Consider the following 144179-nt stretch of genomic DNA (forward strand, 5'->3'; position numbering starts at 1 on the left):
AAAACACACAAAAAGATACTCAAATTAAATAGCCATTGGTAAATTCAAATTAAAACCACAAGGATATACCACTACACATCTATTAGAATGGTTAAAAGCGCTGACCATGCCAAGTATTGGGAAAGACGTGGAGGAACCGGTAAGAGTATCAAATGGCACAACTAATGTGAAAAACAGTTTGGCAATTTCTTAAGAAGTTAAATATTTATCTCCCATGTGATTCAGCTATTCCACTCCCAGGTATGTACCAAAAACAGAAAAAGAAACATATGTCCATACAAAGACTTGTACATGACTGTCATAGCAGCTTTATTTGTAATAGCCAAAATTTGGACACAACCTAAATGACCGTCAATAGGTGAATGCATAAAAAAGGTGGCATCTCCATAAAATGGATTATTATTCAGCAATACAAAATACAGGAACTATTGATACAATGTGGATGACTCTCAAAATAATTGCGTTGCATGAAAAGAGCCAGACAAAAAATGAGTACATGCTATCTGACTCCATTTATATGAAATTCTAGAAAATACAAAGTAATTAGTGTTAGATCCCTTAGAAAACAGATCAGTATTTATACTGGAATGTAGGAGTCAGCTAAAAGGAGCAGGAGAGAAGGCTTACAAAGAGGCATGAGGAAATTTGGAAAGGTGATGACTATGTTTATCATCTTGATTGTGGTAATAGTTTCACAAATATATACGTATAGCAAAACTTATCAAATTGTACACTTGAAGTTTGTGCAGTTCATTGTGTGTCAATTATATCTCAATAAAGCTATTAAAATTATTAGTGTATTAGCTGTTTTTTATACAAATTGCCTATATGAACATTTTCAATGAAGAGTGTGTTTAGATTTTTGTAACTCTTCCTTTTTCTGTTTTATTTTTATTCTATTTATAGTTATTAAAGTGCAATTTTATGTCTACTGAGTCTAATAATGAAAAATTGGTGCTTGTATTTTGAATGTCTTTTTTTTTATTTTATTGTTAGTAATTAATTTTTCATTATACTTCACAAAAGTTATCAGTTTGAAATGGATTGAAAATTAAAACAAACCACCAAAATATTCTGGCATTTCTTGACCTATAGATTGAGGAATACTGCTCTAGCATAATTCCTCTCTATTAATTGGATTGGGTCACATGGTTGTGCCTTAGCTGCAGGAGAGTCTGGGACAGAAAGAGGAGCAACCAATTCCCATCACATCTGAGGTAACAACATGAAAAAGGGTGCGGCCCAGAATGGTGGAGTAAGGACCTCTGAATATCTACTGCTCCACTAAAAAAAAAAAAAGCCTGGCAAAAACTGTCAAAATCAACCTTTTCAGAATTCTGGGAATTAATCAAAAGCTTGCAATAATCCAAGGATTGTTTGTTAAAGAATGGCTGAATATCGTTAAGCACGGTCAGCTTTGCAGCATTTTAACTTGCCTCATTCCCATTTCTCTCCTCAGCTCTGTAGTAGTCTTGAAAACCAGTAGCTTAGCAATCATCAGACGAGGCATGCTGGGTTTGAAGTCCCTCAAAAAGTTTCATCCTGAGAGCATTGTCACTCTTCGACTTGTCTGGCAGCTTCCTGGGAAATCCTCATTTTCAGGGCTTGACCTGGCTCAGAACTCATTCAGTGGGAAAAGCCCTTTCCCCAGGGCATTGGTCAAAAACAACCGATGGCAATTGTTTCACATCCCAGCTGCCTGAGGTAGCATTGGGGCAAAGAGGATACTGGCCAAAAACTCAAAGGAAAGATCTGGAGAATGAGATGTTTGCAGTGGGTTTTGAAAAACTCTGACATATTTCAGGGAATCTAGAAAGCCACGCATATGTGCAGGGCTATATACATGCCTAGGAAAGAGCTGAGAAGATTCTAATTTCTTACCTCTGGCTGACCTTGAGGGCTTGGGTGAGCAGGAAGTGAAGGCTAAGGCAGAATTCTGAACTGCCATTGCATTGAAGATGTGCCCCAACACACAGAGAGAGCCCCTCAGCAAAGGGTAGAATACTTATTGTTTAAGGCATTTACAAAAATCATTGACTTATTATTAATTGACCACTAAGCTGAGCAGAGACTTCAGTGTCCACATGTGACAGAAAATACAGACTTTACAAAATTAGTCCAAGAAAGTCATTAAACAGACATTATCATCATCATCAACAACAAAAACAAACCTTAGGGAGGGAGGAACCTGACTTGCAGAATAATTACATTATATTATTTAAAAAGTCCGATTCTCAACAAAAAATTATGAGACACTGAAATAAAAAGGAAAGTATGGCTCATACAAAGGAACAAAAGTAATCAATAGAAATTGTCTGTGAGGAAGCCAGATTTGACGACTTATTGCAAAGACTTTTAAATAGCTGCTACAAATTCATCCAAAGAACTAAAGAAAATCATGTCTAAGTAATTAAAGGAACATTTGAGAATAATGTCTTACCAAGTAGAGAATATCAATAAAGAGATAGAAATTATTTTTAAAAATTGGTAATTCTGGAATTGTTATAACAACAAAAATTAGTAATTCTGGAGTTGTTATAACAACTGAAGTGAAAATTTCACTAATAAGGACTCAAAAGCAGATTTTAATTTGTAGATTAAAGAATCAACAAACTTGAAAATAAGTTAATTGGGATTATCCAGTGTGAGGAACAGAAAGGAAAAAGAATGAAGAAAAATGAACAGAACCTCGGATACCTGTGGGACACCATCAAGCATGCCATCATATGCTCAGTGTGAGACCCAGAGGGAGAGGAAAGAGACAGAGAAAGAGAGAGAGAGAGAGAGAAATATTAGAAGAAATAATGACCAAAAACTTTGCAAATTTGATGAAAACATCAAATGCTCAATAGACTCCAAGTAGAATAAACTAAAAGAGGTCAGCACTCAGAAACTTCATAGTCAAACTGCCAAAAGACACAGAATCTTGACAGCAGCAAAAAAAAAAATGAGCCATCACGTACAAGTGATCTTCAGTAAGGTTAACAGAGGACTTTTGTCAGAAACCATAGAGGCCAAGAAGCAGTGGAATGGCATACTCAAAGTGCTGAAGGAAAAAGACTGTCGGCCAGGAATTCTATATCTGGTAAACTATACTTCAAAAATAAAAAAAATAAGACATTCCAAGATAAAACAAAAATTGAGAGAATGTTTTGATAGCCAACCTTTCCTACAAGAAATAGTAAAGGAAATCCATTTTTATGTCAACCATACCTCAATAAAGTGGTTTTAATACTAATAAAAGTAATAATCAAAATCCTTCAGGCTGAAATGAAAGGACACCAGACAGTAACTCAACTCCATATGAAGAAGTAAAAAGCACAAGTAGAGGTACGTAGGTACATATAATATCTCCTATCTGATTTAAAAGACAACTGCATAAAGCAATAATTACAAAACTATGTTGATGGGCTGATAATATATAAAGATATAATTTATATGATAATAAGAACACAAAGGAGGGGGTAGGAATAGAGCTATTTTGTACCAAAGCTTTATATACTATCAAAATTAAATTGGTGTTAATACAAAGTAGATTGTTCTAAACTTAAGATGTTAATGGTAATCTCCAGGAAAACCTCTGAGAAAATAACTAAAAAAAAAAAAAAAAAAAAAAACTAAAAGAAACAAGAGAATTAAAATGGTACATTAGAAAATATTGTTTCATGCAAAATGAAACATTAATAGTGAAATAGAGGGGGAAAAGGATATGACATATGTAAAACAAATAGTCAAATGACAGATATAAATCCTACTTTACCAATAATTATATTAACTAAAACTAGATTAAATACTCCAATTAAAAGGCAGCTATTGGCAGAATCAATTTTTTTAAGAAAACATCATCTAACTATATGCTGTATATAAGTGATGAACTTTGAATTCAAAGTTAGTTTGCATGGAAAAGGATATCTCATGCAAACAGTAACCAAAAGAGAGCTGAAGTGACTGTACTAATATTAGATAATATAGACAAAAATTGTTACTAGCAACAAAGAAGGACATTTTCTAGATTATAAAAGAGTCAATCCATCAGGAAGACAAAAATTATAAACATATACGTGCCTAACAACAAAGCCCCAAAATACATGAAACAAAAACTTACAGAATTGAAGGAAGAAATAGACAATTCACAATAATAGTTTGAGAGTTCAATATCCCTCTTTCAATAATGAATAGAACAACTAGGCAGAAGATCAACATGGAAATAGAAGACTTAAGGAACACTATGAACCAACTACACCTAAAAAACATCTATAGAACACTCCACCCAACCACAGCAGAATATACATTGTTCTCAAGTACACATAGAACATTCTCCAGGATAAACCATGTATTAAGTCATAAAATAAGCCTAAATAAATTTATAAGTAATGAAATCATACAAAGTATGTTCTCTAATCACAATAATATTAAATTAAAAATCAGTAACAGAAGGAAATTTGGGAAACTCACAAATATGTAGAAATTAAGCAACAAACTCCTAAATAACCAATGAGTCAAAGAAGAAATCACAAAGGAAATTAGAAAATACTTTGAAATGAAGGAAAACGAAAACAAAACAAACTTATGCGATGCAGCTAAAACAGTGCTTGTAGCCAAATTTATATCTGTTAACACCTATATTAGAAATGGGTGTGTTCACCATCATGGAAGCAATTTGAGAGTTACATCTATTCAATTGTACTTGCATATCTCAAAACCATTTTAGAACTTTTCTGCAATAATTTCTAGGGTATCCATTATTGTTTTTTAAAACATCTTCAATGACAATAGTTCTTTATATTTAGAGTTTTTAGGTAATTTTTGAAAGCAGAAGTCATTTGGGGTTACATTAGTGAATAAGGTGAATGATGAGGCTAAATGATCCCATTATTGGCCTAAAAACTAGGTAGCAGTTAAAAAAGTGAACTGATTTCCATGGAGGCATTTGCAAAACAGGACAGTGGGAAGTTCCTGAAGAACTCCAAACATGCTTGAAGCAAAGAACACATGATTGGAATAATGCACAGCTATAGAGGATAACTACTTTAAGTACAACAGTCATTCAAATGTGTATGTTTTAGGCATATTTCTAAAGTAAATTGATACCTCATTAATTACCTTAGATATCCCATTGTTTCCAGGTGGTTATCATTATATCTGTCTCTATTGCAATGAAGGGACATTGGAAATGGTAGTAGGCAAGAATTGACCTAGGAGTTTGGTCCTTTAGATCAAGTTTATATTGATTAACTGAGTTTCCATTTGGTCTTAATTTGATTTTTCCATTGTTTTGACAATAGACAGTCTGTTCATAAGTCTAGGGATGTGTGTATTTATGCATACGTGTGCATACAAAACATGATAGACTGTGTTTAAAGACAGAAAGTATGTGTGTCATGTATACCCATCTAAGCCTAATTTTTTTGTTCCCCTATCTGCTTCGGTAGTGTTACCACATGATAACTACCAATAACTCATAAAAATGGTTATTGAGCTACTATGCAATATAAACTACTATATAAAGGCTAAACACTAAACACTGTTTACTGCTTACTGTGAGAAAATGGAAACCTCATTTGCCAATATAAACAAGAGCTCCTCATATTGTATACTTTAAAGAGTATTATTTTGAAAATTAGAAGCCCCACTAGATTGAACTACAGGAACAATCATTATCTGATTTGTTCCTCTTTACCTTATTAGTAAAGTCCTAACATTGTGAAGTACTTTAACCAAACATTGGATGTTTTAAGAAACATCTGGATGTTAATCAAATTTGGAAGATATTGAAATCTAGAGCAAAAGGACTGCTGAGTGATACAGAGGGAAAGTGAGAACTATGGCAGGAAAACAGTGACCAAACTATGGAATCTGTTGTAATCTGGGAAGTTCACAGAGATAGGCTTGGCAGAGTAGCAAAACCATGCTTCACCTTGGAAACCTGTAAGTTGCTGCACATGAGAAAAGCTATCATTCAATTATGGAATGATAAGATTTGGGACAAACAGGAAGATTTTCAGGGAAACAATTTTTTAAAAAGTATTTTAAAAGCATTTATAAAAGCAGACCATACATTGCCTTTTGAAACCTTAGAAAAACTTCATAATGTTTTGAAATATAAAGTTCAATTTTATTAAACATATGGGTAAGTTTGAAATTATTCAGAATATTAATTTTAAAATAATTAAAATTCAGAAAAATCTCAGATGTGCATCCAAGTTCTGGGCAATGTTAATATGGTGTAAAAATTGCTAAAGAAATTTACAGTGAACAGGTGTGTGAAGTAATTGAGGGGAAAAAAGTTCAGACATTAATTAGCAAGAATTATGAATATCCTTGTTGGATTGTTTTCTCTCAAGTTGACATTTTTAAGCATATGTATAGGGGAAATATTTTTTAAATTATGAATACACATGGAAAATAAAGTTTTACTTATTCATAATATCCTGTACATTTGCCATTAATCACTTGATAAGATATGAAAGGAAAACAAAATGGTCTAAACCAAAAGAAAAATGAGTCTAAATAATTTTGGAAGTTTGTTCAATAAGTCTTACTAACAGTGTTGAAATGTTCTCATTCCAAATCCAGCAAAATAAGAATTCACGCACTCAAAGAATTTTTGTTGTTAGTGCCATCAACTAGATTCTGACTCCTAGTGACCCTGTGTGCAGCAGAGCAGAACACTGCCCAGTCTCCTCCCACCTTCCAATGCTATATCAGACAATGCTCCACTGCTATTCATGGGATTTTCGTGGCCAACTTGTTTGGAAGTGGTGGCCAGATGCTTCTTCCTAGTCTGTCTCAGTCTGGAAGCTCCCCTGAAACCTGTCCACCATGGGGGAGCCTACTGGTATTTGAAACACTGGTGGCATAGCTTTCAGCATCACAGCAACATGCAGCAACTACAGTATGAGAACTGACATGGTAGTGTGGTTCCCTGACTGGGAAATTAATCCAGGCCATGGTGGTGAGAGTACCGAATCTTAACCACTAGAACACCAGGGCTGGCTACTCGAGGAGTACCTCTGTTGAAAGTTGGGGGGAAAAGAATAATTATGCCAAAAATAAGACCTCAAGTCCTGTATTAAAGGAACATTCAATATGAAGGTAAGCCAAATCAAAAAGCAAAAGGTTAGAAAATAATGAGGCAACTGCTATAAGAGAAAGAGAGAGAGAGGATGTGATAGAGGTATAAGGACTTTGTCCTGGATTGGAAAGAATGGTGGAATTTGGGTGTTTATGAGGCAGTCAAGATTATCAAAAAACATTTCAGACAGAGAGAAGAGGATGTATAAAGCTTCAGAATTATAAACAAGCCTATTGTACAGGCGCTGTCAGGAGTTGTACAGTACTACCACAACAAAAACCTCAAAGGTGGGATAGACTTTGAAAAGAAGCTAGAAAGACTTTGGAGAGAGTGTTAATGAAAGCTTGAAGAGCCTTGAAGAGTGTTTCATGAAGTCCTAACGACCTTTGAGGAGGTTGTGAGTGAGGGCTTGAAAGAAGGTGAAAAAAATGTTATTTGAAACTGGAGGAAAGTGATCTTTGTTATAAAGTGGTGGAAAGTTTAGCAACAATGTCACCTGCAATAATGGGGAAAGTAGAAAACTTACCTGATGAACTTTATGATCTAGCAAATGATATTTCCAGAGACTGTTGAAAGTACTTCTTGGTTTCTTCTTTCTGCTTATAATAAAATGTAAGAAGAGAGAAATAAACTAAAGGAAGGACTTTATTTTATTTTATTTTATTTTTTTAAAGGAAGGACTTTTAAACAAACAGGAATTTAAAAATTCCAGCCTCCAATCCAAGAGCATGGAATATCTTTCCATTTCTTTTTGTCTTCTTCAATTTCTTTCAGCAGTGATTTATAGTTTTCAGTGTACAGATCTTTCACCTCTTTGGTAAGTTTATTCCTAGGTATTTTATTCTTTTTGTCACAATCGTAAATGGGATTGTATTCTTAATTTCTCTTTTTGCTGCATCATTGTTAGTGTATAGAAATGCAACTGATTTTTGTATGTTGATTTTGTATCTTGCAACTTTACCATATTCATTCATTATTTCTAAAAGTTTTTTGGTGGATTCTTTAGAGTTTTCTATATATGAAATCATGTCATCTGCAAATAGTGACAGTTTCACTTCTTCCTTTCCAATTTGGATCCCTTTTATTTCTTTTTCGTGCCTGATTGCTCTGGCTAGGACTTCCAATACTATGTTAATAGGAGTGGTGAAAGTGGGCATCTTTGTCTGGTTCCTGTTCTTAGAGGGATAGCTTTCAGTTTTTCACCATTGAGGATGATATTAGCTGTGGGTTTGTGATATATGGTGATTATTATGTTGAGGTGCTTTTCTTCTATACCCATTTTATTCAGAGTTTTTATCACAAATGGATGCTGTATCTTGTGAAATGCTTTCTCTGCATCTATTGAGATGATCATGTGATTTTTATTCTTCATTTTGTTAATGTGGTGTATCATGTTGATAGATTTGCAGATTTTAAACCATCCCTGCATCCTTGGAGTAAATCCCACCTGATCATGGTGTATGATCTTTTTGATGTATTGTTGTACGCAATTTGCTAGTATTTTTTTGAGGATTTTTACATCGATGTTCATCAGTGATATTGGCCTGTAATTTTCTTTTTTTGTGTTGTCCTTGTCTGGTTTTGGTATCAGGGTAATGTGGGCTATGTAGAATGAGTTAGGAAGCTTCCCCTGCTCTTCAATTTTTGGAAAAGTTTGAGAAGGGTAGATATTAAGTCTTCTTTGAATGTTTGATAGAATTCACCAGGGAAGCCATCTGGTCTTGGAGTTTTATTTTTGGTGAGGTTTTTGATTACTGTTTCAATTTCCTTACTGGTGATTGGTCTATTCAAATTCTCTATTTCTTCTTGATTCAGTTTTGGAAGGTTGTATGATTCTAAGAATTTATCCATTTCTTCTAGATTATCCAATTTGTTGGCATATCTTTTCATAGTATTCTCTCATAATCTTTTGTATTTCTGAGGTGTCTGTGGTAATTTTTCCTCTTTCATTTCTGATTTTACTTATTTGAGCCTTCTCTCTTTTTTTGTTGGTGAGTCTAGCTAAAAGTTTGTCAATCTTGTTTATCTTTTCAAAGAACCAGCTCTTGGTTTCATTAATTCTTTCTATTGTTCTTTTAGTCTCTATTTCATTTATTTCTGCTCTGGTTTTTATTATTTCCCACCTTCTACTGATTTCAAAATATACTGCAAAGGTATAGTAACCAAAACAGCATGGTACTCGCACAAAAACAGACACACAGATCAATGGAATATAATCGAGAGCCCAGAAATAAACCCACACATCTATGGACAGCTAATCTTCGACAAAGGAGCCAAGAAATGGAGAAAGGAAAGTCTCTTCAACAAATGCTGTTGGGAGAACTGGACAGCCACATGCAAAAAAATAAAAGTAGACCATTATCTTACACCATAGGCAAAAATTAACTCAAAATGGATTAAAGACTTGAATGTAAGACCTGAAACCATGAAACTTCTAGAAGAAAACATAGGAAGTATGCCCTTTGACATCGATCTTAGCAACATATTTTCAAGTACCATGTCTGACCGGGCAACAGAAGCAATAGAAAAAATAAACAAATGGGACTACATCAAACTAAAAAGCTTCTGCACAGCAAAAGAAACTATCAACAAAATGAAATGACAGCCTAACAATTGGGAGAAGATATTTGCAAACCATATATCTGATAACGGGTTAATCTCCAAAATATATAAAGAACTCATATATCTCAACAATAAAAAAACTAACAACCCAATTAAAAAACAAGCAAAAGACCTGAACAGACATTTCTCCAAAGAAGGTATATGGATGGCCAATAGGCACATGAAAATATGTTCAACATCATTAACTATCAGGGAAATACCAATCAAAACTACAATGAGATATCACCTCACACCTGTCAGAATGGCTACAATTGACAACACAGGAAACAAGTGTTGGAGAGGATGTGGAGAGAAGGGAACTCTCATACACTGCTGGTGGGAGTGTAAACTGGTGCAGCCACTATGGAAAACAGTATGGAGATTCCTTAAAAAATTAAGGGTAGAACTACCGTATGATACAGCTGTTCCACTGCTGGGTATTTATCCAAAGAACATGAAAACACCAATGCGTAAAGATACATGCACCCCTGTGTTCATTGCAGCATTATCCACAATAACCAAGACTTGGAAGCAACCTAAGTGCCCATCAAGGGACAAATGGATAAAGAAGATGTGGTATACATACACAGTGGAATACTACTCAGCCATAAGAAATGATGAAATCCAGCCATTTGTGGCAACATGGATGGACATTGAGGTTATTATGCTAAGCGAAATAAGTCAGAGGGAGAAGGTCTCACTCATAAGTAGAAGATAAAAAAAACAACAAACACATAGAGACAGAGATTGGATTGGTGGTTACCAGAGGGGAAGGGGGGAGGGAGGAGGGCAAAAGGGGTGATTAGGCACATGTGTGTGGTGATGGATTGTAATTAGTCTTTGGGTGATGAACATGATGTAGTCTACATAGAAATTGAAATATAATGATGTACACCTGAAATTTATACAATATTATAAACCAATGTTACTGCAATAAAATAAACAAACAAATAAATAAATAAAAATAAACTACCTTTAGATTAAAAAATAAATAAATAAACAAATAAATAAATAAAAATAAAAATTCCAGCCTCTGGGGACAACTGATACTACAGTTAAGAAATGGCTTCCAGGTAAAGATCAAATCCAGGGAACTCTGAAGGAAACATGATCTAATCATGAAGCCAAGAATTTAAAATTCTTTATTAAGACCTCACAAATATCCAAGAGAGACAGTACATCAGAGAATAATTCAGTCAAGCAATAGGGCTTCTAAATGTTTCAGGGTGTTGTCCCTCAACACGCTCAGCAGAAGTTCAAGGTAGGGAAGAGTCTATCTCAAAGAGATTCGTGAGTGTGGTCTTTTTCTAATGGAGTCAACCTCAATAAAATTACAGGTGACCTATTAAGTTTTTAAAAGATTCATACTGCCAGGTGTACCACAAGCTTGGACTGAAATGGAGCAGAGAGAGCACAAAGAGCAAAGAGGGCTTCGTATTCTCAATCTTCTACTGGAAGGAAATAGGCTGAGAAACCTGCACAGCTGTACAAACAGACTAGCTTTCATGGGCAAGGAAGAATGACTCAGAGGGTAAAACCAAGAACACAGAGGGTGGAGCCAAGAGTCAGGGTGAATCATTCCTGGGAAGATGTAAGTTACTGCTGTCGAGTCAATTCTGACTCCTAGCAACCCTGTGTACAGCAGAGCAGAACCCTGCCCAGTCTTTCTGCACCATCCTCTCACTTTCCAATGCTGTATCAGACAACGCTCCACCGCTATTTGTAGGGTTTTTATGGGCAAGTTTTTCGGAAATGGGTGGCTAGGTCCTTCTTCCTAGCCTGTCTTAGTCTGGAAGCCCCACTGAAACTTGTCCATCATGGGTGACCCTGCTGGTGTTCAAAATACTGGTGGCATAGCTTTCAGCATCACAGCAAGCCCCGCAGTATGACAACCGATCAGTATAACAGGTGGTGTGGTTCCCTGACCAGGAAGTGAACCTGGGCCGTAGTGGTGAGAGCACTGAATCTTAACCACTAGAACACTGGAAGGAGTAAGACTGAGTCCTGAATAAGGAACTCCCAACATTTGCCTTGCTGAATTTTATTATTGCTATGGACCAGTGATTCTTGTATATTGTCCCTTTTCCTTCATTTTGAATAGGAACATTTTTAGTGGCTGTCCTGTGCCTGTCCACCATTGTATATTAGGTGTGCAGTGGTGGGAAAGAGATAACTTTTCTTTTAGTTTACATGTCTTTGAACCAAGAGAAAGCATACTCAAGGAATTATACTCAAGGAACCTCACTAAAGAAGACTCATCCACAACTATACTTGATTTAGAAAATGAGATTCTTGACTTTGAGCTGATATTGTAATAGGACGAGACTTTGAGGGGGCATTTGGAATGGGTGAGTGTGTTTTGCATGTTGGAGGGACGTGTGTGTTTGGGGAGCCATAGGATGGACAATAGTCGTTAGCCTCCCAAATAGTCCCCAGTGATTCTCACCTCTTGTTGTTCTTGCCTTATGTAGTTCCATCTCACGTTGAATAGGGCATTGTGGAAATTAGGGAGGGAGACTGCTGCTGAGAGTAGGGCATAAAAGATAGATTGAGATTTCTATCTTACTCTGTCTTTGATTACTCACTCTGAGAAGCCAGCTGTCACATGAGCAGCCCTATGGAGAGGTTCACATGGCAAGGAACTGAAGTCTCCTGTCAAAAGTCAGCATCAATTTGCTAGCTAAGCAAGTTAGCCATCTGGGAAATGGATCCTCCAGCCCCTGTCAGGGTCTTTTCTAGTACTAGTTATCTGGGATAAAGAGAAGTAACACCACAAATGGTGTTTATTAGTGACTAATAAATTATTTTATTAGTTTATTAGTGTTTATTAGAACTCTTTATTAGTGCCTGAATGGTCAAAAGTCATTCAAATTCAAAATTTTAGCAACTGTGGTGTCCCACAAGATCCACAACCATAGGCCTAATTTGGTTAGAGATGTCATACTATGAACCTAGGAAATAATTCCTGTATCTTTAGAGTAGAGGGGGTGGGGAGAATATGGCAAATGAGATTGAAAAGTGAGGTCAACCACACTAACACATGAGGATCTTAAATGTGACACTAAGGAGTTTAATCTTTTTTTTTGACGATAAAGCTTCTAAACTTTAAAGTGATATGATTTATGTTTTGAAAATAAAATTATCCTCAATATGGAGGATTAGAGGAGAAAGAGACTGGAGTCAAGGAGACCCAATCATGAAACTGGGGAGATGAGTGAACTATGAAGTGTGTAACAGCCAGTGCTCCACAACACAAAGCCGGGGTGAGGAGTGGAGAGGTAGGAAGCAGATGGTGATGTAAGAAGGTTACTAGTTAAGATGGTCACTAGTTGAACTCTCCACAGAAAATTTCATGATCTTACTTTCAAAAGGAATGTGAACTCAGAAGGGCCATCTTTCTGGAGGGGATGAGCGTGGCCCTAGAGTCCCTAGAGCGTCAAGATTCTCCTTTCCTGCTTTACATCTGCTTCAGGGGCATGCTTCACTAGGCTGTTGAAAGGGATAGAAAGCACTCATATTTGATAGTCGTGTGATGATCCGCAAGCATTGGCTGACCTCGAAAGGCAGAGATGTCACTGAAGATCACAGGAGGGGATTCAGGGATTCAGACAGGACTGACGGGCTCTATGAGATGCATGTTTTGGAGCAGAACAAGTCTCCATGGGGGATAAGGGAAAGGAGGAGGACCTGCGGCCCATTCTTGTGTGTTCCTTGACCAGCTAAATGAGATGTCAGAGACAGAAGCTGGAAGAACCTTTTTCAGGGAGAATTGTGTGAGATGTTGTGGTCAATTTGTATGATTTAGTCTGCGATTTACTATAAAATACTTGGGAATAGAAGTCGGTTAACATTTGAAGGATGTTAATCTAATCCAGACTGTACACTCCAAGGCTTGGCAGGTAGCATTTTAAATTAGCATTAAAAAGCTGGTTTTTACAAACTCTTCTTCTATCCTTATATCTATCCAACACCAGAAAACTTTTAAATTAGCATAATGGATACTAGAAAATGATTTTTTTAAATGAATAAAATATGTAGTGTTTAAAGAATGAATTGGCTAGAAATGTACAGATTTTTCTACACTTAAATGAAGAATATTAATATAATATTAGAATAATAATAATAATGTAATAATTCTTATATAGTAACATAAGAATCTGGCACGCTCAGGAGCCTAGCCTCTTGAGAGCTGCCCCTATTGGGTCCATGTTCAGCCATTTAGAGAGGATGCTGTCATCTGATCCAACTAAACAGTCGCCTGGATCTTTTGATCACAATATTGTCACATCTGCCTTGAATGAACCTTTCATGCAAGGCACTGTTTGGATGGCCTAAAAGGCCAGACAGCTGGGGCTTCAGTGGCCTCCCACAACAGTTTGTATAACTGACTGAACCTGCTACTCATCATTTGTAGGTATGGCAGAATTCAGCCTGAACCTTGCTTTCATTGTACCAAATACTACCTAGTAGTCAGATTATAGGGAGGAGATTATTGCCTTCACTTATCTCTACCTATTGGAAGCTTATAATACCTCCCTAGAAGATTCTAGTAGTTGTGAGGACCCAGTTTGCTTAGGTCTGTCCGAGTACGAAGCATGAGGCTGCCAGGGCAGTAAGCATTCTCTGCACTTCTGCATGACTGTGCACATAGCATTAGTGTGATGGGGACTTCAGGAAATACCACATCACTGGTACCTGGATGGCTGGCCTCTTGAGGGAGGCCGGGAGGCAGTGCCTGTGGCAGGGGCAGCTGTTGGAGGGGAGGACTAGGCAGCGGCAGGGAGATGCCCTCGGGTGGTGTCCTCCTAGAAGAGGCCACTCTTCCTGACACACTGGTTCCTAAACTTGTGTAAGAATACTTTGGAAGTCTCTGGAAATAATTGGGTAAGCTTTGAGGGGGCTCAGAGGCCCTGAGCTCTGCAGTTGAGGCCATGAGCCAGCTAAGTACAGATTAATATCTTTCATGAGACCCTATTTGTACCATAGCGATGTCTGGGGAACAGAGGTTACAAGCTCTTGGGGACACTCTATGTTAGGAGCGGTAGAAATAAGTTACTGAAGGAGGAGCATCGGGAACCACTTGTCTTCCAAATGGATCCACTTCTGAGATGAGCTGGTGTCCCCTTTCGGTGCAGGCAGTGGTCAGGGGAAGTGGGTTTTGGCACCCTCCCTCTGTAGGGATGGTGAGGGAGAATGCCCCCACTCCACTTTACCCCAGGCGAGCGGGAGGAGGGCTAGGAGGGAGATGACTGATTCTTGTCTGAGTCCCAGGCCCTGAAGCTCTTGCACTGGGAATCTACTCCTGGGAGAGGGTGGATCTGTGCAGTGGGACCTATCTTGTGCCGATATCAGAGGGTAAAGGAAAACTGTTTCTCTACTCATAACATTTCTGACACCAAACATGTGGGTTCTCTTCCTCCAATTCAACAATTCTCACCCTAACTACTCGGAGTTAGCACAGACCCCACAGGTTAAGGGCTCAATCCCACAAGACGGCCCCCACTTAAGACACCAATCACAAGTGGTGGGTCCCCAGGTTACCCACCCTTCTGTCTGACTTGACTACAAATTGGGACTTGCCACGACCCCTCCTAATTTGCTATAATGGCTCACAAAACCCAGGGAAAAACTTTACTTGCTATTACGAGTTTATTATAAAGGATATAATAAAGGATACAAATGAACAGCCAGATGCAGAGGTACATAGGGCGAGGTCGGGAAGGGTCCTGAGCAGAGGTGCTTCTGTCTCTGTGGAGCTTAGAGTGAGCCACCCTCCCAGCACATGAGTGAATTCTTGTTCACCAACCCAAAAACTCTCCAAACCCCTTCATTTAAGGTTTTTATAGAGGTTCTATTACATAGGCGTGACTGATAAAATCATTGGCCGTTGGTGATTAACTCAACCCCCAGGTCCTTTCCCCTCCCCAGAGGTAGAGGGGTGGGGCTGAGAGTTCCAATCTGCTAATCATGGGGTTGGTTCCTCTGGCAACCAGCCCCCATCCTCCCAGAGCAGCCTCAGTGGCATAAACTCAGGTATGGTTGAAAGGGATGATTATGAATAACAACGGATGCTCCTCTCACCTCTATCACTCAGGAAATTCTAAGGGTTTTTGTGCCAGAAACCGAAGACAAAGACCAAATATGTAGTTCTTACTGTATCACAGAGGATCAATAACGTTTTCTCACTTTGGGGAAGAAGTCTGAATGCCTCGCCTGGAGGTTCAAGTGGGAAAAGACTGAGAGTTGAAAGAGAGCGACAGGATTTCTTTGTGTGAGAACACTAAGGCTCCACTTTTGCTTGCAACTGAGACAATAGAAAATTCAGTGGGACAGTCTCAAGCCAGGCTGGAGTGAGGGATTTCGTTGCCGCTGGGAGAGCTGATCACTGCTGGACTGAAATGGGAGTGTTGGCTTGGACCTGGCTGTCATCCTCAGACACACACAGGCCTCGGGGCTGAGCAGTCACAGCAGCATTTCGAGCCAAGACACTGACCCCAGAGAGAAACGTGGCAGCCGACGACTGGGTGGCCAGCATAGACTGAAATTCTTCAGTGGTAGATTTTCTGAAGCAGACACTTTTCAGGTTTGAAAGGACAAAAATAATACAATTTAGTGACAAATTTGATGTCCTTTACTCAACGGAAAACAATCCATGGGTTGGAGGAGTTCAGTGTTGGAGGAGCACTGTTCCCAAGGGATTTGGAGCAAGAGGAGGTTCTATAGGGCTTAGAAGAGGCAATGTGGAAACAGGGCACAAGTGGCCAAGAGCTCGGAGATTTCCTTATAAGTCCAGCAGATCCTATCTTCTAGGGTAAGGTGACCTTGATAAAGCTGAATTGGAGGATTATGATTGTTGTGTGTGTTAGGATTTCTTGACAGGTGTTTCCCATAAGTGCAGGCTGACTTAGGTTTAGATTTGTGACAAAGGCTGGGCCACTGGGGTGGCCTTCATTTTGTGGGTCCCAATATACAAATTAACTTTATCGTAGGGTCTGAGGAATATTCACTAAGGTACATTAAAGGGGTTGGATTGCTGTGAATTGCCTTAATAATTTATTATACACTATTCTGGAACTAGGCACTCTACATATATCTCAGTCAATATTTTTGTATTTATATGGCAAAGACATCTAAACCTTGTGTTGGTACATTGTAACCACCATGTTTTCAAATGGGGGAGCTGTTTTTCCCCCATGGGGCTGACCAGTATTCCTATGGATGGTTCTGGAGCACCTATAAGTGTGACATCACTCTTTTAAGGTATCTTGGTTTCTTAATATCACAGGATTTAACATGTCAGACCTTGTCATAAAGGAGAGAGTTTGTATTGCATTTGCCAAGTCCATTTATTGAATAATTTAACTCATTAGCCAAAGGATAAGTAAGGTCCATGTTTATTCCTCAATATAATACACATATGACTGTTATGCATCTTTATAAGGCAAAGAAATACAGCTGAATAAAACTATGTTCAGAAATAAAAAAATACATGATATATGCAATCAGCACATTATGAATATATTTTTATTTCTTATCTACACTGATAAACCTCATCCAAAGGACTCAGTGACATCTACCAGCTGGGACAACTACAAAATACATCTAAGTCAGACTATGCACACTCAGGTCTCAGCTGTTTTCTGCTCTTTTGAATAAGGAGTAGTTGAGCTATAAGCCTTCATGGAAGGTGAAACTGCCCATGTAAAGACCCCTTGTGGAAAACACACCTAACTAAAGTGGAGCTAGGAGAAATACATAGAACTCTAACATGAGAAACTCTAGTAGACTTCACGCTATGCAAGGAAGTCATCCTAATCCAGGAATTCAACCCAATAAGTCCAGCATCGAGTTTCCTTTAGGACAGAAAGCGATTTGCCTCTTGGAAATACAATTTTCATCTCCAAAAGGTTTTAGGGGAGCATCATGATGGATAAAAAGATGGACTTTGATTCTAACTTAAGAAAGACGGAAAGAAGCGAAAAATTAAAAAGATAGGGCAAAAGCAGGGTAGGGAGCACCGTGGCTGTTGAGAAACAAACTTCAGCGGCGGCGTGCCTGTACCCATGACAGAATTGCCAGGGACGGAGAGCGGAACCGAGTCCACTGACCGCACTGCTGAGGGGCCCTCCTCGCCCTCTCGTTACACTTTCACAAGTAAATTTTCCAAACGAGCTTCCCTCAACTGGCCTGTAGTCCAAACTGAACAAGCACATGTATGAGACGGGCACCCCTGCCTAATGGCTGGGACAGGGGTGGTGGAAGCAGAAAGGACAAAAAGGAATGAAATAAAGAGCAAGACTCTCGTTTCCCTAATACAAAATCCACATTTTGATTCTAAAACAAGAAAAAATTTTGCTATACTATTAGCCATAAAAATGGTGAAAATGGGCCGGCCCCGTGGCTTAGCGGTTAAGTACACGCGCTCCGCTACTGGCGGCCCGGGGTTCGGATCCGGGCGCGCACCGACTCACCGCTTCTCTGGCCATGCTGAGGTCGCGTCCCACATACAGCAACTAGAAGGATGTGCAACTATGACATACAACTATCTACTGGGGCTTTGGGGAAAAAAAAAGGAGGAGGATTGGCAATAGATGTTAGCTCAGAGCCGGTCTTCCTCAGCAAAAAGAGGAAGATTAGCATGGATGTTAGCTCAGGGCTGATCTTCCCCACAGAAAAATAAAAAAATAAATAAAAAATAAAAAATGGTGAAAATGTAAGTATTCTCACACTTTCAAGACATATTCACATCAAAGTATGCCATGGCAAGGGCGGCATGCCTATTTACACTTTTGAGGAAAGAAAGCAAAATAATATCAAGTCAGAAAAAAAACAACTAAAAACAAAACCTATGGTACTCAACAGACATGAGAGTTACTCGATTTCAATCCAGAAATCTTTTCCCCAAGTTATGCAGGTGAGAATCCATTCCAGAGGGTTTCATGCCACAAACTGGGGCACGAGCCCTTTTCTTCCTGATTTTTAAATAGCAACAAATTCTGGATAAGTGTTGATATCTTATAAATTACAAATGTGGGCATGCTTTCTCCTTAATAGTTCGTGAGGTTTATTTCTCTCCAGTAGGTAGATAGTGCCACATTGGTGCTTAATTTCCTCCACTTAACTAAAAAAATGGCAACTGCCTAATGTGAGTGAGCAAAGCCATCATGTCCATTAAGAGGGTGGAGGAGAAATACAGGCTCTCAAATCCTAATGACTTCTTGGAAAAATTGATCACAATAGCCCTAGTCTAGCCAGACTTGGCTTCTCTGGATCCATGCTCACATCTGGTTTGATTCCTCCACTTTGCAAAGCCCCCTTTTCCCGTCAGAGCAGCAAGCTACCAAGTTATGGGCTGCTGCTGGAGCAGCCACACGTTGGTGTGGAGGGAGGAGACAGAATGAGTGAGAGACTGAAATTCTCCCATTTCACCATAACTCTAGACTGTAACAATCAACTCTGCAATGCAAACTATCCTCAGTTCTCATATAAAAGGCCCCCCACTGGCATGGGGATGCCTCCCCATCCAAATGTGGAAATTTAACTACAAATTCAAAGGGATCCCTTTTCAAAGTAGAGTCTGCTTTCTAAACCTCTAAAAAAAAACACCTACTAACTGCCGGGTCATCAGTGGATTAATTTGGCAAAGAAATCATTCCTTCATTCGGCCAGAGCTATCTCTTCTACGTGTGTTGAGGCCTGGAGAAAGTTTATCTGCCAACATGAGTCAGAGCTGGATGCAAAGTGCACATGCAAAAGACCTCCTGCTCAATCTGATAGAGAATCTACACCACAGGACAGAAAACGCCCTTCCACAAGGGGTTTCAAATCAGACCCTTGTGTCCTATTTAGCATTTGAGTGAATGCCAGCTCTCTGTGGTCTGAGTAGTATTAATGCACGCACTGGCTTGTATTTTTCTAGACTGGATGAATACCATCAGCTAAAGATAGCACAGTAATATAACACTTCAGTCACAGCGCTTTGTTTTTTTATTTTAAGGAAACTAAATTAAACATTTTAAGCATAGTCACATAACAAGAACAGGAGAAACCAACCTTGGATAAATGCATAGGCCAAAGGAAAAAAGAAATGCATCATAGTGTAAGAGCAAAGGCTAGAAAGGAGTCAGTTTTATAGCTGGGATGACCACTAAATCGGCATGTGGCCTTCACTAAATTACACATTTTCTTCTGTCTCTACTCCTTTACCTTACACATGAGAATAAGGATGGTGCACGTATAGTTATTCGTGGCCATGCCTTAAGGATTCACTAGGTGGATATGAGAAATAATAGAGAAAAGCCAATGCAAATTAAATCTGCCCTCACTCATACAGCCGCCATGTTATTCTTATTGCATTTCATTGCTATGATGACAACCGGAGCTGAGGATGATTCACAGCTATAGAATAAAGACTTATCAGAGCTGATCTCAACACAATAGTTATTTGGAAATGGAAAGTGTGAGGAAAGCTTGGAAGCTGAATGGAGAGCTTGGTGCCGGATGTGTAATAGGAGTTAAGCGTGGCTTTGCCTTTTCTCTTCTTAAAGAAATGATGCCCATGTTTCACTCTTTGGAGGCCCTGTGGCCTTCTGTGCCATATACAGTAAGGCTCATTTCCCTTATTAAATATCTGTAACGAGATGGCACACGACCTCAGGAACAAGAAGGAACTTCCAACTGGAAATCATTCTCGTGTCCAAAAAGTGAGCAGAGGTGTTCCCCTCACCTTTGGCTTCTGAATGCTCTTTCTTCACAACCATGAGGCAGCCACACGAGACTCGAGTAGGTGAGATCACTGGTCTTCATAAAATTTTGAGTTTACTCAGAAACTTGAGTGCTATTTCCCAAGTCACTTCAACACTGGAAACAAAGCGCTGTCCTTCCCCAGGATGCACAAGACCCATCTCTTCTCGACAGCTGCAGCGTGAAGAAAGCTCTCGTGACGGCTAACATTATTCCAAAGGTTGTGATTTTAAAGACTCACTATAAACAGATACCTCTTGCATCGCCTCTCAAAACCAATGTGTTTCATGCAGATGAATGTTCAGTCAGAAGAGAGGAGGGACTGCAGTGTGAAAATGCATGTCACTCATTCGAAAGTAGAATCAGCTCCTTGGAAGAAACTGATGTGCTTGGAGGAAAGTTCAGAATAAATGGAAGATATAATGGCTGACGCCTCTTGCCTCAGAATTCAAAGAAAGCTTATGTTCCAGAAAGCAAATTATTTATCAATTGGATTCACCTGATTTAACACCAAATCAAAATAATAAAGTCTGAGAAATGAAGTGTTCAAGGGTACACCAGACTTAGAATATTTTCTGGTGATATACTCACTCTGAAAGGCACAGTTTAATGACTGAAAGCAGTTTTCTCCCTCTAAATGCATCCTCCAGGTTTTAAAATCTCAAATAAATCTCCAGTATGATTGCTCTAGTAATATGAGAAATAGCAGAGATGATGTGCCCCTTGCCCCAATGACTAAAATCAAAAAGTAAAAATATAAAATGAATACTCAAGACGGCAGGAAACGTCTTCCCAAGTGCGATACCATGGGAGTGGGGTGTGAGGGGAGGGGTGCAGGACTGCAGAACTGGGTGTCCCCGAATGTGGCAGAGGTGCTCAGAGTTCAAGTGTGGCGGCTCCCTCGCTATGGCCACCAGTCATCACAGGGGTCAAGGCATCAGAACTGCTGATTTTTCCAAAAATCTTCTCAAAGCAGCAGCAACCACAGCAGTTTTCCTGCAAAGCAAACAAAATATGACTCTTGTTAATTCAGCAGGGCTTTTAAAATTGTAATTAGTTGGTTGTGCCCCTTGGGAAAACCACACATGATTTTTTTGTAATGTATGTGTGTATGTGAGAGAAAAAAAAGAAACCTCTTGAAGGATTCCACTGCTTACCAGAATTGGGTTTTTTTTTCCAGTTTATGCAAGATATTTTGGTACTATTTGCAGTATCGAAAGACAAGGCCTCTTTGTTTCTTCTGAAGCACAGCCAGCTCCCCAAGCTGCTGCCACCCTGTCCACTCTGTCAGCTTGATCCCAGCATCAAAGCGAGACCAAGAACCGTGTGTGGGAATATTTCCATTGGCTTTACGACCACATCTGACCCTAGGCCCGCACACCATTTGCTGCCCTACATCATTCCTATGGCTCTGAGGAGGTGTCCTCGATTTGTGTCTCACAGGTTGGCAAAAGATGCATTGGAAACAAGAAACGAAATGCCATCAGGTTGACTTTGAGTGTTTCCTCAGCCCATCAAAAAACCTCTAACAAATTGCAGGAGATTTATATGCCTCAATTTACATTGTGGATTATGCCTCATTCATAGGGCCTGGAAGTCGCTCTTTTTCCACAGGAATAATCTTCAACCACCAGATTTTAAAAATCAATATTATCTCAAAGTTGGTTTTACTCATTATATGTCTTGCCAAAAACCCCATCTTATCCTGGCAGGAAATATTGTGAAGAATGATCTTTTTTAAAAAAAAACAAAACATTCTTCTCAAATAAGGCTGCTCTCAGAGTTAGTATCTTAAGCTTACATTTTAATTCAGAAAAAAAAAGTAAGAAGGTAAACTAGGAAGCCTCCACCTTGCGTGGACCGGAAACGACTCTTCCCGCCTGTAGGGGGACCGCAGTGAATGTTTATGGGCAAACGCGGCTGGAGGGGCCCAGGAAAGGAAGGCGCCAGGCCAGGAGACCATCGGGGGGCCGACGTGCCCCCGTCCAGAGAGAGGGCTCGCAAGCGATCCTAACAAGACAGTGCCCAACTGGGCCACTCTGACCAGCTCGGATGCTGTCATCTTTGTCCTCTGCGTAACTGCCAATGCCTGGGCTGCCACTCTCTTCCATCGTGTTGGGTTCAAAGCGCCGACTTGGCGCGGAAGGCCTCGTCCACCGCCCACCACCGTTTCCTCCTCATACTTCCCGCCCGCCAGACCCTGGCGACAGGCCTGCCTTGCGGTGCAACCTCCTGTTACCCAATGAATTCATTCTCACCAGGCCTCAAAAGTGAGTGCAGTGCTTATGGTGGGAAGGTGGTTTGTGGCAAACCCTCAGGGTTTGTGGTAGCCTGGGACCAAACTGCTGCTGGGGGAAGGATGCGGGCAGAGGAGGGAGAGAAGGAACAACAAGCCGGCTGCCTGTAGGCTCTGTGCTCCCAGCTCACTGCGGAGGCCGGGCTGCACCTCAGTGAGCCCGCACCCCAGGCCCGGGAGCACGGAGAGGCCCTTCTTTCTCCACATTGTCACACAACACAAAACTACCTTCTACTCTTCCCGAAACTTTAATGTCCTTGCTATTTTTGACAAATGGGAATGGTTTCTGTAAGTAGAAAGCATAAGCCTTCCTGTTGACTTTTCATAGATTTCTACATAAGTGATAGACTCTTAAGTAAGTGACCCTTACACCAAAGGCCAGTGCTTTCCTAACACTGGTTTGTGACTTTTGTTAAGATTTACTGATTTATTTCCACCCGATCTCATTCCACAAAAGATTCAAGGCAGCTTACAAGAATATAAACAGTCAAACAGACAAAGACCTCAGGACCAGAATAAACACAAATCAGAATAAAAAGTTAAGACCAGTGGGCAGCAAGAATGCAGACTCAGGAGTCACGAGTCCTATACAGCTGTTAAAACTGAGCTGCGAAAATGACCATGGACTTACTGCCCCAAATTAGGGAGCTGACTTGCTGGAGGGTGAATGGCCCCCCAACAAGGACGTAAATGCTAGGATTTCTAAAAGTCCTCTGTAATAAGTGCACTTTCTTAGGCTTCTCCTTTAGAGCATAAATTGGGCTAGCCCATCAATATAATAGAAGAGATTCATGTGTAAAACTCTCTCATAAGAATTCTGACAAAATTCTAAGCAGAGTAGAAGAATTTGTATGAAGTGGTGGTTTCTTGGGATCCAAGAGTGAACCAAGACCAGGAGGCAGCTCAGGGCAGAAAAACAATGTGGGCTATAGATTCAGAGACCCCTGAGAGGATGACGCTCTACCATTTACTAGCAGTATGGCTTTGGGCAGGTTATTTCGCCTCTGAGTCTCTAAGACTCAGCTTTCCCATCTATACAAAAAAGCTATTACTTCCTCTGATCTCACATCACTGTTGTAGGGACTACAAGAGACCGTTTCTCTTCAGGTACTAGCACCTACTGAGAGAATTATTGAGTACCTAGTGTGTGTCAGGTCCTGCTCTCAGGGCTTTGCTTGGATTATCTCATTGCAGCCACTCAAAAGCTTAGGAAGTAAGACTAGCCCCAACCCATAAATCAGGAAACTGAGGTTTCTTCGCTAGAAAATGGCAGAGCCAGAGTACAAGCACAGCGGTCTGATTTTGCGGCCCTTCTCTCAACCAAAACACTGCCCTGCATTCCACATGCAACAAACATCCCATTTCTTTCTTGCTCCTCTCTCTTAAGGCTTGCACAAACACCTCTTCAGGAAAAGACTTGAGACCAACCTTTCAGATGGGTGCCTTCCACAGACTATTTGGCCACAGGGTCCTGGGTGTCAGAGCAGCAATTCTTCTTCTTCTAGGAAAACCAGAAGACATTTTGGGAAGGATTAGAACTTTTTTCATCAGTTCTTGACTTATGAAAACATTTGAGTCAATAACTTGCTGCTGAGTAGAAAATGTTCTTCAAGTATTTTCTTGAAGCCTAATTGCTGACAACCGTCTGACAGATACACTGACCGACCTTTGGAGTCCAGCTCAAACACGGATCCCACTCTCCCCTAATGCTGCTGTCATCACTACCCTTCCTCTAAGAGGCAGGGACAAAGAGCTTAGCACCTAATGACACTTAATTTTTACACGTGTGTGTTTTGTCAAAACCTCTTTTGACAAACATTCACTTAGACAAAGCCCAAGAGTCACTGGGCTGCAGTGACTACAAAGGAGAGTCAAACACAGAAACTGCTCCTTCCAAAAGTTTCCAAATGTAGTAGACAAGCATTATCTAAGTGCCACAAGAGAGGTTCAGGAAGACACAGAAAGCACCTCCAGCTTGGGGATTGAAAGACACCGTCTTAAAGGAGGTGGCATTTAGAATAGGCTTTAGACAATTGCTAGGATCCGGGCTGATCTGGAAGGAGGAGGGGAGACAGGGCCGAACACCCAAGATTCGAACGTACTGAGGCAGGCCTGGACTGCTGGGTGGGTTTGCTTGGTGTGCACAGTGGGGACACTTGAAGATTTTTTGATCAGAGAGTAATATGATCAGAGTTGTAATTAATGGAATAATGCTTCAGTGAATTAGAGAAGAGAGTGGATGGAGGTTGAACATCAGCTCGTAGGTTATTTTGTTAGTTCAGTAAATTGGAAGGAGGGTGTGAGCTGGGGTAGTACCCTTGGGATGGGAAGGAAAGGGAGAGAGCTTAGCAGCTCTGGGAGGAAAGAAACTGCCATATTGGTTCAGTTTTCCTTCCTATGGCCCCAAAGCATTTATTAAGTCTGCAGTAGGTGCTTGCTGAGTTCTAATAGATTTGTAGTTTGGAAATGCTTTGCTCCACCCCAGTTGAGAGCTGTTTCTGATGGAAGATGGGTTATGTATGGATGGCTGGGGACATAGAAAGGTTGAAAACCACAGCATGTCATCTTGAACATATTGCAGAAGGCAGAGCATTTCTAAGAAAAAAAGAAAATCCTTCTTAAACTTAGTGACTAATTATAGGCTCAGTGGTTACAAAGCAGTAAGTGCTTTTAAGCATGAAACAATTAAAAGAGATAAAAGTTTATAAATGACTTTTTGTGTGTGTGTGTGAGGAAGATCAGCCCTGTGCTGACATCTGCCAATCCTCCTCTTTTTTTGCTGAGGAAGACTGGCCCTGGGCTGACATCCGTGCCCATCTTCCTCCACTTTATATGGGACGCCGCCACAGCATGCCTTGCCAAGTGATGCGTCAGTGTGCACCCGGGATCCGAACCGGCGAACCCCGTGCTGCCGCAGCGGATCGCGTGCACTTAACTATTTGGGCCACCCGGCCGGCCCCAAAATGACTTTTAAAAGATGGCATTTAGATGTAAGAGTAAATAGTTTTGGATAAGAGTTAAATTTTCAACATAAAGTTAAATTTTATAAACTGATATGTTTATAAAACATATCAGAACCAAGATTATTCCAAAAAATGAACTTTCTGGAAAAAACTAGTCTCAATGTTTCACTGAAAAGTAAAATATATTAAGCTTGAATATTTGCTTTCAGTAACACCAAAATTGTGTGGTACATGACTGGTTCTGGAAACATCATCAGGCCCCCTTTGCCCAGGAGCCCATTATCCAGCAGGAGAGCAGAGTGAAGCTCTGCCCAGACTCCGGAGCGGACCACCTGCACTGGGATGCTGGCTCCGTCACCTGTCTGTGGTGGGATCCTGGCAAGTACTGAACCCCTGTCCTCCGTTTCCTCCTCTATATAATGAGGATAATAACAGGGCCTGTTTCAGAGGATTGGTATGAGGATCAAATGAGTTAATTTTTGTAAAGCAGTTAGAACAGTGCCTGGCACAGTGTCATATAATTATGACTTTCATGATAACTAACTAAGTTTGTACAATGGAATTTATTTTTTAAAAAAGAAAATTCTCACTGTTTTTGAAATATCTATTCACCTTAGGTACCAGGAGTTGGATAGAATAACAAAAAGGTGATTTTTGTTGCTGTTGTTACATGATTTTAAAAATATTTTTAAACACTTTTTAAACTGTATAATGTCATTAATTATCTGCTGTGGTTTCTATATTGTCCTACCACGTCAAAGTGTATTTGGACACCAATAAGCTTGGATAAAAATACATTGGTGGAAAATTGGCCCAGAATAGGTTGGTAACTCTAATAAGCAGTTTATGCAGTCTGGGTGAGGTACCGACTAGGTAAAAGTCTATTTTTACTTGACATCAGTACCAATTATCAAGGAAAGGTATATTCAGACACAAATAAAACTCAGTACTGATGCTGAATTTAGAAGTAAAGTTAATTTCAATAAAAACTGGATGTGGAAAAAATGAGTACCTGAAGCATAGTCACTCCAGGTTTGTTGGTCGGTGAAAAAGCTCCATTCCAAAACCCCGGGGAGTGGGGAGACGAGGGGCAAAAATGGAGGAAAGGCCAGCCTGTCACGCGCCTGCTTCATCAGGGCATGACAGCAGCTGTCCTAACTGATGCTCATGTCAGACCTGTCCCCACTGGGCCCAAAGGAACAGATTGCTTATTGCCTCTATATGTATCTTGCCCAATTGAACATCCTAAATGTTTAGTAAAGTTACTTAAATGTTACACACCTGCTTCTGTGTTATTCACATAATCCATGGTGATTTGGATGGAGATAGTCCAGAGCAGGCTATTGTAGTAATTCAGGTGAGGGGTGTCCCAGGACAGGATAACCATGGGGATGGAGAGGATTAGACAGATTCCAGAAGTAATTAGGGAAAATAATGTACAGAACTTGGAGATAAATTAAATATGAGGTGAGAGGATTGAGGGAGAGGGAGGAAACAAAGAAGATGCCCTGGGGTCTAGTTTAGGCCCTTCACCTGAGGGGATGGTTGAGGATGAGGTGGGGGGGGGAGATGAGTGCAGTTTAGGACTGAGAAGATCCAAGTGGAAATGTCCAGTACACGGAGGGATATATGGATCTGAAGCTTAGGAAAGAAATTTGTGCCAAAGGGACAGACAAGGGAATAGAAATACAAATGGTAATTAAGGCAATGAGAGTAGATAGGGATTTTATTGGAAAAAGTTACTGCAGAGTGTAGGCTCAATTATTCTCAACAAATACTTCACTTATCTTTATTTAGTCTTTGGTAAGAGTCTTCTTCACACATACTTATATTAGTATCTGGACCAAGTTGAGTATTATAGTTTATTGGTACCCAGAGTGGACTAAACCAGGTAAGCACAGAAATTAGAATTTGGAGTTCTGTTCTAAGAAGGCATATTTATCTTGATGTATATTAGCACATATTCCCAAAACTTCATATGTTTTTATATCCTAAGCTATACGTGTGTGTAAGTGTGTGTGCATAGTACAGTGATATAATTCATTTTATGATCGATAAAATGATTTAATAATAAACATAATAGTTATGCTGAAAATAATACTCTACTAAACAACATAATTAGCATTTATTTTAAAAAACACAAACTGCTCAATAAAAGTATTTTAAGCAGTTTAACACTAGCACAAGATTTGAAGGCTGTAAGAAAATGAATTAGAAAGAAAATCACTTAAGGCTGAAATGCCTCTAGCATCTGATCATCAAAAGTCTGAGGCCAACTAGAAAAGAGGAAAAACAACCAGCCTTGTTACCTGTGCACTGAGCCTGGAGTGGAGCTTGTGGTCAGACAACCAGGGGTGCTTGAGAGCTTCGCTCGCACTTATTCTCCAACTAAAGGGAAATTCAGAAGGTTATTAGTGAGGACACACCAAATGGGGCCTGAAGCTGCTATTCAACCTTGGCTCTGGCCATGGCCTTTGGGAGACCAGATGGTTGAATGTCAAATTCACAGGCAATTCTGTCTTCTCTGGAATTGTTATCAAGTGTAGTTTACCATCAAGTCCAGCCAGGGCAACAACATCGGTAAGACAAGCAAGATAAATAATTCAAAATTCTTGTTAATTACTGAACATCTACTTTCAAATGTAAGAAACCATTCCTGATATAATGTCTGAGCTTCATAAATTGGACAGTTATCAGTCAATTGAAGAATAAACATATATTTATTATTGTAAGAATAAAATGCTAAAATGATTCTTGATGATTGCAAAAGCAATTTATGTATTAAAACTTTTCAATAATATTTATTATTAATTTTAAAATTAAAAAGTTTCGAAGAGTTAAATAAATAGAGAAATAGGTGGAGAGTTAATATAAGTATTGAGAGAATGTATATTGGATAACTTGACGAAGAAGCTATATTCTTTTGAGCCAACAAAGGTTTATACAATTAAAAGTAATAATATGAGAAAGAATTATGAAGGTTATATTGTATTATAATTCTAAGCTTTGTAAACTTGCTTTGTGTGCTAATGTTTATCACATTAAACCAAATAGTCTTTCAAAATAAAAAATTATAAGTGAATGCAACAGTCTGCAGTCTGCTTCTGAAATAATATCAAGAAAGTCGTTTCAAGTGGTCATGAAACTTCAGTTTGTAGGGTTGCGTCAATAAAATTGCTTCATCAGATACCAGACATTTAAGTATAATAAGAGCAGGTAAGTCTTTAATCAATGAAGGAAAGTTTAATGACTTGGTGACATCACCATTAGTAGGACCCTAAATGGGCAGATAGGATTCCACCTCAGTTGAAAGTGTTATTCTGTTTAATATCATACATTTTCAGTATTGGACCTCCAGAGCCATTTCATTATCTGTTGGTGCTGAAAAACTATTATTCCTGTATTCTCATGTCAAACTTTTAAAATCTGACTATTAAAAAGTTAACAATAACATCATACTAATAATTAAATTTTTAATACAATTTCAAGTTTATTTTTGTCCCCCAGAAATTTATTCTATGATAGTGGTATTTGGCATTGGCCTTAGTCTCATCCAAGTACTGACTTGAATACTTAGCCAGTTGTCCCTACACTCAAATGTGTAATTGTTGCTCCTGAGGTATTAATGAAGCCCTCAGACTAAGTTGTGGGCCAGGTGTGGGCACAGGACTACTAGCATGTGACTGTTTCACTGCTCTCAGCCTCAGTTTCCTCATCTGTAAAAATAATGGTGCTAATACCCACACACCACAGGATTATCCAGAGGATTAAATCAGACAGCACATAAAAGTATATCTGTAAAGTAGGTTCTCAGGAAATGTGGATTTCTCCTCCACCACAGATTTGATAGAGCTGACATTTTCCATCTGTTCACTGCCTAGTATACGGTTATGTGCAAATAATAGTAATAGTAACATCAGCTGTTGTGCCTTTCCGTTGAAGATAATGCCAATATCTGTTCATTGCCCTCCTCTCAGACCAATGCCACAGGCTGGCCACATCCTCCTCACCCTTGAGGACTCAATTCTAGCCTTTATCAGTATGGTCTATCTTTGCATTTACCACATTGTACTACCTCTCTCTTCTATCAGACCATGAGTTACCAAAAGGCAGGGACTAGACTCTATACATCTTTTCTCAACACCCCAGACACACTCCTGGCGGAGCCTAGACAATCAACCAGTGCTTGAGAGCCAGGCACTGTGCCGGGCCCATTACCCACATGGTTTCCCTATCGGCCTCCCCATCGTACCCTCCTATCTGTTGATTTGCAGCCATGTTTATTAATAACTTAAAAGCCACAAAGATAATAAAATAAAGCAAGTATTGTTGGCCCTGAAAATCTTGAATACTATCTACCATTATATGTTTTAGGTATAAAACCATCTGCAACAGTGTGTTTGACAGGTTAATCACAATGACCCCCCCCCATAACTCTAAAATGCAAGCCCCTATATTTCAGTATTACTCTTCTTCACCCACTGAATTTTGAATTCTGTTGAATTCACTGAATGTGGTTTTAGCGTTACAGAAAATGGAAGGCCGCATAATATATAACAGTTAAGTGTGCGGCCTTGGGGGAAGGTTGACTTGTGTTTGGATATCAGTTCTGCCACTTACTAGCCATATGATCGTGGGCAAACTACTCAAGAGTCTCACCCGTAAAGTAGGAATGATCATCCCACCTCATGGAATTGGGGCGGAGGACGGGAGAGAGAATGTCCATAAAGCACTTGACACCATCTGGCCCGTAGCAGGTTCTCAAATGAAATGAGAAGGTGTCAGCTACATAGAGCCATATACGTGCTTTGTAGATGTGAAAGGGATCACGGAAATAACTTATCCCAAACCTTCATTTTGAGATGAGCCCACTGGGGCCCAGCAGGAGCACCTAATTGCTAGAGCCTCATTGTAAGAGACAGGAAGAGGGAAGTTTTTGCAGCCTCTTTCAAGCCTCATGACCAAAGCAGTCCCAGATCTCAGTAAATTGGGTCAAGAGCTTCAGACTCATTCTATTTAGATCTTTGCAGGAGCATCACAGATGTCATTAAGGGAATTCGGGGATTATCTGACATGAATTCTAATAACCCTGGCGATATCCTCTTTCCCCATTATCCCTACTTCTTCCAGAGCACAGAATGAACTTGAGTTACCTCTTCTCCTTAATCAGAAGCTTGGAGATGAACTCCCTGGCCTCCTCTGAGATGTTCTGAAACTCTTCATCCTCTAAGTCCCACCTGCAGACCAGGATGTTGTTCAGGGTCTCAGCATCATTATCACCCAGGAAGGGGGACAAACCACTAAGTCTGTAAGACAAAGAATCCAGAGTGAGTATTTTTTAAACAGCCTCAAACCCTGTACAGATAGGTTGCGTTTTTGTTTCTGTCATTTAAAACTGAAAGAAGGCAAATAACAATCACTAAGCGTAATGTTATAATGTATTTTTGCAATCAAGAAAATGCTTACTTCTCCGACCTCAACTCCTAATTAAACAATTGCAACAATGAAGGTAGCAACTACACTCGAATATGAATCTCAAAGAATAGTACAACTTCCTTTTTAAGGCATTTTACCGCTAGCAAAGTGCTGTCACATACTCAGATGGCAAACACCAGGAGGGTCACCTCTGGAGTAAGGTTAGTGTTAGTAACTTAGGAGATCAGGACATTAGTTTTTTGTTTGTTTTTAATTATGTTTAAGGCATTAGGTGGTTTGCTAGGAGTTAAAGTGATGAGTGAAGAAAACATACATTTACTTTTCAGATAATGTGCAGGGAAAGAACTTACTCCTTTTACCCACAGGATTCAACAGAGCCTAGAAAGTAACTGAGTATGGTACCGTGTTATTTATTTTTGAAAGCTCTAAATTACAGCTTTTATTCAAAATAGCAAACCCCCATAGAACATGCACGGCGATTGAGAATAAGTGTCAGAGAGACCAGAGCTCTGCTTACAGCATGTAGGCAATGACCCCCACACTCCACATGTCAGTGGGAAAGGAAACAAAATCATAGTTCACAACTTCAGGGGCAAGAAATTCTGGGGTCCCAAAGTTCACCTTCAGCTTCTCTCTGGGTTTGTATCTGAAGTTTAGGAGAGAAAGTGGAGGGATGGAGAGCGTCAATCAAAAATCCAAAGTCATGGAAACCGAAAAGATGCAGTCTATAAGACAAACTAACTTCAGCCATACAGCAAATTTAAAATAAATAGACTTTAAAGGAAATCACATATTTAAGAGCCACTGTCAAAAACTGGTAAAGAAATTCCAGGAATTTTAGGAATCATAATTCATACTATAAAACCTTGATAATCTGAAACAGTTGTTGAATAATTAGAACACCTAAATTATGGAATATGACAAAAGGAAAACTGATACAGTCCTTGACATGTAGATCCCTTGAATAAACCAGTATTAATGAATAAACAAAATGAAATAATTTACAAATCCATTTTATATTCATCGTTGATGTGCTGAAGTCCATGCAAACTCTTTGTTCTCTTAAGAAGCTCATATACGCCAGAACCCTTTGCAATCTTGTTTACACTACTAATTTTTTTTAAGTAAATCTTCTCTTTACAGGTGGAACAAATATAAAAGACTAAGAAAAACTCTTATAAATTCTAAATTAATGTCTTCAAATTTAATAACTTCACTGTATTAGAGTTTAATTTTGCGTATTTTTTCTTGCGTGCACTGTAGAAACTTCTAAACATTCAGAACCCAAAGTCAGCAAGGTAAGGCTGAACGTAATTGGTGTTAATTCTAAATGAAGGTATGAAACCAAGGGGTATATCAAATTTATCTTTGCAAAGAAAGAGCACACATCATGCTCCAACCTCATTCATACACCTATGTCCAAATAGACATACCTTCTGGCCAATCCAAAATCAATAATTTTTATTTGTTTAGCATCCCGATTCACACACAGGATATTCTCAGGCTGCCAAGAGAAAGAGACACATTAGCAATGAAAACAACCATCATTCACTCAAATTGTCCTTGAACCACAACTAAAAATACAACGATGCTCAGGAAAAACATATCAGGCCTCTCACTTTGGGGCTGGCTTGTCTGTGTGGGTATTTTCTCCTTTAATTATGTGGTGGATGAGGTTGTGGGTACCCTGCCAACCATGCATTACCCTGCCTGTCCCTCTCTCTGCTCCTGCAGTTTACCATAATGTGTGAGTTCAGGCAGAGGCCTCCTTGAGGGAAGAAAGAAAAGGAGGCTGCTTCAGTACTTTCCAAATGGACTGGTGGAGGCTGTCTCAGACTTGACATCTGCCCCCTAAAATTATTAACTATGAATTTCCCCTTCTTGAAGGAATATTTTTCCCAAGGATTTATGAGTTCCAAGAGAAATGGCCTGATTCATTTAAACAGCCACACTGAATATGCAGTATAATGTGAACATTCCTGACCTCCAGATTTTCCCTTGGTCTATGGGAAAGTCATGTGTAAAAGGAAGGCTTTCCGCCCTGTTCATTCTCATTCTCAGCAATTCCAAAGTTTTGCTGAGTTTGGTCTCAATGCCTAAAACCCTTGACTAAGTGTTCCCTTGGAATGTGACTTCGGTGAGACTTTGCCCTGCCCATCTGAGAGTCTTGGGGTGAAGAGGCAGAGATGCAGATAGTGGCACTGCAACTTGGAGTCTTACGCGTGAACTGACATTTGTTAAGACAGAAAAACTGAAGCCTAGGAAAAATAAGGGATTTGATTTGATTTGAAGTCAACGTCATCCATAAAAGAGAAAGTTTTTAAAGAATTTCCTGGAGATCTCAAGTTCTAGTGCTAACTCTTCCCCAAGAGCTGGGGGGCATTAGCCAAGTCTCCGAAGCAGCAGGAACCCATGTCCTGTTCTTTAAGGGGATCCTGGCTGCCCCTCCCCTGCCTGCCTGGGTGGAGAGGAGGTTCAAATGAGATCAGAAACTCAGAAGCACTTTAAGAAATGATGTAGTGTCTCCTTATCAATATTCAGTAGTCCACTTGGTTGGGCATAATGTCTTTGGAAGCCCTTTTCTAAAATATCTCTAAAACAGACGTCTGTGAGTAAAGCTATTTATAGAGAAGTGGGCTCTATACAAGAACATTTGGTTTCATGCTTAAATATTAACTGATCAATCATGTATAAAGCTGTCTAATTGTCAAAGAATATTATGACATAAAAAATTTGTTTGCAGAATGTAAAGAAACAGCTTTGAGTGCACTTCAAAAAGTTAATCTTTTTTCTAATTATGAAATGAAAGCATGTTCATTAAGATTTGCAAAACAGAAAAATACAAAGGAGACCATTTTTAGTCACCTATAGTCTCCCATACATAGTGACAAGCACTCTTAATATTTTTGGCCCTTTTCTTTCCAAGGAGCTTTCTGAAAGAGATAACTGGTCCTTAATGACCCATCCAGCTGTTGCCTTTATTATTATCTTTACATACAAACCATAACTAAAATTGCCCATTGCAAATTCTCAATCAACACTATGAAGCCACATATGGAGTTGTTTGACTTATGATAGGTCAGGTCCTAGTTCCAGTTGCCAACTAAATCCCTTTAGGGATATCTGTAGAATATCTACACTCAATGAAAGTGCTCCATGAAAATATGCATTATCAAACTTAGCTCATAGCCAAGAGCTTTGCTAATAATTTTTAACCTCCGACGCTGTCATTTTATATGCCACTTCCTCCTGTGAATGGGAGAGGCAATTCACATAAATCAAGACAGTGAGAGACCTCACATAATAGGAAGAGAAGCTCATGGAAACCTATTTAAGGAAGTTAAATTTATTTAGCTCTACAATCCCTGATGACTTGCAAGAGATGGTATGTTACATAGAATATATATTTTATCTCACTGTCATGCTGCGCAAAGAAGGAAATGAAAAACTGAGTGAGCCACACAAGAAGATGTGCTTTATGATACTTAGCCCCAATATTAGAGCTGGTCAGAGTTATTGGGCCTGGCTCTCTAATTGGTTGAAACTAGGACTATGTACAGTCCAATTCTAGGGACTTCATAGTGGGAGAGAGATCAGAAGAGAAGGGTCATTAAATAAGAGCAGAAAAGAAGGTGGCTTTGCTCCCACAGCTCACAGAGGCTTTCCACCATTTCCACCGTGGTGCCCAGGCCCACTGCCAGCACCCTTCTCCACTCCTTAACATTTTAGCGTCACCTTTCTGGCAGCCTTGTATCCCATTCTGCCATGGGTTTCTCCTCAGTGCTCTAGCATGCTCACAGAAAACAAATCCCTAAAGCACAGAGCTTCCTGAAAGATTTTAGGAGAGTGCTGGGGACTCTTGGAGAGCTTGAAAGTTTGGCTACTACTAAGGAATTCAGAGTTAGCTAAAATCCTCCCACCTACTTATCCTCTCAAAGAGAGGGATACAACAAGGATACCATGGTGGTGGTCGTGGTGGTTTACATTCTGAACTTTCTAAACTATCTTCCATGTGGATTCTTTGAACACAGGCAAGTTATAAGAATCTGAATAGTAGTCCCTAAAGATGGAGACATGCAAATATCAGTGGGTGACAGAAGTTGGGAATGGGAGAGGAAGGCTAAGAATCCACGTTTTAGTAATGCCTGAATATGTACCTAGTGGCGGGATAAATGTCCTGAGCTGGTGTATAGTGTCTGACGGGGTCCACTGTTCCACATGAGGGGAGGGGCTGGCAAGGGTGGACATTTCATACGATATAAACACACCCTACCTTCAGGTCTAAGTGGAGGATGTACATCTTATGCATGTGTCTTATCCCCTCGCATATCTGCCTGATGAACAGGATGGCGTCCAGCTCGGTCAGGTTGTAACTGTCATCAATGACTCGGTCAAACAGCTCCCCGCCGTCCACACTGCAGAGCAAGAGGAGGGAGCCCTCAGTGAACACGTGGTTTTCTTGTAGCTCCTCTAACTCTTCCAGCAGATATGTGCACACAGTTATTTCTCTGCCTATCTCAGTTAGATGGCTCTTATGTTGAAGGCCCTCAGTTTAGCCACCATCAATGTCACAAATGGACAGTGTCATGCAGTGGCTGCAGCTCTGGAGCAAGTCCACGTCTTCCACTTTCTAGCATGCATGGACCACAAAGAGGACTCTAAGAAGGCAGGGAGAGGAGGCAAGGTCTCCTCAGACCAATTTCAGTGATAAAGTATTTCTATGTGGCTGATGCTAAACATTTTATCATCCAAAATTCCATATTGCACAATGATAAATGAAACCCAAAATGAGGGGGGAAAATGAACTGGATCACAGCGCTGATTCAGTGTTAGTTAGAACTACTCACTTTCTATCTAAACACTTATTAAATTTTTATACAGTTGATTTTAAATGGAAGCTTCTTAGCCCTAATTCTTAGGTTTCACCTGAACTTTGTATCAGCAATTAGGTTGAAAGCAAAAGGCAGTTCAAAAATCACTTTCCTCCACGTTAACCAGAATAATATTTACGCCTGACTTTTGACAGTACGGCTTAGATATAGAGCTAGATCTATGTTGCCATTCTACTTCTTATCAATCAAAGCACATATGGAGATATCTATTCCTAAGTAATTTCCCTTCTGAAACTGACACGACTGTCTGATCCACACACGTCAGGATCAGCGGTGCACCAAGTGTGCATTCAGGCAGTCCTGAGGCGGGACAGAGCTGCAGCTGTGGTCCTGGTGCTGCGGGGCGCTCTGCACGTGTGAGCAGAGCTTTGCAGGGGAGGGGGGTGGCAGGAGGGAACACATACTACTCCATGACCAGGACAACGTCATTCTTAGACTCAAAGGCGTCGTAGAGCTGAATGAGATTCACATGATCCAGCTGGTTCATGACATTGATCTCGTTCTTCACTTCGTCCTGAGAAGGAGGAAAGGCATTTAGTGTTGAAAAGATGACGGCAAGGAGAAATCTACAGCTCACGGTCTTTACCTTATCTTTCACGCCTCTGGTCTTGATGATCTTGGCCGCCAGCTTCAGACCTGTGGCCTTCTCTTCACACTTGTGAACCTGGCCAAAGCGCCCGCTGCCAAAGAAGAGGAGCTGGTGCAGCAGAGGGCTCTGCCCACGCCCGCAGCTTCACCACTGCCCAGAGGACAGTGCAGTCGTCCCTGGCCTTTCTCTTTTTGAGGGTGAAGGAGCAAATCTGTTAGTGTAGTCACTATAGCCAGTAAACTTCTAGAACAGTGTCAAGGTGTGGTCTGTGGGTCACTGGCCTTAGAATCACCTGGGGATTCATTAGGAATACATGTTTCCCAGCCTTACCCCAGACATAGTGAGGCAGAAATCCAAGGTGAGGCCCCAGAATCTGCATTTTCACCATGTTCCTTGGGTGAGTCATACGTCATTCATACTCTAAAATTTGAGAACTTCTATTATAGAAAAAATATAATCTTTCTGAACACATACAAATGTAATAAGCTAGACTTTGAAAGAATATGAACAATTGTGGGTTAGGCACATCAAATTATTTTTGGAAACTGAGTATAAATCAATAAGAAGTAATGACCATATTGCATATAGACACATAAAATCTAAAATACGTATTACATCATCACCTATGAGATCTTTTGGCAGTTTAGCTGCATAAAAATTTATGTATACTTTGTAAGACAGCTTCTTGCATATGTAATCACATATGGAAATGCACACTCATGAACAGTTTTTAAATTTGGCTTGCTTGCTTTGATTCCTGATTTAAACACAGGCCCCTCCCTGTGCAGTGTGGCTATCACAGCAGGAGGGAAAGGGAAACTTCTCAAACAACACCAGGAACCTAAGGACCCCTGCATTCCTGGAGGACTGCAGAGGTGAGACAAGCGACAGATGCAGGGTGGTGACCGCCACCACACGCCACTCAGCTCAGCGACACACCCTGTGCAGAAGCAGATGGTCCTGGAGAATGACATTCCTGTGACCGTAGCCAAGTGGTGACTTCAATCCCCACCACCATTCAGGATGTAGTCTGTTTACTGGAGCCCGTGAGCACAGCCCCAGGTACCTCATAATGCAGCTGCTGATTAAAAGAAGGCTTTTTTCTCTTAATTAGCAATGGCCCCAGAACCGCCTGGCCCAGTAGTGGTGCCACATCGCTGTTTGACTTCAGGGCTACCTCGGCTGTCTCTCTGGCATGATTTATTCTGGAAAGGTCTTGAGTGTTTAAGCCACCTCACAGGACTCCTGCTGGTCCACCATACTGATAACCTCATGCTAACTGAACATGAAGAGGAGGGATTATATATACCCTAGAGGCCACAGGGTGGGAGATGAACTCTGGAAAAATTCAGGGCCTGCCACTGCAGGCAGGTTTTTTGGGATCCAGTGCTCCTTGAGATGTTGCAATATTTCTGCCAAAGCTAAAAGATAATTTGCTGCATCTTGGATCTCTGACTACTAAAAAGGAGGTACACTTGATGATCCCTTTGCATTTTAAGGCAACAGTGCGCATTTGATTGTGCTCTTCTAACTCATTTACTGAGTGAGTTATGGCTGCCAGTTTTGAGTGGAGCCCAGAACAGAAGATGACCAGCAGCTGGTCCAGGGAGCAATAGATAGGAGATCCAATGCTGCCCAAAGGGGCAGAAAGGAAGTTTTAAGGAGCCAATGACAAACTTTCCCAGGAAACAGGGGATTTGTTTCAAATCCTCTTCTGAAAATAACTATTCTCCTTTAGAGAAACAGCTGCTGGCTTGCCACTGAAGACCCAGATAAGCTGCCATGTGCAGTAATACTACAGACTCCCACGGCACCTGTTTATGTTTTGGAATTTCCATTTCTCCCTCAGCCCATCCCCACAGTCTCAAGGAGAGTTCTCTACGGTCAGCCAGTTGAGGGGGAAAAAGTTCAGATGGTTCCACGTGGCAAAGGGCAAAAGAAATCTGGAATGCGAAGGGGAAGAAGGGACTTTACAAATATCAACTGCACCCCCAGTGACCAACTGCAGAAACACACGCTATAGTAGTATGCATATTTGTCATGTGTTGGTAAGTCAATTTTGTATATATTTGTATAAATTTTCTGCTTTCCTCTTTCTATTTTACATAGATATGCTGATAGTAAGTAAACTTTATAATTTAGGCTTTAAATTACAAGATATCATAGGGGGATTGTGACTGAAGGAGAAGAGGAAGGAACATCCCCGGGCGAAGAACTCGGCCCCTGGTGGTCTTTACTCCTCCTTCCTCAGGGAGACAGTGGGCATTTACATGCGCTTCGAAGAAGTTCTTCAGTGATGAAAGTAATCAATGGAAACGGATAAAAATAGTCAATGCAGTAACAATATAAATGGAAAACAAACAACAACAATGATAAAAACGATTTAACACATCCAGCAAGAAACATGCAGTGTTTGCTCATGTCTACATTTTGTTTCTCGGTGTTTAAGCTTTGGACAGCTTCTAAAACTCCTGGTGACTCACACTGGGTTTCTCTCACTTTCAGACACTACAACATGGGAAGTAAAGCAGATAATAAACGTGAAGTTTAGTCACTGTCACCACATCAACCTTTCTGACATCAGTGACAATTTTCAGAAATGGTTAAAATCTCTTAAAATGTATATGATGTTTCTGGTTTTCAGGTTGTGACTGGTAAACATGTATGAAGTCCTCAGAATCCCTCTCTTTAAAAGCTCTCTTCTTTTGTTGAAAGATTGTTAAAAGTGAGCATTACTTACCCTCCTAAAATTTCGGTTCTGCTCACGGTATAAAAACTGTCGACTGCTGCTTGTTTGGCTGTCACAATACGGTGAGGAAATGGGGCAGGAGGAGCCGGGCTGTCATCTAGAAGGTGAGAGGGAAAGAAGGGCCATCTGTTAAGCAGTCAAACCTCTTTCTGGTCCCAAGCATTGGACCTCAGTGTGAAAATTTGTTCATTTGTTATTAAAATACAGTAGACCATCTGTTTTATTCTTAACGATCCAGGGAATATAAATTTTCATTTCATACTGTGATCTGTGATTCATGAGGGTGACACCTGACATCTTTGAGAAAGAATGTCAGCACCACTAAATGACAGGTCATACCATCTTCAGGACAACTTTTAGAAATGCTAAACTAGTTGAAAATCTCCAATCCCAATGCAGTCCAAAGAGTTAATACTTCCAAGGCTGAGACCATTTAAATTCAAACATGAGAAATTGTTTGACCTATTTTCTAAAAAGCACCACTGATATAGTTCATTACTTTAATTAAAGCAGAGAGAAAACAGAAAAATGAAAAGTTTGTTCATGTCGTTGAAATGTTTCATATTATTATATATTACTTTCCAAAATATTTTAGGCTTTATTTAAGACACATTTAAGGCACAAAGATGAATTTTTCCTGGCTGGCTGGAAATAAAACACCCAGTAAAACTGGCTAAGTATATATACTACAGCTCTCAAATTTCTCCCACTTTCCACCTTTCAGCCTAAGTGTTTAAACTCTGGTCCACCTCAGGATCGGTTCTAAAATACATAATTACTCAATAATATTCTTCCACTATTCTTTTTAATTTTCCGTGATTACTGCTGTTAAAATTTGCTTGCCATGAACCTATTCATTTCCCCATTTATTCCTTATTTAAGCATCTACTTCATGCAGCTTCTTACGTGCATACAAAGGATACAAAGGGAGGTGAGTAGATTTAACTTTGCTTTAAAAAATTTGCATTTATTCAACATATATTTCTTGAGCACTTATCTTGAGCACTCTGCCAAGTGTTAATGTTTTTAAAAATTCAGATAGTATAAATCTCCAGGAATCTGATTTGATATGGACAGTCACCTCTCACACCACAAATATGCTGAAAAATAAAGAAGTCATGAAAGAATTCTCTTGGTGGCATTCGTCTCTTCAGACAAAAAAAAAATAATGAAAGAGAGAGAGTGATTGGGTTACATACAAAACGGTGTCAATATGGCATTATGTCTCCTTCAGGCTGTTAGGCTCAGTGAAACTTAGTTGGAAATGCTTGCTGGAAAAAGTTAAGAAGGTTTAAAAGGCTAAAACAAAAGCCATTTCCTACCCAATGGGGTCATGAGGTCGTGCTGTCTGGAGGTCTGAATTCCAACAGGCTCCAGGGATTTGCCCTGTGGGCCCCCCTTGGCTTGTCTGCTGTCTTGCGTCCTTCTAACTGTGTGTCTTTCACCTGGCCCCGCCACATCTAGTTTGCTCTTTTTGTTGTCCTCTTTGGTGACGCGATCCTCTGTCACTCTCCGCTTGCTGCTGCCAGTGTGCTCTGTTTGTTCAGACTTCTGGACAGTGGGTCCTATCGCGGAGTTTCCTGGGATTTGTGATGTAGAAATGGCTTTTGCAGTGCTGATACACCTGGAAAATAAAATCCAGCTGCAGCTCTCAAAGTTTCAGGGAGAAAACTTTCAGATGGTCAAATTTCTTAGAACTAAAGCTTCCTCAAAATGGTGTTTTGGTAAAGGGACACAAGCTTCGTGACAGAGAGCTGGCGATGTCAGTGTTTTGGGATAAAATGGAGCAGTACGCTTCCTCATCAAATCTAAGCAGCACGATAATGGGTGTAGATAACGAGGAGCCCAGAGAATCTCCCTAAAGACCTCATTGCAACTCCAAGACATTCGCTGACTCTTTACAAAAGCAGTCATTTCATGAATACCTAATTTGATCTTCAATTTTTCACTTCCTTTCCTCATAGAAGAGAGAAATGACAAATTAAAGCATAATAAAAGAAGCAATAACCTCCCTGAGTACTAACAGCGGTGAGAGTAAACCTTTATCCGTGAAAGACGTGACCTCACTGCAGTTTTCCAGCAGCTCCAGACTTTACTAAGCACATCTTTGCAGCGATGGACTTTCTTAGGAAACATTAATGTTTATGTTTAATCCTTGGAAAATTCGACTTCTCCACGATTAAATTTCAAATACATTATCAAAAAATTAAATAAGAATTATATCTTAAATCCCTAAAAAAGACCTCAGATGTTTGGATACTCTTTGTTCCAAAAAGATTCTGCGGCTCATCGTAACGTAGAGTAATTAATTTTAGTTGGCCACATAATTACCTGAATTTATATGTGAAACTTTACAGTTGGGGAAGAGTCATTCAATAATCTACCTCTTACTCAATCTTCACAATATTCTGGGGAAAAAAGCCAATTTGTCATGTATAATAAGATAGGTAAACTTTTTAATAATTACGTTTTTAACTTACAGATAAATCTGATCATTATTCAATTCTTGTTCTTAGGAAGGATGTGATTTGTATAATGCTAAAAAGAAGAACTTTTTACTTGATCTTTAAAAAATACTGATTGATGTGAGTCCTAATAATCCTTTTTTTTGTCTATCAATTGCTAAAAGACAGAAAATAATAAAATGCCTGAAAATGACACAGGCAAGAAGAAAAAATAATGGCGAGAAAACGTGGCCAAGAAATCCACACAAACTGGCAAACTGATTTCTAAACCATTGCTTTAAAAACTCACTTCAGTTATCCTTTTGATGTGGCCTTCAACTGCAATGGCACATAAATCAACAAAAACCATCAGTTGTAGATGTATAATGCTTTAAACCCTACCTTTCGTAGAATTGATCCCCATTAGTTTTATCCACATATTGCTTTTTATTCAAACACATGCCCAGCGCTGTTTCATTTGCAATTGCTAATCCTCCTTTTTTCTTAGCTTCTCTTTCACTAGTATCTTCCTTAGAATGAAGCCCGTTTTTCTCTCCTTTGAGCATTGGACGTTCATTTTTATCCACAGTAGCTTGCTTATCATCTCCAGTACTATTATTTTCTTGTCTGTTGAGTCTCTCTGGGCATGAAACGTCTCTTGCATCTGTATCTTCTCTTGGCTCTGTGGAACTTCTTAGAGAAAAACCTTCTACCTCGTCTTGTGGTCTTTCTGTGTGAAATGTGGCAAAACTCCTCCAAACTAGAGAGGCACCAGTCTTCTCATCAGTTTTCTTGTTGAGTTTATTAACCTTTTCTTTCTCAGAGGAGGGCTGGTTCTTCTGGGAAGATCTCTCTAAAAGCCACCATAGGACACAAAATATTTTAATAGAAGACACACGTGATCAGTATAATTTTGGGTTCACATAATGGCATCTCTATTCGGGTTTCTCTTTATCAGCAGATATGAGCTTTTGAAAAGCAAAGTGGAAGTGAACATGACCAATTGACTGACAACTGGGTTCCCAACGATTTTCTAGTTTGTAAGTAGTGGGACCCAAAGCCAGTCAAACAAAGATATTCTCCCAGCTCTTCTCCTAAAGAGGAGGGGCTTTAAGAACAGGTAACCTCCTCTGAACAAGAGCAACAACAACAGGACTTTGCAGCAGAGCTGTCTTTATCCACAAGAAGCTAGTCTCTTGAGGATGTTACCTGTGAGGGCTGATTGCCTTTTGCCTTTGACAGGGGTCGTTTCCTTCTGGCCGGAGTGTGACCGCACCTTCTCCTTAGCCTGTGGATGCACAAGTGATAATTGAGGTTACGTAATACGTCAGGGTTTCCCCACCTCAGCACTGCTGGCACCTGGGGGTAGATGATTCTCTGTTGTGGCTGATGTTGTGAGCATTATAGGATGTGGAGCAGCATCTCTGGTCTCTACCCCTCAGATGTCGATAGTACTCTCCCTCCCAGTTGTAGCATCCAAAAACGTCTCCAGAAATTGCTAAATGTCCTCTGGGGGCAAAATTGCCCCAGATTGAGAACCACTATATTGCATGATTCAAACACAGAAAAAACACAAAAATGAATGGTAATTTAGAGAGTGGAGCAATCTGAAATAATGAAACCCCATACAAACTGCAGTATTTGAAAACAAATCAACTCATTATTTTAAAAGAAATTCTGTAAAACTCTGGCACTGTTTGTAGAAGAAAGCTCATCTTCATGAACAGATTAAAGGATATTGATAACGTGTATGTCACCCTTGACTGCTATTTATACTGTCTTGATATGGTTCACATATAAATCAAATAAAAATGAGAAGATATATGTGAATGGGTTTTGTAAACCAGAAAGTAGGAGACTAAAGTAAGCTTTTATAAATAGGGCTTTTACATTGCTTAGAACAGATGGGCCTTTTCCTAAGCAGATAAAAATTCTCACAGTCCTGGCTTCCCTGAATTAGCCTAGCAAACCCTTTTTAAATACCACATAAAAGGTAAACATTAGCCCAACCCACCCAAATTATCACAAATTCTAAAGTTATGCATTATATATTAATGAAGTTATATGGATGTCCAAAGAATGTGTCTTTTTGTCTTTGAAAAGAGCAAAATTTGCCTTAGGGTGACTTGCAAGCACGAAATGGCATGTAAGGGCAGCTCATGGATATCAAGAGAAATTGCAAATGTACTTTTAAACAATCCAAAGGGTAGTCCCATAAGTTCAGAGCATTTCCATTTTCCAGACAGGGACCTAGAAAGACGGAGTTGTGTTTAGTAAATCTGTGGAAAACTGAAATTAGATTACAGCTTTGGAGTTTGTAACTTTCTCTTTTAATTGAAAGTGCAGGGATGGCATATGCATACTTTTCCCTCTACAGGTAAAATGTTCTTCTGCTTCCTCAGGCAGAGCCGGTTCCTCCCTCTTCTATGCTTGTATAACACGCAGCACATACCCCCAACCTTGGTATCCCTTGCAACACTTTGTTAAACGTTTTTTCCTGTCAATTTCCTGCTAGGTTATGTGCCTCAAATGATCAAAAAGATTGGTTCATCTTTGAATTCCTGGCACTTAGCCCAGAGACCGGGACACAGTGATGATGATGGTGGTGATGATGATGATGATGGTGATGACGATAGTGGTGATGATGACAGCAATGATGATGATAATGTTGGTGGCTAATATATACTCGGCACTGACTATGACCAGGTACTCTTCTAAGCATGTTACATTATTAACTCAGTTGATCCTCACAGCAACACTTTGGGATAGATACTATTAGCCCCATTTTATAATGAAGTTGAGTAATTTCCCAGGGTTCTGTAGTTCAGAAATGATATAACCAGGATTCTAACTCAATTGTCTACTTCAGTCTGTGCTCCTCACCCCTACACTGTACTGTCACTCTGAAAAAAGAAATGGAAGATTATAGACAAGTCATTGTTAGCATTTATTGAATATCTACCACACAGCCAGCAATTGGAGGAGATAAGAAAGAAGACTAAGAGAGAAGGGCATAAAATGAAAACTAATTAGTATAGTGAAGAAATAAATATTTATTGGTCAAAAGATTAGAATTAACATGGAAGAGGGGCGAAAGAATTTAAGTGCAATTTTGAAAGCATATATTCAAATTAGTCACATAAAATAGTTTAACAAATTGTGTTACAAAGATATTTTATAACTTTATCTTTCAACACTTCTCTTTTGAAATGAAAACTCCTAGTGGACAGTCATTGTGCTTCTGGATTTATTCTTGATGGTGTGAAAATGATGGCAAAAGCATAGGTGGACTTAATGAAGACTGATGTGTGTCAGTCAATTTCAGTCCATCAAAATATGTAAAATTGAGAATTTGGTTGTAAAACTCCGTGGAGTGCTGATCAATAGGCATTTGCCTCTAAGGCCATATGAGTGTCAGTGGCAAATGTCCACCAGCTGTGCCATTATTCTTTGGGTACAGCAGTCTGACTTGACCAACAGCAGAAGCCATCGATCCTGAGAAATATAAGAAACCAGCTTCCTTGGGGCCTCCCAGTGGCATAGCGGGTAAGTTCACACATTCAGCTACGGCGGCCCAGGGTTCTCCGGCTCGGATCCTTGGCATGGACCTACTCACCACTCATCAGGCCACACAGAAGAGCTACAACTCTACAACTATGATACACAACTATGTACTGGTGCTTTGGGGAGAAAAAAAAAGAGGAAGTTTGGCAACAGATGTTAGCGCAGGGCCAATCTTCCTCAAAAAAAAAAAATGCTTAGTAAAGATTTAAAAAAGAAAAAAGAAACCAGCTTCCAAATGAAGCTGGGTATTTTTCTTCACCAATTGTATATTACATATGTTTTACCATTTCAATAATGTGAGAAGGTCTTTATTCATTGCCACGGGCTATTATATTTTCATTTCCTTATGTAATACTGACATCTAGAGGAACTTTGAACTGAAGAGTTTCCAAAAAACAGAAGTTGTGTTTCTCCTTTTCTGTGTCTGGACAGCAACTTCAATATGAAGAGTTTTTACTTTGTGCCTCCAAGTTATGTGTAGAAGTTGCTAAAATAGAAAGCACAAGTCTGTAGATACATCTAGTTTGTTGTCCAAAAATGAATATATTTTCTACTGATTAAAGAGGACAGGATAGTGCTGTTAAGCATGATGTTCCTGAAAAGACTATGATCATCCTCTGTTAAGGGGTAAAGATCATGTTAGAGATTGCTTCCTGGGGCCGGCCCGTGGCTTAGCGGTTAAGTCCGCGCGCTCCGCTACTGGCGGCCCGGGTTTGGATCCTGGGCGCGCACAGACGCACCGCTTCTCCGGCCATGCTGAGGCGGCGTCCCACATACGGCAACTGGAAGGATGTGCAACTACAACATGCAACTATCTACTGGGGCTTTGGGGGAACAAAAGGAGGAGGATTGGCAATAGATGTTAGGTCAGGGCTGATCTTCCTCACAAACAAACAAACAAACAAAAAAAGAGATTGTTTCCTCTGCTGAATTCACACTTATGACCAAGACGAGCATGACGGCTTCGTTTCCCGCAAACTCACTCATTTATTGATTCACTAAATACTTATATTTTTGCATATGGGTTCCTTTTGTGACACTTTACCCATTCGTTTTATAATAATATATCAGTGAATTTAGAATGACGTAGGGAAGAAAGAGACTTAGCCCAAATGCCGGAGTATTCAAAACACAGTTCTGCTCTCTGGCCTCTGTCCAGTGTGCTAGACTGGTGTCCTAAGTGGGGTGTATATACCCAGAGCAAGTCCAAGGCAGTCTTTAGGGAGTATGAAGGAAATGTTAGAACTTGTTTCTACGCATTTTCCATTCTTTTAAAATTTATATTTTACATATGCTTTAAAACATGTGGACATATGGACACATAATTTATAAGTATTTGTAATATATTAAATTTATAAAAACAAATATGCATGTATTATTTATCAATGTACATAGTTTATAAATGAACATCTTGGGATATGCTTAAAAATATTTTACTGATAGCAGTGCAAAATCAAAATAATTTGGACACCAGGTAACACTATTTTTCACATTCTGATTTTCTGCAATATGTATTTTAGCAGAATCATTCTAATTAGCGGGTTCAAGGGCAAGTACATAATTAGAACTGTCAGCTCAATTCTAGCAAACTTTTTCTCCTTCTACAAAACACTGCTTTTAAGAGGTCAGGGTTCATTCCTGAAATGACTATTTTGACAATTTAAACCAATTGTATACATTTTATACTCTTGCCTTGGTTGTAATTTCACTTCTTGCTGTGGAATCAAGACCTGAAGGGGAAGGCAACGTCAAGCCACGTGTGTGCCTGGCGCCGGGTCCAGGAGCTCGCCCTCACCGCCCACTACGAGCCTGTCCCAGGACTACGCTAAATCTCTGCTTGTCCTGAAAGTGGTGGAATAACCAAAAGGGACGTAAATTCAATTGAACAATTTTGCCTAGTTCCTCTTTCATTCCCATTCAATAAAAATCAGTTTTAAAAATCAATCCTAAAATGGATTTCACTTTAAAAGAACGGAAAATCGAAGAGAGTTGCTGCCCTCTCTGGGCCTCTACAAATGCAGTGCTCATTTTCTAGGTTACTGGACCGGCTGTCGATGTGGCTTTCCCCACACTGGGATATGGACCAATCTCTTCACCTTTGCTCCTCCAGCACCACACAGGGGGTCAGGGTTCTGAAAATGCTTGGTGACCCCACCTGCAGTGAAGGAAGGCCTGCTTTCAGGACTGGCGCTCTCCTTGCGAGAACATCCCCGCATCAGGCTGCATCCCCGAAAAGCCAAGCCACCCTGGACACCACCTGAAGTGCATTCTTGCAACTGACTCTCACATTCTTTGCATCACTTCACATCAGTTACGTGATCTCTACAGCCCTGCATTTGGGGATCGCAGTTGCTATAGAAAATTGTTTTCTTAATGTCACAATGGGACATGACTAAACTAACTACGTACCCTGAGCTGAGGGCTTTTCATATTACTGCTTATGGATATGCCAAGATGAACACTTTGGTAATTTTAACCTAATGACTAGAAGTATAAAAACACCATTAAAACATTTTATAATGACTTTGTTAGACTTTGATTAGGCACTTCATGGGGGAGAGAAAAAAAAATAGAGCCTAAAAGAATACAAAGAGAAAGATTTTCAGAAGAAATATTAAAACTACGTTTCCTTGCCTGATCATAGAAAATAATTTTAGAGATCATTTGTAAAACAAATCTATTTCTCTTCATCCTCAGGTCACACTCTCTATGCACCCTAAAGTCCCCGGCTGATAAAAGAAACTCTCACAAAGCGTAACCTCTTCCGTGATCTGCGGGGACTGGCATGGAGTAAGGCAGGACGGGACCCGACTGACCAAATCCAGGAAGGGAATGTGCTGGCCTTGACCTCAGAACTCAGTACATGGACCCTCCCCAGGCTGCTGAAAGCTTCAAGTATGATCAAACCGTCACCTGAGAAAATAGCCGTGCCAGGAAAATTAAAGCCTCTGGCTGCATCCACAGTTATGTGGACAGTGCTTCATTCAGAATCCATGTAAACAGGACTCCTCAGGGAAATTATATCAAGAAAGGGACTGAAATTAAAGTTGCTGTTTCAGGGAAGTCTAACTGGACCATCTGTCAAGTAAAGATACACGGATAATTTTATTTTATTCCATTATAAGATATATTGGGCAGTATCATAAAAAAAGTGTGCTACCACATTTAACAGCCTCCTCTAGCAAGAAAAGACTGAGTAGAGAACAGCATGGTCAAATTTGCCCTCTCAAGTTATTCCTTATTGACTACAGACTTAGTTTAAACACACTTTCAGGCTTTCTTATCCCGATGACCCCTTGCTAGAGCCAAGTCCATGTGGGCCACATGTTCGGTCATGAGGAGGTGTGACAAGCCCAAGAGTTCAGGGAGTGGCTGACGCCTTGTATCTGCCCTGCCACCATCAGGGCCAGGCTATGGATCAGAGCTACATATTATTAAAAATATTCGCTCTCCTCCATTCTTCTAGCCAGCCTGCCTTTGTTGATTTTAAAAGAACTAGTTAGAATTAACTTGGAACAAATTAGGAATCTTCACCTAAAATTTTAGTCATACTAGGTACTTTGATGAGATTGATTTTATTTTTTCCTCATCTTATGCCTGATGGATGAGCTTACCTAATGTGTCTGATAATGGATTCATATTTTTTTATTTCCTTCCCACGGTCACCTTTCCTGTCCTCCCCAAACAGAAAGCGTGGAGCCCTCTGCCCTGACTTGTAACGGCTCTTATTTTCCTGCTCAAACTGCCAACATGACCTTGCATGTCCTGAAGACCCTCTGTGCCATCCCCCACCTTCCAGGCCCAAACTCTCCTTTGCTCTAGCATGGTCCTTCTCAATCACTTGGGGGGGCCTTTGAAAACTGTTGATGCCTTCGTCCCGCCCCTGAAGGAGGGGTGGGGCTGGACACTGGTATTTTTTTTAATCCCCCCTACCCCCAGTGACTCTGATGTACTGCAGGGGTTTCAGTGTCCCTGCTTCTGTCAGCTCCAGCTCCCATCACTCTGGCCTCTGGCTTTTTTCTTTTTTTTTTTTTTTTTTTTTTTGGAGTCCTCCTTACCACCTAGGCTGCTCGGCTCTGCCACAGTTTGGAATAGTAGTAATAACCCTGGAGACATGGTGTTTCACTTAATCCCTGGTTCCTCCCACCCAGCAGCAAGGGTCTTTGATCCTCTCCAGGATAGATTATCCAGCAGACCGCTGCCTCTTCTTCACCTGCCACCCAGGGACGCATGTGTGGAAATGAGTCTAAGGTAGATGGCCCTGGAGACCACAAATCCACCCTCCAAAAATGATCTCAGCGGCGTCTAGGGAGGGCAAGCCAACAAAGGAGCCAACGTTCCCAACTACTCCTTAGCCTGAAATCCTTCTGCCTTGTGTCCTGGTCAACATTTAATCACTGAAAGTGATTTAATTCCTCCACGAAAATGGAGGTGAGCAGAAGAGGGGAGAACTCAGTTGAAAGTGGAGAAACACCAGTTCACAGGGCGTAGAGTTTCTTATAGCACTTACACAAAAGTGTATCTGAACACCATAAATTGTGGGGTGTCTTTGCCTTCTTGAGATTCTGTCACCAGAATAGCACCTGAGCACTTCAAAGACTGTGCAGCAAGGTTACTGAGAAAGTGCAATGGTGTGTGTGTTTGTGTTTGTGTGTGTGTGTGTGTGCGTGTCAATAACCAATTTCAAATGCAATGTATAAATGGGGTTATAGCTCCTTGATGTTCGTTTGATTAAAATGAGTCTTACTTAGTAAAATTCCTCTTTTGTACTACCCGACACCAAATCTTGGAATGTTTTCACATGAAGTTTACAGTGTTTTTTCATCACCTAATAAAACTCTTTGATTTCTTCCCACCGCAGACAGTTTTATAAGCATTCATTTCACATGGTGTTCTGAGTATGCTTTTTAATTTTTATTTTAGGTTCATTTTTATCACTCCATCTCCTGTCTCCTCTGAGTAAGCAGTCAGGTTCCAATTCAGCCTCTCCCTGCAGGCTGGTTCGTGGAGGTGGTGTATGCTGGCAGAGGCTCATGGGAGCTCGGTGCTTCCTAAGGTGAGGTGATGTGTGGTCCTGTGGGTTGTAAGGGAAGTTTAGAGATCTGAATCTAGATTCACTGAGCAAAATTTTTGATGTCCTAATGGTTTGCCTTTCCACATCTTCCCCTGCTTGGCAGATTTTGCAAGCACACTACAAAGCAAAATGTCTTTAAAAAATTGTCTCTGAAAAGCAACGAGAAGCTGCAAAAACTCTTTAAAAGCCTCTGAATTTGGAATATGTAATACAAACTCTGTAGGTTTAAACTAATCAGTTTCGACTATCCCCAAACATTTAGTTGTCTAATCCTTTCTACTCAAAGTAGGCCCATGGACAGCAGCAATGGCCTCACCTGAGAGCTTGTTAGGAAGGCAGACCCTCAGCCCTCTCCCCACCACCTACCCAATCAGGATCTGGCTTTAACCAGTCCCTAGGGGGATCCATGCACAGTAAAATTTGAGAAGTATTGACCTAGGTAACATACATAATGGCTTGGTGTGAAGAAATATTTCACAAAATCTTTATGGTCTCTTGTATTTATTTAAATCTTGCCCCCATCCAGAGAGAGCTAATGTCATACTTGGGTAAGCTTAGAAGGAGGACAGTGGAGGAAAGAGCCAAGACAATGCTCAGCTGGTCTGGATGCCGGCTGGCCTTGAGGGGAGTAGCCAGTGGAAGTCCAGCACTGTGTAGAATATCAGTGAGCTTCACAGAATGTCCAGGATCTTGACACCAACCCGGGAGTCCTGACAGGGGCTCAGAAGAGAACGCAAGATTTGATATCATGTGCCTAGAACTTTCCACTAATCTCTGGAGTCTACTGGTTGTCCGAACTCAGGCCTCAGAGAAAAGCAACACTAAGGTGTAAAGGTTCTGTTATGGACTGAATGTTTGTGTCTCTCCAAAATTCATATGTTGAAGCCCTAACTCCCAGTGTGATGGTATTAGGAGCTGGAGCATTTGGGAGGTGATTAGGGTTAGATGAGCTCATGACAGTGGAGTCCCCATGATGAGATTAGTGTCTTCATAAGAAGAGGAAAAGAGACCAGGGCCTTGCTCTCTGTCTACCATGTGAAGATACAGAGAGAAGGCGACCGTCTGCAAGCCAGGAAAAGGGCCCTCATCAGAACCAGACCATGCTGCCATCCTGATCTCAGACTTCCAGCCTCTAGAACTGTGAGAAAGAAATGTCTGTTGTTTAAGCCACCCAGGCTCTTTCGTTACAGCAGCTTGAACTGACTAAGACAAGTATAATGGAAACTGTGCCAAGCGTAAGCTCTGGAGAATTAGGAATGTGTTCTGATCAGCTCCAAAATGCAAAGAATACAGTTAGCATAATTAATACAAGTGCTATAGTCTGGTTGCTATAAAGGTGACTAGCAACTTTAAAAGGAAGAAAAGTAATTTTATTTAGCCCAGTTCTTTTGAATCAAAAAATTTAAAGTATGCAGATAGTACATACCCTCTGATACCATCTACTTGTCTGTGCTTTTACTCCTGAGAGTAAACCCTCAATTAATGGAAAGCATAAACACCTTACTGAATTCTTTGTGTTTTCATCTCATTGTTTTTTGTTTTATTGTGTACATACAGGAAAATATTCAGCTGGTACACGATTACTGTACCAGTTGTTAAAATAGGGAAATAATTCCATACTGGTTGGTAAACCAGTGGATGTCCTGAGGCCTCCAGGAGCCCCTCTCCCAACTCCTGACCTGGCCATGCTGCCAAGCCTCAGGACCTCATAAGATCCAATAACTAGCGAGTCAACACCTCACATGGTGGGGACCTCCAGGTCCCTGCACCAATGAAGTCCATTCTGATAGGTGAGTGACTGTGAATTCCCATTTATTAAATTTGGTTCCCCACCAGAGAACATGAAAATAATATGAACGCACCTGGCCACAATAGTAGTCTCCTAGCCCTGTAATTTTCAATATTTGAATAAAAGCCCTTTATTTTTTTACGCTATCCCTGCAAGTTAATTATTAGTGGGAAATTGGAAAGTGCGCCTGGACAGTCAAGGAGAGAGTAATGGCTGATGAGTGAAGAGGAGGTAGGGGCACTGCTCCTGGCAAAACCTTTGCCTACCTTAGACCTTGGGACAGTGGTCCTGAAGTTTATAAAACTCTTACCCCAGCGATTCTTAATCAGTAGGTCTGGGTGAGCCCAAGAACATTTTTCACAAGCTCTGGAAGTGATTCTGATGTGAGTGGTCCAGGGACCATACTTTGAGAAAACATGTGGAATTCCTACTCATTATTTAAGACCCTACTCAAGAAGTTTCTTTTGTGGATTCTTCCTTGAAACACTTCCCTCCTACGTCTTTATACTAAAAAAGGAGTCAATCTTTCTTCCATCTTTGTTGGCTATGCATCTATCATGTATTTATCATAGTGTGTTGGAATCATTTGTTTGCATGTCTGACCCTGCCTAGACATCTCAGTATCTCTAGCATCTAACTCAGTGTCTGATCAATTAACTGATTGACTGATTGATTAATAAGGGGAAGGGGGGGCCTGATGCTGGGGACTATTTACTGAGCATCTCAACCACTTGCATAAAATATTTCCTTAAGGAATGCCATAGCATGCCCTTTATTATGTCCTCCTCAATATCAGGCTTTGATGTCCAGCCCCCAGACTCCTGTGGCACTTAGAAGTTCCCACTTTCATGTCTGCAATTTGTTGGCCTGTACCTCTAGGAAAAAGCTCATAGTGTTCTCAATCTTTGTAGGAATCCAAATGTTTGTGTCCCCAATAACATCTGAGATTCCCTCCTCAGTGTGGGTTATTGAAGTAATTTACCATTCTACTGCTTTCTCAACAGTCTTATACCTAATGAAAATCAGAATGTACTATAAACATTCATTTGCTTAATGTATATATTTAAGATCTATTATTCATATGTTTGCATTGACCATAACTTATTTAACATGCTTTCACACACTAGCACAGAAAGACACTTACTAAATACTTTTGATGCTGGAAATGAGAGGAGGTCAGAATTAGGCATTGTTACTGCCGTGTTTACTTCACTATGATTATGGAACTTAACTTTGACAGAAGGCGAGAGCAAGCAGTAGCTATTTCCTCTGAAATGTCAGATTAAACTTCTTTGTGGGTCACCTAATTCAACACCAAAACAGTTGTGAAACAAATGCCTTTGCACTTTACTTCTAAAGTCCTTTACAGTATTTCTAATGGGGATTCAGTGGCCAGTCTAATTATACATGACACTCATTACTCTACTGTCCTCTCTGCTCTAAAGTTCTGTGATGCCACAGAATCTAGAATAAAGGTTGGCACAGTTAAAGAGCACACTCTGAAGCTTCATACGCTGACAAGAAACTGCTTCTCCGTGCTTTCCCAAGTATCTTCACCCTTGGACTCTGTCTTCTGTTGTGAGAATGGTTTAGTAGTAACCAGGTGCCTAAGTAAAGGTGTCCTTATGGCAGATCATAGGAAGAAGCAGTATGCTTGTTTCCTTGGTGGTATGCTATTTATTTAGTTCTCCATTTCTCAGCAGGTGAGGGCTTTGCTTCAATGTAGTTTTTAGGTTCTCCCTGCTGCATTAGGCCCTGTCAGCGTGGAAGGAGCTCTCCTGGGCACTTGATCGACAAAGGTTCCTATGTGCCCCTTCCTACAAGGGAAGGGACTGTGACAGGAGTAGTGCTGGGATTCTTCTAATGTTTCTTCTCCAGCTTCGTGCAGAGGTAGTAACCAGCGACGTGGGGATGGGCTTATAAGACGAGTCTCTCCAGTTCCTTTTCAAATTCATGGTCTCAGGCAGCCATGGCAATGAACCTGCCTCCCTCTTTAAACAGGGAGCTTTATTTGCTGATTCAGATAAGAATAACAGTTCTCTTATTCTCCAAGGTAAGAGATTGCTATCTCATTAAACAAAACAAAACAAAGAAAAAGGTAGCATTTTTTTTATTATGGAAATCAGCTATTTATTTTCCGTGTTGGCTGACTGCAGAACAAGAAGAAATCTGAAAAGTCAGCTTAGACTTAACATCATAGATTTAAATTAGATTTTAGAAACAAATTAAGATAATGGAAGGAGTGTGCCTCACAATCCAGTGGGTTAGATATATAACTGTTTTGTATTCCCAACCACACAATTTACCACAAAAGAACACAAATATTTTAAAGTTTCAAAATAAGACAAAGAAATAGAAAACTTACCAAATCACAAAATCCATTTAGAATTTGAAGCTCAACTGAAGAGAGAAAATGAGATTCCACCCAATTGAAACTGATTATAGGAAATTCAAATAATGTTTAAAATGTTTCTGCTAAAAGGGATGGCTCTTGATAATACTGGTGATTTTCTCCACAACACCTTCATCATTAAAAATGTAATAGGACATTGTGGCCTACAAGCTCTGTCTTTACTTTCGCTCATTAAACAATCACCCACCACAACACATTTTTCAAATGCACACGTAGTTCTCAACTTTCCATTTGTTATTATACACTAGTTTTCTATGATGTTAAGAAGAAGTAGGCAGCAACAGATTAATTTATGTTAGGTATTGGTATAAGCATAAGCATTCATCTATGTTTTGGTATTGGGTTGCTATAGTGAGAAGTACATAGGTCGGGTCAATTTAAAGTGACTGTATTTGTTCGGAGGAAAAAAATCTTTCTCAAATAAGACCTAATAATGGATGAGATTAAGAAAACACTATCAGCACCTGCAGTAAGTATCTAAAGAGACTCTTTAGCCTTCAGCTAGACAGCGCCTGAGAACTAGGAGGGGCTGGCCTACTTTCCTTGGCTTGTAGAGAGCCCCACTTGGACTTCTCTGTGGGAGGAGAGGACAGCAGTATCATGCATGCCATGTATTTCCATAGGAGGCAAGAAACAGTGTAGACTTGCTCCTCTACCTTCCTGGAGACTGTTTGCTAGACTACACCCAGAAGAGCAATAAATAAATACACGCCTACAATGAGGTGACAGCTGGTCTCTGTAGCAGAAATGCACAATCACTGATGGAAAGTTCAATTACAGGTATTCCAGGAACAGAATTAAAGTCTGTTTTCAGTTAGGAACCTCATATAAAACTGCACTCGATCTATGTTTACTACATGCAGCTGGGCCTCTCAAAGTACTTAATGAACTTTTTCTTCTTTGTGAACTCTGACTTACACGCAAAGGTAACAACCTCAAGTAAAAATCATGAGCAAAATGCTTGTAGAAAACCACATGGGCCAATACGTGTTTGCTTCTCCTCCACTGACTGAGAGGTACGACCTACTCCATACTCACGTGCTAAGCTATCTCATCAAACTCCAGAAAATAAATCTAAACTATGAAATGAGAAACTGCTAAAAAAAAAAAAAAAAAAGTAACTTTTCCAAACTATTCTAGTCATATCTCGTTATTTTCATGTATTAAAATTTAAGCAATAGTCTAAATATACTTGAATTTCACATATAATGAGATCACTTCAATTTGGCATTTAACAATCACTGTAAAATTTTTCATTTTGATGTAATTCAGTTATAGTCTATATATTTTTCAAACTGACCTCATTATTGGTGGAGTACATTTACACGAATATGTAACTTACTACAGCAACATCAGTCAGATCTGAACGTGGAAAGTTCTTCACATGCTATTACTTTGCTGCTGTTCGTTTTCTATTCATTCCTGCAAAATTACTCATATTGGCATCAACTTTTCCTATCTAATAGAGAAGTAGTGTTATTTAAAAGTAAGTTCGGTCTCCAGGTAGATGTTATAAAAAGTACTGAGTACATTTAATGAATTCTACTTTTAGTTAGCATCACCTCAAAATTTTTCTCTACTAAAAGTTGTGACAATAAATGTCAAAGTCAAACACAGTTTTTCTTTTGAATTTTAAGGAAAATTAACCAGATGAAAATTACAACTACTATGAAAATCCACCTTCTACAGAATGTGAACTCCAGCTGCAAAAAAATTCTCTATTCAAAATCCTAAAATCTTAATTTTTTTCAAATGATTAAATAACTAAGACTAGTTTATTATATATTATGGATATATATTTTTAATGAAATAGCATACTATTCATAATCATCCATATTTTTAGAAAATATTGCTCCCATCACTACTGATTTAACCAAATTCACATCTACAGAGTGTGCATAACATTTTCCCCAAGATTACTAATATCTTTATTAAAATTTAAAAATAAGAATTTTGTTAGAATTAACCCCACCTTATACTTAAATATACTTGCTCTAAACAATGTTTTATTTTAATAATTAATAATGCTAAGATAGGGCCGGCCCCGTGGCTTAGCGATTAAGTGTGCGTGCTCCACTGCTGGCGGCCCGGGTTAGGATCTCGGGTGCCCACCTACGCACTGCTTCTCCGGCCATGCTGAGGTCGCATCCCACATACAGCAACTAGAAGGATGTGCAGCTATGACATACAACTATCTACTGGGGCTTTGGGGAGAAAAAAACAAAAAAAGGAGGAGGATTGGTGATAGATGTTAGCTCAGAGCCAGTCTTCCTCAGCAAAAAAGAAGAGGATTAGCATGGATGTTAGCTCAGGGCTGATCTTCTTCACAAAAAAATAAATTAATTAAAAAAAGACAAATGAAAATGTTAGCCATTAAAAAAAAATAATAATAATGCTAAGATAAGTTTTCTTACTAGGTTCAAGTACTAATCAAAGAACTCCAAAGAACTCCAGCTCCAAAATAGAAATTGGGAAAGTTGACAGTGAACCTGTAAACATACTTGTGCTTAGAAATAATAGAAATGTGTACTTCTGAGTGATATTCTTTGATGAAAATTCCATTTTTAAAAATTTGCCTTTAAGCGTTATATTTTGTTACATTCTCCTGCAATGGTTTTGTGAATCATTTTTCAGAGGATACCAAAGAGTTTATCTTTGCATATCAAAGTTTAACGTAACAGTTTTGCCATGCAATATAGCCTCCATTGTCATGAATTTTGACTGTGAAAAAAAAAATCATGGTTCATCTTTCCATTTCCTTCACTAACAAAGCAGAAGAAATTATTCAGTCTCAAAAAAGTGTATTGGCTTTGACGTAAGCCATTAGTCTCATCTGTCTTTGGTGACCCGGGAGTAAATTTGCTACTCTTAATACACTTAGGGATTCTGGCAGTTCTCAACTTCTCACAAGGGTTGTTGTTTTGTTTATACCCAGGACTATGTGTTCCAGTCCATTTAATCTTTTGGCTTGTTACTTTGAACTCCAACTCACAACTAAAATTTCTGGTCTCCTCCCTACATGGTTCCCTCAATATAGAAGTCTTTATGTTATAGGAAGGCCTGAGTTTGTCTTCTGGCTTCTACACCTCAGTATATTTTCCTACACAGCTCATATCCTTGAAAACACTATGTGATTTCTTTCTAAATAAGCAACTCTGGTATGGTACTTTTTAAAATATCTAAAAAGTTTAACCTCCCCATGTAAGCCATGTACCTATCAGATTTCAGATGGTCCCCATTCTCTTAGAAGATCCTATGACTTCTTCAGTTTAGAACTTATCCCATCACTCATTGTTTATGCATATTCAGAAACCGATAGCTGTGTGATGTTTCTTCCTACTTTGGCCATCATAACGCTCTACCAGTCTTCTCATCTATGAGTGTATTTGACACCTATGAATATTGAGCCAAGATTTATTCCTCTTGGAGGACTCACCAAACTTTTCAGCTAAACTCTGAACAAATGATCTCAAAATTCTGTCTTTATTCCCATAATCCCAATGATTACCAGATCTTAACATTTGGTCACGCTTTAAGAATTTTGAACTCTGTGTATCTAAAAAAAACAACAACATCTTACAACCCACACTGGTTTGCCTTCCTGTTGTTTCCATTTCTGTCAACAGTGCTATGACACTTGTGTTTTATTTGTGGATCTGCCAGTGAAGCATGGGGTCCCATTCAATGCAAGACAGGGCCAGACCTGGGCCTTGCACTAGAGTCCCCCATCCTCCCATTGGTCATAGTTCATGAAGGAGGCTCACCCACCTCAGAATCCAAGGCCGTGGCAAGCTCCAATGTCTAAGCATGTGATTGGCACCAGGAATCCAACAAGTGAGTACAGCAGAACAAATGAGAATCCAGAGAAACACTGCCCTGTATTCCAATCAGGAAGACTAAATTTTGAAAGGTGTGCCCATGATTATTAAGGCCCTTAGATATTGAGCTTGGGTCCAAGGATGCAGCTCCAGTCTCTAGGGAGACAGCCCAACAAGTTTTAGGTCTAGACTCAGTTCTCACACACAACCAAAGCTTGAAATGGGGACCAGCAGAACCTGGGCCTAATATCTGGGGCATCCTTGGGAGGTGAGGTGCTCTGGTGTGGGGACTCAGGCCTAGGAGGCCTTTTATGAGAATTCAGGGTGCCCACAGCGGTGAGCTACACATTTGTGAACTGTGCAGAGGCCAGGGTTAGCTTAAGCTTCACGCAATAGCTTGAGGTACCAAAAGGATCCCAGTGTCTGCTCAAAGACATTTCACTTCCCAAAAATTCTTATAGAGAGAAATTCCTAAAATGAAAACTCCTTTGTCTAAGGAAGAACAGAAATGTCAATGCTGCCTAACAGTCCCTACTTCACACCAAGCCTGTGGGTCCACAGCTCACTGATGTTGGCCTGTGGGAAGCTAAGGCACAAGATACCTTGGAAAGAAGGTGAAGTTTATACTTGTAAGTCATGGGAACAAGGTTCAAAGTCAAAACGCACATTATAGGGCAGTGACTCTCAACCCTAGTTGCGTAATAGAATCACCTGGAGAGCCTTTGAAAAAATACCAATATTGGTGTCCGATTTCAGAGCCATTGTATCCAAATCTCCGGAGTGGGGTCCACACTTTGGTATTTTCTAAAGGCTTAGAGTTGTCAGATTCAGCAAATGAAAACATAAGATGCCCAGTTAAATTTAAATTTCAGATAAACAACAAATTATTTTTTTAGCATAAGTATGGCCCATACAGTATTTGGCACATACTTATACTAAAAAAATTATTTATCGTTTATCCGAAATTCCATTTTAACAGGGACCCTCTATGTTTTCTCTGGCAACCTGTATGACTCTAATGTGCAGTCAAGGGTTAGAAACAATTGCCCTAGGGATAGCTTGCTAAAGTACTGTCCCTCTAGCTTGCAGTTTGCCTTAAGTGGGAAGTGAATTCTGTTGTCCCAGTCAAGACTCATTTTTCAGATTTGGTTAACTGGGCTTTACTTTAAACTTTAAAGTTTACTAAACTTTAATAGTATGTGTTGGAGACATGCTAGGATTTGACAACAGAAATAATCAAGATACTGTCCCTGTCCTCAAGGAACTAACAGTCCAGAGGTGAAATAAAATCTTCCATACTTGAACATACATTTCATTAAAATAAGAAATAATTTCTTTAAAATATTTACCTAAATAGTAATTGATCATGTTGACATTTCTGTTTATAAGAGAAGTCCATTTGGAGCAAGACTTACAGAAATAAAACCTCTTTAAATGGAGGTATCAAAAGTACTTTCTTAAAAATTAACAATTTTTAAACACTTGTTTAAAGCTCCCCCATCTCTAGGTCTTCTGGCACTGAAAGCCACTTTCAGTTTTGAAGGATGCCTCACTCCTGCAGGCTGCTTTCAGCTCTGGTGATAGTAGCTCGTAAGCCAGGTGGTTCCTTAGGAGATTTAAAGCACACTTTTTAGTATTCTTTAAAGTTGATGTTTAAAATGTTGAACAGGATGAGATCGAGGGACAAAGGGCTGAGTCACAGCTAGTATCTTATAGTATCACAAATAATTTGTTACTAATAACATCCAAGGTATGGAAATCTATGAGCCTTTCATTTTCTAAATCAGAATGGTAAGTTTATTCTCATAATAATGTCTCTTGCACTAACTTGTCTCCAGGTGTATTTTCTTGAGTGGGAGAGACAGAAGGGACCTGGGGCCAGTCTGCTGGCCTGTACATAATTCTGCATACAACTGTGGACATGAGTCTAGGATGAGAACGGTCATCCTCCATGCCCTCCACAACAGAAAACATGCTGAAAACCATGGCTCCAGGTTCGTATCAATCCATTAATTAACACATATTGAGTATGGTTCTTTAATTAACCACAACTTCACCAAGCTCTTCTATTATCCAGATTACACACCTCTGAATTTCCCATAAGACATGGTAAGAAACTTAATTGCAGAAATTAATCTAAATCATTTGTTTTAGTATGACACAGGAAGAAAATTTTCCGGTTATCCTGGATAAGCTTTTCTGTGGGGTGTCAGCTCCATGGAATGAACGCAGTTGTTCACGAACGAACTTTAACATGGTGGTATTATCTAAGAAGCTATGAGGTTCAAAGATGGTTTGGAAGGGCATCTGAGTCAGGCATTTAATATGTAACATTATCCACTAATTAAAAACAAGTTTTAAGTAATACTAAACAAGTATCTTTGATTAAAAAAAATAAGGCAAACTTTAAGGTATATAATTTTAAAGAAGGCTCTGAAGATTTTATTCCAAAGAACAAGATACAGATGATAATTGTTTTTCACAGTAACTAAAGCTCTTCGCTGCAATCATGGTATCCTTGACAAAATGTGCTTTTTGTAAAGATATAAATAGTAAAAATAAAAGTTATACTCATGCAGGTAAGTATATAACAATACGTATCAGAGTTGGCCATTTGAAGTAAGTTTTAAGCAGGAGAGCGACTGCTATTGACTGGTTTATCTAAAGACATCATCACCATGTTCCCACTAATACTTGCCGTCATCTAACACCCTCAAGCACTCAAGCGATACCACTTTCCCTGTAGCAACAGCTTCATCATGTCCTGGGGCTCATATTCAGCAGAGGCCACCTGAGCCAATGGATGACCTCTGTGGAGAAAAGCCACACATCTCAGCTGGTTCCCTTTTGTCCATCAATGGTGTTCACCTGCTGTGTTCATGAGTACCCATGTGCTCTCTCTGACCTGCAATTCTCGAGTTAGCAAATTCCAGAAGATGGACTGTTTATGTGTAGACTTGCATATTTGCAAATAGCCTGATGAGCTCTGACCAGACCTGTTTGTCGACTTTAGCCCACTTAAAACCCAGTAGGAGCCACAGTTACTCAAAGAGCATCATCAGTGACAGAAAATTTCAGGTGCTTTCTGACTTGAGCTAAGCAGAGCAACAAAACAAAAACCCAGAAAATTCATTAATCTATGACATTCATGTTTTGAGAAATTGATTTTAGTGATCATGAAGGTCATAAGCAACTGTTTCTAAAGTTAAGCAGAATTAACCAGACCGAATCTCTGAGGGTTTTGAGGAGTACTAATTGGTACCTGCTGGGTTAAGGAGGCCCAGCTGAGGGGCCAGCCCAGTGGCATAGTGGTTAAGTTTGCGCTCTCTACTTCAGCGACCCAGGGTTCAAGGGTTCTGATCCCGGGAGTGGACCTATACACTGCTCATCAAGCCAAGCTGTGGCGGTGTCCCATATATAAAATAGAGGGAAGGGCCGGCCCAGTGGCACAAGCGGTTAAGTGCATGTGCTCCACTGCAGCGGCCCAGGGTCCGCCAGTTCGGATCCTGGGAGCGCACCGATGCACTACTTGTCAAGCCATGCTGTTGTGGTGTCCCATATAAAGTGGAGGAAGATGAGCATGGATGTTAGCCCAGGGCCAGTCTTCCTCAGCAAAAAGAGGAGGATTGGCAGATGTTAGCTCAGGGCCGACCTTCCTCACAAAAAAAAAAAAAATAGAGGGAGATTGGCACAGATGTTAGCTCAGGGACAATCTTCCTCACCCCAAAAAAAAAAAAAAAGAAGGCCCAGCTGAGATGTGCTTGTCTTCACAGAGCCAGACTCCTGCACTGGGCTTTAACACCAGGACTTTAAGGAGACAGGGCCAGACACAAGCTAGTCTCTGCCACAGCTCAACAGAGTGCCTTGCTTCAAGCCATAGAAGGTAAGCAGGCTATTCAAATCCATGAAATGTCAACTCTGGATGAGATCGCCTCTGTGAAAACCGAGTATTGGTCTAAAGTCAAGATGCTGGGGTCTAGTCCCATTTCTGCTAAGCAACTGTGTGCTCTTGAGGAAGGCATTTAATATCTGAAAGACTATGTTTCTCTCTGTCAAATGGGCTTATTTTTCACTAGTTCCAAAGATTATTGTGAGGCTAAGATACAGTGACAAATGTGGAAGTGTTTTTGGAAAAAGAAAAGCAACAAAAATACTAACTCAATTTAGTCTTCCTCAAACAAGCATTTTCAAATATCTGCGCAAACAGTGTCTGCTCTGACTCCTTCCTCTACTGCCAAAAGAAAAGGTTCTCCATGTCTCTGTGTCGTGTCCATCACCACTGCTGAAATAGGACGAGTGTCCATGCGTGACCCTGACACTTGGAAGAACACTCTCCCTTTTCCAGAAGCGTTAGCATGAAGTTGCCACCAGTATTATGTTAGAGAGGAGGAGTTCCCCACTCCGAGAGTCAGGGCAAGATTTAACTGCTAGGAATCCCCCGAGGAGGTCATGAGGATCAGCACAGCCAAGCGGTGCAGGGTTTCCCAGCCAGCCCCTTTTAAAGGTCATAGCCCATATTTAGGCCCAAACATAGGCTGACAAATGTGCCTGAGCTACTATGCAACAGAGAAATTTGCTTTTATTATTTCTCTTCAAAACACAAATAAGTCATGGCCACTCCCACCCAAACCCAAGATGAAGGGTGATTTTTCTTGAGTGAAAAGTAATAAAAGCCAAAACCACAATGAGATCCACTTCACACCCATCAGATGGTTACTATGAAAAAACAAAAAAATAACAAGTGTTGGTGAGGATGTGGAGAAATTGGAACCCTTGTGCACTGGTGGTGGAAATGTAAAATGATGCAGCCACTGTGGAGAACAGTGTGGCAGTTCCTCAAAACATAGACTTATTACGTGATCCCGCAATTTCACTTCTAGGTATATACTCAAAAGAGTTAAAAACAAGGATTCAAAGAGATATTTGTACACCCATGTTCACAGCAGCATTATTCACAATAGCCAAAAGTTGAAAGCAACCTAAGTGCCCACTGACAGATGAATAGATAAACAAAATGTGGTATATCCATAGAATGGCATATTGTTGAGCTTTAAAAAGGAAGGAAATTCTGACACGTGCTACAACATGGAAGAACCTTGAAAACATGTTCAGTGAAATAAGCCAATCACAAAAGGACAAATACTGTATGATTCCACTTATATAAAGTACCTAGAATAGTCAAATTCATAGAGACAGAAAGTAGAAGGTGGTTACCAGGGGCTGGGGGAGGGGAGAACAGGGACTTATTATTTAATGGGTATGGAGTTTCGGTTTTGCAAGATGAAAAAGTTCTTCAGATGTACAGTAGTGATGGTTGCACAATAATGTGAATGTACTTAATGCCACAGAACTGTACATTTAAAAATGGTTAAGATGGTAAATTTTATGTTATGTGTATTTTACCACAATTTTTTGTAAGTAATAAAAGCTAATTTCATATGTTTTGCTGTCTGGGAACTTTCTGAGGACAAAGTAGTTTGATCCCGACAATTGTGGGCAGAGAAATTGCCGTGTTAGGTTTCCCCGCTGCATTAAAGGTCTGAGCACAGACTTTATTTACCAAAGGGAAAAGGAGCATATCCCAAAGAGCATCTGAATCAAAGCTTTCTGCTGACTTCCAAGAATGATAGTCCTGCTTCAAGTGTCTGGTCTGTAGGTGAGGATCAAAATCAAGAACAAATATGTGCTTCTCAGGTTCACCTTTGCAAAAGTTCTTGCTCTCTCGCCATTTCTGAGAGAGGTGCATATTTGTACCATATGGAAAATGAAGGTGTTTTCCCTGCCAGAGAAGGAGATGAAATGTTTGCACGTTGGAAGAACTCAGAACATGTGTGAAACTGAAGTTCCTTGGAAAATCCAAGATTTATGGAACCTTTTCTGTGCTAGCCAAGCGTCCATGGTTTGTTATGCACCCCCACCCCTCAGGCTCCCAAGACTGTCGCTGCCATGGATTTTAGAGTCTTCCTGCTCTCCTCAAAGCTCTCCACTCCTCTGCTCCATTTTTTTTTTTAAATCAATGAATGCTTCTTTGTAAATGCAAAAGAATAACAGAAATGAAAGGATCCTGAGTGAGCACTGTTGACAAGCACATTGGTTAAGATAGATAATTATCTCTTTCTTTATTTCTTTCCCTCTCCTCCAAAGTATTTTAGGTTACCACATGTGGTTAGAACATTTTAAAAATTGGATTTTGGGCTAACATCGATGGAATTTTCAAGGTGTCACAGTCAATCAAAATATGGATCATTTTTCTTTTTAAGTTGAAAATAGACCTGTATGTACTAGCAAGGAGCAGAATGTGTCTGTGTGTGATCCTTTTTGGATAAATCCTTTAAAGTATATGTGTGTATATATATATATATATACACACACACACACTGGTATGTGCATAAAAGCTTCTAGAGTAAATCGCAAGAAATGATTAACAGTGTTTACTGTGGAGAGAGAAACTTGATTTGGGGTCATAGAGTCATCTCTCTTCATTTTAGAGTTTTCTGTACAGTTTAAACTTGTTACTCCATGCTAGCATGTGTATATACATAATCATTTATCCATTCATTCATTCAAGATAAAGTGCTGTGTATGCTCAGAGGAGTAAGAGAGAGTCCCTGACAGAAAATTCCTTGTAATCTACTAAGGGAAACTGTTAAGTACATTATTAAAATAATTATCATGTATGTGCTGTAATTGTTTAAGAATGTGGGTTCAAATCCTGACTCAGCCATTTTCTAGCTATATGGTCTTGGGCAAGCTACCTAACCTTTTTGTGTCTCCATTTGCATCCGTAAAATGAGCATAATAATAGTTCCTACCTTATAGAGTTTTCACAGCATCACATAAATAAACAGACGTCAAGCACTTAGAGCGGTGCGTGGCACACAGTGAGCTCTTCATAGACGCCTGATGTTCTTGTGGTAAAGATACAAGACAGGGATTACACCAGCACAGGGAAAAGAGAGATTTTGTCTGCCTGAGTCCTGGTTATCAAGGCTTTGAAGTGAAGATGCTGCTTGAGCCAGGCCTTAAAAGATAAATAGGTTTTTGACAGGTGGATAGGAGGGAAAGGACATTTCAGGAAAAGAAAACAGTACGAGAAAAGGCAGGGAGATGTGACTGGCTGGACAGCAGCCCAAAACAGGCCGTGTGAACTCCTGAACTTTCCTTCCAGGAACGTCTCAAGGAAATGAAAAAGAAAGAGCAACTTTGTTCATTTTAAAAGTCCAGTATGTAATTTTTGTAAAGTCTGACCCTTCCTATGGCATTTCAGACTCACTTGTTAAATTGCTTTTTTATAGTCTTCTTGGTAGAAGTTCGCACCTGATCAAACATCTGTAAATGAGCTAGTATAAAAAATGAAAATCCTGAAATATAAAGCAGATACCCACGCAGACCTCCAGAGCACAGACATGCAGTATGGAGCAGCCTCACACCTCCCGCAATCCAATTTACACCTGCTTCTGGGGCCAAGTAATTGACAATCCACGGTTTGGCATTGGGAAATGACCTTCTGACGGGTCCATCTCAGCACCCACGAAGGGGGATCCAAGGTAGAGGTCCAGCACGTCACATTGCTCTGGTTGTCTTCAAATCTGAGGTTAGAATGCAACCCTGGGCTCCTCAACTTAAAGTCACGTTGAGTAAGCACATATGTGTTTGAGACTCTGCACTAAGAGGCTTTCGCAAACCTCATCTCATTCAACGCTCACGAGGAGCCTCTGGGTAGACACTATTATTTCCTTCTGGTAGGAAAAACTGAGCTGCTGAGAAGTTAAGCAACTTGTCCAAGTTCCTGAGCAATAGTTTAGGATTTATGTCCATGTCTTCCCACTCCACATTCAGTGCTCTTTTCACTGCTGCCTGCTGCCTCCTCTGAGAAATGCCTCACACTCAGCACCCCAAGATGTCAGCCTCATAGAACCATGGGGCGTTAGAGATGTGAGAAAACCTGGGCACTCAGCCCTGTGGCCTCCAACCCATATGCTGAGAACTCCCTTGTTTCCCATGACTTCAGATGCACTGTCAGCATTGTCTGTAGACTGACCATGTCATAGACTGCTGATAGCTGAACCAGTACCCTTCTCCCATCTTCCCTTCCAACAGACACCTGGATAGTGTGCTCTGCTGAAAAGCTACATTCTTCAGCGTCCTTTGTAGATGGGGTGGACAATGAGACACAAGGATAAAAGAATTAAAAGATTTCAAGGAAAACTTTTTGCTCTTCCATTCTTCAAGCTTCGGGAAAAGCAGATATTGTGGCCGGAGCTCCAGCAACCTCTTTGGGACCATGAAAAAAACGCCAGAGAATTTCAGAGAACTGGGCTATAAACCAACACCTCTGGACTTCTTGATTGTGAGGGTCTAAATATTTACGTATTTAAGCCATCAGAATTAGAGTTCTGTTTCTAGAAGCCACACACAATTCCTAAATGCTACACTGACTAAATACTAGCACGTACTGACTGTCCGACTATTGTTCAAATGTTTGTTTACACTGGTGTGGTTAGTAAAATTCAAACTTATTTGAAAGAATTGCTGAATAAAAATAGCTTTTAGTTATGTATTATCTCAACAGGAAATAACAGAAATGTAGCTGCTATTATAAGGGAGTCCGTCCATTATTTTTTTTTACGTTAATAAGACTGGACGTCGCTCGTCTCATTTGATCCCTACAGTGACTTTCTAAGGCCAGTTCTCTGCACTGGTGATGTGGTCCTCTTTCCACCATCCCCTGACATCACTTTGCACCGCTGCTGTAGACAGACCGTGCCAGCAAGGACTGAGCAAAAATGGGAGGCTTGTTTTGAGCAAAAGCCCTGGGGCTCCTTAGGGAGAGCCAGCACTCTTCACAAAAGAGACTCTTCAAAGCGCAGGATGTGTAGCTAAATCTTGGGTTACATCCTTGAGTCACGTCCACCCACACATGGGAGAAAACACTCTAGTCAGCTTCAAGCACAAAGACCAGCATGTTGAATGTTTATCAGTGAGGAATGAAGGAAGAGAGGAAGGAAGGGAGGGAGGGAAGGAAGACAAGAACAATGGGTAGTAGTACAAAGACACAGACCTGCGACAGGGCTGTGCACTGAAAGGCTGAGGCACAGCTTCCCCGCATTTATAATAGTCCCTGAGGGCACGGAAGGAGGGCCACAGTTTCACTGGTAAAATTGTGAATTTAAAAGCAATTAAAAATAGTAATTTGCCACCCAGCTACAGAATTGAGTGTGCCAAATAATTTAGTATTAATTGACTGTGAAAATGCATGGCATTTTATAGCCCTTGAATTTCTTGCCTGTGTTTAGTGATTTATTAATTATAAATGACATGTTATGTTTCACAGTTTGTCTTTCTGTTATTTTCATTAGAGTAAACCCTCAACAATTCCAAGTTCAGGTAGATGAGAAGTCTGTAAAAAAACGTTTATGAAATTTGTTTCAAAAGAAGCACAAATTTTATTCCAGTTCTGTTAATTCAGTAACACAAATTAATAGCTAATAAAGGATGGTTCAAGTGCATGTCACAGCAGACTCACACCAATAAGCAGCATTTCTAATCAGAAGAACTAGTTTGTCTTCTGACATAGAAGTTCTTATAATATCCTTGTATATCTTCTCTCTTAACCAGGATACCAATCTATAATCGTTTACTCTAATATTTTTAATCAAATCCTCTTCCTTCCAAACAGGGCAAAAGTAAACTTTAACCAAGTCTATTATCACTAACTATAAATTAGTAAAGTTTGACTATATGAGGTTTTACTGTGTAACTGACTATGGTGCCAGTGCCCTCATATTTAAAGAAAATTTGGGTTGTTTTTAAGCTAGTATCCCCTTCTTGAATAAATAAAGTTGAAATTACTGCTGATATATTTGTGTTTATGTCAATAGGAGCCTCCTAGTTCAAAACTCACCTCCTCAAAGTTTCCTTTCCTAACTAGTCTTACTCCAGACTCTGCTCCTTTAAACCATATTAAAATAACAGTAAAGGGATTTGTGAAATGGCAAACACACACACTCACACACACACACACATGCATGGTCCAAAAACAAAAAAACAAGAGAGGAGACAACAGTAATAGAATTTTGGGAGCTGGCTAAGTGGTTATCAACTAGGCCAGGAATGCTGAATCTTATGACAGTAGAGAACCGTGAGGAGCAACGTGAATTGTCCTGCAAATCCCTGTAACCTCACCTGGAAAGCTCCAGAAAATACTGATCCCTATGTATGATTCCCAGAGATTATGATTTAATTTGTCTGGCATGTGGCCTGAATTTTTGGAATTTTTAAAGATTTCCTAGGTGATTCTAATACACACACAAGTTTTGGGACCCCTGCCCTAACATGAACAAAAGAGACTAAAACTAATGAAACAAAGCAAGTTAGAGGAGACAGAGATTATGCAGAGAAAAGGAAACTTAAAAAGATAACTCATCAATATCCTCAGAGAAATAAAAAAGTGTATTAAATCTGTGTAATAAGAACAGGATTCATGTAAAAGAAACACTCAGAGAGTAAAAAAGAGTTCTTGGAAATCAAGACCATAATAGCAGACAAGAAAACTTAAAGAAAGCTTCCACAATAGAGTAGAAAAGTCTCTGAAAGCAGAGCAAACATATGTAGAGAAGAAAAACAGAAGCGAAAAGATAAGAAATTTAGAAGACTAGACTAGGAGATCCAACATTCAAATAATAGGAGATCCAGAACAAGAGCAAGAGGACAGGAGATCGTCCAAGAAAGTTTACCAGACTGAAGGATTGAGAGCCCAGCAAATGTCCTGCACAATGGATGAAACACCCCTACAAGGTCTATCTTTGTGAAATTTCAGAATATTCAGGGACAAACAGAGGGTCTCTGCTGGGGAGACATACATACCACATACAAAAGATCAGGATTCTGAACTTGTTTGGACTTCTCAACAGCAACATGAAAGCTAGAAGACAATGGTACAGTGCCTTCCAACTTCTGAAAAGAAATTATTTCCAACCTAGGATTATACAGCCGCATAAATTATTATCCAAGTGTATGTGTAAAATAAAGACATTTTCAGACATGTAGGTCTCAAAAATATCACATCCCTTCATCACTTCTCAGGAATCTACTGGAAGAGGTATTCCATCTAAACAAAGGAGTAAAACAAGAAAGAAAAGCAAAGGATCTCCAACAGAGAATCCCCACCATAGGAGACAGGGTCTCTCCAGACTGACAGGGAGTAGAAATCCAAGGATATCAGCTGTGCTTCATGCTTAGCATGCAGCCACTGTAGAGTGGAATTGGTCAGATTGGTCAGAAGTCTCAGGGAGGAATTTCTTCAAGAAGATAAAATTGATAGGATACCTAATATATCTACAGGTAGGCAGAAAAGATATAGACAATTAATAGATAGTTTGCTTTTAAATTCATGATAAGTATTTTTAAAAGTTAAGCAAATTTTAGAAGTCAAGGTACCAACAACTCCAGGGAAAAAAAGGTGAGTAAGGAATGAAAATTCATAATATGTTAGCTCAGAGCCAGTCTTCCTCAGCAAAAAGAGGAGGATTAGCACGGATGTTAGCTCAGGGCTGATCTTCCTCACAAAAAAAAAGAAAATTCATAATAGTGCTCTACATTGCTCTCGGTCATGAATAGAATTTTCAAAATCACAATAACAGAAACATTGAATTTTATTTAACCAAAAATTATAATATAATTATGTTCAGAGAATGGAGGCCAGAGGCAGGACATAAAATGTGTGTGTGTGTGTGTGTGTGTGTGTGTGTGTGTGTTGGAGGTGGGAGATGAAAGAGACCTAATCCTTATCTTTCTCCCTACACCACTCAATTAAAAAGCCTAAATATGAAAAAGGAAAAAGAACATATACATGTTAAGTACACATATGGAGGTAAATAACAAAACAATCAGCTAAAACCAATAAAAATGTTTCCCTCCGATGAGGGGGAAACAGGGACAAGAGGTGTAGGGACTGCTGTTTCTCACAGAAAACTGTAGAACTTGATGGATCTTTAAATCATGAGAATGTATAATGAATGTGAGAAAATGTATATGAAAAATATAGAGATTTTTATGTCAAAATATTTATATATATTTTATATATAAAATGTTTTAATTATAGTAGGCTGCCTCAATTTTTAGCATGACAATTTGAGACTCTATTACCTTAGTAACTCACTTTTACACTGAATAATTCACCTTTTTACAATGATACACCAACTCCTCAATTTTCACTTCTTTAATTAAAAAAATAAAAGTTATACGAGCACTGATAATTATTAAGATGATTAAGTGAGGTTTTAAATGTAACCTTTCCCATCCCTGTGGGACACCAGAAAGAGTTTATTTTAAAGCTTGAAGTTGAAACAAATTTGCTCAAGCAATTCAGTTTTCAAATATTCGGAAGAACAAAAGATGCAAAGACCTCTTAAAAAAACTGGGTGAGGGGCTGGCCCAGTGGCGTAGTGGTTAGGTTCACATGCTCCACTTCAGCGGCCTGGGATTCACAGGTTGGGATCCCTAGATTCGGACCTACACTCCTCTCATCAAGCCGTGCTGTGGCGGGCTTCCCACATACAAAATAGAGGAAGATTGGCACAGGTGTTAGTTCGGAGACCATCTTCCTTACAAAAAACAACCCAAAAACTGGGTGAATGCCCACATACTGGGCTATCTTGAGGTTCTCTCTACCTCACTGGCACCCCAGGGTCTGCATTTGTTCTTTCATTTACAATCAGTTTTCCATATTTCCCCTTCACTCATGACTCAGTCAGAGCACCTCATAAAGTTATGGTTTTGGCTTTTTGCATCCTCAATAAGAGCTCAGGTGGAAGTGGTTGGGCTGTGGGTGACTCTGGCTCCAGGCATCTCTGTCTAGTCAGATGCCCTTCATTTGGTTGTGAGCACTCCTAGGAACCTCGCTATTTCTGGGCTCTGAGACAACTGGGGTGTCTTCTACACAAAGTTATCTTGTCTGTTTCTGATACCCTTCACACTGGCTCTCTGATTGATCATTTTAAAGATGACCTTGTCCCCCTGCAGCCTCCTGTAGCCGAGAATGACATTTCTCATCTTCAGCCAGCACCTGTGCAGTGGCTAAGCACCAGTGGCTGCTTAGTTGTCATCATCAAAACCCATGGATCCTGATGTTCCTGCTCCTGAGCGTCCAGCAGGGTGTGCTCTGGGTAGGGATATGTTAAGGAAAAACAGGAATATCAGAGGGTTCAGCTCTAAAGGAGCTAGGAAATAATCAGCATCTCCAATGCATTTAGGAAATGTACAGGGCTTGTTAAAAGTTCAAAAGTGTACTGAGACTCTAACTGCAGAATTGCAAAAAAATACAATGTTTCAAGTTACAGACAGATGTAATAAAGAGCAGAGAAGATGTAGTAGGTGAGAGGAAGGAAGGAGCTCTGGGCACACAAAGCCATAGCCATTTGCCAGGAAATTGTTTTAAGTGTTTTGAGACTGTAGGTGAGTGGTTTGCCTGAAACCAGATCTCAGTGTTAGGTGTCTAAGTAAATTCCATCCTTGATGCACTCTCCTTCTAGCCATTGAGAAAATTACTCACTCCAAATCAGAGGAGACAAAAGGCCATGCCCAGAGTTGTTAGTCCATTACAGAGGATGAGACAGTAGAGTGAAAAGTAGGAGTGGCTCAAAGGAACCCCAAACCAAAGCAGCCCCCAATTCCTTGGCTTTGCTTAGTGTGTGATTAACCAAATAACGCAGGCTAACACAAATTTTCTATGTAAATATCTTTAAACTGGATTATTACCTTACAGCAGGAAAGACCAATTTCATGATACGTAATACTTTGGAATTGTAAATATGTGTCGGATTTTGTTATCTGAAATGTGGTCCTAGGAAAGTCTTCTGTATGGTTTAGAGAGCATAGATGCAGGCAGGTGGAGGGAACTCCAAGGGCGGGGAGAATTTGCTCCCTGGTCTCTATTAATTTTCACAAATCTTAAAGAACTGGCTCCATTAACTAAATCAAAGTCAAAGGCTGCTACCCTTTAAACAAAATAGATCCACTGCTCCGCCCCAGACATACAAAGTGTAGATTCTATTCCTCTAAGATTCTGGCCCCAAGGAAGTAGCAAGACACTGGAAATCCCCTCAAGGTTTTCAGGGTGAAAATGGAAATTGAGAAGGATTGGAAGCAAGCCAGGAAGATGGGTTGCCCTGGGGCTGGGGGCGGGGGGCGCTAGAAAGCCCCTCATTCTCCTCCAGAGTCTCAGGGGCACAACCTTCCCCATAAGTGGGCGGGAAGCCCCCAGGGATGGCTGTTCTTTCAGAGAAGACAAAAGTCAGTGTTTCCCAAATTTTAGAATGCTTAAGAGTCACTGGGGGTTATACTTAAACGTGAGGATCAGAAATTTTGATTTCATAGGTCTAGAGCGGGGCTCAGAAATAAAAAAAAAAAGTAACACAGTTGGTTCCTATCTCATTATTATTATTAATAGCTGGCATTCACTGAGGATTTGCGATGGCCTGGTGCTGCCCTCATTTAATGCACCTCAACCTTATAAGTGCTCACTTTCCCTCCATTCTGAACGCAAGTAAACTGAGGCACAGAGAGGTTAAGGAATGACTCCAGGGCAGTGGGGAGCAAGCAGCAGAGTGGATGCCTCTATTTTTAAGAGACTCAGGTACCACAGTTTGAAAAGCAAAGTCCCAACAGGTGGCCCCAGATGCTGGGCAGCAAATCCTGGTGCTGTACGCTTTGTTTCTTCCTATCTGTTTTACAGTACTTTTCACACATAAGACACAAGCAGTGCTGTGAACCTTACTGTGTCCTGCAGAAGGGGAGGTTTGCAACTTACCCCCTTAGAGGGGCCACTTTCATGTCTTTTATTTAACTCATCATGTATTGTTTGAAGAAAGAGCTTAAAAATAATAATAAAAGGTTTGATAATGCCCAGCCTTCAGGAGATTCAAGCTTTTTTATCAGGCTCTTTGTGGCCTCGAGTCTACCTAGCTTTCCATCCTCACCTTCTGCCACTTCCCGGTTTACCCGTCTGCCTGTTGGGCCGTGCTCAGCGATGCATTTTCTTCTATCTGTGCCTTTCCTCACTGCCCCCTCACCCACTGGCTCCTCTGTCGTGCCTGGAAAGGCTGGGAACAAACTCGAGCAGGCCACAGGATGTATTTCTCTTCTGTTCTGGTTATCACGGTGACCAAAAGTCCTCTGTACCTGGCAGGCTTATCATCACCAACGTGGAAATCCAGTAAATTCACAACTGTTTTTTCTCGATCTTCGAATCAATCCCTCAAGCCCCTACCTCCCAATCAGCAAACTGTCTGGCTTCCTCCACCCACCCTCGCCCAATCCCAAGAAGAGAGAGCTGGAGAACATCCACAGTGCCGGCAGGTCCCGGGTTTCTGCAGCTCTGCCTTCTGTTGCTGCCTCCCCACTGGGCTATCACAATGGCCAGCACTACAATGACATCTTTGTTGGTCCCTATCCATGCCCTCCAGCAATGTGTCATGGGTGTTCCTGCTTCCTCCTGTGTGACAGTCCACCAACTGTACCCACAGCCGGGCTCCAGAGGGTCCAGCACCTTAGCTCACAGCCATGGTCACAAAGCACCTCACGCACAGCCTGACTTACAGGCCATGCCCTATTACTGTGCAAATGAAAACACATGACGCCCAGTGAAATTTGAATTTCAAATAAGCAACCAGTAACTTTTCGGTTTAAATATGTCCCACATATTACATGGACACACTTATACTAAAAATGATGCATTGTTTGTTTGAAATTCAAGTTTCACTGGGGGTCCTGAACTTTATTTGGTAACCCTACTCTAGCCGCTGCCTGCAGCAGTGGGCCAGACTCCCTCCAGGGGAGTTTCTCAAGGAGGCTTCTTGGGATAGTTTGAGACTGTAGACTTCAGTTCATCAGATGTGTTTTAATAACTTTGAATCTCCCTGGGGACAAAGTGAAGGTCTCATTTTGTTTCTTTCTAGGAGGCTCCTCCTCAGGGGCATTTTTCAGTGTTTACACACCATGACCAGCAGGAGAAATGTTTTTGACAAATTACAAAGGACCCTGTTAAAACATAAACCCCCCCCCCCCCAAAAAAAAAACCTACCCTATCCTGGAAGCATGGTTTCTGTGATTTTTTCATTTACATAAACCAAAAGAGTTCCTCAAGCAATTTCTCCCAGCAGGACCACTGGGCCCAACACAGCTTTTCTCCTCCATCCAGTTGGAGATGCATTCGGCGATCTTCAGATGCTAGCTATCCTCCTTCCTGAAGCACTGCCTTACCAGGAAACCCACTACGCTTCTTTCACAAATGCATTATTTGGGGCCTTACAAATACATCATCAGCAGTTCAACAAGAATAAATAGACAGCTGTTCTTTGTCCCAGCAAGACGTTCACATTCAGTGTGTGGTTCACACGCTGAATGAAGCTGCCCTTCAAGGAGGCAAATGGGCTGAAAGCTGGTTGTGCTCCCTTGGCTAAGCCCAAGGAAAGGATGTCTTTTTCGTCTCCTGTAAGACTTGTTAGCTAACCAAGACATCAGCCCACGGGGCACACAGAAGGATGTCCGCACAAATCTTCTGCTTGGGGGGAGCACTTTTTAAAAGTTTGCACGCAGGTACTTTGCCAACTTGGAGTGACCCCCTGTTCCAGGAGAACTGCCCAATGTGGAGGAAGACAGGATGAGAACAGATAGATAGGAGTCAGCCTCAAGAACCAGTGCTCCTTAATTGCAGCATTGAATAAAGGACTCTAAATAGCCGCAGGAGCCGGTCCCTATGTGGTAAAGCCTCTGGCGTTCACTTAACAGGCTCATTTTCAGGCCACATTCTCTTACTCAGCACTTTTAATCAAAATAATCAGTCCAGTGTCTGAGGAGGAACTGAGAATGAATGGGGCAGTGTAAGAATCCCTTGTCACTAATGAAACATGTAAAAATCCAGGACAGGGATGGCCTGTACTATTTAACACAGAGGAGGCTCTTACCATGGCCGCCCCATACCCTGTTTTTTTTTTATTTGCAAGAGGAAAAAAATAGAATTTATGCACCTTAAAAAAATATGAAGTGAAAAATTATCCATTAGCACAGCAAAGACCTATTTCCAGGAAACAGATTTTAAAAGAAAATTCTTGACGTCCTGAAGTTAAAACCAGGAGGTGTCATGACTTTGAAAGTGAAGGATGAAAGAGCCACTGTGTCCAGGTGCAGGGCAGCCTTGCCTTGCTTCATCTGTTAGGGGAGGCTGCTAAAATCCCTGGTTGTGGTCCAAAAATATCCTGGCAGTTAGCATCCTGCATTAAAATTTATAAACCACGAAAGACCTTTCCGTACAGAAAAGTTAATTCAGGCTGGATAGCCTAAAAAAAAAAAGTGTTTAAAAGAAGTAGTCATCAGAAGTGGTTATATGGAAAACTAGTGGTAAGTAATGCTTTTTACTCCGCTAAAACATGCTAAAAATATAGCAATAGTAATTTCAGAAGGAAGGGAAATGGCACCAAGTATAATTTCATTTCTAAGAAGTCCCAGGAATGAGCCTTGGAACCACCAGAATTAACTTTTAGGGATGACAAAATATTGGTAGGAATATTAGCAGGAAATCAGACCTGTCAAAGGGATAGAAACAGGCTGCCCGTTGGTATCTCCACTCTGGAGCCAGCTAAGAGGTTCCGCTGTATCTGGACTCCAGCGAGGCAGGTCTGAAAGGGCACCCAGCCACTGAGCCGCGGCCCCCACTGCTCTTCTCTGTCTCCCTTTGCCTCGCCTCCTTCCTTCACTCACCTCCTGAATAAACCTTCATGGCGTTTATGGAGCCTCCTAAATGCTGCCTGGCTCTAGTCCTGCTCATCCTTCAGATGCGAACTGAAACACCACTGCTCCAAGAGCCTCCCTGAATCCCTACAGATTTGGTAACTCCCCCTGCATGTGCTCTTCCCTTAGCCCTTGGCACTCGTTTCAACTGACTGACTGCTCTGTAAGACTGCGGGGGAGAGGGGAGACCGTTTCTTTTACTCACCTCTATGTCCAACCTCTCCCACCCACCGGCCCAACGTCCACCCATGGGACGCTCAATGAATACTGGTGAAGTGAATAAATGCCAGACCCTGTGATTCCAGTTTCATATGCCTATTTTATCTTTTATTCCAAAAGGACTTGGAGATTGAGCTCCAAAGTTGGAGTTTTAAGGGGCTTGGTAAAGAAGAGACAGTGGCAGCAAGGAGGAGATAGCCATTACAACCGATGGCCTTAACATCATCCCCTCTACGTGGTAGTGAGATCATCGACAGGCAATCTGGCTGATGGCCTGTGGGGTGACTCCATTTCTGCATAAACTTAAGCGAGCGTAGAGAAAGCCCTCAGCAGCGGTGGTCTGCAGGCCCGTCCCAGGAAGTCAGCCCAGACAGGCTGCCGGTTGCCCCTGGCGAATGACAGTACCTAAGAACCACACTTGAATTCTCCCAGTCTTCTTTTCTTCCTGATTCATATAATCAAACAACTTTGACTAAATGATAAGCTTCTAGAGTAACTAACAATAATATTAACAGTAATGTTAGCTACTGTTATTGAGTGCTCACTTCGTACCAGGCACAGTGCTAAGCACTTGATACATAGCACAGCAGTCCACATGACAGCAGTATTATGAACCCCATATTCCAAATACCTACTCAGCAAGCTACAGGAATTGATATAGGTCCAACAGCTAATCATGATGGGCACTGGAAATCCCATTTCTTTGGCCTCCCTCCTCTATAGATCCTAGTGGGTATCTGGGCACTCGGGAAGCTTTTAATAAATCCTTTCTGCTTGGCCTGAGCAGAACAGTACAAGTCCATTTCCCACCTGGGCCCATGTGTACAGCCAGAGTCCATCTGAGCTGGACCCTGGTCTTAACAGAGTTTCTTGGCCAGCTCTGCAGTGACCCTAGGAATGCTGTTCTGTGTCAGGCCGTGCTGAGTGAACATTGAAGCTGCTGGAGTCTAGGGAGGTTGTGGGATCAATATTCTGGGAGTTTAGCTGAGTCTTCTGCTAATGCCGTAAAGCTGAAAATCTAGAGAGTTTTGCAGGAATGGCCAAAGGGAGTGCACTAGTGCTTCGCTTCTGCTGAGAGTGACCTCATGTTGCAGAAAGTTCGAGCTTCACTCACCTACCCTTAGCTGTTCCACCCAAACATTCTTTCACTCACAACCTTCCTTGCCCCTCTGTCCCCATCTGCTCTCTAGATCTATTTGTGGATGTGTTTAGGGCTAATAACACTAGGGTTGGATTTCATTCAGTTTCCTAAGTAGACTCAAGGAAGTTTTACTTTATTATAACTCTTCAGAGAGACACAGGTCCTTCTACCTGCTTGCACAGAGTGCAAGATGATTCTCAACTCTTCTTTAAATCTTTGCATTATGTCTTTCTTCTTTTAAAGTTATTTTTACTCTGTTGGTTTTATCCTGCATGAATCCTCTTTTGCTGCCTCAACTACATATTATATCTCTTCTACCAAACTGTGAAAAAAGCGAGCCTTCTTTCAGAGAAAGGTTTCAGACCCAACTGGGTATGAGAGAACCAAATTTTTAATGCCACAAAATATTTCTTGCTTCAGTCTTGATGCAACTGAAGCCAAGATAGAAGAGGTATGGTGGAAATGGAAATATATACATAAAAATATAGTTCCCACAACATTCCATGAATTCATAATCCCCAGAGACCAAGAGACCTCAGAGACCAAACAAGCAATAGGAGGGACAAGAAACTCAATAACATCAGCTGACATTCATGTCCAGCATTGACTCAGAACAAAGAACCATCCCATATGTGTGTGTTATTTTCAGCCTTAGTCCATAGATAAGGAAACTCAAGTGGTCCCAAGACGAACTTGACCATGAGAGGCAGGGTGATGAGTACTCATCCCATAAAGAGGCCAAATATTTTAAAGTTCAATGTATTCTTTACAGTCTAACCAACCCCCAGCAACAATGCAACATCATCTTCTTAGTTGCCAATGGCATCTCCTGATAGGAGAAAGTTTAGGGATAGAGGAAGGAAAGTGAGTTGGAACATAATCAAATGGCCTCCCTAGAACAGTGCTAACCACGCTTCTCATAAGAATCCCTGGAGGGCTGTTTAAAATGCAGATTCCCAAGCTCCACTCATGGAGATTCTGCTTTAGTAGTTTTGTGGGGCCTGGGGATCTGTATATTCACAAGGAATCCTAAGTGATTTCTTCTTCAGGAGAGTTTGAGAAATGCTGCCTTGGAACAGTGGTTCTCAACCCTGATAAGTAAATACCAGAGAGTCACAGGACTTGCTCAAAGTCAAGGTCACTTATCTAATGTAAGTGGTAAAGCCCAGATGGACCCACAAACTCTGGACACCAGTGATCTTTCCACTTGACCCTGGGAGCTTCTGAACCAAAAGCTATCCTGAAACTGGCAAGAGTAGAATGTGGTGAATTCAGTCACTCCACACCACATGTGTTCACATTTACATGCTGGAAGGCACCTCTAGAAGCAACTCAGTTACAAGATAGAATCTTACGGATCATTCCTTTACTCAGCACGCATGTGCTTTTCAATTAAACCGCCTGCTGCTTTGCCAACGAGGGCAGACCAAGGAATTTCCATAATGCAGCGTCTCCTCACAGGGCCACCGTCTTTTAAATGGGCAAGGAAATTGATGTCCAGACCCATCTCTGAGAGGACAGTGTGACCTCCACAGGGACAGCAGGCCATGCCGGGCACTTCACACATTCCCTCACCCCAGCCCATCTAACCAGCCATAATGCAAGTTTTGTATTCTGTCTGCCTGGGAAATCTAATGGAAAGAACTATTATTAGACATATTTATTTTATCAAGGAAGATATGCTCTTAAAATACTCAAGAAAGGATATTGCCTGGTTCCCAAGGAACAGCCTGAGTGACCCCCAGGAGAATATATACATACACACATATATATATATACACAATACATATATATTTTGGATATATGTGTGAGTATATATGTAACATACAGATATATTTCTTAAGAAAGTGTATATTCACAACTTTGACAGTAAATGTTTATTTTTCTTTCAGCAATTTTTTTACAGTAAACTTTAATTAACCCTTCATTTTTCAGTTGAAGGAGGCAACAAATATTCTAGTTCTCAAAGTTTAATGTGCACATGAGTCATCCAGGGACCTTGTTAAAATGCAATTTCCTATTCAGTGAGTCTGGGTGGGACCTGAGAGTCTTCATCTCTAACAAGCTCTCAGGGGATGCTGGGGAGTCATGGACCACTCTTTGAGTAATAGAATTCCGGTTTGTGGTGAATGACCACCTTCATCACACATAAAATGGCAACTGTCAAAGATTAGAATATATAAAAGAAACAAACAAACAAAAAATAACTATGTTCAAATTAACTTACTCTTTCTTGGATAATTAATTCCAAAAGGGACTTCAGAATCTATACAACGCCTCTTGGCTATAATCATAAACAATTGTCACTCAATGTCACTACAGCCATTTCCAAGCACAAGCTGATAGACAAACTTTGACTTCAGAGAAGGAGGTGGCAGTTTCCTTGTTCTTCAGAAGGGCAGACAGCACCCAGAGCGACGGGTACTCTCTTAGTGTGGACACTCGCGTCTGTGGGTAAAGGGAGAAAGCTGGGATATGTCAGGTCACACCGACCTCCCAAAATTGATTCTACCAGTTTAGAAATGATTAAAATTTCACTCAGGTACATCTTCTTAAATTCTTGGGAAAAATGTCCAACACCAATATTATTCCAAATATTCTGCTAGTGGAAGTTTGGCCCTACTCATTGCTTTATTTAAATTTTTGAAAGAAGTATATTAATAATTATCCTCGCTTCTAAGATTCAAAATATAAAATTGTACCTAAAATGTGTTGGTAAAAACTAGAACACAAATTAAAATGGACACGTAACACAGTTGCTATGAAAGATACAAAGAAATACAGGGAATTATCCCCATGCGGAAGGAGCCCAGCTTGTTAGGAGCAGAGGCCCAACCCGTGAAATAATAATTACCAGAGAGGACCCCAATGCTCTCCACACGAAAGGTAGAGAGTGTTTAAACGGTGTACTTAAAGGATGATGAAGTCAGTGCAAACTGGGGAGGTCAGATTAGAGTCAACTGTGGTGGGATGTGAATCTGGCCTTGACAGACAGGAAGGATTTCAAAAGGCACAGAAGAGGAGAGAGAATAAGGAATGGTGTCGTGAAAAGCAAAGAAGTGGGAACAGAAATAAATTTTGGGGTCACTTCTCTGTGCCAGGCACCAAGCCACTTGCTAATTAGATTAGCTAATTCAAGCCTCCCAATTATCCGGCAAGGTTGGTATTATTACACCACTTTGATGAACCAAGGACGGAGACTGAGGTTAAATGACTAAGGTCACACAGCTGGTAAGGGGTCCCATGGGGATTTTGATCTGGGTCTATTTGATACTAAAGTCAATAATCGGTCCTCTCTAAACCAGCATTCCCCAAGGTACATCTTATGGCACCTGAGATGTAAATATGAATCAGGAAATAGAAGAGTTCAATGGCCAAATAAATTTTGAAAGCTCTTAGGATAAATAATAATGGTAATAATGTTTCAATTATGAGATAGCATTTATTGAATGCTTCCCGTGTGTCTGGTTAAAAATGGTTCTGTTGTTTTAGCAGGGGAACCTCTCAGAGCCTTTAACATTCTAAAGTGCATTTGAGAATTTCCAATATTATGTATTGGGGAATAATACCACAATCTCACATAAGATGATATTGATCACACAAACACATAATATTAAAATAGAGTAATTGGAAATAGATTGTTTGGCTTCAATTATAAGTCATTATCTTCTGGTGGACAAGCTTGAGAGGTAGACATTATGCCTGGGAGTTTCCATTCTTCCCTTTATCCCTGTATAATTTCATTAGAATATACAGCTTTGTAATAAACTGTGTATGGCCTTCTGAGCTTGCGACCAGGGACGGCTCTCAGGGAACAAGGACAGAGAGTGGTGAGGTGGAGAATGCAGCTTCCCACGTGGTATCCAACAGCTAGGAAAGTCGGCCTGGTTGTTCACCATTTTAAGTATCGAGAGACAACAGTTCTGGACAGGACACCAATGGAATCTCTCCTGCCTGTTTGTCATATCAGTGATAGTAATTTTTGTAATTTGAGAGTTGATCAATCTTTGTAGACTGTATCTGTGTCAGTCTTGAACTAGCTGTGCATTGCCCGGCTCCCATGGCATCTTGGGTAACATGTGTTCAATAAAATAAATAGTCTCTGCGTTCTCTCATGTTCTATTAAGCCCATGTTGCTAAATCTTTTCATGTATCAAATAATATGATCCCACCATTAAGCACTTGGTTAATCTCCTGATTTTCTCAGTCACGTTCCCATTATGATCCTGTGAAAAGTTGGGCGTCCTGAGAGAGAATTCATGCTGAACTGCATGGAGTGCCTTTCTCCCTCTTAAGAGTCTCTGGAGATAACTCATCTGATCTGTACACATCCTTAGATGACTGTGGAAGAAACACTAACCCGTTTGCCATCACCCCACTGGGAATGAAAAGGAGGGGTGTGAGAAACCTTTCAGGAAGCCACGTCCCAAATTTGGCGTCTGACAGGAAGCGACGGGGAAGGAAGGGTCAACAGCACAGGATGGTAAGGAGTCAAGGTCGCTAAGGTTTCCAACCCAGCTGCTGGGAAACGTGGAAGGAAATTCGAGGTGGAAAGACATTACAGGAGAGAAGTCCTTCAGGAAACTAGATGTGAGGGGCTTACAGCGGGAAAGAGATAAGGCCACAGAAAAGATGCCCAGCATTGTGTAAAGGTTTAGCTGCCAGTAAGAGTAAAAGCTTATAGTTTTGTTTGTGGAGCACTCTCTCTATGCCAAGCACTGTGTTAACTGCTTTATACAACAATCCTGTGGTGTCTGTATTATTAACCCCAGTGAGGAAACAGGCTGAGAGAGGTTAAATAATATGTTCAGTGTCATAAAGTCAACAAGAGGCAGAAATGAAATTCAAGCTTGTGGTCTTACACTAAACTATATCACACAGTAAAAGTGTCTCACTTAGTAACATCCCATTATCAGGTAAAACATGTGCATACATAAACCTGCAAAAATACCAAGTAATAGTATAGAAAGCTAAGTAAGATAACCTTTGGATTACCCACCTTCCTGATCTGACTTTAGAGAAAAGTCAATTCCATTCAATAGTCAAGACTTAATTATGATTAATAAAGTCTGGAGAATATAAAAACTGTTGCACATTGTATAACAAAAAATATATATATTTTATGGCATGCTGATAGACAGCACTTAGTTTATATTCTCCAGTCTTATTATATATTTGAGAGAATCATTAGTTCCAATGTACTCTTTCCTGGTTTCTCCCGTGTCCATGAACCAACGGCTGAGAATGGGTTGACTGCAGCCACAGGACGTTGGTTCCAACAATCAGAAGGGTTAGTCTGAAGTGGTCTGACTTCACGGCACTGCCGGCCGCAGTAACTTTTGCAACGTCTCCCCACTGGAGGTCACTGTTACATCACAGGTCCAGAGAAGAGCCTCAATTTGCCAAGAAAAAGAAATTGGACCATTTTTATCTAACCAGTCTGGCTGTGTTTGCATAAAGAAATAGAACAAACACCAAAACAATCATAAAATATGAACTATATTTCAGATAATGTGAAGATAAAACAACTATCCTTAGAAAATTTATCAGAGATGATTTGTTTTCAAATACTTAATGTTTAATATTTTAAAAACAAATTGCAGTTAAATGTTCTACAACTAAACCTGATACTTGTTTCATGTGTTGGGCAAGCTAATTCATTCAGAAAGAGAGATCATGCTATATAGTTGCATCACTCGGGGTGAGTGTCTGACCTTGCCAAGCCTCAGTTTACTTATTTATAAAACAGGTAATAATTACACCCAATACGTGGGGCCATTGGAAGGCTTAAGTGAGATGCTGCATGAAAAGTGCTTAGCACGGTGCCTGGAACACAACCAGCACAACATAAATGTTAGCAATCATTGTTATTATCTGTAGAGCCAGTCAGGGTAGTGCTCACAAGGTTTCAATGAGTCCTGTTTGTAAAGTGCTTAGAACAGGGTCTAGCACACAGTGAGGGCCATTTACATGTTTGTTTAATAAGATAAGTAAATAAATAAATAGATCCAAGTGAAAAGCATAAATCCTAAATGAGTAAAATGCAAACACAGCCTTAAGAATGCAGAAACTTATCTATGTTATCATATCTACTCAACAAGCTCATTCTACAAGGTTGGGAAGAAATGAGACCTAACACTTGTCATTATCCATTTTTCAATTCCTGAATGGCTAGAGACTGCCAAGTAGTTTAAGGAGAGACTCTAATGTGGAACATCTCTCTATACACATGTTGAGCTGCAGACCAATAGGAATGAGCTATTTGGAACCTAAATACATATCCTGTGTCTACCCTTTAAACAAACGATCTTGTTTCATCAGATTCTGCCTCTTTTGAGACCATCAGTGACCATCAATACATTCAACAGCTTGCATGTTTAGGTATCAAGTATCTGCCCTCCAAACCAGAGTCATATTCAGCAACAGTTATGCTGGGTCCCAGCAGGACCAACACTGTGTCCTCATGAAGTAGGAGCTCAGTAATTCTTTACTGAGTAAACGACTACAGAATCTAGGCACAAAGAGTTAAATGAATACTTAGACTTTGATATAGGCTGATTAAATACGTTTATTCCTGCTTCATCAAGCACATTCTTAAGGAAAACTGGCTCTTTAAAATAACAAAACAAAAACTTGGAGTGTCTGGTGGTGAGAATGGCCATGATTACTAGAAAACTTTGGTGCCTACTTTTGTGCTGGGTGCTAACAGTTTTACCCACCATTGCCTTTTCATCATTAGCGCAAATGCCAATGCAGTGAAAAAGGCAAAAATACTAGAATTATTATGAAAATAGTTTTGACCTTGTGGACCTCTGAAAGAGTCTTAGGGTCTCCCAGGGGGTCCAGGGACCTCACTTTGAGAATTGCTGGTCCTGTGGATGATGTCCCAGTGAAAGACAGTACTGGACAGCATAGATTTATCATGTGATCCCCTTGTCTGTTCCAGCCTCTCCTTCCTTGGGCAATTTGGGAAAACCTCAGGGCTATGGGGACCTTCCTTAGGGTTTAGACTGGAGTGGGTGATGAGCATTTTCTGAGGCCACATCATGACGCTTTCTAAAGTCCTCTCCAGAGAGTGGAAGGGGCCTGAGTGATTCACAGGAGAGTGCCAAAGCCTTTGGCAGATCCTGGGAGACTTAGAAGCTCCAAATAAAATCTTCACCTCCCGCTGTTTCCTCCTCTCCTATTCCCTGGTGTCCGAGGGAGCTCAAAACCCCTTTCAGAATCTGGAACCATCCTGCAGACCAAATATATGCTAGACTCAAAGGTATCCAGGCTGGAAGTGGACCGCTAGAAGTGACGGATGCTCTGGAATAGGCCCAGGATGATGGAGCAACACCTGCCAGAGGTTAATTATTATGCCCTATCAGAACTCTGCAGTTAAAAATCCCAGGGGCACACCTACATGCTGGCAGAGCAAAAACTCAACTTAGCATTGTGTGGCTGGATGTGGGAAAATGCTATTATAAAACGTTTATGTTGTACAGAAGGTAGAGTCCATTCTCAAGGACACACAAAAAATACATTTATGAATTAAAATTTTATCTTTATAATTCATTTTTTACTTACCTCTTATCTTAATTTAATTCAGATAAGCCCTAAACCCTGTAAAAATTATAAGAACAAGAAAAGTTTACATCCTTGTTCACTGCTTACATTTGGAATGCAAATACTAGAAACTAAAGATCAACTAGACAAATCAGAGGTGGGACTCCCACACCCCTCATTTCTAGCCTGGTCACTGCCTCTTGTTAGAATTTCCTGACACCTGACTTGACACCTGACTACTGATAGGAACCTTAAACCTGCCCCTATCGCAACCACAGCCTTCTAACTGGGCTCCTTGCTGCTCAGATAACCAGCTTCCAGTGTGAGGCTTTTGGGGAATTGTTCTTAGAAGGGGAGCCTGAGGCACAGAGAAGTTAAGAAGCAGGGTGCTCCTGCCTAGAAAGAGGTGATGCCAAGTCAAGAGGCCAAGGGACCTGGCTGATGCTCATCTATCCTGCAAGGCGGGCCGGATGACCCAGAGCCTGCCGCGGTAGCTGCTGTGCTGCGTGCATGTGGGAGACAGCCAACGGGGAGCCTTGGCAGCCACCATGCAAAGTGCTGCTCACCTCCTTTGTGAAGACGGCTGGCTCTGACAAAACAAAACGTGCAAAGAGCAACATGGGAGATGTGGTTGGAAGACAATTCCGATTTTAGGAAAAGACAGTCCCTTGATGTAACAAAACTTGGGCAAGTGCATTTTACCTCTCTTGGACTTGAGTTCCCCCTTCAGAAGGCTTTGAATGAGCTGACCTCCAAGGTCCCTGGAGGGCTATGCCTCTAAGGTCTCTAGTCTTTGAGTCACAGCCTACAGGCTAGAGCACAGGCCTTTAGAGTTTCATTTGTTATGGAAATGCCACAGTAACCTGTGTTCATCAGAATCCCCCAGTGGATGAAGCCATGAGCCATGGGTTATACTGCAGGTCTGTGCTGGTATCCAAATGAGCACGTATCATTTTTACACAATCAATGGATGAGCAAATCAGATACATTTCCCTAATTAAAAGTCGTAAACGAGGTTGAAGTACTGCCTGGGACCCCCTTGGGAATTGTCATTCATCCACATGCAACTGAAAATGCCAGGGGGTTAGTCACCCCACAGGACAGCCCTTGACTACTGGGACGGCACCCAGAGGATCAGTACCACCCTCAGTCCTACGGGTGGACAGCTCTGAGGTCATCCTTCCTGGCAGTGGTCAGCTTGGCAATGCGACCTTGTTGGCTCTTGTCTCCTTCCCTATTTCACGTTCCCCAGGCCTGGACTCCTATTCCCTGAAGTCAATTCCCAAAACAAACCATCCACACATGCGCTCTTGTCTCAGCTCTGCTTTCTGATGGAACCTCAGAAGCAACAATACGGAGAACGTGATGGATCAGGCACATAAGAAGCACTAAACAAACTTGACTGCAATCTGTTTTCTATGTATCTGTTATCCAGAGGGAAGACTTGGGATCTCTCTTCTCTCCACTGCTGTCTGCTACCACCAGTTTCCCTGGTCTTCGTTATTGTCACTACATGGTGGGCAGAAAATGAGAAATATTGTTGAAAGTGTGAAATGGCACAGGGGTCACCTCATTGCTAGGGATTTGGGGTGATCTTAGGTTGTAAACTAACGAACCACTTTTAAAGTGTGTGTGCATGTGTGTGTGTGTATCACTGCATATTTGAAAATCCAGGATAAGCACATCCAAACCATGATTTCACTCTATTATTGCTTTTGTTAACATTTTTTTTTTTTTTTGGCTGAGGAAGATTCGCCCTGAGCTAACATCTGTTGCCAATCTTCCTCTTTTTGCTTGAGGAAGATTCGCGTTGAGCTAACATCTATGCCAGTCTTCCTCTATTTTGTATGTGGGTTGCTGCCAGAGCACAGCCTCTGACAAGTGGTGTAGGGTCATGCTCGGGAACTGAACCCAGGCCATTGAAGCAGAGTGTGCCAAAATTAACCTCTAGGCCACGGGGCTGGCCCCTAAAATTTTTTAAAGTGATTTTATATATGAAAATATTAATAGGAGTAAAAGTAGTATGTCAATATAGCAAAAATCATGAAGGTGGTAGGTGAAAAATTGAAGTTTGGGAAACACTAATAGATAAATATGTTTTTTACAAGCATAATGTTTTAGGTAAGTGGATGAGGGCATAGTTTGGTCAATTATATTTAGGAATTTTGTTATCAAGTATGTCAAGCATTTTCTTACTTAAGAACACCGACTTGATTTGCCATATTTATGGTTTTTACTATATTGCCTTAATTTTTAGAGAATGAAAGTAAGATATTTTTCTCATATTACACCAAATAATATAAAACTATGATAATGTTAATTTTCTGAGAACTTGAAATGACACAAACATAAATATGACTCGTCTGTGCATTTGGTCCAGGATACCCAGAACTTCACATGGGCAGGTATCTGTACACAGTGTATTGAAAAGCCTTTCAATTGTTTTATGTCCTGACTGGAGACAAAGCACATTAATATCACACATAGGATGCCTCTATAAAAGATAGTTCCTAAAACTGCCATGCTTATAGAAATTTCTAGGACAATAGGTTGCCCACATTTCTAAATAATCACTAGCAATGGGAAAAAGTAAAAGGATATGTTGTAAAATCAGATTTAAGAGACATTTTCTTTACAGTTAAAAAGTTGCACAAACTTTTTTAAATACACGCCCACAGCACTCCTAATTAGCCCATATATCTTGTCGACCTTTTCATTGGGAAATACAATGAGGGCTGCATCCTCATAGTTTGGATAAATTGCTCATTCTTTTCCATATGGAAGATGAAGGCCCTCATAGTATTTCCCACAGGAGATACGTTAAACAGCCAAAATGATTAATGCTTGGGCAACAGTGGCCAAGTCTGAAAATGTAGACCTAATTGTGATATTAGGTCAGACCTAAAGAGACTTATAATGTTTTATGATGTCTTACTTTAGAAAAATATACATCTGTTCCTGTCTCTCCATCTTTCTTCCATCTCTTTTACCTTGTCCTCAACTAAGATAGATCTGATGATAAACAATTCCCAGGTTTGGCAATTCCTCTGAAAGTGAACTTGATGGTCTCAGAAATACTGACTGCTTCAGTGTCCCATGGAAAGGCTCAGGGCCATTATAAAAGCCTGATTCCTAGGGTTCTCAGACCTCTAAACACCACCAAGATGCTGAGTTGGTGGTTTCTTGTTGAGTAAGACATAAATAAGGTGTTTTTGTACAATCATGCATCGCTTAACGACAGGGATGCGTTCTGAGAAATGTGTCGTTAGGTGATTTCGTTGTTGTGTGAACATCATAGTGTGTACTTACACAAACCTAGATGGTATAGCCTACTACACAACTAGGCTCTATGGTACTAATCTAATGGGACCACCGTCATATATGTGTTCTGTCATTGACCGAAACGTTATGCAGTGTGGGACTGTACAGGTATAGGGATATATTGCCCAACTACCCTGGAGAAATTTTTTTTAACTGTAATCATGCATTCTCAATGGGAGTAATATAACCCCCAAGGGGGTGAAAATTGGTTCTTTAGGAGAGGCAAAAAAAATCATACTCTTTTCATGTATAAAGCACAGGTGAACCTATAATACATAAACAAATACACAGTATATCTGTGGTACTAGGATTTCATGGGAGTGGTTCAAATAGGGGGAAAAAAGCCTGAAGTCTCGGGGAGGAGTAAATGATGATGAAAAGAAGTTGAGGAACACCGCTGTCAATCCACTTCTTATAGGAATGATGATTCAGACATTTTCTGTAGTATTTTCTAAACTGTCTTATATTGTTTTAAAAATAATTTATCCTATGCTAATTGATAAAGAATTAATTATGTGGAAAGAGCTGTTTTCCCAGACATGAATACCCTCTCTTGGGAAGTGCTAAAATCCTTAGAATCTAAATTGTTTCTCTTCTTTCAGAATTCTACTATTTTCCTGACTGAATTCCATTCCTGGAATGGCTACAGTATCATGTGAAAGGCATTATCTGGCAACAGTTCAAAGGGAAAGCAGGGAAGGCTGTGCTAGACAGCTCTCTCAGAGGAGGTGATCGCTCTTCAGGTACTGGTTTTGCCATAGACTTCTTAATAAGAGGAAAGGAAATTGTGTTTTTGTGTTATTTTATTTTCATAATTAAGTCACATAAGAAGTAGGAGGATGAAGAGCTGTTAACACTATTTTTAGCTCTCACAAACAAAAATAGATCGCCAACTTTAATATGCATCAAGAATGGTTGCTTCAAGGTTCCCCAAAAGTTGGTGCAAGTGTTTGAAATGTTGAAATGTGCCACATGCCATTATTATCATCACAACCCCTCCTGAGACAGTGGTCTTGGGCAAGGATTAAGAAGGGGCATACATTCCATCTCCTTTGACAAGCACCGCTCCCTGGTTGGAAACACTCAAATAGAACAGTAAATGAATCTGTCTTAGTTAAAAATGATGTTACTACCTGTGTGTCCTCAAGAGCAGGAGCCTGTCTGTGACCTCCCCGTGTCATCACGGACCGGAACACGCGCCAGAGCAAGGAAGATAAGATAAAGCACACACTACCTACAATCCAGATGTCTTTTCTTCTAAGTGATAAGTCCATTCTCTGGAAGCAGCTACAGAAGTCACTTGGCTTATATGATCCTTCCCTCCCCTGATCTAGCACAAGCCTGTTTCCAAACATGTGCTTGTTACATGCTCTGTTCTGAGGAGCAGGTGTTGCTGAATTGCAGAGGGTTCTTGCAGAGTCCTGCAACAGATATTTCCAGTTATACGACTAACAGATAATCTGCCTCTTTAAAAGGAAAAATATGATGGCCTGTGTGACAGATCTGAAACAGGTGCAGGGGCAGAGAGAGACCTGCTGGCTGCAATTGACACCAACACAAATGCACTTGTCCCCAGTTCAAGGACGATTAGCACCACAGAAACTGGCATCTGCCTTTATGGCTAGGCCACCGCCAGGGAGCTTTCTCCTGCCTTCACGGGTGAGGAGCAAAGAGATGGGGGTGGAGAAACACAACTTTAAAAATCACAAAACCTCCACCCACAGCTATGTTATTTTGAGATCTAAGTTATAGTCATTATGAATACCACTGATGGTACAATTTCATAGCGATTAGTCAGGAAATGCCACCTGCTATGAAATGCACCAACTGCAATCAAAATAGGGAGATCCATGCTTTGCTCCAACCCACTCTATCCTATGCACATCCTGTTAAATAGTTTGTTTTGTTGGGTCTCTGGAGCATTCACACCAGGCATTTAAACATTCCAGGGGCTGTGAGGTCCCACCTCCAATAGGACCATCCTTATTTTCTGCCCCTACAACTTCATCTTACCCCTGTGGTTGGGACCATGCCTTCTGGATGGAGGTTGGGTAACTAGGGGTGTACAGGAAGTGGAGGAAAACCAAAGGACGAGGAGGTGAGAGCAGATAATCTTGGGCATAGAAAGCAGGGATATGTATAGTAAATGGGGGAAGGCAGGGGAAGGCAGAAAGAGCTGAATGGGAGACTGGAACTCTTGTCTGAGAACATTATCTGGCTCTTCAGTCTTCCGTTAAGCAAATAGAATGTGTGTGTGTGTGTGTGTGTGTGTGTGTTAAATAGTAAATTAGATCTGAGGGAAATGCAGGGGTATCTATACAGGTAGTAGAGAACTAACAAAAGAAGAAAACCTGGATTTGATTGCATAAAAGTAATACTAATTCTAGTTATGAGAGTCATCTGCCATTTATGAGTTAATAGTATATACACAGTAGCTATTAAACTCATCACTCAAATGTGGTAGATTAATGTTTTTTAAGTTTTACTTGATTTCAACACCATATTATGTAGGTTTAGATCTAGTGTTTTATGGCGTATCTGCTGAAAGCTTTTAAAATTCTGCACTACTTATGTGATTTAGCACACCCATCAGAATGTAATAGAATGAGGGGCCGGCCCCGTGGCTTAGCGGTTAAGTGCGCGCCCTCTGCTACTGGCGGCCCGGCTTCGGATCCCGGGCGCGCACCGCCGCAGCGCTTCTCTGGCCATGCTGAGGCCTCGTCCCACATACAGCAACTAGAAGGATGTGCAACTACGACATACAACTATCTACTGGGGCTTTGGGGAAAAAAAGGAGGAGGATCAGCAATAGACGTTAGCTCAGAGCCGGTCTTCCTCAGCAAAAAGAGGAGGATTAGCACGGATGTTAGCTCAGGGCTGATCTTCCTCACAAAAAAAAAAAAAAAAAAGAATGTAATAGAATGACAAGTCATTAGAAAACAGAATAAAAGGGAAAGTAGAAAAATAAAATGAACAAAACATAGTAGAAAAGTAGAATATGTGGGAGCCAGCCCTGTGGCTTAATGGTTAAGTGCGCGTGCTCCGCTACTGGTGGCCTGGGTTCGGATACCAGGCGTGCACCAACAAACCGCTTGTCTGGCCATGCTGAGGCCGCGTCCCACATAAGCAACTAGAAGGATGTGCAACTATAACATACAACTATCTACTGGGGCTTTGGGGAGAAAAAGGGAAAAAAAGGAGGAGGATTGGCAACAGATGTTAGCTCAGGGCCAGTCTTCCTCAGCAAAAAGAGGAGGATTGGCATGGATGTTAGCTCAGGGCTGATCTTCACACACACACACAAAAAAAGTAGAATATGTGGAATTTAATAAATTCAACAAAAAATAAAGTAGAGAAAAAGAAAGAAGATAGTTAAAAATAAATCCAGTGGGGGAAAAATAGGTGAAATAAAAAAATTCTGGTTAAGAGCAGGAAAAGAATCCGAGTTTTACCAAATTATATTAACAAATATAAGTTGTTAAATGGATAGATAATTTTTCCCAATTGAGACTGGAGAGTAAAGACTCTTCTAGAGATAAATTGCACTTCAAGCCTTCAAAACAAAGCTTGCACGTCACTCGAGTGTCTGAAATTCAGAGTAAATTCTTTTCAGTGCACCACAGTGAAGGTTTCTACAATGATTAGCAGTACTAATCTTCTCAAAGAGAGACAAGATAAAAGAGAAAGAAGAATAAGTGGAGAAAATTATGGCATTTTTTTTTATAGTGCTGGAGAGAAAAGAGTGATGTCATAAAGACTTACTGTGGCCCCAGCAGAAGATGGAGACATGTCAATCTAGCACTGTCTATGTACCTGAAGACATCTGAGCTGCTGGAATGCCCTTCTCCACCACCCGCTGCCAAGGCCTGCTGGCTACGTTGGCACCCACTGACTGGGCAAGCAAGGCCTCCATCGCAGTGGCCTTGGCAGCCACAGAAAGGAGAAGAGCTCTGGGCCTGTGATTCATGTGCCCATCCGTTCTCCACAAGGCGAGAGAGAGGCAGGGAAATTTATCGCTGACATCTCTGGGCCCTCCGCCATTTACAAAGAAGAAACTGAATGGGCATATGGGGCTACTAGTCATTCCCTCTCACCTTCCGTGCATCATGGGCTGCAGGAAGGCCCAGGTTACACAAGGGATATTGGACTAATTGCAAAGGATGTTCTTTTGGAGTTTCTGAGGAACAACATTCTCAGTCTTTTCCTCAAAAATATCCTAAAATATTTAACTTCCAAATCATTTGATTTCTAATATTCTGGAGCAGTTTATCACAAAAATAATTCTTCCTAAAAATGTTTATGTTCCAGCTTAGCACCATCTCACTCTCTAAAGATATTGCCTAATTATAAAAATTATATCACAGAACCTGGAGAAAAACAGTACTGGAAAAATCAAATTCATATAAACTGTGATAGATAGTTGATTATGTCAAAGTTTTCCAAGAAGAATATTCTGTCTTCTCTGTCCTACAGAAATTAATGAGCAGAAAAGGAAATTCTTCTGTTTATTTGTTTCTATTATAAACAGCCCTAATGAGGAAGCCCTTCACATCTGACTTAAATTTTGCCTGTGGAAATTTCTTCCTGGTATATACTGAACAAGATGTTAACTCATAGGGAAAGGGAAGGGCTCAAAACACCTAAGTTTCAACCTAACACATTTCTTCTCTCCAGTACATTTTATTGTTCCATAGTCACTTACAACAGAGGGACTCCTCTGCCCTTTCTGTCTAACAGCTCTGTTTCACTGTCTGTTGCATCGTTAGAAATGCCCTTCCAATCTGAATAGTGTTTTTCAGAACAGTAGCTAGACAGAGAGATGTTTCCCAAACCTGCCTGATAAGAATCACTTGCTCTGATTATTAAAAATAAAGATTCCCAGCCCTCAACCAGGATGCAGAATTCAGTTAAATACATCTGTTCATTCCACAAACATTTTTGGTGCCTGTCGTGTGCTGGTTACCAGGGAAGCAACTGAGAATGCAAGGACGAGTGACACAAGGTCCCGACCTTGAGGAGTGCTGTCTAGAGAAAGGAGACAGACACACTCAAAACAATTGCATGTGCTAGAATAAAGGCATGAGTGAAATGCCGTGAGGCCCACGCTGGGTCAGGACCCACACTTCTATGGGTCGATGAGTGGGAATGGACTAAACCAGGGAAGGGGAGGGGGCTGCTGCTGTTGCAAACACTTACTGAATGCTTACTATGGTGACAGACAGATACTGTGCTAAGTGCTTTATATCCATTATCACACTATTCATTATTCCGCTGAGGCAGCCCCTTGGTTGAGTTTAATAACTTGCCAAAGATCAAGCAGCCAGAATCAGGCTCAGGGCCCTCACTCTGCACAAATGACAACAAGCCATCAGGCAAGGCTTGCTTGTCCCTGTCTCTGTCACTGTCAACAGCTCTGCCACCTACACTGTGAGATGCTCAAGGCCTTGAGGAAATTAGAAACTTCTTCCGCAGAGCAATTGTGCCCCTCACAGTGCTTCTATGAATTTCATGCCCAAATCCATTCTTTTAAATGATCCTTCTTAAGACGTGTGTTTCTGTGAGTTCACTTTTATAGCTTCTAAGCCACTAACCGCAGTGTGGAGTAGCCTGCAGGGACAGATGCATATTCAAAGGCCTCCTAATTACCTACCAAACTCAATCGTATAATTTACAACACATAATCCTCAGTGAAACAAAATGGAAGTTTGTCTATTCATAAACATTCCTTAATTCTACACACAAGTAACAAAATAGAATTTGAAAAGGGTCTGATAATGGCTACATTTATTTTTTTTATTTTTTATTTTTTTAGTGCTTTATTTTTTATTTTTTTATGAGGAAGATCAGCCCTGAGCTAACATCCGTGATAATCCTCCTCTTTTTTGCTGAGGAAGACGGGCTCTGAGCTAACATCTATTGCCAATCCTCCTCCTTTTCTTCCCCCCAAAACCCCAGTAGATAGTTGTATGTCATAGTTGCACATCCTTCTAGTTGCTGTATGTGGGACGCGGCCTCAGCATGGCCGGAGAAGTGGTGCGTCGGTGCACGTTCGGGTTCCGAACCCGGCCTCCAGTAGCAGAGCGTGGGCACTTAACCGCTAAGCCACCGGCTGGCCCTACATTTATTGATTTATGTAAGAAAAGATAAGGTAGAACCAATACTTTTTAAGACACTAAATTAGCACATAATTACCTCATTCTTTCCAGATCTTGAATCTTGTTCACTAGAACTTTCTTCCAGAAAACATTTCTCAACCTTTTTCATGCACTGAAAAAAGGCCATTTTCTCCAGCTGGTTACTGTTGTAACACGTGTCTGCTTCCTCCAGCCTCTTCACTTTTAACATCTTGGTGGTGAGTCCGATTAAGTTACTGTCTGGAGTGTGATTTTCATCTCCATTTGCCTCCGATTTATAAATGAGGACACAGCTGTGACTTCTGAGTGTGCCTTCCTCTTCACTGTAAAGAATGGAAACAAAGTTCTCATCATATACTCACACATTTGATTTTTTTGAGAAAATGACCAGGGAGAATTTTGAAGTCTCTTTGACTTAAACTGGAGAGAGGATCCAAAATTAGGAAGAGAAATACTAATATTAATATCAAATTTCAAACGCTGGAACTTGGAAAGGAAAAAGATTTTGTTTCACTTTTTCCTGCAAAAGCAAACAGTAAGAAGCAATCTTAAGTTTCCCTTATTGCATAAGGTGAGATTTCTATCAAGCAGCCTGTTTAAATAGAGAGCATAAAGTTTCTTTGGGTTGAGTTGGGATTGCAGGTTTTGCTCCTCCCATCCCCAAGCGAAAGGCTTCCCACATAAGGGGTCTCTCAGGCTTCCCCGGGGGAATTCTGCCCCCTCTGGGGAGCGGTCTCCACCAAATGAGCCATTTCCAGACCCCTTCTCTGCCGACACCTTAAAATGTTTGGTGTTTATTTTGAAAAAGGAAATTTGTTTCCTTACAGCCCTATCACATAGATAAGATAACCAGATACCTTTCTTTGCATCTTCATAAATGGCTAGGTACCGAGGGGTTCAAATCCTGTGCTTTCCTTGAAATACTTTCCTTACAAACTAAGTAATAAATGTAATACTGCTCTGATAATAGAGATCGACAGGAACGCATGGATCTACATGGCACTTGACTATATGGGAGTGGGAGGGGGAGAGAGAGACTGAGTTGAGTTTGTGGCAGGTTCCCACGGCTGACTTCTGAGGCCTCCTGCTGGAGATTTTTTGAAAATTGCTTCTTCTAACTTGTTCTAAATTTAAAATTACCTGAAATTATCTCCACAAAACTTCGTCTTTCATTTCCTCAACTCATAGTAAAATGATACTTTGAGTTCCAAATTATTTAAAATCCAATGCTCTGCAAAATTCTGCTTAGCCACATAAAGACCTTACATTCAAACACACTAAAATGTAAATAATATCAACCAGAGTTCTATGAGATACATTATAGACCATTATTAGCATTCTTTCAAATTGCCCTGAAAAAAAATCATTATTAAAATAAGGAGACAGATGCATGGCTATTTCTAAGGCTAACTATGACTAAAATATAATATGTAATTGCAGATGCTACTCAAGTTGGATCAGGAAGCCACATGAAAATTAACATATTAAAACAAAAGCTTAGGTCCAAGATATAATAATTTTTCAAAGAAAATTTAAATTTTAACATTTAAATATTAAATGTTAAACTCTACCTGGAGTTTGGTACAGCTTGTTATTTAAGGCAACATAGCGAGAGAAAGAAGGAGATTTGAAAGGTTATAATAAATTTTTTAAAAATAGAGTAATTACCATTTATAGGAGGACATCCTAGGGTTTGGACCACTCCAAGTATAGAGGCAAGTCCCGGCAGATAAAGGGAAGTTTCCCAGAGTTCAAATGACCACACAATTCTCTGGGAAAAGTCTTTGCTCTCAGTCAGTATAAATCCTCTGGAAAGACAAATGTCCACTATGAAAGGAAGTATCCTCTCTCTCAAATGCCACTTTGTGCCCCTGTTTAAACTAATAAGGTCCTTGATCTCATGTTGCTCAGCTGTTGCCTTCTTAGTCAGATGGAGAAGAACATTAATTTTAGACACCAGGCTTTTCAAGGCCAATGGCTCCATTTCAGAGGTCAGGTAAGGAGAGGATGAACTGGGAACAGTGGATGAAATATCACCTTCGCCCCTTTTCTCTCATCAGTGTGGCAATACTCACAGAATTACAAAGCTGCATTTGTCTTTGGCAATCGTATGCCCAGCAACCGTGCCCCGTTCGGACACGTGATCATTGAAGTGCTCGTGCCCAGCAGGAGGACTCTGACTGTGAGAACCCCATAGCCACCTTTTTGCCTGCCTTACACTTTGAACATGTCCAACTAGAACATGAGAGATCATCTGAGAGCACTTAGCAAGTTTTAACTTTCTCAATCCTTAAAATTACTTGCAGTATCTCCAACTGTTTATAGCTCTAGGGAAAGGTCGCAGGCACAGGCATCCAGGGAGTTACAAAGGACAGGAATGAATTTTCACGAACTCTCTTTACAAGCAACACTGTGACTTTCCCACTCGCTTTTCCTCACAGGCCAAGAAAAGAGAATCCAGTACAAACAATTCACCTGCCTGATTCTAACAGTATGTATCCCTAGATTTATTTAAGTGGCATAAAACTTTGTTTAAAAAATAGAACTAGTAACATAGATAATCTTACAATTCTTCAACGCCCGGACAATTTTCACCTCTTTGGAGCCTTGCTGATCCCTCCACTCCCCACCCCAACAACACCGTCTAATGTTCTCTTGTTTCGCCCAACCAAATAAAAAGTTCTTATTTTTAATTCAGATCAATGTATTGAATATAAAATAAAAATACGTTTCCATTTTGAGTAGCATATAAAGAATTATAGCAAATTCTTTAGAAAGGAGAACTCTGGCAATTTTTCTAGGATTAGAACACTTTGGTCTTCAGGAAGCATAACTAAACAAAATTATGTATTTGTTAAAGATAAATTGTTTAACAAAATTGTTATAAAAATACTGAACTGATTTGAGGTTACCAACTTTTCTTAGAGTAATTAAATTGTGAAACAGTGCTAATAAGGTGACAAATCTGCCCGCCAAAAGGAAACTATGTGTATGGCCTTCTGCTGATTTGACTGTACCCTCCTCCCACATCATACAAACAGCAGAATCAGAGTTTCCATCCCCTCAGCTCCAGCAAACCAAACACAGGCTCCAGTAAGCCAGAAGCCAGCAGAATCCTTTCCTTTGCTTTATTTTCTTAATAAATTTTTTATTTTAAAATAGTTTTAGAACAACAGAAAAAGTGAAAAGACAGCACAGAGATTTCCCTTATGCCCCATACCGAATTTCTCTTACTTTTAACATCTTACATTGGTCTGGTCCACTTGTCACAATTAATGAACCCATGTTGATAAATTATTATTAACCAAACTCTATACTTTATTCAGATCTTATAAGTTTTTCCCTGATGTCCCTTTTATGTTTCAGAATCCCATCCAGGATTTCATATTCCATTTAAAGCCACTAGGATTTGTGATGGATTGGATATGGGGTGTGAAAGAAAGATGGTAGACAAGGATGACTTTCCAAATTTTTTCCTGAGCACTTGAAAGAGAGAGGTGACATTAACTGAGATGTAGAAGGCCATGGGAGGAACACCTTTGAGGGGAAAAGTCAGGGGCTTTTTGACGGGTGCATTGGACATACAAATTGAGTACATTGTGAGGTAGAAATCTGGACTTCAGAGGAGTGGTCCAGGTTGGACATATAAATTTGGAAGTCATCGCATATAGATAGTTCCATGCACAATATGTACTCAATAAATATTTGTTGATTAATTACTAGAGAGAAAGTTTTTAACTGTGTCTATTTGTCCTAAAAAAGTCAGTTAAAAGAATCCATGCTACTTGTCTTCTAAAATTAGATGACAGTAGTCTAGTTTTGCTATGTCACACTATTTCCAGCTTCTGATGGCACAGAGAACAAGCAGCCTGGTACAATACTTGACCACCAAAAAAAACCAGGTAATACATGCACATCCTTTATGGTCTATCCACCTAGCCTCAGCACCCTAAGTCCATACCCATAAAATAATTGGAATGCCTTATAAATGCTCTTATGCTTGGAAAAGTTCACAGTGTGACTATGAGTAGGCCCAGTGGTACTTTTCCTGGATTTCCCTGATAGTTTGGAATTATAAATCTTTAAAAAAAAAAAATACTAACCTCAGGAAAACAGCATTCCACAAAGCCAAGGAAACTGTGATTCTTTTCAAGGGATATTTCCATTGACTAGCAAGAGACTGTACAGTCAAGGGAGTCACACAAAGCATGCATTGCCAATGACTCTGTGTACTGGTTAGTATTTAAACAAGGCTGGATAATGCTAATAGTTTCTATTTGTACACAGCATTTTGAATGTTTCCAGAACAGCAAGGCCTCTTGAACATTGACACACAAAAGTGGAGCAATCTTCACAAATACCAAAATGCAAATGAAAGACATCCCTGTTATCCACATAACTATTGAATTTTCTTTCCTTCAGAAAGCACCACTGAGTATGATCCATAAAAGCAAAAGCTGATAAATTGTACTTCATCAAAGTTCAAAATTTGCTTTCAAAAGACACCATAGGAAAAAGAAAATGCAAGCTACAGACTTGGAGAAGATACTGTGAAATCACATATTTGATAAAGGACTTTTATCCTGAATGTACAACAGACTCTTACAACTCAACAGTACAATGACAATGCTATTTTAAAAAATGGACAAAAGATTTAAATATATATCCTGTCAAAGAAGATATACAAATGAAAATTAGTCATTAGGGAGATGCAAATTAAAATCACAATGAAATAGCACTTCACATCCACTAGAAGAGCTATAATAAAAAAGACAGACTAAAGCAAATGCTGGTGAGGATGTGGAGTAACTGGAACTCTCATCGTACATGTTGCTGGGAATGTAAAATGTTGCAGGTGTTTTGGAAAACAGTTTGGCAGTTTCTTAAAAACCTACTTCCCATATACCCTAGCAATTCTTCTCCTAGGTATCTACCCAAGAGAAATGAAAACACATAAACACACAAAGCCTTGCACACGAATGTTCATAGCAGCGTTATTCACAGTAGCCAAAAATTGGAAACAACCCAAATGTCCATCAACTGGTTTGGTGAATAGAAAAAGATAATGTGATATAGCCACTCAAATGGAATACTACTCAACAATAGAAAGGAGTGAAGCACTGATCCCTGCCACAACTTGGGTAAACAAAAATGTTGTGCTAAGTGAAAAAAACCAAAAACAAAGATCACACACTGTATGGTTCCATTTATATGAAATGTCTAGAAAAGGCAAATCTATTGACATAGAACGTAGATTAGTGGCTACCTGGAGAGTAGGAACAGGAATTAACTGTAAACAAAATCTTATTGGGGTGATGGAAATGTTCAAAAACTGTACTGTGGTGATGACTACAACTCATTAAGTTTTCAAAAACATTGGTAAATTGCACACTTAAGGTGGGTGAATTTTATAATATGTAAATACTACTTCAATAAAGTAATTAAGAAAAAAGAAACCCAATAATATGATTAATAAAAAGAAAACTTGTTAGGGGCCGGCCCGGTGGTGCAAGCGGTTGGGTGCGCGCGCTCCGCTGCGGCGGCCCGGGGTTCGCTGGTTTGGATCCCGGGCGCGCACCGACACACTGCTTGGCAGGCCATGCTGTGGCGGCATCCCATATAAAGTGGAGGAAGATGGGCACAGATGTTAGCCCAGGGCCGTCTTCCTCAGCAAAAAAAGAGGAGGATTGGCAGATGTTAGCACAGGGCTGATCTCCTCACAAAAAAAAGAAAACTTGTTAGAAGAATAAAGAAAAAAAAAAGCACGGCTGAAGGGTTTCTGGTCTCCTGTTTCAAGTGACCAAGGGTGGGATCCAAGGAGATATAAACCGTACCCCACACTGGTCGGGTCACCTGAGGCCAAAGAAAAGGAAGGGGAAATGGCGAGTGGGAGAGTCTAGACTCTCACTCTTTCCTTCTCCTAGTATGAATACCACATGATGTATAATTTTGTAATTAATAGAAAAGTTAATGCTAATTTAAAAGTAATTTCTCTCTCTCATTTTCTACTCGGAGATAGGATACTTCAAGCAAGGTTAATGATGTTACAGAATATCCAGACTTGTTTACAACCAAGGTTGATATTACTTTTGTAAAACTTCCAAGTGACAGTGAGTAAGTCGCTAAATTTTGTGTAATAAAAAGTGAAAACAACATAGGAGGGTTTAAAAACTAGATAAAAATATAGATGGGGCCATTTAAAAATGAATCTCCTTCAGAAAAATTAAATAATGTTTTATTTCATTACCTAATAATGGTTGCACAATTTGTTCATCTAATTGTATCCATTTTTACTTTCTTGTAAAATATAAATACATGTCACTGAGTTAATATACTGTTTAGAAAACACCAACTGTGATTTTCAATAGGAACAAAGTACATTGTGCAAACACTATTCATAAATTCATAAATAAATTTCCAAAGCTCATACGACTTTCATATGACTTTCAAATATTTTTCCTTTCCTCTGACTTATTTTTTTAAAACCTAAAACCTGCAGAGAATTTGTGTGAATAGAACCATGAATATCCATACATCTTTCATGTAGATTCACTAAATGTTAATGTTTTCTATATTTGCTGTCTCTCTCTTTCTCTTTCCTGAGAGTAAGTTACAGACCTCCTGAAACCTTAACCCTAAATATGTCAGCCTATGTCTCCTGAGAACAAAGATACTTTCTCACATAACATTAATGAAAAATGTGAAATTTTGGGTTGTACATTTTTGTTTGTCCATCACCATATATATGTCTCCCTTCACCTCTTGTGCCCACCCCCCACCCCCACCCCCATTGCCCCTGGTAACCACAATACAGTTTTCTCTGTCCATGTGTTGGTTTATATTCCACATATGAGTGAGATCATACAGTGTTTGTCTTTCTCCTTCTGGCTTACTTCACTTAACATAACACCTTCCAGGCCCATCCATGTTGTTGCAAATGGGACGATTTTGCCTTTTTTATGGCTGAGTAGTATTCCATTGTATATATATATATATACCACATCTTCTTGATCCAATCGTCAGTCAAGGGACACTTAGGTTGCTTCCACTTCTTGGCTATGGTGAATAATGCTGCAATGAACATAGGGATGCATAAGCCTCTTTGGATTGTTGATCTCAGGTTCGTTGGATAGATTCCCAGTAGTGGGATGGCTGGATCATAGGGCATCTCTATTTTTAATTCTTTGAGGAATCTCCATACCATTTTCCATAGAGGCTGCCCCAGTTTGCATTCCCACCAGCTGTGGATGAGGGTTCCTGTTTCTCCACATCCTCTCCAACATTTGTTGTTTTTCATCTTGGTGGTTATAGCCATTCTAACGGGCGTGAGGTGATATCTTAGTGTTGTTTTGATTTGCGTTTCCCTGATGATTAATGATGTTGAACATCTTTTCGTGTGCCTATTGGCCATCTGTATATCTTCTTTGGAGAATTGTCTGTTCATTTCCTCTGCCCATTTTTTGTTTTTTTGTTGTTCAGTTGTGTGAGTTCTTTATATATTATGGAGATCAACCCCTTGTCAGATGTATGTTTTGCAAATATTCTGTCCCAGCTGGTGGGTTGTCTGTTCATCTTGATTCTGGTTTCGTTTGTCTTGTAGAAGCTCTTTAATCTGATAAAGTCCCACTTGCTTATTTTTTCTTTAGTTTCCCTACTCTGGGTAGGCATGTCATCCAAAAAGATTCTTTTATGACCAATGTCAAATAGTGTGTTGCCTATACTTTCTTCTATGAGTTTTATAGTTTTATGTTTCACCTTCAGGTCTTTGATCCATTTTGAGTTCATTTTTGTGAATGGCGATAGCAGATGGTCCACTTTCATTCTTTTGCATGTGGCTGTCCAGTTTTCCCAACACCATTTATTGAAGAGACTTTCCTTTCTCCATTGTATGTTCTTAGCTCCTTTGTCGAATATTAGCTGTCCATATATGTGTGGTTTTATTTCTGGGCTTTCAATTCTGTTCCATTGATCTGTGTGTCTGTTTTTGTACCAGCACCATGCTGTTTTGATTACTATTGCTCTGTAGTATGTTTTCAAGTCAGGGATTGTGATGCCTCCTGCTTTGTTCTTTTTTCTTAGGATTGCTTTAGCTATTCAGGGTCTTTTGTTGCCCCATATAAATTTTAGTATTCTTTTTTCTATTTCTGTGAAGAATGTCATTGGGATTCTGATTGGGAGTGCATTGAATCTGTAGATTGCTTTAGGCAATATAGACATTTTAACTATGTTTATTCTTCCAATCCACGTGCATGGGATATCTTTCCATTTCTTTATGTCATCATGGATTTCTTTCAATAATGTCTTGTAGTTCTCATTGTATAGGTCATTCACCTCCTTGGTAAGATTTATTCCTAGGTATTTTATTCTTTTTGATGCAGTTGTAAATGGTATTATCTTTTTGAGCTCTCTTTCTGTTGGTTCATTATTAGCATACAGAAATGCAACTGATTTTTGTAGATTGATTTTGCACCTGCAACTTTGTTGTAGTTGTTGATTATTTCTAATAGTTTTCCAATGGATTCTTTAGGGTTTTCTATATATAGAATCATGTCATCTGCAAATAGCGAGAGTTTCACTTCTTCATTACCTATTTGAATTCCTTTTATTCCTTTTTCTTGCCTAATTGCTCTGGCCAAAACCTCCAGTACTATGTTGAACAGGAGTGGTGAGAGTGGGCAGCCCTGCCTCATTCCTGTTCTCACAGGAATGGCTTTCAGTCTTTCCGCATTGAGTATGATGTTGGCTGTAGGTTTGTCATAAATAGCCTTTATTAAGTTGAGGTACTTTCCTTCTATTCCCATTTTGTTGAGAGTTTTTATCACAAATGGATGTTGTATCTTGTCAAATGCCTTCTCTGCATCTATTGAGATGACCACGTGGTTTTTATTCTTTGTTTTGTTGATGTGATGTATCACGTTGATTGATTTGCGGATGTTGAACCATCCCTGCATCCCTGGTATAAATCCCACTTGATCATGGTGTATGATCTTTTTAATGTATTGCTGTATTCAGTTTGCCAAAATTTTGTTGAGGATTTTTGCATCTATGTTCATCAGCGATATTGGCCTGTAATTTTCTTTCTTTGTATTGTCTTTGTCTGGCTTTGGTATCAGGGTGATGTTGGCCTCGTAGAATGACTTAGGAAGTGTTCCATCTTCCTCTATTTTTTGGAATAGTTTGAGAAGGATGGGTATTAAATCTTCCTTGAATGTTTGGTAAAATTCACCGGAGAAGCCATCTGGTCCCATCCAGTCTTTTTTTTTAAAGACTGCAGACCAATTTCTTCATAAACTATCTCTCAAATTGAATTCTCGGTTTGAATTGCCAGATTGTTTCTTCATGTTTGGAACCAGGTAAAGCGTTGGGCATGAAAACCACTTTAGTGACATTGTATCTTTCTCAGAATATTACAGTAGGTGGCACATGATGTAGCTTGTATCATGTTACACTTGGTGTTACATTTGGTGATCTGATTCAGGTGGTGTCTGCCGGATTTCTCCAATGTAAACTTACCCTTTTTCTTTTTGTAATTAATAAGTAGCCTATGAGAATTTATGGGTATCCTGCTCCCAAACAATCTATCACCCTATGATTTTAGTATCCATTCTTGCCTGAATCAGTTATTACCACAGTGATTGTTCAATGGTGATTTTCTAATTGTATTATTTCTTCTACATTTATTAATTGGTATTCTTCTATAAAGAAGAGCTCTCCATCCCCATCCTGATTCCCCTTTAGTATCAGTATGAACTGATAAATTTTTAAAAAAAGAATATGCATTCCCTATATTATTCATTTTAATGCTCAAGTTGTTCCAGGCTTGGTGAATGGGAGCACCTTGAAGCTAGCTCCTGTGTACTTTTGACATGTCACTATTATTTTTTTGAGTACTTCCTTACTTTCTGGCATAACAAGGTGTTCAAAACTCATGTTGTACTTTTCCTGCCCTATTTCTAGAATCTGCCATTTCTCAAAGGAACCCTGGTTCCTTTTAGAGAAAAATGGTATTTAGACATCAAGACCAAGGTAACTGGAGTGTTCTTTGCTACTGGGGTATCATTGCTTGTAGTTCTTTCAGTGGCCAGAGCTAGGAAATAGAATTTTTTTTAAATCATAAGTTCATGCTTATATATTTCTAATTCCAACCCAATGCCTTAGGATTCTTTCTGCCCCTTGCCCCATTCCATGTATGTATCTCCCTCTCATCAATTCTTTAAGCCTGAAAATGAAAGAACAAAATAAAATTCTTGCTACAAGGTAAAATTTGTGCTACTATTGTGACTGTCTATTCTAAACAACTGGGGAAAGTCTTGGTGTTCATTTTTTAAAATTCCATTCTACAGCATGAATCATGGTTTTTTAGTTTTTGGAATTGGAGGATGGCTATATTTATGTTGACATTCTTGAGAATGCTTGTCTACCTTCTAAATTGGAAGTGAATTTCAGGAGCTAGAAGAAGCTTATGATAGTAACAAGGCATGAAATTACAGAAGTGCAAAGCCCAAGTCAAGCTCTTCTGACCAAATGTTGGCCTACTTTTCCCGAGAGGGTAAGGTTCAGGAGAGAAATTTTCCATAGGGAAAAATATCACAGTGGGGAGGGTATTAGTGGCTGATGAGGAGATAGGTGAAAATTTCACACACTCTCAGGCATGTGTGTTATTTCCTATTAAAGGTCAAAGTTATATTTTTAGGTAGAAAGTAAACTTGGTTACTATATAATGGTTCATAATATGTTGTTAGGTTTTATTCTATATGTTCAAAAGTATTGACATTTTTTAGTGTAAAAGGACCATGGCAGCAGGTAAAATGGTATTATAAGTCCAGTTTTTATATGGGAAGCATTTTCAGTGTCAGTGAGGCCTGGGAGGCACAGGCTGATGGCCACTCTAATATACTTCCGGTTGGAATGTAGATTGCTCTAATCTTTATGGAAGGCAATTTGGCCATGCCCTTTCACCCCACAATTACATTTCTAAGAATTTTGCCCAAAGAAATAAGAGTTGTACACAATATATTATCTTTAAGGATATCCATGATGACATTATTATATTTAAAACATTGAAATAAAACCTAAGTACAAGTTGGTTGAATAGACATGGCACAATAGATACAGTATAGTTATTATAAATAGATAGATAGATAGATAGATAGATAGATAGATAGATAGATATAGTAGAATAAATATGGTAGAATAGATATGGTATATTAGATAAGAAAGACTAGGCTTCCATTAAGTCATGTGTAGAAGAATGTTTAATGATACAAGAGAAAAAATGAATGTGATAGTTAGGAGGAAAAGGGCAGATTATAAAACAGTATGTAGAAAGATCACAATTTTGACTAAAAAAAGATACACTATCAATATATAGATGGATAATAATACAGATAGATATCTAGTTAGAAAAATATGTAAGATTGCTATACCAACTGTTAACAATGGTTATCTTCAGAGTAGGGATGGGAATTACGGTTGGTGCTTTTCTGGAGTTAACAATTTTTCTAAAATAAACATGTATTTCCCTTTTAATCTGAACAATAGCCCTTAAAATAAATTTATAAGCGCTGTCATAGAGAGACTAGCCTAGTAGGGAAAGCATGAGCATGGGAGACAGATAGCGGAGGCTTACATTTGAGATTTACTAGCTGTGTAAACACAGAACAGTTGCTCAGTCTTCCCAAGCCTCAGGGTTTCTCATCTGTTAAATAAATGAAGATAATAACATTTACCTTACAGGGTCATGGAGATATAAGAAATGAGATTAAAATGGCTGGTGTATCAGAGGGACTTGACAAATGGCAGCCTTTAAGGTTATTATCGGTAATATTATTGATATTAATGTTACCAAATCGTATTAAAAACTTAAAGATTATCAGCTGAAAAATTTAGAGCCTAAATTCTAAAGAGGAAAAAATACACCCAAGTATCTCAGTTTTCTAAAGCCAAAATGCTAGATCACCTACTGTCACCATACGCCAGGGCGTCACCAGCCTATGGCCACAAAATGAAGTCATGCTGATTTAAAACATATTTTTTTCTTTCATTGGAATATATACACATAGAAAGCACATAAAATTGTAAGTACAGTACAGTTTAAGAAATAATTATTAAGTATACATCCAAAAAGCCACCACCAGGTCAAGAGCTAGAATATTGCCAGCACCCCAAAAACCCCATCCCTTTGTCCTCCCCCTTGAATCAACCACTAATCTGAATTTTATATAATAATTTCCTTGATTTTCTTTGTAGTTTTACCACTTATATGTGCACTTTAAATACAGAGTTTTGTTTTGCCAGTTTTGGATTTGCATGTAAATGTATTCATACTATTTGTATTATTTTGTATCTTTTTTCAGTCAAAATACTATGATTCATCATATTATTATGAATAGCTGTCTTTGTTAGTTTTTATTATTATACAATATTTCATTGTATAAATATTACAGAATTTAAGCATGTATTCTACTATGAGTAGACACTTTGGCTGCTTTCAGTCTGGGGCTTCTGTGAACGTTACTGTGCGTGCATGATGTGTGTTCCAGCATAGACTCCTGCCAGCACTGTAAGAATGTTCCTGTTGCCCTGTGTCTTTAACAACACTTCAATTCTTGCAAATCTAGTGGATGTGCAATAATATATCATTTTTTATTTAAATTGCATTTCTTTGGTTACTAAAGGGTTGAGGACTTCATATATATGCACATATATATGTCATTCATGCTTTGTCTTTTATTAAGTACATATTTCAATTCTTTGCTCAATTTTTATTAAATTTTCTATCATTTTTCTTACTGCCGTATAAGTTTTTAATATATTTTATTGATATTAATTATAAAAAATAATAACATTTTAATATATTCTAAATACTGTGCTTGACAGTAATGTGTGCTGCAGAACCTTCTCCCTCTCCGAGGCTTGTATTTTCATTCTTTTTTCCAGTGTTTTCTGATAAATAAATAGAAGCTCTTCATTTTTTATGAGGTAAGAGGTGTTAATCTCCTCCTTCACGGTTAGTGCTTTTTGTGTCTTATTTAAGGAACCCTTCCCCTCTTTCTCACTCTGAGATCATAAAAGTGTTCTTCTATATAATTTTCTAAAAACTTTACAGTTTGCCTTTCATATTTAGGAGATGATTTTATTTATTATAGTATAAAGCAGGTCCACTTTTATTTTTTAACACATTGTCACAGCATCATTCACTGAAAAGTCTATCCTTTTCTGGTATTCAGAGCCACCTCTACCATATATCAGATATCCATATGCTTCTGAACTGTCTATTCTGTTCCAATGTCTATTTGCCTGTCCCTATGCTGATATTATACTGTCTTGATTTCTATTGTTTTTATACAAAGTCTTCCTATCTAGTAGAACAATTCTTCCCACCTGTTCTTCTTCAGGAGTGTCTGGCTATTCTCAGCACATTTCAAAAAATTTTTAATCAATTGATCAAGTTACACACACACACACATCCCACACGCCTGTGGGACATAGATTGGGATTGCACTGCATCTATAACTGAGCACGAAAACAATTTGCATCTTTATGCTGTGGAGTGTTCCAATCTGTGAATATGGCATATCACTCCATTTATTTAGGTCTTCTTTACTTTCTTTCAGTAAGATTTTACAATTTTCTTTCTCTGTAGAGATCTTTCACATTTCATATTAGATTTATTCTTATGTACTTCGTATTTTTGATGCTGTTAATGTTTTGTTTTTAAATTTCATTTTATGTCTGTTCCTGTTTACAAGAATAATATGAATTTTTTAATTGACCATGCATGAAGAAAACTTGCTAAACTGTTATCAGTTCAAAAAGTTTATATGTACATAATTTTTATTTTCTTTGTCTACAAGCATACAATCTACAAGTAAAGATAGTTCTTATCTTCCTTTCCAATCCTTACGCTCCTTATTTTTTTTTCCTTACCTTTTAGGGCTTCTAGTACGACGTTGAATAGAAATGGTGAGAGCATACATCATGCTTCTATCCCTGATTTCAAAAGGAAAGCTTTAAGCATTTCACTGTTAAAACTAACGTTTGCGATAAGATTTTTGTAGATGCTCATTACCATGCTAAGAAATTTCCCTTTTATTCCTAGTTTCCTAGGAGTTTTTAAATCATGAATGGACATTAAATTTTATAAAATGCTTTTATTTTTTGCGTCTTTTGAGATGATTGTATGATTTTCTCCTTAATCTGTTAATGTGGTGAATTACATTATTGACTTTCTAGTGTAAAATCAACCTTGAGTTTCTGGGATAACTCAACTTGGTTATTATGTATTATCCTTTTTATATAGTACTGAATGAGGTTTGTTAATATTTTATTTTTAAGATTTGCATCTATGGTTATTGAATGAGATTGGTTCATAATTTTTCTTTTTAAAAAAGTCCTTATTGGATTTTCAGTCTTCCTTCTATTATATACAATTAAAGTTACATATTTCTCTCTAAATATTGCTTTAGTCACATCTCACAAGTTTTCATATATGATATTTTTGTATTATTTATCCCAAAATATTTTCTCATTTTCATTCTGACTTCTTTGACTCGTGGGTTATCTAGAATGTGTTTCTTCCCCTGGAGAGGGTCTCCCTCTCTCTCTGCAAAGCGCCTGGGAGCACTTCTCAGCAGTTCAGGACCTAACAAGTCTGTGGCTCGAGGCTCCACCCAGGTGATTGCAAAGCCAGGCTGCAAATCCCCACGAGGCTGAGCCTGAGGGCATACTGCTCAGAGATAGACATTTTCAACATTTTTGTCTCCCAGCTTTTGCTCAGTGTCAAGGCAAGCTTCCCCAGAGTCTCACAGGTGAAGTTGTGGGGGTTGAACTGACTTCTGGTTCACCCTTACTGTCAGGGTGTCATCCTTTGGGGTGCCAGCTTACAGGAGGAAGGTCTAGTAGACTCCTCAGCTGGGGTAGACCCCGGGCTCCACTACCATCACCCTGGTCCCACGAGGCCACCCAAATCCAAGCCCATGATTGGCAGGATTGGCGACAGCTCAGGGCCAAAGGAGCTCTTGTGCTCAGCTTCCTCGCCTCTTTAGACTTGAATTTCCCTTGAGTTTTTGCCTAGTAGTTTTCTTTACTATTTTATCAGATCTTTGATACTTTTAAGAAGATTTTTTAAATATTTTATTCATCACTTTTAGTTGTTTTCAGCAGGGGTATTGATCTGAATTTCCCAGCTGCCCTTATTGGAAATAGAAGCCCCTTGCATTAATTTTCTTAATTGAGATAAAATTTGCTTAAAGTGAAATGCACAGATCTTAAATATACAATTTGATGGGCTTTGAGAAATGTGTATATCCAATTAACCAACACCCCAATCAGGATATAGAGCATTTCCATCATGCTCCCTTTCAGTCAATTCCCCTACTTTCAGAGACAATCATCCTTCTGATTTCTAACATTATAGTTTCCCTAGTCTTGCCTATTCTTGAACGTCCTGTCAATGGAATCATAGTCTGTTCCCTTTTGTGTCTGGCTTCTTTCATTCAACATGATGTTTAGAAATTTGTGTATGTTGTTAAATCAGTAGTTCATCCTTTTTTATTACAGTGTGGTACTTCACTGTATAAATAGACCACAATTTTTTTATCCCTTTACCTACTGATTTACATTGTTTCCAGTTTTGTTTTGTTTTGTTTTTTGCCATTATGAATAAAGCATCTATAAATATTCTTCTACAAGTCTTTTTGTAGACATGTGTTTTCATTTCTTTTGGGTAAATATCTAGAAATGCAATTGCTGAGTCATAGGGGTAGGTGTATGTTTAGTTTTATAAGAAACCAACAAGTTTTTCAAAGTGTTTGTACCATTTTACTCTTCCACCAGCAACGTACCAGTGTACCAGCAATGTATGAGAGTTCCAGTTCCTCTACATCCTTGCCAATGTTTGGTATTGTCAGTCATTTGAATTTTAGTCATTCTCATGGGCATGAAATGGAATCTCATTGTGTTTTTTAAAATCAACCTTACTGAGATAAAATTTACATAAATAAACTGCACCCATTTTAAGGGTACAGTTTGATAAATGTATACATGTGTGTAACCATCTCCTCTATCAATATATACCACATTTCTATCACTATCCAAAAAAATCCCTCACACCCTGTCACAATCAATAATGCCCATCCCTCCACCCCAGATAGCCATTGATATGATTTCTGTCACTATAGATTACTTTTGCCTGGTCTAGAATTTCACATGACTGGAATCATACAATATATACTCTTTTGTTTCTAGCTTCTTTTATTCAGCATAATGTTTCTAAGATTTGTCTACATTGTTGTGTGTATTGGTAGTTTATTTTTTACTGAGTAGAATTCCACTGCAAGAATAAACCAAAATTTGTTTTTTCACTCATCTGTTGATAGGCATTTGGGGTGTTTCCAGTTCAGAGCTATTGAATAAAGCTGCTATAACCATTTGCATACAAGCCGTTTTGTGGACATCTTTTCATTTCTCTTGGGTAAATTCCCTAGGAGTAGAATTTCTGGATCATATGGCAAGAGTATGTTTTACTTTTTAAGAAAACTGCCAGATGATTTTCCCAAATGGTTGTGCCATTTTACACTCTTAGGAGCAATGCATGCGAGTTCTGGTTGCTCCTTGTCTTCACCAGCAATTAATATTGTCAGTATTTTTTATTTTCAGTCATTCTAGTGGGAGTGTAGTGCATTGTAGTTTTAATATGTTTATTACGTTTTTTGGCTATTCATATATCTTATTTTGTGAAGTGTTCTTTTATACCTTTTTCCCATTTAAAAACTGGAGTGTTTTGTCTTATGATTGAGTTGTAAGAATTCTTTATATATTGTGCAGACAAGTCCACTACAGATATATGTATTACAAATATTTTCTCTCAGTCTATGGCTTGTACTTTCATTTTCCTAAAGATATATTTTGAAGAGCAGATGTTTTTAAATTTTGATGAAGTCCTATTTATCTATGTATTTTTTAATGACTAGTGCTGTTTGTGTCCTCTCTAGGAAATCTTTATTTATCCCAAAGTCGTGAAGATATTCTTTTATGTTTTCTTGTAGAAACTTTATACTTTTAGCTTTTACCTCAAGGCCTGTGATCTGCCTTGAATTAATTTTTTCCCGTGGTGTAAGACAGAAGCCAAGGTTCATTTTTCCTCTTTTGTTTATTCAGTTTTTGACAGGATCATTTGTTGATCTTCACATTAATTTTTAAAGCCTTTTTAACAATGTCTCTGAGATTCTCCTTTACTGCCTCATTCTACCAACTGGTCACTTAGCAGTTCCCAGAGTATCCCCTACTTATTTCTGGGAATTCCTCAAGGAGTTGCTTAAATGTGCTACAAACTATTCTGCCAGCTGCAGTCATCATGTTGTGTCTGCAGGGTTCCACTGCCCTGCTTAGCGAAGGCCACTGCTTGAGACCCTCCTGGAAGAAGCCTGACCACTGCACTGCTGTTGGTGCCCCTCCTACCCACACCGAGGTCTGCACTGTGCGTGCTGTCCACAGGTGCTCCTTAAGCGGCCCATCGTCGGGGGCCAGAGCAGAGCTAGGGAATATGGTCTCTCCAGCTCAGAGCTGCTGGGTCTTCTAGATCCCACAGCAGCACCAGTTATGCCCAGAACGCCCCGCTTCTCATGAACAGTTTGTTTATCTTCTGGTCTTCAGCTGTCTCACTATAGGGTTTCAAGTTCGGTTCGATGGAGAAGAAGGAAACAGACGTCGTGGCGTACCCTCCACATTCTCATCTTTTTTTTTTTTTTCAGTGAGGAAGATCAGCCCTGAGCTAACATCCATGCTAATCCTCCTCTTTTTGCTGAGGAAGACCGGCTCTGAGCTAACATCTATTGCCAATCCTCCTCCTTTTTTTTTCCCCCCAAAGCCCCAGTAGATAGTTGTATGTCATAGTTGCACATCCCTCTAGTTGCTGTATGTGGGACGCCGCCTCAGCATGGCTGGAGAAGTGGTGCATCATGCGCGCCCCGGATCCGATCCCGGGCCACAAGTAGCAGAGCGTGAGCACTTAACTGCTAAGCCACGGGGCGGGCCCCTCTCATCTTTCTTCTAGTAAAAATCTATCTCTCCCAAAAGCAACCCAGGCTTTCTTCCCAGTGGCAATTCTCCATTGTTCTGAGGTGATCATCTTATTCTCACCTCAAAAAAAAAGTATCCTTTTTCTTTAAGGAAGGGTTCTCTAAATATCTCAATGTCAGCACAAAGTCTTCATCTACCTTTTATAACTAAAAGCCCCATTCAAGTGGTTTTTCCAGAAGAAACAGAATGCTCCAAATGTGAACCTTAGAAGAAAAGCATTAAGCCTGTACTTTAAGCTACCTGGTTGTCTTCCCTCACTGATCCCATTCAGGCACACGCCTAGTGCCCTCTACGTGTCAGGCACAGGGCCTGGCACTGGGGGTGCAACACGAAAACACTATCCTCTTTTTTTTTTTTTTAATAATTTTATTTATTTATTTTTCTCCCCAAAGCCCCAGTAGATAGTTGTATGTCATAGCTGCACATCCTTCTAGTTGCTGTATGTGGGACGTGGCCTCAGCATGGCCGGAGAAGCGGTGCTCGGTGCGCGCCCAGGATCCGAACCCGGGCCGCCAGTAGCGGAGTGCGCGCACTTAACCGCTAAGCCATGGGGCCGGCCCAACACTATCCTCTAATGGAAGCTGGAGGCAGGAGTGGAAAAACACGTAAATAGGCAATTATAATACTACGAGGTATCTGTTATAAGGGATAGACAAAGCGTCAAATAAGCATATGATAAGGGGCACCAAACCAGCCTGGAGGGGCAGGGAAGGTTAATAGGGCGTATCTAAACTGAAGGGCAAATGGTAGCCCAGACACAGCAAAGGGCTAGAAAGGTACTCCAGAGCGACAGAGTGAAATGTGCATGTGTGAGAAGAACATGACAAATATCTTTAGTGTTTTTATGATTAAACATAATAATGGCTGCTAGTTTGAGGCAAAAAAAAATCATCAAGTTAAGAAAGTATCTTTCTCTATTTTACTAGAAGTTTTTTAAAATTAGGGATTGAAGTAGAATTTTGTCTATGTTGCTTCACATTTCACTTTATAAAATAAAAAGAACTGCTTCCTCCAATAATTTAAGAATACCTAACACTGGTCAACACAATTCAAAAAGAAAACAAAATAACAGATAATTGTATTGGAAAGGAAGAGGCAAGAGTATTGTTCTGACACCAACTGGGTGTCCTGCAATTCAAATCAATTCCGACACTAACCACCCAGAGTTAGTATCAGACTCCACAGGTCAAGGGCAGAGTCCGCCACCAGACTGCCCTCACTTCAGACACCCGCCTCAAGTCTCAGGGAGCAGCTGCACTTCTCACCAACCAGCTACAAATTTGGGGGTTTCCATGACCCCCTCAGGTTTGATAATTCACTTGAATAAATCATAGAACTCACCAAAAGCACTCTACTTGCAATTACAGTTTTTTAATAAACCATACACACAACGCAATGTCTGGGAGGGTTCTGGACACAAGGCTGCCATGCCCTCTCCCCACGGAGACAGGGCTCATCACCCTCCCACCCATCGGTATGGTCACCAACCAAGAAGCTCTGCTGAGCCTTGGTGTCCAGAGTTTTTATTGGGGTTTCGTTATATAAGCACGATTGATTAAATCACTGGCCATGTGATTGAATGCAATTTCCAACACCCCTCTCCTCCCTAGAACTGGCTGGCCTGAAGTTGCAACCCTCTAATTACATCATTGGTCTTTCTGGTGACCAGATCCCATCCTGAAGCTAGCTAGGGACCTACCAGGAGTAACCTAATCGGCATAATGAAAGCTTTCTTATCAGTCAGGAAATTCCAAGTGTTTTTGAAGCTCTGTGCCACGGACCAGGGACAAAGTTCAGATATATTCTTTTTATACTACAAGTATCATTTGAAAATCACTTAAAACTAATAAAAGAGTTCAAAAAAGGTCAAATATGAAAAAAATCAATGCATTTCTTTTACATCAGTAAGACCAGTAAGAAAATAGAACAATTACAAGGTCTTATTACAATAGCAAGAAAATGTATACAATTTATTAGAATAAACTTAGTAAGAAATGTGGCATAGATTCCAGAGGATACAAGGGAAAGTCAGGCAAAGAAAGGAGCGTGAGCTTGGGTTAGGGGAGAGGAATTGCAAAGCAGGAAGGAGAGCAGACAACCACAGGGCCAACTTTTAAGATGGTGACTCCAGATGTCAGGAATGTGCATCACAGTGGGACTAACTGGACTCAAAATGTCCAACATACTTGGGTATGAATATGAGGGTGCAAGAGGATGCCTGGAGGTTGAGAATACCAGGAGGCTTATTATACACCTGAAGCACTGCGGCCAGTCTGACACTTCACTGGTGGCCGCTGCATAGAGGGCTTATTTGAGTCACCCACTGAATACACCATCCCTGCTCTGACTCTTGGGAAGGAGGACAGAGAAGATGCTTACACCGCTCAAGGTAAAAGGCCAAGGCCAGCTGACAACAATCAGGCAGTGAGGTACTACAAGAGAAAATTTAAGCCTAGGTTTTATTGCTTTACATTGAGCTCATTTCCTGCAACTTTATAATAGAGTTTAAATTTATTTGTATTTATGCTGATTTAAAAAGAATGTTCAGTTTGTTTAGAAAAGCTGGTGTGGTTTATTCATTTCATTCTTCTACCATCACGATCTAGTGGAGAAAACTTTGAACTTCAACAGAATGAGTTAGGGTTGAGGAAAAAAAGAGCAATGGAGGGCTTACTGTGTGGCAGGCACTGTACTAAACAAGTTTACATTTATGATATTTAATTCTCACAACAGACTGTGAGGAAGGTATTATTGTTCCTCTTTTAGATTTGGAAACTAAGTCTGAGAAGTTAAGTTGCTTTCTCGAGGTCCCACTGTGGCCAAGTCAAAATCAGATATTTGAAGTCCAAGTATAGTGCCCTTTTCACCTCACGGGACAGCCAAAGAGCTCAATTTTATTCATGTATGTGACCATGGGAGTACTATATATATAAACATATATGGATAATTTTGTCTTTTCTTTATATTTTTCCTTTTTCTTATATATGTAATATATATATGAGCAAGGCACATGCCTAAAAATAAAATAGGATTATACTGTATAAATTAGTTTTGTGTCTTCTAATTTTTACTCCATATTACATACTGAATATTTTCCCATTGAAATAAACACTTTTGAAAATATCTATTGGTAACAATAAAGACAGATATAGAATTATATTTACATGTAAATAGTGTAATCTTGAAATGCATTTAAAAAGACTGGAAGAAAGTGCTAAAATATTAACAATGATAATCTCTGAGTAGATTTTCCATAATAAACATGTATTATTTCTAAAAAAAAAATTTTTTTAAGTCTTACATTAAAAGAAAAGACATTCAGGAAACTTCACAGTTGTTGTCCTGTTTGTTGTCATTATTTTGAAATATATTGCTTGTGTTAGGGGTGACTATATATGTAGGGGTGTCCATATATTTCTATAAATGTTTAAAATTAATGCAGCATATTACATTTCCATATTTAGTAATACTTTCCTTCAAACGCTGTTTTGAGAGCAGCCCTAGAACCTGAAGGGTAGCAGAATATGCCATACCAAAAGATGCCACTGAGGCATAAGGATTATTCTGAGTTAAAGGCAATTGAGAAGCAGCAGATACAAGAAAAGCTCTCTGCTCTCCCACCATTTGCCTAAAAGAAGCACATAATTTGTAAAGGTGTCCCCCTCCCCCCTCTACCAGGAAGGATGGAAGTCCACCAACAGAGACAGCTCTAGACCCTTATCAGCCCAGAGATGGCACCAAAGGAATCTACGTAAGAAAACTTCACCAACTAGCCCTTATCTTCCCTTAGTTCCCTCATATATTTACCTTCCCACAATCTGCCACCCTTGAAACTCAGTCTTTTTCCTTTGTTTTATCACTTCTCTACAAATTTATTGTTCTTTTGTTCAGATGCTATATAAGCCCAAGTCCATCTCCAAGTATTCCCGTATGTACGAGTGCTGCATGTGTTAATAAATTTGTTTTTCTCTTTTTAATCTGTCTTTCATTAGTTTAATTTACAAGGCTCCAGCTAATAAACCTAAGATGGGTAGAAGAAAAAGACTTTGTCCCTCCTCCACAAACCTCTTCTCAGAGTACTTGCTTGTGTGATGTTCCCGGGATGGGTAGTCTGGGAGATAAGCAAAAGGCTATAAAAGTTCATAATCCTCCATTTTTGCACAATTTCAATTTATATGATGGCCAAAGAATAAAGATTCTTTACTTAACTCATTTTTGCTTACCTTTTTTGTTAATCTCATTTTTGAGCCTAACATATCTAGTTAGAAAAACCAACAAGAAATCAGATTTCACTCCTTTTAACAATTGCCAGGAGGTTGGGACACATACGTTACATCCAACTCCAAGTGAAAAAATACTTCTTTTGCCCTTTCTTTTATTACTATCCCTTACCTAATTCTAGTTCTTTGTGAGTCATTCCTCTTTTTGTAAAATCGTCTCATAAGAAGAGGCTTCTAAAATCCTTAGGTGTTTGCTTTTGGATAAGTTCCGAGGAGATGTTCTTGTGCAGGAGATGAAGTAAAAATCCCATTTTTGTCAACTTTTAGATAAATTCATTCTTTTGTAAAATTCTTTCATTGTGTTTTCATTCTTCCTTCTCTCTCAATTTATTTCCTTCTTCTAAATACCAAAAATGCATGTTTATGATACATTTTTGAAGGAGACACTTACAGAAACCACAGAAAATGGTAATCCTATCATTCAAAAATGTAGAATACCACACTTATGTTTTAATCTCTTTTTTTTGATTTATCATGGGCATTATTGATGCCGGCCCTGATATCAGGTCCCTTATGTTAAACCCAGCGCATACAGGGTTAAAACCAAAAGCACTCGTCCCCTTTCCCTGCTTCTCTAAGTTACATTCATGTGTAAATATTGGTTTTTAAAAACCTTTGTATCTCTGAACTTCACAAGGTAAACAGAAGTTACAAATTGTTGAAAGCCCAGGTGGCCTCATGCTGGGCTCACACTGAAGTTTTGGCTAATTACCAGTTCTGGAGTTTTGTTAGGGGGAAACTGATATCCAGAGACTATCAAGAACATGAGGCTTCCCAGACCCCAACTCCTTGGCTTCCTGACACCAGAATCCACCCTCCACCACAGAGACAGACAACCAAGGACACCCACCCTCGGATTCCCTTATCTCACCATCGCCCTCCCCGCAAGCAGCCGCAGAAGGCCAGACGCAGGCTGGTGGGAAGGCGCCCACCAGCAAGGCCACAGGCTGCCCCTCCCTACAAGCAGCCGCATTCCTCCCAACCTTTAAAACCCCTTGCCTCCCATCTTTTGGGGAGAAAGGATGAATTTGAGGGCTCACTCTCATCTCCCATCTGACGTCTCCCGAAATAAAAACCCTTTCCTTGCCATAAGCCTGGCGTCCAGTTTTATTTGGCCCCTCTTGGTGGCGGGTTTGTGTCCGGTAACACTGTCACTGTCTATAGCGCAACTTGAAATGCTTGGCTCACATCAATTTACTGCTATGGGGGTAGATACCAACTAACTTGAGGAACCCTCGGTTAGAATTGTCTTTCTAATACTGAACTACTCAACAGCAGACGTGAGCCGATCATCCAAGTGTGCGCTTCCCGTTAAAGGCCCTTGGGTAAAAGGCAAAAAGTCTAAAAGGGCGTGAGGTGCGGCATTCTATTTGCATTTCTCTGAGCACTACTGAGGTGTCCATTTTTTTCACACGCGCAATTGCTTGAATTTTTTCTTTTGTTCAGGTCCTTTGCCCAGTTTTCTATTGGAGCGTTTTGGGTTTTTTCCCCATTTCCCTTTAACTACAAACCGCCGTGGGCCTCCTCCCAGCCCTTCGCCCTCCCTACACGCCCGCTCAGCTTTCCCGCTGCGGGAAGCCGCTGTCCCAGGCGCAGGCGCGGAGCGTTTCCGCGGGGGCGCTTCTTTCGCCACCGCGCAGGCCTACGCGCCCGCAACCCAGCGGCCTCCTGGGCCGCTCACAAAGGTGACTGGTGGCGCCGGCCGGAAGTGGACGCGCGGCGGCCGCGGCGAACGCCACGGACTACATTTCCCGACAGGCCGCGCGAGACGCTGCCCCCGGCGGCCGGGGCGAGCGACTGCGGACAACTCTTCCCGACGCGCCGAGCGAGGCGCGGCCGGCGGCCGGCCGAGGGAGGACTGACGTGGGGAGCTCCGGACGTGAGGCATAGGCGGCGCCCTCCCCCGGCCCGCGCGCATCCTGCCGCCTCCCCGAGCTAGGGTCGCGCGGCGCGGGGCCTACCGGCGGGCATCGCGAGCCCTCGGCGCGCGCAGGGGCTGCTGCGGCCTCGCGGGCGTGGGCGGCCACCATGGAGGTGAGCGGGCCGGAAGACGACCCCTTCCTGTCGCAGCTGCACCAGGTGCAGTGCCCCGTGTGCCTGCAGATGATGCCCGCCGCGCACATCAACTCGCACCTGGACCGCTGCCTGCTGCTCAACCCCGCGGGGCACGCGGAGCCCGCGGCCGGGCCGCACCGCGCCGGGGAGCGGGCCAAGGGGCTCTCGCCGCCCGGCGCCAAGAGGCGGCGGCTGTCGGAGAGCTCGGCGCTGAAGCAGCCGGCCACCCCGACGGCGGCCGAGAGCAGCGAGGGCGAGGGCGAGGAGGGCGACGACGGCGGCGAGACCGAGAGCCGGGAGAGCTACGACGCGCCGCCCACGCCCAGCGGCGCCCGCCTCATCCCCGACTTCCCGGTGGCCCGCTCCAGCAGTCCCGGGAGGAAGGGCTCGGGGAAGAGGCCGGCGGCCGCGGCCGCGGCCGCGGCGGCGGGGAGCGCGTCTCCGCGCAGCTGGGACGAGGCGGAGGCGCAGGAGGAGGAGGAGGCGGTGGGCGACGGCGATGGCGACGGGGACGCCGATGCGGACGGCGAGGACGAGCCGGGCCGCTGGGATGCGGACGCCGCCGCCGCCGCCGCCTTCGGGGCCAGCGGTGGGGGCCGCGCGCACGCCCGGGCGCTGGCGGCGGAGGAGATTCGGCAGATGCTGGAGGGCAAGCCGCTGGCCGACAAGATGCGTCCCGACACGCTGCAGGACTACATCGGGCAGAGCAGAGCCGTGGGGCAGGAGACCCTGCTCCGGTCCCTCCTGGAGACGAATGAAATCCCCTCGCTCATCCTGTGGGGGCCGCCGGGCTGCGGCAAGGTGAGTGCCGCCTTGGCAGAAGGGTTCCGAGCACTGGTCTATGCGGGTCGGGCGAGGATCTGATGGTCAGAGAGCCCTGGCACAGGCCGCCTCTGAAGACTCGTCCCGTCTCCCCTGGATATTGAGGCCTAAGAGTGCAGGGTCTACAGGTGAAGTCTGTGATGGATGTGAAAAAGGCACAGCTTCCCAGATTCGTAAGACGCATTTTCTGGTCGTTTTCAGAGTGAAAATATCTGCGTTCATAGGTTTGCAAGAATATGTGGACTTTTAGAGTTGATCTACCTTTGTGTTGCAGCACCACAGTAATGAGCAAATTCTCAGGGAAACAGCATGCTACAAATTGCAGAGAAACATTTGTTCCGTTTGTAGGTATATGGATTCAGCTTTGAAAAAAATAGTCGAAAGTCTTTTTATGTGTGTTGTGCTTCTTTCCCCTCTTTCTAGCTGTTCGTCTATTTTAACAGACTCATTTTTATTTATCCTTGAGACTATATTTAACAAGACTAATATGAAAACTTTTCCCACTGCAAGTCATTTTCATCTAGCCGTTTCCATAAGTGTCTTCACAATGCCTGTACTTTAGGGAAGAAACATTGGTGCATTTTGGTGTCCAGTTCTATATGTGCTTTGTTAGGAATTAGCACAAGTCCAGAGGAGGGCAATGAGGATGTTGGAGTCTGAAAACATGTCATTGGAAGAACACTTGAGAAACAGTGGAGGAGTTAAGACTGAAAGAGGAGGCGGCTCAGTATTTAAATATACGATTGTTTTTATCCACAGGAAGAGGAAGGGGAATGAGCACCAGTGAGCAGAAGACAAAATTCAGGATCCGAGTGTAAAGGGACTATCATAGGTTTGAGGTTCAGACTCTTTAGCACACAAGGGCTGTTAGGATTTTTCTCCAGTTTTTCTTTCCAGCTTCATCTCCCACAACTTAATCACACCTCCCTTTACTCCAGTTCCTGGAATACATGTTGTTCGTTTTGCCTTGTTTGCACTCGTACTTTCCCTTTGGCCAGGAATAAATCAGGTGTATCCCAAACAGTTTTTTTTACCATGGCGATGGATTTAGTTGTTACCTCATTTAGGGGATTGAGCACGGACATTCTTATTAAGTGTCCGTGAACTCTTTACATAAGATCATGAGAATGGCTGATCACCCTGTTGTTGGTGGTCCCAGATGGCAAGAAAAACGTCCATAGAGAGATGAGTAGGGTGACCTGTAGAAGATGCTGGGCAAGAGATTTAGTGGGCTGGCTCTCAGTGTAGTGGGTGGTGATCAGTCGTAAGCCTGGGTGTATGTGGCCTGGGAGCCCATAGGCTGGGATTTGCTGAAGCAACAGCCACAACAGCAACTAGAAGGATGTGCAACTATGACATACAACTGTCTGCTGGGGCTTTGGGAGAAAAAAAAAGGAGGAGGATTGGCAATAGATGTTAGCTCAGAGTCTTCCTCAGCAAAAACAGGAGGATTAGCATGGATGTTAGCTCAGGGCTGACCTTCCTCACAACCTCACAAAAAAAAGAAAAAAAAGCAGCAGCCACAGTATCTACTGTTGCTATACAACTATTAGAAAATGAAGTGCAGCCTTTCTGTTCATTCAGGAGCACATTTGTCTCTCTCTCAAACAGTCTTCCTTTTTCTTTATTCCCATTGTTACTACTATACCGCCAACAATGATAATAATAATAATGTTAATAACAGCATATGCATATTTATTGAGCACCCATTAAGTGCAGGCACCGAGGAGTGTTTTCTTGGGATCTTTGTTGTTTTCTGGTAAGTACTAACATGGTCAAAGTGCCGTGGTTTCATCTACATCCAGAGTAGACGTTCAGAAGTGGCAAGCTGTCATCGTAAATACGAGGTAGTTGTCATTGGTCTTGCAGTTCAAAGGCTCACTCTCCTTTTCTAAGCTGTACTGATGAGCTTCCAGTTGTGGAATTGATTGATTCTGTGGTTCTGCATTTCAGTTCTACACCTAGTCCTTCAGCAGTAATGCTTTCTTGGCTGGAAGCGGTCACAGCTGTCACCCAGGCTCTGCTAATTCAAGACAGCTGCTCTCTGCTGGGATTCCAAAGATCTTAGAGTCCCCAAAAAAGGCATCAAATGGGGTTAGGTACAAAGGAGAAAAGGTCAAGATTAGCCTAAGGTTTAGCTACTTTCCTGTTTTATTTATACCTTTTGTTTTTTTAATTTTTGAAAACGTGCTGTGGTGTTTCAGATTGTATCTGTGCTGCTAAGCATTCTTCAGAGTTCAAGTTGCTTGGAAATAGTGCTTTTGCTGCTTGTGTTAGTACCCGTGGGTGCTTTTCTCTCTGTGTCTGATCATCTTTCCAAATTCTTATGTCATCTTTTCTAGACCACTCTGGCTCACATCATAGCCAACAACAGCAAGAAACATAGCATAAGATTTGTGACACTGTCTGCAACAAATGCCAAAACAAATGATGTGCGAGATGTCATAAAACAAGCTCAAAATGAAAAGAGCTTTTTCAAAAGGAAAACCATCCTTTTTATTGATGAGATTCATCGGTTCAATAAATCTCAGCAGGTATATTAACTTCCTTCTACCTTTTTGGTCATTTTGAACATTACCTAGAATATAAAGAAGGTGAGATCACTTTGAAAAGCATAAAGTACTATACAAATGCTAGGGACCTTTGTTAACCATTATTCACTCTGTCTACAAAGAAGCTCTCAGCCCATCTCCTTTGAGCTAGTTTCCCCACTTTTTCTTAGTGTTTTTTGGTGACAAGAAAATGCTTTCTCTATGTAATAAATGAAATTGTTGGGCTATCTCTGAGCTGTACATATCAGAAAAGCAGCTTTGGATCAAGTTTGCAATTTTCAGAAATTTTTAATCTAAATATTAGGAGTCAGTGAACAGGTTAATTGATTTTAAGATCATTAATGTGTTTTTAACTTCTCTATAAAGTGTTACTTTTTATTTTCAAAATTAAATAGTCTGTTTTCTGTATCTTCCTGCTCTTGTCAAGGTGAATGTTACAAGATTTAATCATTACTACTTATTTAAATGGCTTTCTGAAATAGAAGTAAGAGGACTTTTTATAGACAAAGCCACTTTTGTATTTTTCCTGAATAAACATTAACTTTTTTTTAGTTATACTTTTTTTTTGATATATTTGTTGCAGCTTTTAATCAGAGATAGACATATTTTACAAAACCCTACTAAGCTTTTTTTTCTGATTTGAATCTTTGACCAAATAGACCCTTTAGAGTTCTGACTGGCTGTTAGCACTCCACATTTCATATTGGGCCATTTTTTCCCTGTAAGACAGCATCTGGTGGTTACATATTCACTGATACATATTTACCAAGTTTGTTAGGAAGAATAACAATATGATTGAGTACTTGAAGTGTAAGAAGATTTTGGAAATATTAATGTTTTTGTGTTTTCTTAGACTTCTGTAAATAAATAGTTGCTGTATTTAAGCTATGTGTTAGTTCAGCCTTGGGATAGAAGATACTTTTCTAAGTAAAGAAATCTTTTTTTTTTTTTTTTTTTGTGAGGAAGATCAGCCCTGAGCTGACATCCATGCCAATCCTCCTCTTTTTGCTGAGGAAAACTGGCCCTGGGCTAACATTTGTGCCTGTCTTTCTCTACTTTATATGGGACGCCGCCACACCATGGCCTGACAAGCGGTGCATCGGTGCGTGCCCAGGATCTGAACCCGGGCCACCAGCAGCAGAGCGCACACACTTAACTGCTACGCCACAGGGCCGGCCCCAAGAAATCATTTATATTGAAAGTAAATTAGAATTCTACCTGAGCTATTAGTCTACCATTAAGAGAGTAGGCTTAGGCATTGGCATTCCAGAAGGTGTGTTTTAGGCTTAAAAAGGATGAATTGTGCTCTCCCCATGTTGCATCCACATTCAGTGAATATAAAGCTGCTATTCCTGAACTCAAAATTAGAAAGAGGAAGGAATGGATAAACAACTTACATAGGATTCCGCAGGTTGTTGTTGACTGGAATCAATTTCTTCTGTTTTCCTCCCATGATTAGGACACTTTCCTTCCTCACGTGGAATGTGGAACAATCACTCTGATTGGGGCAACCACAGAAAACCCTTCTTTCCAGGTCAATGCTGCTCTTCTGAGCCGCTGTCGGGTTATTGTTCTTGAGAAACTTCCAGTAGAGGCAATGGTGACTATTTTAATGCGAGCGATCAACTCATTGGGAATCCACGTCCTAGACTCCAGCCGTCCCACTGACCCTCTGAGCCACAGCAGCAACAGCAGTTCCGAGTAAGTTGACTGTGGGCAGTATCTTAGGGGCACCCACCTCCCAGAGAGTTCCCTGGCAGGGAGCCAGAAAGGGCTGGACAGCAGTAAGGAGAGGGTGGGGACAGAGAAGAAATGTTGGTCTAGTAATGAAAACAAAAGAGGAGGGAACTACTCAATTATACCAACAAGTATATCTTTGCAAACATTTCCTTTCTTTTAAGATGCATTTTATAGCTTCTAATGGGTACATCTGTAATTCTTCAAGCTCTAACCTTGCCTTGCCTGTTATGTTAGTTCTCGGGGGTTTGTTTTTGTGTTAGGGGTTTGGTTCTTTTCCCAGCACACACTTTTTAAAGGCCTGGAAGACTAATGGAAATCTTATTATTTTCTTTCATGGAGTAGACAACTTACAAATCTTTTGAGATTTATACTCAGATTCCAATTTCTTTTTTCCTCCAGTTTACTCTTTTAAAAATATTAAGTAAAAGTTAATGTAAACGTTACCATAAAATTCTTTAAATGTTTTCAGAATGATTTTTCACACTCTAAAAGTCAAACTCAGTTCCATGAAAGTAAAGGAATTGTAACCGAAAGTTACGCAGTAGAGGTTGTCCCTTTCCTTTAGGTAATCCATTTCTGTATCTTGAGTGCTGCGTAAGTTCCTTGATACACAGGGTATATATCATGGATAATCAATTAGATTTCTTGGGTCAGAGGTTCTCCTTTGTTTATATTAGAATATATTCTTCAGATGTCGTTTATTCATGTGTCAGCTGAAATAACGCAGTGGAACATAATCTGGTCTGATGAGAGGCTAAAGCCTGGCTCTTGATGGCTGTGGGCCCCACAGCTGCTAGTGCCTGCCCTGAGGCCAAGTTCTGGAGCCACTCTTCTGTGAGGATTAAAGTCCAAGACGTTGTTTTAGACTCAGCGTTTAGGTTTCAACAGTCTCTCCCTATGTGTCTGGCCCAAGATGTTGTTTTAGACTCAGCGTTTAGGTTTCAGCAGTCTCTCCCTATGTGTCTGGCCCAAGACGTTGTTTTAGACTCAGCGTTTAGGTTTCAGCAGTCTCTCCCTATGTGTCTGGCCCAAGACGTTGTTTTAGACTCAGCGTTTAGGTTTCAGCAGTCTCTCCCTATGTGTCTGGCCTCCTGTTTGCTCTTGTCTCAGATGTAGGGGAATTATGCTGTGCCTCCTGAAAGCCCTGAAGCATGGCCAGGGGCCCCGGGAGGATGAAGGCGCATCCTTGTAGAGTAGGGATGGGGTAGCCGGCAGAATTGTGGCTAACAAGAAGTGTGAAACCTGTGGGTATCAGTCAGGTGTGCTCATACTTTGGAGCTCTTTCTGTGCTGGGCCCTTGTCAGGGTTGAAAGGGTCTATTGTCAGCTCCTTTTATCTAGTGTAGCTTTCTTTTGAACAACATTTTCACTACAAAACTCATATAACCAAGTGATAAAGAAAAATTGAAAGAGAGGGGGAAAAATCCTAACATTTTTCTGTGTATTTTTTTCTGTGTACTGGTTATCTACAACTTTATATCCTATATTTCTATTTCTCTAGGGTAATTTTATTTCATTCATGTCATCTTGTTATAGCATTGTTATTCAGATACCGTCAGGTTTTTTCCGCTCCCTGATCGCTGCCATGCCATAATTTAAGTGAAGTGAGAAGGACAGTAGAACCATGATGCTCATCTTAAAAAGGATTTCTGCATTTTAATAGGATCCCCGGATCATTTGCATGCACCTCAAAATGTCAGAGGATCAAATGAAAGAATTAAGATTTCTTTAATTACTGAAACTGAGAGCCTGGTATAAAAGTGAGCCAGTGATTCTTAATGTGCTAAAATTACATTTTAGTCAGAGAAAATCTCCCATATCTAATAGATTGTTTACTGTTTCCACTATCATTCATTTAGAATTGATCCTAATTATGACTTCTTTTCATAATCTTGTTTACTTTCTTGTATCTCCTACCTTCCTGGAAGGGCTTGGAGGATAGGAACTTGTCCTTCTTGTTCATATCCCAGCACCCAGCACCCTGCCTAGCATATAATACATGCTTAGTAGATGGTTTGTGAATGAATAAATCCTAGCTTTCAATATGAGGGAAACAGTTTAATTTTTTTATAGTATAGTCCAACATAAGGGATGATTGCCTCATTGTCTAGGTATCAAGAACCTTTTTCTTTAGTACCATTGCCCAATCAAACTATAGCAGCAAGCAGAGTGAAATTAAAGATTTTTCAGCTTAATTAATTGGTCTCCGTGTTAGCAATTCTGACAAGAAGTTCAGTTGAGAGATATCATAGGCCATAGAAAGAATTCTTAGATTATAAGTGATTTCCTAGTACCTGGCCACCCCAATTGCTATGGATAATTAAAAGTGGATTGTGTTGTCGTTCAATTTTAAGTAAAATTTTACTTTCAAATCCCTATTGGCTGGCATCAACTATATGTGCATTCTTGTGGACATAAATTAGATTTGGTTGTGTTAATCTAGTTGGAAGGAAGGACTTAACCCCAAATAATTACTTTCTCTCTCTGGGAAATTTGCATTTATATTTTTATGTCATGTTTTGGTGCCCTAGATAGCAACTAGAACATTTACAGAGAAATCCCAGACTGTTTAAAGCTGTGCATGAGAGGAGCTGAGCAGGTGCTGGATCTGGAAACTAATCAAGCTGGTGCTTACACCATTCTTTATTTTACTTGAGGAATTGTGAATTCTCGTATAGTATTATAGTATACACATGTATGTGATAAATTCCCAATAGTGTGAGATAAAAGTGTTCTTTTTTTGTTTCCCTATATTTATTTATTCAGTATAAATTGAAGGCCCTGCCTGTGCCAGGCATTGGCTGAGTGTTGAGAAACACATTCCTATGCCTTTAGAGAGCTCAGAGTGTGATAAAGAGATGGATAGTAATTGGCTTCCAGTGACATGCTCTGACTGAGGTATGCCCAAGGAACAGTGGGATATAGAGAAGAGGCATCTAGAATATGTGAAATCAAATGTTTCGCCTCCTAGATGAGGGGATGCTGAATTGAATTTTGAAGGATAAGCAGAATTTAGCTAGATGAAATGGAAAGCTCGTTTTGGCAAGGGGGTATAGGATGTGAAAGGCAAGGTGGTAATAAATAACATGATCCGTTCATTATGGCTGGATGGAAGAGTGGGCATGAGAAAGTATTGGTCAGTGAGGCCAGGGAGGGAGGCAGGGCCAGATTATGAAAGACCTGTGTTCTAAGTTAAGAAAAGTGATGTGGAGAGCTGTGCGGAACCATAGAGAGATTTTGAGCAAGGGAACAACATGCTCAGATCTACATTTAGGAAGATGAGTACAGCGTTGGAGAGGGTGGATTGGAGGGAGTTGAGGCACCCCACCCCCCACCCCTGGGACAGCAGGAAAATCAGGAGGCTATTACAGTGATGCTGAAGACAAGTGACAAATACAGATGCCTTGAACAAAGGCAGGAGCTGCTCTGAGAAATCACGCAGTCAGGTCTCTAGGCCTGAGTGTGAGGAGGGAGAAAAAGGAGTATCCAAGATAACTCTCATATCTGGTGACTGGGCAAGTAGTTACACTTTTGAACAAGAAAGATATCACAGGAGGAGGAGCAGAGGAGGATGTGGAGTTCAGTCTGGGACTTGTTCAGTTTGTGGGGCCTCTGGGTGATTGATCTGGAGTGGTCCCATTAGATAGAAGTCAGGAGAGCAGTAGAGAGGTTTGAGATGGAGATTTGGAGTCACCAGCATTTCAGAGATAGAAGAGCCCGTGTGTTTGAATAATTCCCCTGGGAGAGAGCTGAGCCAGCAGCTAAGGGCAGTAAGTTGAGGACTTGTCACCATTTATTGGGTGGGAGAAGAGGAGGAGCCCAAGGAGACAAAGTCTGGAAAGGCAGGAGGAAAACCAGAAGGATGCCCACAGAGAAGAGCTTCAGCAAGGAGGGAGTGTTCAGCATTATTGCACCAATTAGGATAGGTTTGGCTGCATATAACAGGCAAAAATCAAATTAACTACAGCATAAACAAGATAGACCTTTCCTTCTCATGTCAAAGAGTCTAAAGGTAGACAGGTGTTAAAAATGCAGCTCCTAGTCAGCTTCACAGTATCGTCAGGGACCTGGGCCCCTGTCTTTCTGCTCTACTGCCTGCAACACATGGCTTCTACCTCATGCCCCGGGGTGGCTGCTGGAACTCTAGCCATTATATCTGCATTCCAGGCAACAGGAATGAAGAAGGGCCAAAGAATAGCATCTTCCTCCCTCTCTTTACTACTTCCCAGCTTTAATGAGACATCTGCAAAATAGTACCATGGGGATATGTTCTAAGAAATATGTCATTAGTTGATTTTGTCATTGTGCAAACATCATAGTGTGTACTTACACAAACCTAGATGGTATAGCCTTCTACACAGCTAGGCTGTATGGTACTAATCTTATGGGACCACTGTTGTATGTGTGGTTTGTTGTTGATCAAAACGTCCTTATGTAGCACATAACTGTACTCTATACTCAATTGTGATTTGTGTAGAGAAAAGATAGACGTCAGCTGGTAATTAATGTTGAACTATCTGTACCCGAGTTCCTTTGGTTTGTATGGTAATCAACAGGTTTCACATATTTTGCTTTCTAAGCGTTTTGGTCACATGGTGCAAACAGTGAAGCATGTTATCTGTGCAGTCGGTTAATTTTGGAGGCCAGGGAAAAAATCCAGGGTCTACATCGTCTGATGGGCTTGTACTGCTGAAAATGAGAAAGTAAACTAGTGTTTAATCACCCCGCGGTACTTGCTGCTTTGAGGGATTGCGGATTCCAGATCATGGAACACATGCATATTCAAAAATACCCCTAAAGAATCAGTTGTTTGTGGACTAGATAACAGTGTGTAAGTTTGTGGATGTGAGGAGAGTGAAATGAGAAGCTGTAATTGTTCTGTTAACCATCTAACTAGGCAGAGTTCCAAGAGTTGGTTGAAAGAGGTGAAGTGGCTTCTGTCCTTGAGGTAAAGGTGCTGCGGCTTGACTCTGAGACCGGGGCTTGTGTCCAGTCATCTTGCGAGGGGAGCCCAGACAAGATGGCCCCAAGACAAGATGGCTTTAGGATTGTTTCTTGGGTTTTGTTTTTGTTTTTAGTAAAAGTTTGGACAGTTTTGCCTGCCTTTTAAAAATGATCTTTTCTAACATTGAAGAGAAAGAAGGGTCATGGAACAGCAGAGTAGAAGACACTGATCAGAATGAGTTGTGGTTTTAGAGTGGGTTTTAATAATTTTCTTTAAAAATGTTTTAATATAAAGAACAAAAGGTACCTTAACATACATTTTTAAAATGATGACATAAAAACACTGGCAACCAGAAGCATAGATCTCCTGGACCTTGTATTTGTTTCCTGTGGCTGCAGTAACAAATTACCACAAACTGGGGGGCTAAAAGAACAGAAATTTATTCTCTCACAGTTATGGAGGCTCCAAGTGTGAAATCAAGCTACTGGCAGGCCACTTTCCCTCCGAAGGCTCTAGGAGAGAGTCCTTCCGGCTTCTGGTGGATCTTGGCATTCCTAGGCTTATGGCAGCATCAGTCCAATCTCTGCCCCCATCTTCACATGGCCGTCTCGTCTGTGTCCCTCTGTCTTCTCTTTTGCTGTCTCCTATAAGGGCGTTTGTCATTGGATTTAGGGCCCACACGTGAGATCCTTAACATAGTTCCATTCACAGGCCACATTCACAGCGGTAGGGGTTAGGAGTGGACTCATCTTTTGGGGCCACTGTTCCTCCCACTGCAGCCCACCAGGTGTAGAGTGTAGTGTAACTAAGAAAGGTGTGTGCCTCTGGAGGGTTAAACAGAGAGGGGCATCATCTGTGAAGTGTGTCCTCTCTTTTTGGAGAAACTGAGTTTTGTTTTGTTTTGTTGTACTTTCCCCCTGGTTATCGTGGAAGCAGCAGAGCCTAGGGCTGCGCCGTGAGGATCTGTAGTTCTAGAGAGTATGGTACTGCACAGTCTGAATCGGTCGTCCTCAGTAATGACAAAAATAGCTAACATTTCTTGAGTTCTCATGATGTAGCAGGCACTGCTCCGAGTGTTTTACATGTCTTATCTTGTTTAATCCTTTTCGAAGTAGGTGTCATTATCTCCTTTATGTTAGATGAGAAAACCAAGGCACAAAAAGGTTAAATAATGTGCCCGGGATCACCCAGCCTCAACAAGATGGAGCCAGTTTTTGAAGGCCTGTTTCTAACTACTCAGCTGTTGGAAGGGATCTGGGTACCAAGTTAAAAGTACTTAGGAGCCAGCCCTGGTGGCCTAGTGGTTGAGTTCAGTGCACTCTGCTTCAGCAGCCCAGGTTCGGTTCTCGGGCATGGACCTACACCACTCTGTTAGCAGCCATGCTGTACTGGCAGCCCACATACTAAAAAATAGAGGAAGGTTGGTGCAGATGTTAGCTCAGAGCAAATCTTCTTCAGCAAAAAAAAAAAAGAGTACTTACTTTAAAGTTAAAATGCTACTGGTGAGTATTAAAATTCTAACCTTTCTCTATGTTTCTTCATGTAAGGGCAACACTGTATTAATTTGTAAAAAATTAGGGACAAAAGAGTCCCATCTATAGTTTAGCAGTAGTGTCTTTTAACCAGATCTGCACATCACACTTACCAGGGATGCATTTTGAAAATACATGTGCCCAAGGTCTGTCTATGAAGATTTCAGAATCAGTTAATCGGTGGTAAATTATACACAGAGAATTTTAGGAAGGTTCTCCATAATCTGACGCACAACTCTTGTTGAGAACCACAGGATAGCAGTTTTTACCCTGACCATGGACTGTTCCTTTTCCTTAGTGAAACACTGAGATTCACGGGGTATTGTTTTTTAATTTAGGGAGAGAGAGTTTAATTGAACCATATATATTCTTTGTTCTGCCATGACGTAACAGGTATACTTTCACAGACTTCACTCCTCCTCTGATTTAAACATCCAGCCATCTAAATAGAATCCTCAAAATCCCAATATCATTCACCAGAACAACAATGTGCAGAAAGATTCAGGGCCTTGAAAGAAAGGACAGGAGGGAGCTGTGTTTACAGCATGCTTCCTGTATTCCTGTTAAGACCAGAGCATTTCTCTCCAGTTAGGGAAACGGGCTTTCTTAAGTCTTTTATCTCTAGGTCTTATTAATTAGCATAATGATCTTTTCCATTGCACTAATTTTTACCATTTTTTCCCTTATTATGGAACAAACTTTTTAATCACATTATAACAATAGAACTATCTATTATTTCTCTATAGGATGCTATGAAAGTTCAGATACTCTATCCACAAAGTAGATTTTGCCTCATTTAATTCTATTCTAACTTTGAAAGTTACTTTCAAATGGAAAACATTTTATAAGTTTATGCTTGCATTTAAAAGTAATGTTAAATTCTCTGGAGCAGGCATAATACTCTTTCAAGATAATTTGTGCAGTAGTTACTATTTGCTGGGGAGCTTTGCAGATAGCAATACAAATATCCCTTATTTCATCATTCTTGGCATAAGCACTCTCCTCTGCTCCCTATCTTAAGATCTCAAGGTATTTTAACATATTTTATTACTCCTCAGAACCTGAGTAATGTAAACTGGGATTTATTGGGTGGTAGATAGAACCTTTTAAGCATTCTATACAGTGTTCTTACTAGTGAATTTCCATTTGGTAATTTACTTTTGTGACCATTTTGAGTGCCGTCAGCAGTCTCCTTTTGTTACTTGAACAGAGTTGCTCACAGATTCATTTGTGTTTAAAAATACTCACTCATTTTGAATGGGGGTAAACTTGGAATGTGGATCATATCGAAGGGGAAGAAGAATGGAGCAGTGAAACCACTCAGGTCTGGGTTGTTGTGGCCCATGGAGTCCCCTTCCCCATGACTCCAAACCTGATTAAAAAGAGTGAGAACAGAACAACTTGGACTTGGGTTAAGAGTTTAAAATTTGAAGGAAGCATCCTATTTTCCAACCACATAAAATACGTACTGTTTTTTAAAGGCTTATTCACAGTGTACTGTTTATAAATCTGTGGAGCAGTCTGCTAGTTGGCTTCTCGTAATTAATAACGTCTACTCTCTGACTCTATATGAAGACTAGTGGAAATGGGGCAGTGTAGAAAGCACACGTTTATATAAGGCCACTCATCTTTCCCCTGTCCCAGAAGCACTTCATGCCTCTGGATACGTACAATGGACAAATTGACAGAAAAGGGATAATACTGATGTTAAGGTAATGCAGCAATAGATGACTTTTACCTGTTTGTCTCTATTTTTAAAATTTGATATAATGTACATTTTGTAAAAAAGTAATATTCAGAGTTTGGAGTAGCTTGCTTGTTTTTCAAAATATTATTTAATTGTTAAGGATGCAAACTATCCATGATATGATCCCAATTCTGTTTTAAAAATTAAATATGAGGTTGATGATTGCATGGGTGGATGGATCATAAAGGAAATTCAACAAGTGACTTAGTAACTGTTGTTATCTTTAGGTGATGGAGATAAGGATTCTTTTAATACTTTCCATATGTTATAATATAAAAAAAATAAATGTTTCACTCTGAGATTGTGTGAAAATTGAAGTTAGTCCATTTGTTGTGCAGAAGTTGATTACCTATTCTCTACCAGGCCCTGGGGATACAAAGAAAGAATAAAATGTAATTCCTGTCCTTGAGGTTCATTGTGGGGATGGAGAGAGAGCAAATGTGATCAACAAATGGCCTGCCTCTGGTGATGCCTCAGTCAGTTAGGATTGATTAGGGCTCCAGCTTTACTCCTTTTTCTTCCTGCAGATGATCCTGTAGGCTCTTGGTTGCTAGGAAGCTTTCCAAGGAGATGGCAGGCATTGCTTTTATTAGTTCTGAGGCTCAAATGAGATATTCAGGCAGTTTCGGTTCTCTTTGCCCTCCTCACCCCCACAGAGACACAGAACGTGTGGTAACTGAGCTCTAGGAGTGCCCTTCCCTTTCAGGCACATTGGGTGCTACCGTCTCTGCTCTGATTTTGGTTCCTTCAAACACATTTGCTTTAGTATGTGTTGTCTGGCATTTTCTTCCAAATCATCTAAAGTCTGCTAAACGATATCCGCTTGAGAAATGGTCTGTCACCTTTACAAAGTGCCAGTGATGTGTGTTGTAGTATCTGGTCAGGAAGAGAGGAGAATGGGCCTCTAGACTGTAACCATGGCTCTGGGGCCCAGGCGATGGTCAGGAGTCTGATGAGAGAGTTGTTCATTAAAAAGCTAAGACAAAACAAGTGCTTATGTGTGGTGACAGATGAATAACTGGAAGTCTTGGCTTTGGTAAATAAGGGAATGAGATGAAGCAGTTTTTAAGATGTTAGAAACAGATATTCTATGAAATACTAATTGGTGTTGTTCAAGTTATTCACCAAAGCGAAGTAGTGGGGCTGGGTGTCTAGTAAGGAATTCTGCATATACCTTCGCAGACAAGCTGGGTTCCCTTTCGTGACCCCCTCCCCTCCGCCCTTGGCCCAACCCAGTTGGTGCCTGTGCATTGTTTTCCAAGCAGCTGATTTGGACAGTCCTAATCGACTTATTAATTATTATAGACATTTTCGACTGAAGGTTGGCAATGACATGGGTGAGCTGTAACTTTGAAGAATTATTTTTTGCTGTGCAAATGTGCAGCAGGCAGCTGGTCAAGAATTAATAAGACCCCTCTAAGTAATTAACGTGTTAGGTATCTTGTCTAACTGGACTAGAAATAGAAAATTTTGCTGAATTAGACTTGAAAATGAATCATAGTTAGACCTTGTTTATGAAGGTCCACATTTAGAAATGTGATGGTAATATCCTCGCCTTCAGAGAGAGGTTGGGTGACTTACCCAAGGTCTTAGAGCTAAATTCTGGCAGAATCTTCTGATAGCTAGGCCTTCTGAGAGCCCCGGCTAATGACCTCTTTGCTACTCATGCAGACTTCATGTGATTAATACCCTCTTGGAGGTGCGCCCCAGGCCAAAATCCCTAGTTCTAGATCCTGCTTCTAGATCCTGATGTGCCCAGAGTAACTGGGGCCCTGGGTTGTTGTTTGTGAAATCAGGGAACTGAACTGTGTGATCTGGAGCCTTTCAGAGCTAGCATTCTGGTGGAGGTTGCCTCTTCCCTGTGTGGACAGTGGTCTGAGCGTCCCTGTCTCATCGGAGTGTGGACTGTATGTGAAGCACATGTTCTCCACACTGTAATGAGGCACTAGTGTTTCTGTAGTTTTCATTGTTCTGTAGGGTAGAACCAGAGACACTGCATGTCAACAGGGCCTCTCTAAAACTTTCCATCCCTCATTCATACATGCTTGTGTGTGTGTGCTTATACAGTGAAATACCCTCATGACTCAGTCAGGTCAGTTCTCAGTCTTGAAAATGCTTAACCACATTAACAATGTGAGTTAAGAATAAAGGGCAGAAGCCTTGAACCTAAGGTAGCTTTTTAGTGACCTTGCTGAGACATATGAGTTCGCTGAGAAGTGCTACAGAATGAAGAGTGTGTGACAGTAACTAACACTGGTTGTGTTGTAGGCCCTCGGTGTTCATAGAGGATAAAGCTGTAGACACTCTGGCTTATCTCAGCGACGGGGACGCCCGAGCTGGATTGAATGGACTTCAGCTGGCGGTGCTGGCCAGGTTAAGCTCTAGGAAGATGTTTTGTAAGAAGAGTGGGCAAACCTATTCTCCCAGTAGAGTTCTGATCACTGAAAATGATGTGAAGGAAGGCCTCCAGCGATCTCACATTTTATATGACCGAGCAGGTAAGTAACTGAAATGTAAAAAGAGTGAAACTTTAATGAATTAAGTTGTGTACACACATTCTCATTTCCAAACCTCTGACCTTCAGTTGGGTCCAAAGCATGACCATGATTCTCAGTTGGATCTCCATATTGGTAATAGAATTAAAGCTTGCATTCAGAGCCTGATTTCAAAGACCTAGCTTCCTGGCCTTTAAGAGAGGCACAGAGCAGAAGCTGTCCTGATAAGAATTGAGAGGAGTTTTGGGGTTTGAAATTGCAGGCTTCAAACTTAGCTTATAAGGTAGATATTTTTCCATTCTGATAGCACCTTTTAAGAATACCCACATTTTTGAAAGCTCATACATTCAATTGACAGTAATTCTTGTGATCATTTATAATGGCAGTAAATAATGAGGACTTTTGCAATAAGTAACTTAGTTTTATTAGTTTAATGAGAATTAAAATTCTTAATTTCTAGAGTCTCAACTAAAAATTGTTTACATGGATCTTGATGCTTTTATTTTGCAATAGCTTTTTTTAAAATTAATTTCGCTATGTGCACTTATCTGTTTTTGTAGAACCACATTTACAAATATCACATTTGATACTAGCTCTTATTAAATTCGTGACCTGGCAATATTAAATGTCATAAGCACAGCACATTTGTATCTTTTTATGAAAGGGGTAGATGGTGAAGACAGCATATGATAGATTAGGCTGGACTTCTGGGGCTTAAGTATTTGTGTGATTCTGGATAGAGTCATATTGCAGTAACTGAAATAGAATTTCCACACCTTTAAAAGCTATGCCAGAAAAGGAAGCTGATAATTGAACATTCCAGATATCACATAGGCTGTGCCATGTCTACAATATTTCCAAATACTTTTTGATGATGCAAAGTACTTCTTACTGGATAGAGAAGGGGGTGGGGGAGCTTAAGAAAGACTTTGGTTCCAGGCACTGCCTCCTGACGCGTGAACAGAGCCGCTGTGTGACCTTGGGGAGTGACTGGAGCTGTTCGCCTTAGTGCCCTCAGCTGATGGGGGAGGGCTTCTTAGCACTCAGGACGCGTTGGAGGCGTTGAACACAGTCTTGTCTGCTTTCTGACGTGACTGTGCCTCTCAGCAGGGCCTCTTCTAGCACAACTCAGGGATCTCAGATGGCCAGTTCTCTGTGCTCCTGAATGTCATAGGAATGCTTGGAAAATCTGAAAAGTAAAACATTCTCGATGTGGAGCTTTGCTTTACTTTTGGCAAAATACAAGAACTGGATATATGAACAAAATTCAAAATTTTAAGAGGTAAAAAATATTCCCACATGCTGGACTGTGTCGTTTCTGGGGTTTCCAGCACAGTGGTCTCTCTCCCTTCTTGTAGGTGTCCTAAAAATGACTCTCCATTTTGACTGGACCGACTGGAGCTGTTCTTTCACGTTTTGTCAGACTGTCATTTAATAGCCAAAAAGCTACCGTTTAACATAACATTAGCTAACATTGAATAGTTGAATATTTCATATACATTGTCTTTTTTTTTTAATTCTCAAAATAACTTTAGGGGGTAGCTATTAATATTATCCTCATTTTACAGATGACAGAGCTTGCCTAAGTTCACAGAGCAAGTGGTAAAACTCATCCTCCACTCCAGGTCTGACTGGTTCCCAGGACTGTGTCCTTCCCCACAGCTGGTGCTGCCTCCTTGCCAGCCTCACCCCGTGGTCACCAGTCTGACCGCTGGAGTGCGCTCATTCACACTCACATGCACTCACACACACACAGAGGTTGTCAGACATGTCCAGTCCTAGGGTTCCTACTTCTTGGGGCTCACGTGCCACCTAGGGGAGCCATGCATGTTGGGGATCAGCTTTTCTGTAGCTCTGCTGCCCCATCGGAGGCCGCCTGGGGCCAGGCCTTGAGAACCTATACATTCTACAAGCCCTACACTTAGTGTGATCACACCCCAGCCTACCCCACTGTAGCAAATCTGGTCCACAGTGGGCCTGTAGACACTCAAATACAGTTCAGATCCTAGAGAAGCATTCTCTTTCAGGCTTTGTTCCATAAATAAGGATGGTAGAAGCATTGCCCTGGAAACCTGCTAGCTTATGCTCTTGGGCCTTTTTATAACTCTGGTGAGACACAGATCCCCACCCCCAGGATTTTAACTTTTTCTTTTAATGTCATCTAGTATATAGTTACCCACTTGTGGAATCCAGTAACTAGCTCAGATATTTCTGTGTCAGAGTGAAGAAATTTCCAAATGAGAACAAGTTCTCTGCCATACACTGAGGTCAGGGTTATACATAAATAATGTGAAATTTTAGGTTATAAAGCAGTGTATGATGAAAGCAAAAATGGAAGCTAGCACAGAATAGTATCTGACAATTCCATGTTTCTATAGTGCTTACTCCATTCCAAGCATACGTTACACAGTCCTATAAGCTAGGTGGTCATGTAATGCCCATTGTACTGCTGAGAAACCCAAGGCATAGAGAGCATCTGTGACTTGCCCATGGTCACGTGACTGATGAGTTTGGTGTTCAAACCCAGAGCCCATGCCCGTAACCATACTGCCTTTCAGCGTTGACGCTCAGTAAAGGCCTGAGAAAACGAGTAACCTTTGTGTTGGGAGATGCACTACCATCTCCTTGTTTACATTTGACAGAAAGTGAAGTGGAGGTGGCACGAGATGGCCAAGCCTGTACTGCCCAGTCCTCTCCCCACGTCCAGGCTTTGCTCTGGAGAGTTGCAGAGCACAGGGGCAGAGTGTCCAGGCCTGGGAATGGGGGCTGGGCCAGAACCATGTGGATTTTACCCAGAACACTTTCCCAGCCAGTCTCCATAGCATTGTGATTTAGCTGAAAAAGCCCTGGGATGGGTGACAACTCAGTTTATCCACAGATATCCAGTAGCTGGGCTGAAACCCTTGATCTGCCCTGATGCCCCCCTGCGGTGGGGTGCTCTGGCCCCTGCAGTCAGCGTCTCCGTTCTTTCCTCTTAGGCAGGCTGGCATCTTGTCCTATGCTCTTGTCATCTGAAGGCCAAGTGTCATCTTAGTAGCGTGGTCAGCTGCTGGGCTTGTTACTGGGGCCAAATGCTGTGCAAAAGCAGGTCATGGTCTCATTGTGGACATTGGTGGTTTTGTGGAGGGACTAATACTAATGAAAATAATGCCCCTGCTTTCTGGTGAAGAGGGTGCCCTCTCCTTGAACTTAAGGAAGAGATGATGGGCAGAAAATAGTGAAATGTGTGCAAATGCAAATGTTTAGCTATAATTTTCTCTCCTTAAATATGTTTTTCTAGGGGCCAGCCCGGTGGCACGGTGGTTAAGTGCCCACGCTCCACTTCAGTGGCCTGGGGTTCGCAGGTTTGGATCCCGGGCACGCACTGATGCACCACTTGTCAAGCCATGCTGTGGCAGCGTGCCGTATAAAGTAGAGGAAGATAGGCATGGATGTTAGCCCAGGGCCAATCTTCCTCAGCAAAAAAAAAAAAAAAGAAAAGAAAAGAAAAGAGGATTGGTATCAGATGTTAGTCCAGGGCTGATCTTCCTCACCAAAAAAAAGTTTTTCTAAAGCACATTTCATTGATTTGTTTAATTGACCTGTTTAAAAAAGTGGAGTTAGACCAAGTGGTGAGGGAGAAGGGCTCCAGTGCATTCAGGCCAAGAGCTGTTGGTCCATGTGTCAGTCCTGGGCTCCTGCGACACAGGTGTCCTCACTCCAGGTTTAAGTGACCACAGGCTTCAGATACCAGAAAGGCAGCTGGAAATGACACTGAGGAACAGATGGGCTGTAACAGCTGTCCTTGCCGCCTGGCTCTCTATCCTAGTGGCAGGGTCAGTTTTCCTCGGGTTGACGGTGGGGCACACGTGGGGCCAGAACATCGGAATCCCTCTCCCTCCTCTCTCAGCTGTGGCAGACCCAGTGAGATCTAGGAGGACTGCCTTTCAAAGTGAATGTCTCCTCCCCTGGCCTGGCCTGTGCCCACTCCATGTGGACAACCCCAGGTCTCCCAGCAGCCTACTGCATGAATGGGCCCACAGGCCCTGCAGGCAAGTGCGTGGGGCTGCTCCAGCGTCCCACACCAGTGGACTGCACCTTGCACTGAGCAGCCTGAGGACAGCTGGCCAACCTCACTCTCCTCAGGCATTCCTAGGTCCCCTGTTGGTTCAGGCTTCTTGACAGTCAGCCAAGTGAAATAAGCGGACGGCTCGGATAACTCTCGGTGAGCTCTGTGGCTTCCTTCTTCCTGCCCGTAACGGAGCGGGTGCTTTTTGTGGTGTCCAGGAGAAGAGCATTACAACTGCATCTCTGCACTTCATAAGTCGATGCGGGGCTCGGACCAGAGCGCCTCCCTCTACTGGCTCGCGCGCATGCTGGAAGGAGGAGAGGATCCGCTGTACGTGGCCAGGAGGCTTGTGAGGTTTGCCAGCGAGGACATAGGTGAGTGTGATGGGAGGGCCCAGAGCCTGGTGTTCACGTAGGGTGGGGTGGCATTGGGGAGGGAATGCTGCTGCTTTTTGGCCTAAGAATTTCTTGGTACTGTGTGGGACAGGTAAGGAGAAGATAAGAAGACTTCAGTGTGAACTTAGTGCTTTATTTCTTGTTATCGTGTGTGTGCTTTTGACTGTTGGTGTTCCTAAAGTCACCATTTTCTGTTTCCTCTTCAGTAGTGATTTTCTTACCATGAGTATTGAAATAAAAGAAATATTTTAAATTTGCTTTGCAGTCAGTTGTTCAGGTTTTCATTGACAGCTCCTGAAATGGAGCTGGAAGATTCTGGACACTATATATTTTTTTTTTTTTTTTTTTTGTGAGGGAGATCAGCCCTGAGCTAACATCCGTGCTAATCCTCCTCTTTTTTTGCTGAGGAAGATCGGCTCTGAGCTAACATCTATTGCCAGTCCTCCTCCTTTTTTTCTTCTCCAAAGCCCCAGTAGATAGTTGTATGTCATAGCTGCACATCCTTCTAGTTGATGTATGTGGGACGCGGCCTCAGTATGGCCGGAGAAGTGGTGCGTCGGTGCGCGCCCGGGATCCGAACCTGGGCCGCCAGTAGCAGAGCGCGCGCACTTAACCACTAAGCCACAGGGCCGGCCCAATTCTGGACTCTATTTAAAGAAAAAGATCAGAAAAGCTTTATACTTCTTTGGTGTTAGTAAATGTTTTGTTTATAATGTATCCATCCTTGTGACTGTCTTCATGGCCTTTGCTCCTTATGTTTGTTGTCATCTCTCATTTTTCCTACGAGATGTAGACTTCTTATCCATAAGGAGATACTTCTTGACACCACACAGTCACCACTCAGTAAATATTTCTTGAATGAGCTATTGAGATCAGAGAAAAGTCAGTCCATTTTGCTAAATGGGACTTTTTGGTCAACGAAGTCTTCGAGCAGTGATGGTCTCTGGTCACGGCAGCATGGAGAGTGGTCAGGAAGGAGGTGTGTGTCATGACTTAAACCTCCCTTGTCTTTCTGTGTGTGACAGGTCTGGCAGACCCATCTGCGTTAACACAAGCAGTTGCTGCCTACCAAGGCTGTCATTTTATAGGCATGCCTGAATGTGAGGTAATGTAATCAGCTCAGTTCTTTGCAAAACAGTTCCTTTCTCCTGTGCTCTGTCCCTTTGTGGATTTGAATGTATGTTCTTCCCTCACCGTAATGTATAGGCCCACTGAAGAAGCTGCTTGGCTTTTTAACTCCCATTTTAGAAGCCTTGACGCTAGAGAGAGGGGACCTAGGTATCAACAAGGTCATGTTTCAAACTGTTTTCGAGAGTCTTGGGTTCAGGGGAAGTGCTCAGGGTTTCCTGGGGGCAGAAGTGTTGACGGAGCTGAACAGGAAGTCTCTGCCAGTTCACCCACAACAGAGCAGCTTCATAGTTATCTGTGTTATATATTGGGGTTTTAAGAAAAATTTCATTTAACATAAAGCCTTGAGTTAAAAAAAGAAAGAAAACCACTGGTCTGGTCAACCTCTGGCCTTATGGAGGAGTTTCTTCTTTCTCTCAGAGGTGGTTATCCAGACTGTAGGCAAAGGGGAGATAATAAAAGCATGGTGGGAATCTTTGCAGAACTAGCTAGAGACATCAGAAAGTATCCTCCAAAACAAACTTTCTGCCACCTTCGAAATAAGATGTTTCCTTTTCGTCCCAGGTGCTCCTGGCCCAGTGTGTAGTCTATTTTGCCAGAGCCCCCAAATCTATTGAGGTGTACAACGCCTACAACAACGTCAAAGCGTGCCTGCGAAACCACCAGGGTCCTCTGCCCCCCGTTCCGCTGCACCTGAGGAACGCACCCACCAGGCTGATGAAGGACCTGGGCTACGGCAAGGGCTACAAGTACAACCCCATGTACAGCGAGCCCGTGGACCAGGAGTACCTGCCAGAGGAATTGAGAGGGGTCGATTTCTTTAAGCAGAGGCGATGCTGACTCAGAGGCTGTGACAGCAGAAGGGTGTTTCCTTTTTTTTAGGGAGGGCCAGAAAGAGAGAGTAACTGAAGTGTGAAGTTGTTTGCTTGGTGGAAGTTAAAACAGACCAACATTTTGTGCCAGAAATGTAAGAGTTCCTTAGGTGGAGGCACAGTCACTTCAACTAAATGTGTAACATTGAAATTGTGTTCATTTGCACTCTGTGCAATGGTTATGCTTATGAAAATATCTGGCAGCTTTGTGCAATGATTTAATGTTATAAGGAATTATCTATTTTGTCATAGTATTTAAGTCATAATGTCATTTCAGAATTTAGTTCTGTAGGATTTTTTTCTTTAAAAAATGTATATTCTGGGTAGTTTCCGTTGATAAAAAAATGTAATTGTGATTTAATACTGCATAGTGTTTTGGGTATTTTTTTTATATGCAAAGGTCTTATGAGCCAATAAAACTATTTCAAAGTACTCTTCAATTCTTTCATGTTTTCCCACCTGGGATCCTGGGTACCAACATCTGTCACCACCACATTTTGGTAGGTAAATAGTGTGAAGGAAAGATCATAGGTGAGATTGGGAGCTCCGTGAGAAGCCAGTGCATCTTTTGAAGTTAATCTGTGAAGGCGTTGCTGTGGTTTTGAATGGCTGATAGGGGTCCCGTGGCCTCCTGTTCCGTTCTGCCCTCTTCCTCCAGTTTCTTCCTGCAGCTCCACGCTTCTAAGTGATGTCTTCCTGTGTCGTGTTTCCTGAAGTTAAATATGCCACACATACACTCAGCTTAGTTTTCTTTGTATCTACTGCTGAGTCTTTTCAGACTGCTGAATAGCCATTTTGCACACATGTCTGCAAGGCTGGTCCCATCAGGTAACCTGTCAGTTCTGTTTTCCCCCTTGACGTGGTCTGACCCCTCCTGGGCACGGCCACTTCTGTCTGGAGTGCTGCACAGCTGTCATCATGGGACTTCCTCTGCCTTTCTCCTAAGTGAGAATTCCTGTCTTCTGCATATATGTCCTGTCACCTTGGTTTATTCCATTATTTTTGTGCAACACATCGCCTACTAGTTTCACCAGGCTGGAGAGACAGTGCACTCACCAGGCCTGATGGGACTCTCCCCTCTTCAGTCTGGACTGGTTGCGCTTTAGTGCTCCTTTGTCATCCTGAGAATCTCCCTTTGTTGTCATACTGGAGATTTCCTTTGTTTCGTACCTGCATTACATCTTCTGATTGCAGGAGCCTATGCTTTCCTCTTTCTGCTTCAGTGATACACATCCTTTAGTAGCTTCATCGACCAAGGATGCGTGGGAGGCAAAATATATTTAGACTCTGCCATTCTGAAAATGCTTTTATTCTACCCTCAAACTTGTCTGATAGTTGGGAATAAATTCTAGGTCAAATTATTTGTTAGCTGTCCTCCTCTTGCCCACGTTGCTGTCAAGAAGTTTGAAGACGTTCTCATTTGTGACCTCTGCAAGCTTATAGAATCTTCTTTCTTTGTTCCTGGTGTTAACGAAGTTTGCAGTCATTTTAATGGGCACTCAGTGGGCACCGTCAATCTGGAAACTCATGTCTTTCAGTTCTGGGAAAGTTTCCTTTTTTATTCATTCAGTGAATATTGAGTGCCTGCTTCGTGCTAAGCACTCTTGTTGGGAGCACATCAATGAACAAAAGAGACAAAATCCTGTGCTCCTGGAACAGGTGGTATGAAAAATAGTATTTTAATATGTCAATTAATAAGTGCTAAGGAGAAAATAACGAATTGGAATAGAGAAAGGTGGAGGTGGGTCTGAATTTTAGTTAGAGTAGTTGAGTAGAGCTCATCATGAAGATGGTATTTGGGTCAAGAATTAGAAGGAGTGAGTATGCCATTCAGGTATCTGGGGGAAGATCATTCCAGGCAGAGGGAACAGCAAGTACAAAGGCCCTGGGGCGGAAGGTGCTGGAGACTGGTGTGCAGTAAGGAGGCCAGTCTACCGAGTGAGGAAAGTAGTGGAAGTTGAGGTCAGGAGGTGATGGGTGTCCGATTATGTGGAACCTTTTTGGTCATGGGAGGGACTTGGGCTTTTACTCAAGGTTTCTAGCAAAGGAGTGTCACAATGGGACTTAAATTTTGTAAGGATCACCTTTGCTGCAGTGTTGAGACAAGACAGTAGGGAGGGCAGAGGTGGGAGTGGGAAATCAGAGTTTGCAGTATTCCAGGAGAGGTGATGGTGTAAGAGTGGTAGTGGAGATGGTAAGAAGAGTTTTCATGATGAATATATTTGAAAGGAGAGCCAATAAGACTTGGTGACAGACTGTATGTAGTGCATATATGTGAAAGAGGAGTTAATGATGGCTGTCATGTATTGAGAATGTGATATGTACCAGCTGGTTCTTAGCACTTTGCATGGACTGATTATTTGAATCCTCGTAATAACCCAATAAACTAAGTACCGTTATTTCCATTTTCAGAGTAAGGAGACTGGGGCACAGAAAGGTTTAGTAATTTGCTCAGGACCACCCAGCTAATAAGTGGTAGAGCCAAGGTTTGAACATTAGGCAGTCTGAGGCAGAGCCCATGTTCTCACCTATGGGTTTTTCTCACCTCCATTTTCTCTGGTCCCTCGTTCTGGAACTTCCAGTATGGATGTTGGCCCTCTTGAACTGGTCCTGGGATATGTTTCTTTCCTCCCTATTTCCCATCCTTTTGTTTTTTTGCTCTGCTCTGTGGGAGATTTCCTCAACTTTATTTTTCATCCCTTAATTTTGCCATCATCGTGTTTTAAATTTCCAAGAGCTCACTTTTCTATTAGTGTTCCTTTTTTTGTAGTAGCCTGTGTTTGTCTACTTACTTGTTTGTTTGATGACTGCTTATCTCCCTGAGGATACTAAATTTGTTTTTCATTTTCTCCATACATACTCTCTTTCCTCCCATGTTTTTCTCTGTTCGTT

At 40.7% G+C, this 144179-nt stretch overlaps 2 protein-coding genes across 5 annotated transcripts; one reads left to right on the forward strand and one right to left on the reverse strand.

Moving 5' to 3' along the window:
• Positions 1 to 24168: 24168 nt before the first annotated feature.
• MYLK4 (myosin light chain kinase family member 4) lies at positions 24169 to 96281 on the reverse strand. Of its 2 annotated transcripts, XM_087437841.1 has the most exons (14): positions 96265 to 96281; positions 94655 to 94919; positions 42998 to 43076; positions 42191 to 42641; positions 40667 to 40968; positions 39336 to 39441; positions 36593 to 36686; positions 36411 to 36520; positions 35388 to 35529; positions 32548 to 32618; positions 31632 to 31760; positions 30832 to 30984; positions 27988 to 28066; positions 24169 to 24216 (listed from the first exon to the last, which is right to left on the reverse strand). In XM_087437841.1, the coding sequence occupies exons 1-14, from the start codon at positions 96279 to 96281 to the stop codon at positions 24169 to 24171; spliced, it is 2046 nt and encodes a 681-aa protein (XP_087293967.1). The 2 variants fall into 2 exon arrangements, with proteins under 2 accessions (XP_087293967.1, XP_087293968.1); XM_087437842.1 differs by lacking the exons at positions 40667 to 40968; positions 42191 to 42641 and adding an exon at positions 89596 to 89883.
• Positions 96282 to 118771: 22490 nt separating this feature from the next.
• WRNIP1 (WRN helicase interacting protein 1) lies at positions 118772 to 141719 on the forward strand. Of its 3 annotated transcripts, XM_004432168.3 has the most exons (7): positions 118780 to 119813; positions 122177 to 122368; positions 123846 to 124087; positions 134618 to 134847; positions 139111 to 139266; positions 140313 to 140392; positions 140980 to 141719. In XM_004432168.3, exons 1-7 carry the CDS (start codon positions 118986 to 118988, stop codon positions 141253 to 141255), a joined length of 2004 nt encoding a protein of 667 aa, XP_004432225.2. In that variant the 5' UTR covers positions 118780 to 118985; the 3' UTR covers positions 141256 to 141719. The 3 variants fall into 3 exon arrangements, with proteins under 3 accessions (XP_087294042.1, XP_014644267.2, XP_004432225.2); XM_014788781.2 differs by lacking the exon at positions 140313 to 140392 and having other exon boundaries at positions 118777 to 119813; positions 140980 to 141181; XM_087437916.1 differs by lacking the exons at positions 139111 to 139266; positions 140313 to 140392; positions 140980 to 141719 and adding an exon at positions 138125 to 139104 and having other exon boundaries at positions 118772 to 119813.
• The last annotated feature ends 2460 nt before the right edge of the window (positions 141720 to 144179 follow it).

Source organism: Ceratotherium simum, chromosome 13 (assembly GCF_057802395.1).
Source record: "Ceratotherium simum simum isolate JZ-2026a chromosome 13, ASM5780239v1, whole genome shotgun sequence".
Taxonomy (NCBI): domain Eukaryota; kingdom Metazoa; phylum Chordata; class Mammalia; order Perissodactyla; family Rhinocerotidae; genus Ceratotherium; species Ceratotherium simum.

Bases quoted from the DNA above. Each gene is read 5' to 3' on its own strand.
- MYLK4 (XM_087437841.1), bottom strand. The intron at 40,969-42,190 runs GTAGGGTTTAAA...TTTATTTTCCAG, and splicing joins GGGGATCAATTCTACGAAAG to GTGTATCAGCACTGCAAAAG. The intron at 36,521-36,592 runs GTAAAGACCGTG...CCTCCTTCTCAG, and splicing joins CCAGAGGCGTGAAAGATAAG to GACGAAGTGAAGAACGAGAT.
- WRNIP1 (XM_004432168.3), top strand. From the start codon at position 118,986: ATGGAGGTGAGCGGGCCGGAAGACGACCCCTTCCTGTCGCAGCTGCAC. The intron at 122,369-123,845 runs GTATATTAACTT...TCCCATGATTAG, and splicing joins GGTTCAATAAATCTCAGCAG to GACACTTTCCTTCCTCACGT. The intron at 140,393-140,979 runs GTAATGTAATCA...TTTTCGTCCCAG, and splicing joins TAGGCATGCCTGAATGTGAG to GTGCTCCTGGCCCAGTGTGT.